The sequence below is a fragment of the Pipra filicauda genome, unplaced genomic scaffold, assembly GCF_003945595.2.
Source record: "Pipra filicauda isolate LSUMZ 115617 unplaced genomic scaffold, ASM394559v2 scaffold143_size2779998_pilon, whole genome shotgun sequence".
Classification (NCBI taxonomy): Eukaryota; Metazoa; Chordata; class Aves; order Passeriformes; family Pipridae; genus Pipra; species Pipra filicauda.
Window position 1 is genome coordinate 1,227,261 of NW_024103918.1, and position 144,179 is coordinate 1,371,439.

General features: G+C 39.6%; 1 protein-coding gene across 4 annotated transcripts; it reads right to left on the minus strand.

Annotated features, from left to right (window-relative positions):
* Window positions 1–2,483: 2,483 nt before the first annotated feature.
* On the minus strand, window positions 2,484–118,179 carry LCLAT1 (lysocardiolipin acyltransferase 1). 4 transcript variants are annotated; one of them, XM_027713012.2, is made up of 8 exons: window positions 118,093–118,179; window positions 117,871–117,963; window positions 112,503–112,618; window positions 78,879–79,047; window positions 75,960–76,158; window positions 63,806–63,952; window positions 55,134–55,250; window positions 2,484–6,762 (listed from the first exon to the last, which is right to left on the minus strand). In XM_027713012.2, the coding sequence occupies exons 4-8, from the start codon at window positions 79,041–79,043 to the stop codon at window positions 6,254–6,256; spliced, it is 1,137 nt and encodes a 378-aa protein (XP_027568813.2). In that variant the 5' UTR covers window positions 79,044–79,047; window positions 112,503–112,618; window positions 117,871–117,963; window positions 118,093–118,179; the 3' UTR covers window positions 2,484–6,253. The 4 variants fall into 4 exon arrangements, with proteins under 4 accessions (XP_027568813.2, XP_039234616.1, XP_027568814.2 ...); XM_027713013.2 differs by lacking the exon at window positions 112,503–112,618 and having other exon boundaries at window positions 6,254–6,762; XM_027713016.2 differs by lacking the exons at window positions 112,503–112,618; window positions 117,871–117,963; window positions 118,093–118,179 and adding an exon at window positions 81,893–81,985 and having other exon boundaries at window positions 6,254–6,762.
* Window positions 118,180–144,179: the final 26,000 nt, after the last annotated feature.

Sequence of the window (144,179 nt, forward strand, 5' to 3'; positions counted from 1 at the left end):
TGGCAGGGAGTGCAAAGCTGTAGGAAGCAAACCTGGGGATCTACCAGCACGCACAACATCTCCACTTGAATCATTTCAGTGGATAATCTGGAAATAAAACTAACTGCAGCGGTGGTGAGGGGGATGATGAGGCAGCTGCTTGCCAGCAAGGTGAGGGAGCACCTAGCTGCCAGGCAAAGCATGGATTGCATAAAACAGCACTGTGTTACAAGCGATTTTGCAAGCTTCCCTGGAAAGGTGGGTAGCTTCCCAGCCTGCTGGTGGGAATCTTACTGACAGTGAGGGATTATTCTATCCTTAAAGAACTCAGGATCTTGTACAGCTGCCAGGAAAAGGAACAGGAGGAGCTGTTTGAATGTCCTGAAACACAGGACATCAAGTGAGAAACCTGAGCACAGAAAGAGAGGAGGTATCACCCCGACTATCTACAGGTACACACAGGCAATGCCAGCATTGGTGGGCAGCCTGTCAGGTAAGAACAGAAAGAGGCTGTTTACCCACTAACTGGGCCAGTTAGTGGGTAAAGCTGTGAACCACCCCATGGAGGATGTTATTTTCTCCCCACTTTATCTAAAGATGTCTAAGAAGAGAAGTATTTTAAAACACAGACCTTTTCTTTCAGACTCTGAAGCAGGATGACATGCTCCCAACAGCTGTACCCAGTCAACACCTTCCGTAGCACTTCTGTTATCCGTAACATTCCCCACCTCTATCCTGTTATCCCTAACATTTCTCTTCCCTTTGGGTTCGGTGTCCATCAACATACATTTCTCTCACTCAACACCCAGCAGTTCAAAGAGCAGAGCAAGCAACGAAGGCAGACGAAGAAATAGTGCAGGGGAGCAGAGGGCAAAACCCGGCAGTGATGTCAGTGCCAGGTTACACATCTGCTGTAACCTGCAGTGCCTCCTACTCCTCCCACAGCATTGCCTTGTGCTCTTGCACCCTGCACAGCTTATCCTTCTCTGCTAGGTGTCCTGGGGATGCAGAAGCAATGCTGAGGCCTGAGCCCCTCTAGCTCTTCCCTCTGGTAAGGCTGAAGGTGCTTCTCTGCTGCCTGCAGATGAGGGTGAAAGGGCTCTTGCCTTACGTCTCACATGAGCAAGAGGACAGAGAAATCTAGGGAAGAGGCTGCTGACCACCAAAACTATTACACCAGCACCTGCACACCTGCCTCTCTCATGCAGCCCAGCATGAAGTATTTCAAACACCCTTCCCTCTTCTCCTGAGAGCAGCTATGAAGGTGGAGTTTTGCTCAAATGCCTCCTGTCAGTCTTCTGCATATCCCACCACCAGAGAAAACAGTGACTCCAGATGAAGACCTCCAGAAAAAGGGATGACAAACCATATGGAGGCCCTACTGTAATAGAACAAAGACATCTACTTAAAAACTCAGGGCCTTAAATCCACTCCTGATAAAGATGCCTGGACTTTTGAGAGGCCCAGCAAGAACAGAGGCAAGCGCTCTCTGCCTCTTGTGTGTCTCAGCAGAAACCCTCTCTAGGATGAGAGTCACCCAACCACGTTACATGCACAGACCATCCTCCCCGCTCCCAGGAGCAATTGAGATAGCTTGTGGTCTGATCCAAAGTCCTCAGGAAATCAGACAACCTTTTTCCTGTTGTATGGAACTGCAAAGGAGGTGTTTGGGGCAGCTGAAGGGTGAAAGCTTTGGCCTCCATTACTATTATTTTCTGTAATGACAAGAAAGATAGAGAAATACATTTTTTCATTGCATACTTGAGTTCTGAGGAAACCAACAGGAAGGGACAACCATCTTCCCAGAGTGACAAGCCATTCATTTTGACTTTGAGGGACTGATTTGAATGCTCTGAGTATACACAGACATGGAAAATATCCTCCCTAGCTGCAGAAACTGCTACCAGAGTTTCTGTTTCTTGTGGTCTTTCTGACACATGCTACCTGCTGGAGCTGCAGCTGTTTGCTAGGGTTGTCACAGCAAGGCTATTCCCCATCAGGTAATGAGGAGCTGAGAAACACAGCCCTTGTACTTCCACACCAGATTAGCATTCAAGCAATGGGGAGAGAAATCAAGGAGCCTGTGACCTGAAATTACATTAAAGACAGGTCCTCTAAGAACAGGAACCTTGCCATAGATAATTTCTTGTGTCACCAGTTGGTAAAAGGATATAGCTACAATGGAGGACTTACCCAGGGATCACTACCTAACACAGCTTACTCTTTAGCAATCCTGGTTAAGCAGCACAGCAAGGCTAAAGCTGAGCTGTACTTCTTGCATGCTCTCAAAGGTTTCTGCACCCCTTTACATGAAGAAGCTTGAATGAGGGTACAGTCAAACCCCCTTTCCAACTTGCCAAGGAAAGAAGGGGAGTTCTCCCCTCCAATAGCCACAAACCGTGGGTTGAGCATCCAAATGGACACCAGTCTGCCCAATATAGCCAACTATACAATTGAAGACAAGGTTTGTTCCTTACAGGTGCAGTAGAAAGAAAACAGCAAAATTAAACACATGCAATGCTTCAGGTCTTTATTGTTGCTGTAGAGTAACTGGTACATGGTTAAAACATTCTAATAATATTATCAGTGAAATCTGAAAACTAAGGCTTTCTGTAGGTTTGTAGTATCCTGGTGTTTCCTTTCACATAGTGCACATATAAAATCAAGTTATAAAAACACGGATCTTTTTTAAACAACACCGATTGATGCAATGCACAAAACTAAGAACTACATTTCGTATGACACCTTACAGACCAGCTTTGGGCCTTGCAGCTTTGAAGTCAAGAGAGTTGGTCTGAAATCCTGCTACCCAAGTGAGCTTGATGACACACACAGATGGCAGAATTTCAAACCTTCTGTTCTGAGCAGAGAGAAAGAAATCCCCCGATGCTGAAGAGGAAACATCTGATTGAACAAATGGGAGCAGCATCCTTAAAGCATGTCACTGATCTCAAATAATGTAAACAAGACCTACCCAGACCTGTAGGTCCCACAGACAGAGCAGTTGCTGCTCAGCAGTGCAGCTGCTGGGACTACAGGAGAAGGTGAGCTGTGACAAACCTGCCAATGAGTGAGATGAGTCTTGGTGCCAATACGTGTCCCATGAAAGAAGAGTGGATGATTCCTGGAGTACTAGCACCTTTAATCTAACAGCACTGAAAACATTTCAAAGTGATTTACCCAGCAGAGAATCATAGAATAATTTAGGTGAGAAAAGACCTTTAAGACCCTCGAGTCCAACATAAACCCAGAACTGCCAAGATTGAGACTAAACTATGTCTCTAAGTGCCATCTTAGTGTTCTTTAAATAGGAAAACAGGGTAGGAATAAAGAAGCCTCCAAGAAATCTGTATATTAGAATCTTTTCAGTAAAAAGCTACATTTTGACCAAAGAGAAAAAAAACATTCACAGAACAATCTTCCCTCAGTTCCTTAACCACTTTTTAAACAAAGAAGCTTCTATATCCACAAAGCTTTTAGTTTTCATTCAGTTTTTCCCTGTCTTGCATTTCTAATTAAGCTGAAAAATGATGCAGAGAATCTGAAAATTTACATGAGACACAAAGCCAACACCTCCCCTGGGAGAGGAGAATTCTTCACTGACCACTTACTCCACATCGTGGAGTTGGGCATTGCAAAAGTGACATTAGCAGCTGACAAGAATATTATTCTTTCTCTTTGATCCGAACACATGAGAGAGGAGGATGAATTACAGATTTGCAGGATGTTTTTACCACATTACAATAGGTTACGTGTTTGGCTCCTGCTGGGAGAAAACCCCTTGTAAGGGTCGATGATGGATTGCATTTGACTTCACTTTCAGAGCCCAACTTGAATCACACACAGATGTAAATCCTTTACCGCTCCATGACCAAGACTCACACTGATGCTTCTGATACATTTGATGACACCACAAAGTTCTCTGAACGACTGAGAAAAGCACAGCTGGTATTTATGTCACCAACACATAGAACCTGTTCTTTGAATTCACTCCTGAAGATGATGTTAAGGCTATTGGAGTAGGCTGGCCATGGTTACTCCCGGAGTGAAAGCACTTTGTCCTAAGCCATGGCTTAGGACAGACTAGAAGAAGCCTTTTAGGTCTCCTCTGCATTAACCATAAATGCAGTTTTTAGGTTTTCCCTTGCAGTGGATTACCTGGATGTGCAGGGAACTGCACCAAAGTAGAACATCAGGTGAAGAAAAACCAGGCTGTGTAGATTTAAGCTGCAACCATGCCTGTGATATTACATAATTGTGTTAAAAAAAGACCTCGAGGTGCAGAAATGACCTCCTTCCACTCGTGACAATGAAACACCAGTTGTCAGTCGTCAGGTACTCAAATACAAATATGAAAAAATCATTAAGAAACAGAACCCTAAATATAAACCTAGTTTTATTTATTTATTTTTAAGAAAAAAGGGATTAAAAAAATTGGAGTAAACCAGATGGCTTCAAGTACTTTCCGCATAATAAACAATTAGTTATTATAAGCATAGATTAAAAAGACTTGTCACCTTGCAAGGGACAGTTGAATAGAGGCTGGTGATTTGTTAAAAAAATGGTCTTTGAAACAAACACATAAGACAACATGCTTAGAGTCGTAATTTAAAAGCAAACAGGTGTGTCCACCATGCCAACCCAACGCTTGAGACACCCAGCACAGTACAAGATACATTTTGCACTCTGTACTTTCACATTTCATGGCAATGCCACTCAACACACGGAGCCAGGCCATCTCAGTCTAGCTCAAACAAGCTGTCATGCAATAAACACAAATATTTAGTAAGTCAGGAAGGTTTTGCAGCATTAGAATTGATCAGGTTGTTTAAAATTTTTGAGGTTGCAGAACAATCTAACCTGAAGACCTGTCTAACCTGAAGAACAATCTAACCTGTCTCCTAAGTGCTGGCAATGTTTTTGTCTTTTTCTGTGTGAATATAACATTACTTTTACTCTATATGACAAGGAATACACTTGAAAGTGCCTTGTCTAAGCTTAAGCCTTCGGATTTTCTGAATGTCATGAAAAAAAGTGAACGTGTTATACTGGGAGCCCCAAGAGAACCTCCCAGAAATTGTGAAGGAGGTTAAGAAGGTAATGATGTCATCAAGAAATCAAAGCCAATACCGCAAAGGGAAGATGTAGCTCTTCCCTGTGCTGTGATAAGTCTAAAACCCAAACCCATCTCTCGTGCCAATAAGGAGACAACCAAGTGCATCAAGTGCATTTCAACAGGTCTGTCTGACATGCCTGGAACAAGCAGTCTTCCAGCTTATCTATATGGACACGTGAAATGCCAAAGGAAGCAATGTGAAAACCAAAATTAATGCTTAAAAAAGAAAAAAGATATCTTGCCTACTCTGAAAATTAACTAAAATGTTTTCAATCCAAGAAGGTCTACAAGGAAACTGTTTTGAAAAACAGCTTCCAGCTATTTGGAGACAGACACTTACTTTTGCCTCTGTGAGAAAAAAACACCACTAAACCAACAAAAAAACTTAGTTCCCCTATCCCACAGCTCTGCATACTACAGTGGGAACAACTCTCCCACAGCTAACAGGGAGACTGAAACAGTATGAAACAGTGAGAAATCAAAACTTAGCTGCACGGGTCTATTAAATAATCAGCAAAGACTTAAGTGGAGGCAGAGCCAGCACTGTTCTCTGTACTATGACACAAGACTACAAGGCTTAAAAAACCCTCTGAGTGACCAAGCCAGAATGGTTGAACAGTGGTAGGTTCAGTAGTGTTTGAAAAAGCTTATGCAAAAATATTATTTTAAAATAAGTTTGAGTATTTGAAATATAAAAAAGAAACAGAACAACTTCTTCTCCAACTTCCACCTACCATCAAAACATCACTAAACTTACCAGCTTTCCAAATCCGACGCTTACTTCACAACAATGTGATTATACAGAAATCATACATCTGTCTCTCTTAGCTGAACAGTTTGGGTTTCTACATGAAAGTCCAGTGCATGTCACATTTATTACCGTCTTTATGATTGTTCAATAATCCAGCAATTTGTTTCTTAATGACAGCAGAATGCAGTTGCTAGCTGCTTGCAAGAGCAATGTTGAAATTACATTCAGAGATTAAAAAACTACCATTTTCACATGTAGGAATAACTAACATTTTTCTTTCTCTTCACAGAATCATGTGCAAATGGCTAACAATGGCGATAATAAAAGACAATTCTCATGCAAAAATTGTTCCCTGTGCATAAAATTCGCAGGGCATCTCAAACCCCTCCCCTTTCTCTACGCCAGAACTAATCGTTTTTTATTTTCGTGTCGTGAAATTTCTGGTGCTTTTTAAAATATCGATGACAAGCAAGTTCAATTAGTTCCAGCCCACCAAATATCTTTTGCTGCACAACAAAAAAGATGACCATGGCTGCAAAATACCACTGAGCAAAGCTGTACAGGTACAGCAGTGAGAGCATACCCAGTGGGAACACTGTCCAGTACAGGAGTGAGATGCACTTCACCACGAGGACCCTGAGCTCGGATTTGCAGGGGGGAACAATGCCTTGCCCTGTTGAACTGAAGCATTTTCCACCTTCGTAGAAGTGTCGGAGTCTCTCCTCTTTCTCTTCCCAACGCTTCTGGCACCAAAGCTGCAGCTCCTCCTTAGAAGTTGGTACTGTCTCTATCGGATATCTCTGGACGTGGAAGTGAATCTCCTTTGGGAAGTTTCCATTCAAAAGGTGCTTCTCTGTCTGAGGAATGTTTTGGGGGTATGCCACAGTTATGTCATGGATAGCATCGAGATTGTCACCTAGAAGAAAGGTTTGTGGGAAAAAAGATCAATACAGATCATGCAATGGTCAGAACACTAATTTGCTTCAAGGTGTGATTGAAAACTGTCCAAATTGTGGCAGAAATCCCAGAGATACATTAGCTATGCAGAGCATGTTTAATCTGCTAGAATCTTTAAAGGCTGAAAGGTCAAACTTTTCCCAACCATTATCTTTTCAGAAACTGAACAAAAAACTTTGTGAACAAGATTATACACAGTACAAACCAAAGCAGAATAACAACAATGAGTAAGAGATTAAAATCAAATTTAAAGGAGAGAAGGCGCACATCTGGTCTTGGATAAAGAGCACAGTATGTGAGTCTAATGTTCAGTTATTCCTAGCTGTGCTGCACGCTGAAATTGCTTTTCACTAATGAAATACAACTTAGTCTATGTTCCTGTGAACACTGAAATAGATTCAGGTTGATCTGGAGCAAGCAGCATTCACAATCCTAATTCACTGAAGACTGAGAAAACATAAGTGAAACATATACCAGCTAAATCTCACAAACTCATTAAATCTAGGGTATCTCACAAAGGATGAGGAGTAGCTCTGCAGCTCAGCCAGCTTTGCAGAGCACTCCAGTTAACACAATTTCTTTAGACCTGAGCAGCCAGTACTGTAAGGAGGTGAGCTGCTGTTCGCTGCACTCCACATCTGGGAAAGACAAAGTGCAGCCTAAGTGGGGGTTGAAGCCCAGCATTAAGTAAACCACATACAGTTAGCTATTTGGGTAAAGTGAGTGTAGTTAACCATTTAAAAGGCAATTGCAGATTAGAAATTCAGGGGAATATTGATGAAAAAACCCCCTGCTCTTCATTAGCATGTCTGATTGAGCCCACGCTCTTGAAAGGATATCAGTATTGCCAAAGTGGGGCTTGCTAGTGCGTCTTTGTACTAAGTATTTTTATATTTTGCACTTCCTAAATACCTTCTTTATGCCCCGGCCCCTGACCAGACATTCTTTTTAGATTTCATAAAGTAAATTCTCCTAGTGTAAAACTGATCTAAAAATAGGCATGTGGTGCACTGGACGTTGCATAACTGTTAAGTTCTGCCAGCAGTGATTTATGTTGCTGTTTTTATTTGGCTGGCTGGCTGAGGGCAAAATAGAATTGGAGACTAAAAGCTGTCTCCAGTTGCAGCAACTGAAGACTTTTGTTCTCACAGATGATGCCACTTCTTGCAAAGATGATCAAAACCTACTGTTTAGCCCCATTCTTCGTTTTCATTTGCTCCCCTTCCCCTGGCATTTTGGCTCTCTTTTAGAGGTCTAAAAAATGACAGGGCAAGAATAGAAAGTTACTTTAAAAGGCCATGTTCAAAATGATGTATCTAAAGTTCAATTCCAAATATCACAAGAGGGGGAAAAGCCCTATTCAGCCTCTCAGAGTATTTTATAACTGTTCTGCCTTATAACGATCTCTCTTGGGCAGCAGCAGATTACTCGGGTTTTTAAAGAGCTATATATGGCTCCTAGGAGGTCTATCAGAATGAAACTCAATATTCCATCTTTTCTCTAGCTATGGTATCACATCCTGTATAAGCAGAGAATCCCTGTATTCTGCACAGGTAAAACCTTTCAGATCTCCTATCAAGAGATGCCAAAATTGAACATGCGTTAGAAACCCAGCCCCTACAAAGGGAAACGATGGCCAGCCTGCTGTACCTGATCACAAAACATTTTCACTTTGGGAACAGCTCGCATTTTCTCCCCACTATTCCAAATATTTCTGCCATCAGAAGGAATTACAGTCATCCTACAAGACAGATATCCCACAGTTCCTGGCCCAGCCAGGGCAAGAGCTGTTACACATACCTCCAAGAGATGTCCATCTCCTGATGGACAATCTGTCTTCCTCCTGATCCTCCACAGTTCCCCAGGTCCTAGTGACACATAAAACCTACACACTCTGCCCTAAGAGGCAGGTCAGAAAAGTTCAGCCTTCCTGAGATCCTTGCATGAAAAAAGCCTTTTATAAAAGAAGTTTTTGGCTAGATGAGTTTCTCACCCACCTTTTGGTCACTTGTGTCTTTGCAGCTAAACAGTCTGCCATTACATGCAAGTGTTCTTGAAAAATCAAGGCTTTACAGGACCACTGTCAATTACAGACTACAGGTAATAAATCATCAGATTTCTTGACTCTGTGCAAGTAGGATTGGCAAGACTCTCTGCACTCTCACAGCTGGTCTGACCTCTCCAGCATGCAAGTATATTTCTCCCCATGAATTCCTGGTAAGAAATAGGGAAGCCTCTACTCCTTACCTATGGATCCGTGGCATCGCCAGACAAGAAACCTTCCAGCAGGGCTTTCTACCAAACTGCAGAAGGTCTACACTACATTATGGTTTCAAAATTAGTTACCCAGAACCAAGCTCAAAGAGCTGCATGCAGGAGGATGGACATTACTCTTTCAGTATTACACATGAGGATGATTTACATGACCTGCTCTGCGTGTCCAACTGGAACCAGCATCTCCTAATTCCAGCTGCAAGGTTCACCTATTAAAGTGTATTTTACACAAAAAGAAATGAAACTTCAAGGGTTGATTTAGCATATTTGAAAGAACAGAAATATGAGAGAGAAGACCAGAATACCAGGTTTCATATGCAAGAGGATTAGAGCCTTTCTCAGCAGCCCCCTGGTTTGGGTCATACATATTTAAGAACTCCATGCAAATGGCAGCCTGGAGCTTTAATTCCCTGGCAAGGCAAGCATGTGGAAAGGACCAGCTCTAATCAGTTTTCTACAGCTGCTGAAAGAAGCATGCCCTGCTAGTGTGACATGCAGTAGAACTGCAGGTTCCACATTCCACACCTGAACAAAAAGCTTCTGCATCTTCTATGCTGATTTATCAATAGATATGGACAGTGTCACTGCATCACTACCAAACATGCTACTGGAGAATCTGCTAAAAAGAAGAAAAGTTACAGCAACAGATAAAGGTAGACCATTCATGAGCAGGGACAAAATCCCTTTAGGCTAGGTTTATTAAGGCAGTTCCGAACCTGCATTCTTGGCTGGAGCCATCTTTACTGTCTCCCTCTGAAGTTAAGCTCCTTGTCTCTGCAATCTGGAAACATCTAACAGCATGTGTTCCAAGGTGCCAGTCAACCAGAAAAAGAAAGTGATCCTAAGTGAAGATGCAGGGCAGTCACTGACTTTAAAGATCTTTTTTCCACCTGAATTTAAAGATTGGCTTCAAAAACCTGTTTCTGCACATCTGAAGAAGAAATTGCACTAAGGGAAACCACATCATTGTACTTCTGTAGTGGATTAGCTCAGAGAAGCTGTTGGTGGATAAAACACTTCCTTAAATGCTTTTAGTATCCATGTCCCACTGGAGAAGGAATGAAGGACAGAGGAAATCAAATAATGTTCACAGATTTGCATCTGAAATCTAATTAAGCTAAAAAATTGCCATTAGGGCTAAAACATCAGGCAGGTAGCCCAGCTCTTCAGGACAAAGAGACACCAGTTTCAGTAGCTTTACAGTCTCATGACTTTCTTCCCGCAGTAGTAGAACTATGTATCCTTCATAAACATGAATAATATTCTGTCCTATATATGCTTTATAAAAGCACCTCAGAAAAGGAAAGTTTACTGCAGTGGTCAGGAGTGAACATAAAGTTTATTTCTAATCATTGTTAAGTGGCTATAAACTGCATAACATGCAGACAATGATTAATCCACGTGGTGGTCTTCATTTTGGGGTGACAAAATGCCTCAAAAGGAGAATTCTTTTACTTACTAAATTTTCAGTGCTCCAATCAAAGTTACTTATATTTCAGGCTCCATTGATACATGACATTACTTCAAGCTATTACATTGCACAGTTGGTTGCTTTGGGCACTGTACTCAGAGGTGGCACAGGGAGAACTTAACCAGGCTCATGACCAAAATATTAGCATCAGAGAAAGATACTGCCTTTAAAAAAACATTTCCCCTCACCCAGGAAAATAGAAATAAGGTATATTGAGAAGCTGGGACAGACTGGGCTGATGAGGCACAAGGCATAGCCAGGCAGGTGTACTGACCAGCCCCATTTAAATGGGACCAGCCCCCTTTACCCCTTATTCCTCTATTTTCCAAAACTGGTTTCCTCCAAAGCACCTTGAAGCATCCCTTTCCTCACTTTTGGTTCCTCCCCTAAACATCCCATAGTAAGTCTTGTCCCCCCAAAAGCTCACTCTTCGGCATCCTGTAGCAACTCCCAGAGCCCTGACAGCAGTAATGCCCCTCAGTCTGTAAGGTGATGGACAGGGTCCTCTCCCATGGACTCATATGATAGGTGTCACTCCTGGCCCACAAGCCGATGGCTCCCCCATGAAAACCCTCAGAGGAGCCGTGGTAGAGGCTTTGTTCCTCCATCTGGCTTTTGGGGCTTTGCCTGCCTGATCTTCTGCCTCTGTGCTCCTTTGCATGGGTGCAGACAAACCTTTTATCTCATCCCTTATTATAAAACCTTACAACCTGAACATTACTTTTAACTGTGTGTTCAATAATACCATGCCAGCACAATATTTTAGTTCTAGGGGAAAAAAACCCAGCCTGAACACAAAAGGCAGGATTAAACTATTTTCAGCTTCTTTCAAACACATTCACAAAGAGAATATTGCGATGCAGATGCAATTGGAGACAACTGCCAGAAGTGATGCTCAGCCCCACAGCACAGTCCCACATAAGTGGGCTGGTTGGATGGACCCATCCCCTCTGCCATAAGTATCACTTGGGAGATCAAGCACAGCCCATTCCTCAGTTATGATTCACACAAATGACAAGGACACTTCCTTGCTTGCACCTGGGACTGAGCAATGCTGAGCAAGCTCCCTGCGAGACAAAAGGATCTGTACAAACAGTGACTTCAGGGCCAACATGATGATTCAGAACAGGAGCTCTGAAAGCCAAAATGACCATCAGTGAGCCAAAAATGAGGATGGTCCCAGGCAAACCCACGCCATGAACTGCTCAGACTGTCTGCAGCCTAGAAGGTGAACAGGCAGCTGAGTCTCCTTGGCATTAACCCACTTCCATCCCTAGCAAGGATCTCAGCAGCTGTAATTTGTCCTACTTTAGTTATCATTGACATTACTTTAAATCTTACAAGGATTATACAGTCTCTCCTCATGCATTGATCCAGCAGAGAAGATGCTATTCTTAACCACAGTACATCACAGAACAGCACGCTGATGAGCTGTTGAGCAAGAATGGGGAGAGGCATACTGAGATGCTCTCACAACAGAATATTCATGATCACCTTAAATTAAGCTGCTCTGTTAAAAGTGGGACCATGATGTGAGGCCCTTGTCCATTTCACCTCTCACCTCAATATAACTACTTTCTCCAGAGAAGTGACCTATCTGTCCCTTCATTGCACAGCTCCAGATACTTCATACATTTCCAGGCTTACATAAAACACTGGCTGTAGCTCACCCACCTATGCCCTAATATCCTCAACCCTACACACATTTCCTTAAGAAACATGAAAGAGTGAGGTTTGGCATTTCTGTAAATTAACTGATCAGCAACATAATTAAAGTAGAGATGGAAACAAGTAGAACAAACTTGTCAGGTTTTACACTATGTATGTTAGCTTTGAAACAAAGATACATTTTTGGACATTAAAACAAAAGCCATCTAAAACTGCTTACTGAATAATACCACTGCCTTGGCTCACGAGATTTGAGTGATTTTTCTTTGAGAACACGGTATCAGGAGGGAGCAGCTTCAAGGATTTACAGCCCCTCCTGGGAAGTATCATGCTTGTGAGGATTTAAAACTTCAGGCAGCCCTCTTTAAAGCAGCAGTGTCAGCTGGGGTTAATCTAAATCACTTTCAACTCAGTAGTTATTGGAAATCTTTTTTAGGTAAGTGTAGCAATCAAATAAGCAAACAAAAAAAGACAGAATGATAATACTGGCCTTGATTAACAGAGAAGAGTGATCATGCATACCAATTCTTTCTACGCCTATCTGATTTTCCACTGGCATTGTGATACAAGGAGAGAGGAAGACCTTCCACCTGCTGACATGAAGGAGTTAAGGACATTGCACCTCTAGTCCCTGAGGGTAGGAGCCTGGGGAAGGGACAACCCTGGCTTCTTTCTGCTTCTCAGCAGGAAGGAAATGTGCTCTGGGTGCTACAGACTGGAGTAGAGGACTATTGGGATCTGATACCGGGTACCTCTGGCCTGGCTGGTACAAAGACCAAGAGATATAAGGATATTCTCATAGCTATCAGCAGTTATTACATGTGCTTAATTCTTTAGCTAAATACATTTACATGACATAGTTTTGCAGCCTGATGCTACATCTCATTAATGTGTAAACAACACCACTAACTGAAGTTGTTGTGAGGTTGGTGTTGGGAAGGGAGATCCGCTTTGACTTTGAAATCTCTGTAAATACCTCGTTTAATTATTTTAAGACCAGACCTAATGTTATCATCATCTAATCTGATCTCCTGAATGACAGAGGATCTTATGCAGAATGTTTTCAGTTTTGCCATGGGATGTGGTAAAACAGACATCCCACATTGCTTTAAAGCTTTCAACATGAGATAAGCAGTTCCTCTAATTAATCAGGGGGGCGTGTGTATGTGTCTGTGTACATTATTTTTGTTCTTTTACTTCCTGACCATATAACTTGGCTAAGTTAATGAGCTGTCTGTGCTCATACAGGTAAGTGGTTGTATGATCTGTCAACCTAGGAAGTTGCTCCTGAACAAACTAAACCTACTTAGTTTCTGAAAACTCAAAATGCAGCAATTTTTAAAGCTCAAATCTCTTTAGTAGCTCTCTGAATCTCTTCTAATATTTCAACATACTTTCAAAGCGTGGGTGCTGGAACCAGGTAGAATTTTACAAAATGGCCTCATTAAGTCCATACACAGGCATCTAGTACTAACATTCCTACTTGCTTTTTGTTTTTATGCCTCCAAAGACTACATCCTTTCTTGTAGCTACAGCACCACTGCAAGAGCTGATATTCAGCCCTGTTTATTAAGCATTGTAAAGCTCGTTATCATATCCTGGAAGGCAACAGAGTCAGTAAGCTATGGTGAGCCTGCCAGGATGACACTGGGTAGGTTTTGAAGTGACATGCAACAGGGCTGAAATGCAAAACCAACTGTTCTCCAATGCAAAGTCCTTTGAGATGCCACAGCTGAACTGGGCAGCCACTTCCAATAGAGATAAGACATTGCTGAACTGGTAAGGTGGAGCTAGCAAATACCACTCCCTGTTTTTTTGGGAAATTTTTTCCAGGCATTTAGACTGGCACATCATCTGTGAAAAGATGCTGATCCCCAGTTGTGTCAGGGCACACAAACTATGGAAGAGTTTTGTGGAAGAATTGGGGGAACACAAACTATGGCACAAGCTATGGAAGAGTTTTTCCACTCTTACCTGTGACAGAGCCTGAGATTCTCCCACTCCAGGCTGATATCTGATAATCACCTTCACCAACTATACCTTGGGCTGCGGTTTGAGAGAGGGATTCTCCCCCTCTGCTCCACTCTCGTGAGACCCCACCTGCAGGGCTGCCTCCAGCTCTGGGGTCCCCAACATAGGAAAGATGTGGACTTGTTGGAGCAAGTCCAGAGGATGCCACAAAGATGATCAGAAGGATGGAGCACCTCTTCTAAGAAGGCAGGCTGAGAGAGCTGTTCAGCCTCGAGAAGAGAAAAGCTCTGTGGAGAACTTAGAGCACTTTCCAGTGCCTAAAGGGGGCTGCAAGAAAACTGCTGAGGGACTTTTTACAAGGGCCTGTAGTGACATGACAAAGGGGAATGGCTTTAAAGTGAAAGAGGGTAGGACTAGATATTAGGAAGAAATTCTTTACCGTGAGGGTGGTGAGCCACTGGCACAGGTTGCCCAATCACTGGAAGTATTCAAGGCCAGGCTGGATGGGGCTTTGAGCAACCTGGTCTAGTGGAAGGTGTCCCTATCCATGGCAGGGGGGTTGGAACCAAATGATCTTTAAGGTCCCTTCCAACTCAAACCATTCTATGATGCTATGATTCACATTTATTGCTTTAACACGTCTCTCCCCTTGCCCTCTCCATAAGTCAAAATATAAGAAGGACTGCAGTTAAGCCAGCCAGCTCCCTTCCTCCTCTCCAAATCAAATCAGAGCTAATACAGTGTAGTTCATTATGGTATGAGAAGTCAGTAGTGTGGGAAGCTTAAGAGCGGATCAAGCAGTATCTTATCCTGATCTGCAAGTTAAGATACATCAGGTGATAAACTGATTCTTAGTTTGTGGATTAAAGTGTACAAAAATACTTGGGCATGTGTTAGGCTGAAGGAGAATACAGAAGATTTAGCTCATAATTATTGCAGGCATTGTTTACACAGTTGTGCTTTACAGGATAAATACAAGGATGGGTTTTGGATTTCATGCATTTCAGAGCAGCTTACAACCTCCACTAAGGTTTTACAGCCAGAACTCTACTTGCCACCTCCCTGGACATGGGCCCTCTGACCCCACTGCTATGAAAGTCACAGCCAGCTGGTCTGAAACATCATGCATGGCTCCTGGGTACTGCTGTCAACATAAACCCTCTGATGACTTCAGGAACTGAGGTTGTTTGTTTGAAAGAGGAATCTCGGAGCAGACGAGGGAAGGATGTGCAGGGGGAAGGGGGGACCCAGCCATTGCAATGTGAAAAGCACCGACCCAGGGGCTCCATCCACAAGACTGCCCAGGGGGCTGTTGCTCTTTGGTCTTCCCTCCCCAGCTCTGAAGGGTTATTTTACAAATTGCAAAGCAAAAGCTCGTCGAGCTATAAATAAAATATGAAAATATGTGGGGAGGAGGGAATGAAGGGATAAAAGGGTTGGAATAACAAGTTATTTTCAGTCACTAGAGATGACCAGGCAAAACTGACTCACCACTCTTTACTCTATAATTCCCAAACTATATTTATCAAATCCAGATAACAAAAATGCCATGTTTATTCCCCTGCCTGCATATCTGCTCTTTCCTGGCCTCCCATACCACAAGTCTGCTCTACTTACACATATGGGATGTGGTTTTCACAGGTATGTTACATGTTAGGTAGAAGAAGCTATGTTGTTTTTAGGCTTACAGGCACCACTAGTTTTCCATATAGAAAAATTTTATTTCATATAAGGGAGACAGTGACGCACTGGTACGCAACTTTCCAACTCCACTGAGCTCTTACATGAATTTCCTGGCAAACAACCAACAAACTCAAACCAGAATCACAATTATGCTTGAAATGAAGATAATTTACTATACTTCAGTGAAATCCTTTTAAAAAGCATCGTATGTACTCTAGACAGGCAAATGTACCTAAATTAGGAAATGGACGATTTATTGTTATTTTTAAAAAGAATGCTAAACTAGTCATCCAAGTATTTCTGAAAAGCTAAGAATCACTACAATTAAGCAAAAACAAGACACCAAATACCTTTAAAATAAATCATACACGAACACACAGAGCTTATTCTAATCTTTAATATAACAGACAATCGACCCAATTCTTCTGTTACAATGGTTGGGCATTTCAAATCACTGTGAATCTGAGAAAGAAGTAATCCACCCCAGCACATTTCTTTGCCCTCTGCTTGGATGAACAATCTCTCCCCGGTGTGGATGGAATAAAGCATCAACCTCTACAGCAGAAAACACATCCCTATTCTAGGTAATCCAGTTTTGCCAGAATTCAGCTTTGCATCTGCAGTTTCTACTGCCATTTCTGACTGGCCTCACTGAGTTAACAGTAAAGCAAAACACTCTGGAACAATTTACATACACAACTGTCATACCAATGATGCTCAACATTGCAGGATGTTACTGCTAGGTAAACAATGGAGCTGGCTTAAACCCTGGAATTTTAGGAGAAGAAAAGTGGTAATTTTTAAAGATGTAAGCAGTAGCAGTATGTATGAACTGCCATGCTGTAGCACAACAGCATATGTTAGCTTTCAGGATCCCAATGAAAATGCAAACATTAAAGGGGTTTTCCTTCCCAATCTCTGCAGTCATTTTATTAGATGTTATTTATTTCCCCCAATTCTTCCACAACCATTGGTAACACTCTTTTCAAATACATCTATCTTTTTTCTGTAATTCTAGGATTTGCCAGAATATAGGGTAGGAATTTCCTCATAATTTTCTCATCATTTTTAATCATTTTCACATTGTCTTAGATAAACATTAGTCAATCTACAGACTGACCACGCTACTTATTTTGAGTCTTGTCCTTTGCAAAGTCACTACAAAACTACTGTGAGTCACTGTGAGTAGAGGAAAACAATTCACTGCAGATATTCAGAAGGAAGCAGTCCTGGCAGTTCTCGCTCAGTAATCAACAGATCAAAGTGCATCCTATCTCCTCAGAAATGCCATGGATTCTCGCTTTCCATCAGCCCTCATTTCAGGCCAATGGAAGCATGGTGCTATGAACAGTATAACACCATCCAGCACTGCATTGCAACAGTAGCAATAAGTAAACAAACTATGACTATTAGAGAAAAAACATTTCAATCCTGGCTTCTCGTGCATTACATCTATTCTTTTCTATAGTTCAGATATAAAGTTCAGCTTCCCTTCCTCACCTTACTCTACTTTTCTTTGCTTTTTCAGCAGTAACAGATGAGCGCCCTTAAGTTAATTCGGTGTACTTTGCTATCTGTCCTTATCACTACCCAAAGTCAACCGCTAGAGAGTACCCTTCAGCTGCGCAGTGACCTGACGCTGTTTACAACCCTGCCTGCTTCAAACTGTCCCAGGCATCACTCATGGGCAGAGCAGCCTTCAGCAGCCCCAGGAAGAGCAATCTGGATTTAGGGGGCAACTGATTCCATGGGATACAAAGCACTGGCTAGATGATATACCCAGCACCGTTATATTTGGGATACACAAGAAGACACCAAAAACACATTCAAACTTTCAAGAGATTCAATATTACAAATACGGCCCATCCCACACCAAAACACTAGATGAAAATGTATCTGCACCAAAAATAGAGTATGAACTGGATATTGAAAAAACACCTGCTAGCTGCCACCTCAAATATTTGGATGGAGTGCTTCTGCAGACGTCCTGAGCCGATCTCTTGCATTTCATGCCTCACTGATTTGTGCTATTGCCATTCTTGGTCACAGTGGTTTGTTTTCATTTCTGTGTACAAAGCAAGAGGAATGCAGAACAGCACGAGCAGCTCCACAAGAAGGCATAATTTCAGCCCACAGAAATTGTGATGCTTATAACTTTTCTCTGATCCATATATATACTAGAGCCATATCATGTTTCTGTTTCACCTTGATTTTTAAACCCAGGACAAGGATTTTGCTCCGAAAACATTTCATTCCCTGTTGCTACAAGAACTTCTGTCAGAAGCATCTGCTTTATTATCTGAATTTGCAGTGGAGGCATATTTACAAGGAAATTAGCTTATCTGTACATCTCAAGGAGTGAAAACACTATGAGGCTTAGAAAAGCACTCGGGTTTCAGTTGAACAGCAAAGGCCTAGCCATGAAAGAGTCAACAAAACAGAGCCTCTAACATACTTTAATCTTCCCTTCTTTACTGTAACCCTCTAGATGTGACTTAGGCCTTTGATATTCAATTCTACCACTACTAATTCAATTTCCATGTTTTTTTTCCACCACTGAGTGACCACACAAACCATAGTGCCCCCAAAACAAGCATGTACAGCACTGTGCAAACCAGGCATTTAGAACCATGGCTGCCTGCACCGAGATATGAACTTATTGCTCCCAATCCCCTGGTGCTAAAACAGTTTCCACCAGACCATGATACACACAAGTGAACAAATCTTATTAAATTTAATCAGGCCAGTACTTGGGGGAGCCATCTTAATCAGAAAGGGATTTAATGAAAAGCCACAATGCCAATGAATACCCTTTAATTATGACTGACTAATATTTATCCACAAAGAGGAATTTGTTTCAGGATTAGTCTGAGACCTGGAAGAAGCCAAAGACATCAATTTAATAATGGAATGCCTAATTAAAGTATAATGGAAACCTAATTGTGATATACTGCTTTGTAGCGCACATGATTTATTTAGAACAATTGCTTTTCACTGGGCTCATTAGGGAAAGTTACACAAAACACAATAGTAAAAAAGAAGAGGGAAAAACAGACACACTGAAACTTCCAAGATGATTATAATCAGCTGATGAAAGACAGTGACATATTTATCAGATAAAGCACTGCCATCCCTCCACAGGCTGTGATTAAAGTTTCTAAAAAGGATAATGATTATATAGTTCCTTTACTCCCTAACGACGTGGGATCAGACCCAAACCCTACAGCAGCTACTTGGTGGAGCTACCCTGATGGAAAAGATCCATTAACTTAAAGGGTCTGATGGCCTCTGCATCTTCCTCACACACAGAAACCTCACGTAACACATGCACTCTCCCAGCAACTATGGAAGGAGAGAGGACAACCAATGCAGACCCCTCCAGCCCTTCCTACCTGCAGCCTGCAGGTACGACTCACTGCTCTTGATCAGGATGAACTTCTTTAAGAAGAGGTGGTCCTACAGCTACCTATGGCACATAACTGAACCTGTCCTAGGTTTTTTTCCTAAATCAAAAACAAAAATCTGCTTAACCCATTGTTATTGTAAAACCAAACATTCTTCTGATTGCATCCTGATGGCACTGGCATGGTGGTCTCCCCAGGACATTGGGCTAGCTGCTACCCCCCCATTCACTCAAGCCAAGGTGAAGGACATGCACTGTTTATCCTACATCACATTTCTAGAGTGTCAATGCAAGCAGTGTTTCCTCTCTTTACTTGTAAAATGCTAGGAAAAATGAAGGAGGTGCTCCTTTGTCCTGCTGTGCCCTGCAGGAAGTAGACACAGGGAGGTCCAGGAGCAGATGAGCTTCCTCTGACAGTGACTGCTGCAACCACTGAACAATGCCCGTAGCTCCAGCTCACTTATGTTTAATTGGTGTTGTGAGAATGGCTGTACCAACAGAAGCTGTCATGACAGTGCCATAGAAAAGACAAAGGGATGCTACATGCCATGGGATCTGTGAAAACACAGCACCATGGCCTTACAGATGAATGAGGGATTGCAGCAATTTTAAATGCACAGCAACAAAAAGGTCTGTCTCTAGAGATAAAATGATTTGCTAATGATTTTTTCCCAACTACTGCTGTTCACAGTGATGCTTAGAAAAATTATACTAAAGTCAATCCCTTGAATGAAAATGAGCAAAGACTGCTGAGAGTGCCTGGACAGTCATTTCTGTGCCCAGACAGAAGCTGAATTCTGGGCACCCATCTTGTAATTCCACTTGTGTGATGCTATCAGTCTGCCAGCCTAAGAAGTAAAAACTGAATTCCTACTGCAAGGACAGCAAAAGAGTCAGATGCAGGCCAGCAGTTCATCTTCAGATCTGGTCTCAGTATTACAAGAACAGGGCTGAGAGAGACCCAGTATGCAATGGTCCAGCACTGAGCCAAATGTGCTGCTCTGCTCAAGGCAAAGACAACCAGGTTTGGGGTCATACTTTAAGCTTTGTACCTTCACATTAAAGACATGTGCAGCAGTGGTCTGCTGGTTTTTATACCGATCAGAAGGCAATCTCATGCTGGGAGCTGAAGTCACAGATGAGAAATGTAAATCCTTGTTGTACAGGCATCTTTGAACAGAAGTCTAAAATTGGTTTCCTGAAAACATCTGCTATAAACTTCCATCCCCGAACTCCAGTGGAACATTTAACTCCACTGGCACTGCATGCTAGAAAGCTCTGAAAGCAGTCACTACAAATGTTTTTAACACTGTTTTTTGACACAAATAGGAATATGTACATAACTAAACCACAATGAATAGAATCAACTTAGGCAGTTCAATTTATTTCATAGGAATTACAGAAACAAATGGCCTGCAATTTAAAAAAGTCCATTGTTGTTAGCACACAATTGTTTTCCCTAAATATTTTAACTTGAGGAAAAATGAAGCCCCCTAAATTTCACACAGTGCATTGAGAGGACAATGCTTAATTAAGGGGAGAAACTATGTGTCACAGCAGAAAATCCTTCTGAGCTATGTTTTCCGCAAATACACTTTGCAATCTCTAACACATTTGAGTTCAGAAACACTTTCCCTCAGGATGGTCTGAGCAATATATCTGCACGTTGCTCTCCTGAGGCTTATCACTGAAAGCACAAAGACATTATGTAGTTCTCACTCCACAGCTTCTTCCACTGGAGGATCCCAAAGTGAATCGGAACAGCAAACAGATTGGAAACGCACATTGGGAGAACATACCAGAAAACTCCACTTTCCTTGGAAAATCTTCCCTCAAGTACTTGTGTACATAACACTATTCACTACAATCAACATCCAGCTTCGCTATTCTGTCTCAATGGCCATGAACAAGCTACACACCAGCTGCACAGACTTTAGGTGAAGATTGCTATTCTCACTCATATTTGGTCTATGGACACCAACAACTGTGGAGAGTTTCAGCCAGGAGAGAAAGGACAAGAGCCCTCCTGAACACCAGTAAACACACCAACACTTCTGCTCTGAGTGAATTAAAGTCAATGAAGAGACCTGGCCCAGGGCTAGTGGAAAACTCTGAACTGCCTGCAGCAAAGCTTTGCCATGGTACATGCCATCACCCAGGAGCAACTGGATGTCTCCCATGTTTCATCCCAGTGGGAAGGAAAAAGGTCATTCTTACAAATGGGAACAAAGAAGTTGCTACTGGTTCACAGGGCAGGTCAAGAAAGGCAGTGAGAGAGTTTGAGTTTATTTGAAGAGCATAATCTCTCTTCTGAAGAACAGTTAAAGTCAGACTTTTCACGAGCCACCGAATGATGAACTGCCAGTTGGTCTTTAAAAAATAAACAGTGGGGTGATGAAAAATCCAATGTAGCAAAGACAGTTTAGCTCTAAGAGGTAACTCTGGCCAAAACCTTTCTCTCTGTGGGCAAACATATGCCAAGGAGAATTTCAGTGGCTTTGATTTACTTTTCGAAACATGGAACGCATGGAATGTTGAAACCCCAAAGTCCACCACTCAGTGTATTTTCTGCCTAAGCAATGATGGCACAAACTAACTCCCACCAACTCTTCCATCTGTTCTGCTTCAAAGAGCATTAAAACAAGTAAACACACCAAACAATAAGCAATTATAGCATGAATATCTCTGGAACTACACATAATTAGCGACTGAGGCAAAAGAAATGCAAACTAAAAAGTAAGATCTCCTATTTTTATTCTCCGAAAGTCATGTCAACTTAGTCATAAGTCTATTAAGTGGTGACAGCAACTTTAACTATGTTGCTCTATCATTGAATTGGCCTTTCAAATGTCCAGGCTACAAGAGAATTCATTTGACAAACTGACAACAATTGTCCAAACACCTGCAGTAACTTGTGTTTAAGTGGCCTACACACCAAAGTGACAAATTCTTTGATTAGTTTGTAAGATATATTGTAAGTCAAATCAAAACACAGTGTTAGAAGAGTGCATATGCTTCTGCAATAACAACTAATGTCTCAGGTTACAAGTGGAATATTTTTCTAGATCAGTCTGTGATCTGAGAAGTCGTCATAGTATCACTCCACTCACCAACTGCAGACGTGAATGAATAATTCTACCCATAGAGTAAAACCCTGGCACACTTTGGCATTTCAAATTGACTAGTACATTGAGTTATGGTACTGCCTGTGATGAAATAACATTGTAGGCAAGAGCCCCAATATGGAAATGAATTGGCTACTGTCCATCTGTCTTCACTGACTTTCAAAAAACTTCTCCCTCGACACCAAGAGTGAAAAATTAGGTACGAACATGTTTTTAGACTCATTGGTAAATTATCTTACCTAATATGAAATAGGAAACTTATGGAGGTCTGGAATGCTGTCTAATTTTAGTGTGTTCACACCTTTTAAGCTATTTTGGCTACTTGTCAGTTACAATTACAGGGCACATTTCCATACTGCTCCTGTGCTATACATGTTCAAGAGAACCAGCAGAGATGTACACAGTAGTAGACTGATACAGCTACATCTGTGCTGCTATACTGGCAGTCTCAGGGCAGGCATGAGGCCAAACTCACTACCTGTTCCTAGTTACTTACCAGGAGCATCCTCCTGGGGCTAGCTGCAGAAAAGTCCTGCTGGGATTCCCAGAGGGAAAACTTCAGATGTGTCCAGTGCTTAGGAAAAAAACCCTCCTTTATTTGTTGGATTGGGACTTGGGTGGTCTTTGTCATCTCCAGCCAGATTAACATCTGGCAGGGTACATACATTATCCAAGGTCCTTCACAGAAAGCCCTTGGTACCACCTGCAAGTGGGGGCTCAGTGGGATTTGTACAGTGCCTCAGGTGATAGTATCTGCCAGGGTAGAACAGGAAGACTGTGCTGCTGAGTGCTGTCACTTGCCCAGACCCAAGTGTGTCATCAGAGCCCTCTAGCTGAGCACAGCACTCCTGAGTCAGGCAGCTCCATCAGCAATGGGTCCGGAAAAGTCCAGATCCTTTTACCATCTGCAACAGGAGTAAACAGCCTGTTTACTATATCTATATATATCTATACTTTATCTATAGATACCACAGGCACACTAAAACATAATTAGAGTTTATATAGCACTTTGAAAAATATACAAGAGTGCTAGGACTCTTAAAAAAGAATTATATACAATAAAAGGGAAAAAGACAGATGAACAATTACCTTCTCTTGTTTTCCTGCGTGAAGACACACTTCTACTGCCAATGGTTGGACTCAAAATAGAACGTAAAATTTTGAAGTATGCTATATCAAGAAATGTATCCCCTAAAGCAAGATGAAGATTACTAAATGCTGAGGAAGTGCATATTATCAAGGAAGGATTCCAAAGCTGAGAAGTCCATCATTTTGTCCTGACATCAGCAGGACCTCAACTAAAAATGTTGATCAGCTACAGCTGATCTACGCAGATGCTTCTGATTTACCACACATTGTTTTCCCTTCATGATCTACCATCTGAAAATGTCAGCCAGTAACAATACCTCTCTCATTTTTAAATACTGAAAAAGGGACCAGCAGAGCAAAATACCAGTAAATGCATGATGCCTTGAATTCCTGACTCTTAAGTATACATTCTCAAAGGGCTGTTTTAAGAAAATATTTACTCTTTGGTTGTTATGGTGATCATCTTTTCACAGCAGTTTATAAAAATAGGAACGGCTAAAAATAAAAATCCAAAGGAACCTGAGGCACTAAAAAGGAATATGGCATGCAGATTTGTCTGCTTCAGAATAAATCTGCATATAGTGTCCTGCAGCAGCACGTTTTACAAAGGGAATTAAAGCCATGAAATTAACATTTTAATGAAGTAGAGAGACCATTGACGTCAGGACTACTCACTGATTGTTGCTTCCAGGTGGCCTAATGAGATGAAAATGAAGTTTATATCTTCAGCTAGTCTAAGCCAGGCTTGTTTTGTGACTGTGATTGAATTTAAATGAGAAGATACTGCTGTGTGCAAACATGTCTAGGCTGGTAAGTAGCCTTATCAAATCTAGGCATAATAAATGCTTGATTTTAAATATTTTATGTTAAGAAGAGGGATTTCAGTCTTCCTTTCATAATTCAACATAAATGCAAAGCCAAAGTCTTATCATTAATTGTATAGCATGCCACATGCTTTTGTACTGGTTGCTCCAGGAATTCCCATATAAAATTTTTACTGCAAGATGTGCTCGTTTATCTCTCCAGACACAAAAAGCATTCTGCTTATGAATGTGAAATAGGAAATTGTAAATCCAACATAGCCGGTGGATAACCCACAGTGTGATGTTTTGGCACCAGAGGCATGTCAGACATTAGGTACAGTGATGGAAACGCGAGACCATCATGTATTGTGAAACACAAAAAACACAATAAACAAGGAACTGCAGCACATCATAAATTCTGTGTTCCTAAATGCCACTGAGAGCACTGCATTTCATTTTCTGTCTTCACTATACATAGTGAATAGACATGTATAAATATTTTTCATTATTTTTTATTAGAGGAATGAATTGATATTGGTTTTGCTTTAAATACTATATTTCTACTTAGAGAACAAGACAACCATCCTGCTGGGGACATACCCTCACAATTTCTGTGAAATCCTGTGAATAGTTTAGTAATGTTTCACTTTCTACCCCTTGATATAATATCAAAAAATAAATAAAAAACTAACCCAAAGCCAGACTCAGTTTGCAGGACTATGTGTATTCTTTAGGTCTAATTCTCACTTCATTCCTGGGTTCACACATTTGTAAAGTAGTCTTCAACAGTCCTAATTTCTCACGTCCTAAGATGTCCTGACATGCAATCTGCTACTGCTGTTATAATTGATCAGCAGTAGAGATTGGAGCAGGGCTAGAGAAACACAGAAAATAAATTGACTGACCTTGCAACTCAGCTCTTCTCCTGAGTCTGTAACCTAGAGTTAAAGAATAGCTATAAGGGGATTTATTTTAGGTATTCTCTATTTTGTCCATTATAAAATACATAGTTTTAGGTTGATAGCAAGAAAAAAGGTAGCCCAACAACAGCTTTTTGCTCTTTTTAAAATCTAAAAACCTCACAGGAAACCACTACTGTGGAAAACCCCTTGTTTCTCTGCAAGATGGGGCTACTAATGTTTACTACTTTTAGCAGATTGCTCGTAAGCCTTTTATAGACATCAGCTTCCCAGGCAAGATGCATCCCTGGATACAATATGTATATTTACGTTCCTATTTTTTCCTTCTTTTTTTCTTCCTTTTTTTTCTTGTCCCCATGGGAACAAGGACTGTTGAACATGGATTACATTTAAGGATTCAACAACTAGGTTCAAAGAATAGCCCCTCTAGTAATTTAACAGTCATACCATGCTTTAGCTACCCCTGACCCCTACAAAGCATGGTCAAACAATCTTTGTGGCTGTCAAGGTGGAGATTTCCAGAAATATCTTCCTGTTTGAGATCTTGAAGTCTACAAGAAAGCTGGTGAAGGGCTTTTTACAAGGGCACATAGTGACAGGGTAGGGAGGAATGGCTTTAAACTGAAAGAGGGCAGGTTTAGATTAGATATTACAAAGAAATTCTTTACTGTGAGGGTGGTGAGGCACTGGCACAAGTTGCCTGGAGACGTTGTGGATGCTCCACCCCTGGAAGTGTCCAAGGCCAGGCTGGATGGGGCTTTGAGCAACCTGGTCTAGTGAAAAGTGTTCCTGCCTATGGCAGGGGGTTGGAACTAGACAAACTTTAAGGTCCCTTCCAACCCAAACCATTCCATGATTCTGTGATCTTACTAGGTATGAGGCACAGAGAGACTCTTTGGAAGGACTTCATCAAATGTGCTCCATGCCCTGCTTTAGGAACTCATATGCAGGGAAAGTGACTGCTTGAAGCAGGAGGTACAGCTGGCAGACACATATTTGAGACACTCTTGCATCATCAGCACAATAACCCATGTTCTCACAGGCAAATAAACACATCTGAGCTCAGGGCTGCTCTCTGGCCCCTGGGAATACCTTGAACATGGAGCCTTCTAATCCAGCGCCTGTGCTACTTTAATTGTTGAGACAACCGTCCTGGACAGAGGGCTACATATAAGCTGAATGTTCAGTATGCTACAAAACCAGATGAGTAGCCTGTTCAGTGTGATAGTAAACACCTTCCTCTACAAAAGGGGGTTTTAAGCCACTTTTATTCTTGGGATGCAGGTGATACAGCAAAACCAATCCAGCAACAACCCACTTCTGAAAGGAATTATCTTGCTGTCACCTGCCCCACACTGGACGATCCCTTTGCTCCCCTTGATGCTGCAGTGAGCCCTTTCAGAAGCTAACTGTGCCAAAGAGCTGTACTGGGGCTGCTGGAGAATCTGGACTCCTCGCTATCCATGGAAATGGGACACGGGTATTCCCACTGCTAGCCCAAGAAATCAGGAGAGTTCATCAGGCTGGCCCGGATGCTATACACGCAGTGTGTTTTCTTATTACAAACCTCTTCCTTCATCCACCTAAGAGGATAAGCACTTTCCATTTCTCCTACCCATCCCAGATGTGGGTGCAGGCTTGTCTTCCTGTGGCAGAAGACCCAACCTGCAGCTCACATCTGTTGTGTCGGTAAGATGCAAAAGCAAGATTGCACAGAACACAACGTCCTCCTGCAATTCATATGAATTCTGGGCCAAAGGTTGGAACATTTTTTCTTCATTATTCTACCATTGCCTAGAGTAGCATTTTCCTCTATTAGCTGCTATTGCCTAGAACACCATCTGGAACAAGTTAGGTAGCCAGAGGAGAGTAACAGACATGAGCTCAGTGTGTTCCCAGAACCTGATTTTCAGAGATACAACACACCTGCAGCTTTCAGCAAATTCATTACAGAGCTAAAGAGCTCAAAGCTATCTGAAAAAATCAAGCCCATGCTGCTTAAACCCTCCCAGGATGCATGCCACTGCTTTCTACACACCAGCTAAATGCCCTAGAGAATTATGAACATTTGCTCCAAGTATGGATTCAGCCTGGGAGGTGACAAAGACATGAATAACCTCAGCAAGATCCACATCCGAGAAGGATGTTCACAAATTCCTGGCTAGCAACAGATGGAAAAAACAAAGGCATGGAACCACAGCTGTTCCTTTTCTGAAATGGTGAAGGACCCAAGAGGACCTCCAAGCTACAAACTCCACCAGAAGTGAGCGGCACACCCTCCTCCCTCCAGAGGTGTAGGCACTCACTCCACCCCTGCAGACAAACACACTCTGCCCAGCAGCTACACACGTCACTGCCATTCAGACCCAAATTTCTATACCACTGACAAAACACAAAAGAGTTTTGATTACAGAATAGGTACATGCCTTACATGCTTTATTACAAACATCCCCAAACTAGGTAAAAAGAAAATAGCAATGATGTACTCAAGTTGTGATAAAACTGTGGAGTTTAGCACTTTTTAATCCCTTCCCAGTATTCTTACGCCTTCGTTTATCTAGAACAGCAACAGTTTCAGCATATTCCTGAAGTTAAAAACTTCCAGGGAGGAAGAAATCCATATTAAATATCACCCTGTGCCATCAGCTCTGACACCTTCACACACACAAAAAGCTTCCTGTTGTCAATAGGAGATATTCAAAAAAGGGTGCAGTGCCTCAAGGGAAGACCAGAAAGAAGACTAGTCTACACCACTGTCTCCGATGTGCATAGTTCTGAACTCTTGGATTTTTGAATTTTACAGATTCCATCTTAAAAGCAAAACAAAAGCCCAACCAGAAAAAAACAAGCGGAATAGTTTTTTATTCCCTTTGACTAGCAGAAAAAAGCCAGAACTGACTTCAATTTCTAATTTTGGGTTTGGAGGTTCTTTGGTTTTGGCTTTTTTGTGTTTTCCCCCCCCTCTCCCCTCAAACTGAGGGTCTGTGTTTCAATACAGCAATTTCTACAAGGTGTTTCCTGCCTCCTATCAATCACTCAACTCTTGATCTTAAGTGATGGGGAACTGACAAGGCACGTATATTCCTTGTTACACTCCAAGATGCTTAAAGCTCCCTCTATGGAATATTGAGCTGATATTGTCTTAGTAAACAGCACATTTCTGGCTTTCAGTGCTTTTCAGTTTCAAAATAAAGATTCCTACTGAAGGCTTAATACATATGTTTGTAAACTGACAGATGAAACACTGCTAACACTTGATGCAACATAATTATTTCTGTTACAGAAAGCACTGTTGAAGGCGAGTAAGCATGTTTTGCTTAGTCCTTCAGTCTTGCTTCCTTGACTTTATACTGTTTTACAAATGGCAAAGTGCTTGACAGAAGAATTAACTGCAGAAACAGTAACCAAATCCCACCTAAGGTTGTTCATAAGAAACTGTGTAAGGCATGCACCTATCCAGTAATAAAACTCTCCATAAGCAACCCTGCGAAAAATTGGTTCAGACAAAGAAAAAAGAGATTTGCCATCAAGGAGGCATGAAAAAGACAAGCCTGAACTAGACACAGGCACTCTCCTCCATGACTTTTGTTATGAAAAATAGTTATAAAACAATGCTCAATGCATTTCCTCAAAACCAGGTTGTAGCCTGTGCACTTAATGTTTAGAATTTACAATATTTTAGGAGACAGGAGTATTTTCTCCACACTCAATGTGTACAAAAAACATGCATGCTTAAACCTGTCTAATTATATTTTCCGCCTTTATGAAATGCAACTAGAGTTTCCATCCTAAATTACACGCAGGATTCTTTATTATAAATGTCGTGACTCACCCCTGTATTTGCAATCTGCCAAGAACTGCTTACTGCAGTCAAGTGCATGGCAGGCACATTACTGGCAACACTGGATGTGAATTACCTCAGTCCCTCCTCTCCCACCCACCACCCTAATCTCTGAAGTGTTAAAGTTCAAAGATACTTCGTGCTGCCTTTTGGGAATGCTCCCACCACATGCCAAATAAGCCAAGTTCTGTATGGAAACAATTTTCTTTCAGGGAGGATTCATATCTTTTTTTGTGTTTATCATGTATTCACTATGCTTGGCAGATATGAGTTCAAATGTTTGAGTCCTGGTTGGGACCTGCAGAAGGTTATTATAATACAGTTCATTACAACAACTTTCAGTTTTATGGATGAATCTCAAAACAATCCAGTGGGTTCCAGGAGGCTCTTACTAGGACAGAAGACATGATTTATCTTTAAAAATACCCCAACTGATTGCTGAAAAGTTTGGTTCAAGTTTTTTAAATAGTTTCTGTGATGTTTCACTGCCTGCTTCTGAAAATTAGCTGGTAAGTGTAGCAGACCCACTTTTTTTCTGTTGCTTAACTGAAGTACTCAACAGTTTAAGGACTCAAACAGAACTTGAGTTTGTACTTTTCCATTTCTCAAGTGGAAACAAGATCACACAACTAAATGGTATGTTCACTTCTTGTTTCATGCACAGAATTGCAATTAAATGGTTATCTCATACATTTAGAGAGATCAACCAAGGTTTCAGAAAAGCTTTTTTTTTTTTTAAATTCCACTCCAAACGGCCTACTTGGAAAAAAAAAAATGCAGCCATTCTGAATTGAAAATCATTGTGTTGCATTTGGTGAGGTCAAAATCTGCATTCCTTAACTACATTATAGCACTGGATGTCCTGTGTGTGAAAAAGACCCCAACCCAGGTACTACACAAAAAGATGGCCGATTTTGGTTTAGAGAGAAAAGCAAAGACAAATACAAGCTTCTTTGGCATTGTGCAAATATATTTTCCATATACCAAAACCTACTAAGTTAGCCTAAAAAGGAATGTAACTAGAGGTTTTAAAATTTACTATTAAAAATATCAACTGCTGATCTGGAAAACTACATATGTCTATATATATGTGTGTGTGTGTGCTTTTATATATATATATATATGTAGCTACATCTGTTTATCTACATGTCTTAAAAAAGCAAGTTGAAGGTTTTTATTCCTGTGGTTTTAGAGTGAAAAATTGTTCAAATTGGACAGAAAGTGACTACTGACAGCATTTTATTAGATGTGCAAAATACATTTGGAGGAAAAACACAATAAAACAGAAATGAGGCATGTTTTTTTTTTGTTGACAGGGTAACTAATAAAATATATTGTGTTTCAACATGTTTGAAAGAAAGAAGATGCCTGCAGAAGATGAATTATATAAAGAATGCTGTTTGAGTTTCATACAAATTGCTTTATTTTTATTTTCAGAAACCTAATGTACTAATAGTCCTGAAATCAGATGTGCATAACTTGCCCTGTGTATTTGTGCAGTCCCTTGACCACAAATGAAATTGCTAGATTAGGATCTCAAATTTAAAGAACCTCCTTTAACCTCTTGTACCTGTTTATTCACACGCACAGCCGCCAGTGCCTTGAACAGTTTACAACCCCTCTGTGTATGCTTATTAATTTTCCCTGTGCTAGCTATATCTTTCATTTCTCCTTATTTTCTGCAATCCACAAACCACACTCTGTGCGAGCAGAGGAAGCCACGGAGGGGCCAAATGTGATTGCTGAGGCAGTGAGTGAGTGAGAGAAGCCCTGCACCACACAGCAGAGCATTATATAACGTGGTATTCTCTCCTCACATATAATATTTGATTTTCTCGGACAACACACGATTATTGAGTGAGGAATACAGATCCGATGTCACTGGTTGTTTGCACATGCAGTTGCTGTAACAGGACACAGGTCAGGTGAGTGCACACACAGACATTTTGGAAACCACATCTGCATACTCCGACCTACAGAGTTTGCTGTAAGCCCACCTATCTTTAGTGCTGTAATTTTTAAAACCAGCACTAAAGGTTATTTTGATAGATTTGACTTAGCTCATGATTAAAAGTATTACCTCTAACATTTACCAAAAAAGACTCCTAAATCTTTGTTTTTTAAAATCTGCCAGTGAAGCAAGGAAAGTCTTAGCTTTTTTTTACAGTTCTGAATTGAAAAGATTTAAAAAAAGATAATACTTTTAAAGTTGCGTCTCACAGACCCTTAGTCCTCACTGGAAAATGTTTATATAACATTTCCAAGTTATTCTATGTTGATATATAGACCCTGAATTTTATTAACAGAATTTGGCGTGATCAAAATCCCAGTAGGGTATGCTGACATTGCTCTCCCTCCAGCTGCTCCTCTCCATCTGAAACATTCTCCAGTCCATAAACAAGAAAAACTACTAAGAAGCCGACAGCATCATATGCTGCAGATACATGTATCCCTGCAAACGTGCAGTTTACAATATCAACAGCTGCATGGAAAAAAACCACCCAGAAAACAAAGAGGAACATTTCATAACAAGACTAAAAAACCCCAAAACCTTAACAATTAAACAGTTTTTTGCTGAAGAGCTGAAGCTTATTACAAATATCCTGTCTAAAAGTATCAGATTGTCCAGATGCAGAAACAAAGATAATATAAAAAGACAGATGTCACTCTGAAGATGGTGCTGCATGTAAAAATGTCCATTTTCACATCTACTAAAACACAACAGGGGGTGTGCAGGATGTGGAATCTTTCAGCCAAATGGACAGAAGAGAAAAGGAATTTCAATATGGGATCTGTCCAGAGATAGAGGTCAGAGAGAAGAGAAAGGAGAAAAGGTCACATTCAAGCTTTTAATAGGCAATAACATTTTCTGGAGGATATAATTCCCAAACTATTTGGCAAAACTTCAGGACATCCATCAGCACAAGCAAAATGAGGGTCAGTTGGCTATTCTGTGAAATATTGAGCATTTTGTGAGTCATAAATTTAATAAAATGTGGATGTGCTAAATTTACTGCACTCCCAAGTCACACCCTTTTTTGGTAACCTCTGTCCATGATATTCTTCAATGCATCAATAATGGGAACCCTCCAAAAAAACTAAACTCAAAGGAATTAGGATTGAATAAAACCAGACAATACATGCATACTTAAGTCCCATTTAAGGTTACAAAAGAATAGGGTAAAAACTCCAGACACACAGAGAAAAAGGCCCAATATGTTGTTTTTGCTATAGGGTTGTAATTAGTGATGGGAGAACCAACATTTCACAAGGCTCCCATAGCTAAAGGATTGGAATCTCATGAACAGTTTTGCTAGCCTCTGACAGACATTTCACAGCTATTTTACTGAAAATCTCATTTTTAAGCTAGGCCCTTTCCCCATATACTTGGTACATGACACTCCAATGCTGCAGAATGTGTCCCTTCAGTCTGTCTGCCCATGATCTCACTGCCCCAGCTCACAAAGTAAATTTTGCTAGACACGGATTCATAACACGTACAAATCCAGGTTCCTCTCTGTAGCAAACCAGTAATGACCTAGGCAGCAGACTCAGAACATTTACACCTTTAGGTGATAGGCTGGTTATTCCACAATTTCTTTGTTTCTTGTATCTCTCCCTGAAGCAGCTGCTGAAGGAGTTTGGATACTATTGATTTTTTTTTTTTCCTTTAAAAGAATACAATTTCAGTGGACAGTGCTCTGCTTCCTGAAGCCTTCAAAGGGAGCATGGGAGACTTGCTGCTACCCCATCCCTTGGCAATATTCTGCCTGAAGCCTCTTGTCTTCTTATTTTGACTGCAAGTTCTTTGGTTCAGCATTCAAAATGACACTGGAATGGAGGAAGAACTACTGCTATATAAAAAAATCCCAGAGCAATCTGCCCCAAACAGGCCAGACTTCACAAGTTACTAAGAAGTGGAGACTCAGCCATAATTTGCAAAGGGCCTCACGGATATGCACCACTGCAGTTTTAAACCATTCCTGGAATAAAGTCAGTAGTGGCAAAGGGACAATCTGTAGATGCCAACACATTCACTACCTACAAATTAGTATGAGTCATGAAGAAAACGCTGGGTGGAGTGGGAAGGCAGGGGAAGCAAGACCTAATTCAAGAAACAATCAAACAGAAGCTTTAACTCAACCAACATTTCCATGGTCCCTTTTCAGGAAAATGAGAGAAAAAAGAGGACAGGAGGCTAAATAGCACTGAAACTGGCAAAAAGTCAGGTTCCCAAATAAATCTACATGCAAGAAAACTGCATCAAAACCACTGATGGATTAATGGACCTTTAAAGACATTTTTTTAAGGAAACCCTCCCCTGGCTGAAGCTGAATTTCAAATTCCAGCCAAGAAAGAAAAACAAGAAAGTGCCTCTTTTTCTTGGAAATTCAGAGGAGAAAATAGGTTATCACTGTTTTACAAGGATGATTTAGCCTGTCTTTTGTTGTCTTTCAAAAAACACATTTGTTTTTATATTCACTTATTACAACTGACTGCATATTTCCTCAGGAGTTTCAATTCATCACATGTTCTCAGAGAAGCTACAGCAGTCAGTACAAAATGAACTGATTTCTTAAATTGCTAGAACAACAGTCATCACAGGTGACAGGTTTTGTATTACAGATACACATAATTACTCTTCAAATCTTCAGAGCAATCTTCTGAAAATACTCCTGCTTAAACTCTTGGGATGGTCAAGAAAAAAGGCACTTGCTCCTAAGACAGTGCCTGCAGATAGGTAGGCTCCCATTGTTTCCCTGAATTTCGCTGCACGCAGAGATTCAGTTTTTACAGCTCCTTTTAAAGCACTGGTGTTAAATTATGCAATCTCTTGCACAAACATCACTAAAATTGCAACTGTTGGTAAGGCTACAAACAATCTCATTAAAGTACAAAAAGTTATTTTGTTTCCATCTAAGGGTTTTTGTTTGTTTGTCTGGGGTGAGGAGGATATTTGATTATTTTAGAATGATCCTGTCTCACATGAAGTACAGCAGGCCATGTCGTGATTTTATCAAAGCCATTTCTTTATTATTGTCATTCCAACACACAAGCCACTGCTGCCTTATTAATTTCAAGTTAAGTAGTTTTAAATACAGGATAATAGCCACATTTAGTGGAATGTTTAGTTTCTTTTCTTATGACTCCTGTTGTTTAAAAAGCAAAACAGGAATTAAATCAAACTATATCTGTAATATTTGTATATGAAAGAGCATACATAAAACAAAAACAAGTGATGAAACTCCATAAATGCTCCATAAATCCGTAAAATATACACAAGTATCTTATTTCTAACACATTCATTTTCAAAGAGAGACTAATCTGGAAATGGAGACTATCAGTATTTTACTGAACTTATTTTATATCAAGTATGGTGTTTTTGTTAAGCTTTAAAAAAAAACGAAAAAAACCCCCACCCACCCAACCTAAAATATACCTTTACCAAAGAAAAATGTTTAACTGTTCCTTGTTAAATATTTATAAGGAATTGCACTGCCAGGTTGGATGGGGCTTCGAGCAATCTGGTCTAGTGGAAAGTGTCCCTGCCCATGGCAGGGGGGTGAAACTAAATGATCTTTAAGGTCCCTTCCAACTCAAACCTTTCCGTGTGTCTATGATTCTATACTTTTTGGCACCCAATATGGGGCTCCAAGAGTTTGAGGTAGTAACAGACTGACTGGAGAGTATAAGAAGGCATTTATACTTGTTAACAGCTGTGGGCCAGGATATTGATTCATCTGTATCAACAAGGCATAAGCAATTTAAAAAAGCAATGTTGACACCTAATATTCAAGCTGACTTCTAATGAATTCATGTTTTTTCCTCGATCGATACTAATAAACCATTAAATTCTCTGCAACCTTTGCCTGTATACAGGAGCAGACAGTAAATACTAAATTTCAGGAGATGAGGGTCTGCTGGAGAAAGAAAGAACAGTACCCCAGAAAATGGCCAATGTGCCAGATTTACCAATTTATTCTGCAGCCCAATGAATGCATGAGTGCAAGGAGAAGATTTTGCAGAGATCTGGACTCGTCACGTGCCCCCCTCCCACAAAGGTAAAAATGTTCAATATCCCGAGGTCTTTTCAGATGTATCAAACTGAGTCAGGTGCCTATTCATACATGTAAGAATCAATTATTTTCTTTTGCCAACTGGTCTGATTACCCTGCTGCTTTAGGGTGAAGCTGCAGCACTTGAGCTGGCATTCTCCACTGTCAGCAAAACAAAACAGCTTCATCCACCTCCTTCACTTTCTGGCTCTGGCATTCCAGGTTTGCTCCTTCCCCCTATGACCACTGCTATGACACCAGGATTTGCAGGCCAGATGGCGAATCACGTTAAGAAAAATTATCCTGTTGTAAAACAATCCTTTTCCTGTATTTTTCCCTGGTGGCAGTCACTGGTTTACATGCACATAAAACTACACAGTTGATTACGAAGCTTTTGGGTGGACTAATAATCTCCCATCCCCTCCATCCCAGTTGTGTAACTTGTTCAGAAGCAAAGCAACTTAAGATCAGCTTCCTGGTTTATTTTTACTAAAGTTCAGATGGAAAATAAAAACCTGAGCTTCCAAGTGCAAATCCAAACATTCTAGTTAAAAGAAGTGCAAATACTTCACTGGATGTACAGCGACAAATCTGTATGGATTTCAACAGAGTTAAAGTAATTCATCCGAGCTAAAGACTCCTCTGCCTTTGCAAGAGCAGGCAGGCAGAAAAGCAGCAGATCTGCACTGAAGTCGGCAACAGCTACATTCATCTTGGAAGGCAGCAAAATAACTTTACCCATAAACGGTAAGATGATATTAATAACAAAATTCTTCACGTTCTTTTCACAAAAAGACGTTTCATATTGCAAGACTATATCCTAATAAACCAACCTTAGATGGCTGGATTGAGTCTGCACAGTGGCAATGCCAATATATCACACGTTCTCCTGATCAAGCAAAAAATCAAAGTAGGACAAGTTGTCCAGTCCAGATTGGGCTATTTGGTCTAAAAATAAAGTTCCTGAACACCAATTTTATGTTAGTATGAAACAACTCAGATGACAACAGCCAATTTCTTTTACTATAAAGCAGGCTTAGTACCTCCACATTACAATTTCCTACTCTTTCATTACAAGCCCCTACTGTAATTGCTATGTACAACGTCAAGTTTAAACCACTTGCACTGAAGTGGTTTAAATTTCCAGGCTTTTTCGGACTCAGATCCTTTTTTTTTTTTTTTTGAAGGGAAGAAGGAGCACCACAATCTCAGCTAAAGCAATTCAGCTATATCAAAGACTGAGGCTATGGAAAAAATGTTTTTGTTACTTAAAAAGTCACAAAAAAATTTCAGATGGTTTGTTCTTTGGAAAGGAATAACATCCCCAAGCCTTGGAACTGGGACTTGAAGTTTGGCAGGAGATGGTATTTGTGTCAGTAATATGCCTTTTGCCAACTTTCAAGAAAACATCCAAATTTGGCCAACAACTACGAGCCTTTGAAGAATCTTAATTTTGCACATGCTCAGCAAACATTTTATAGAGTTTACAGCTCAAATTTAAGAAGAATCTGTCCTTATTGAGTATTCCCAACTTCTAGCCTTCAGTGCATGCACCATTCCCTCTGAGTAAATGACCATCTTACATCCCCTCATGGCTCCTGCCTGTGACCACCCATGCAGCATGGGGAAGGAAGTCATCTGATTCAAAGGCAAATGGGACAATTATTTAACAGCTCTGGAAGGGAATTTGGAAACCAAAACAGAGACCCAGCCTGTGGAGGGATGGTGGCAGTATCTGTTGCTTGATTGGCTGTTGATTTAGTGTTTAGAAACATTTAAAATAACAAAATACATGAGTAGTAAAGAACATTAGGTTGTAAAGTTCAATACTCAGATCTAGAGAAATGCAGATCTAAAGTTGCCTCTGCCTATATAATGGATATTATCTTTAGTTCTGTGATGATATACTGCTTTGCCCCAGGACCTGAACTTGCAGTGAATCGGGGTTGTGTAACAACTGAATGCAAGAGCTTTGCTTCATTTGCTACAGGACCAGGAAGGTCTACAACAAACAAAACAGAGGGAGGGGGGAGGAAATAGGACAATATCAACTTTAGGCAGACGAGTCTCAAACCAATCTTCATGCTAAATAAAACCCAAGAGAACCACATGTTATTTCTGCCTTTTTCATAAACAGAGTTTAATTCCTCATCTTCTGGTTTGACTCACTGGAAGTTTCTAGGGTCAGTTTTACAGTACTGCTGAGCACCCTCAGCTGCATGGAAAGCACTACAATTGGAAAATAAGCCCACAGGTGTCTTTACACCAGGCAGTAGACTTGACCTTACTCTTGCTGCACTTCAATTTCCCACACACATGAGATAAATACAGGCATAGTGAAAATAAATTCTTTCAAAATCAGGAAGCATTCTAGTCCTAGAGCAGCAAGCAGCAGAGACAGATGCTTATATGGAAAAACTGTTTTCAGAGAGGAGTTTGAATAGTGCAGCACATAAACCCTGGGGCCACACACTGAAGATGAGGAGAAAACAAAATATTTAAAAGTTGCTCCTTCAGTGAGTGCTCAATGAGGCAGAGGACGTGTGTGTGGGGAGGTTGGCATGCAATCATTTAGCTAAAGACCAGATCATCTCATATATACAAGTAAGAAAGCCAAATTAAGATTCCACAAACAGCTTTGTGATGTTTGCTGACTTCTGAGTGTCAAATTTTCCAAACATTGTAATTTTTTTTCCCCTCTTATTTAATTTTGCTTTCATTGTTGGTTTTATCCAAATAAAATTACCAGTCCTCCAACTAAAATAGTCCTGTGAGATTTAATAATATTGGATACTGAAATGTGATAGAGAAATCTGGCCTCAGCCTTAAAGAATACATTAGACCTTTAAATACTCAGTTTTGCATCAGCTTTTAAATTCAAAGCCCAAACCTGATCTGTGAAGGAAGAATCAAATTTTGCAATGTTAATGATCAAGTCTTAGCGCTTTCCATATGTAAAACCAGTGCTTGTTAGTAACTAAAGATAATTCACTATGATTTTTCTGATTCTGTTTCTCAGAAATTATTTTAGACTTCAACTCCATGTGAAAGTTGTAGAGCTGGAAACAAGCTAAGGAAAAAAATTAGAATTTTGTCATTTTGAGATTTTCAGCTTGATTGTAAAAACCTCATCTACAAATTTTGCACATGTAAACTGTTTGCAATAAGAGCATATTTTTATTTTGTCCATTGTAATATGAACTCAGTTGATGCTTCTAATTTTTCTCAATTATCCTTAGTACACTGAGAAAACACTTCTCCTCAGCGCTTCCAAAGGTATTCAAATCTTTGTAATGCACAGCACTGTCTAATACAGAGGTAAAAGACTGTGCCCTGTATACTTCTGGCAGTTTATTTATCACTGATTAAGGACTCCTGTCTTACAAGAAGCTGAGTGGTGGCTCAACTAATCAAATTCAACAGTAGATTAGAAAGAAGGAATAGCACTGAATTTGCAGCTCCAAGCTCAACTCTCTGTCATGACAACCTATTTGACAGGAACTGATCTAAATGCTTTGGGATTTGTATTGCAAACTTGAATAGCCATATGCTTACCACTGAAACGTACCAAAGGCATCTGTTATTTCACAGTTTTTAAAGTTTGTTTACCAGTGCATATTAATATACATATAATAATTGTTTTAATACCTTCCTCCCTCACCCTCAATGACTTACAGCTCTAAGAGAGTTTTAAGATCTATATTTGAACTTTTTATGTATCCATAGATGATTCTGGAATGAAGCAATAGGAGCAGCATAAATAAACCATTGCATAAAGTCATGATAAGCACTGCCATCTATCAAGAAATCTGCAGCAGAAGGCTAAAGACATATGCACCTTCTTTTTGAACTTTTTCCCTCTCCCCAGTCCTCCTCAGTTCTTATTCTACACTTATTCACTACAAGTGAGTTTTCTGTCTTCCAGATAACAGGCTGCTGCCTCTCATCTGAATTCATGCTGGAGCTGTTCCCCCAAGGAAGCAGCGTGGTGCATCTAAACCTGCCCTTGGAGCATCTCTATCTCTGCCAGACCAGTCTACACCCAACATACTCTCTTGGTACGGAGCACCTCTTTTCATTACTTCCACAAAGTTTTGGAAATAAGCTAGTCCTTACACGATCTTGGCATTAACTATGCCTTCTTATCACATTGATTCAACACTCGCCCCTTTAATCATTAAAAGAGATAACACAGACAGGAAACCCACCAAAGAATTAAATTAGCTTTTAAAAGGCTAAATTGTCTGATTGTTTCTATACAAGATGATACCTATGAAGACCACGTTTTTACTATGAATAAAGCATACATTAAAATATCTATCCAGGAATAGACAATTTAAGAAGAAAGGTTCTATTTCAAGTGTGAATTTGCTGCTTTGTTCTATTCAAATGCAAAACAGTGTTGTTGCTTATTACATTGCCACATTCAATGTTGCTTAATTTACATAAAAATTAACTAGATTCTTCTTTTGCATGCATCAAGTATTCATGGTTAGCTATCTATGTATATTTAATATATTTCCATGTCATCATCCATTGCTAGGTAATTAGTTCCTGGAACTCTTACTGTGTTTCAAACAGTGAAACATAAGAAGATCTTATTTAACATCAAGTTTCCATTCAACAGATGAGTAGCAATTTCCCACTCATCTTCACCTCTTCTGCGTTTTGATTCTTTTTTCCAGTGTTTTACACTTAAGGGGGATGTACACTGCAGTTTCACTCAACTGAGTGAGCATTCAAACACATACATCTATGCTGACTTTCTCTCACCTCCTTTATACTGCCTTTTCTCAAAGCCATACTACCTATCCCAACATACTGACATACAAGACAGTTATGCAGAGGAAGCCTCACTGAAACAGAATAAACACATCAATATCTATTTGACACACCAGGATGTTAAACACTGCTGTATATAGACATTATACAGGTTTTTTGTCACATGTAAGAACACATGCAACCATCTTTCTAGTACAGTCAGTATGAAATTTTCTACCAACTTCAACAAGTGAGGGATTCTGCAAGGATCTGGTAGCCAAAACAGAACACTTAAAGTTATCTTAACACAATCTTGAACTAAAAGCCACTGAAATTCCTGCAAAGGAATTTCTACCTTATGACCAGATAAGACAGAACTGCTATATTTAAAAAAAAAAAACAAAACATTAAAGACGTTTGTATTCTCACAGTACACTAAGGTTGAGCAATACTGAGGTATTGCAATAGCTGGGGCACAGGCTTGATAAAAACAACTTTTCCATTTCCCTCCCTGTTAAGATACTTAGAATTCTAAGTTTGCAGTTCTGAGATCAGGTTCCACTCACATCTGCTACTCTTGGACTAGACACTTTGGTCCAGATTTCACCTATGCTTAACAAGGTGACTACCTGCTCTTTGTTTGCTAATAGAGGCTTAATAGTTTTTCCTTTCCAGACTTGATGTTACAGCCAATTATTTTCAAGCCCAGTCAAAAATTCATGAAAAAGTTACAGCTGGACACCTCACCCCAAGTCTCTGCCTTCTGCCCAGTGTGCCATTTGAGGTTCTGGTACAGACCTTCCTGTCCCTCGTGGAGTTGTACTCACACATCCTCTGGGAGCTTTTCTCAACATGGATCTGCCTTCAAATCTGATCAGTAAGATCATTTAAACACATCACCCACTCACAGCAAATTCCTTTGAGAGTGACCAGCTGGCCAGCTGTCATCTAAAACACAAGTTTGGCAGGGGGACCCTATTATTCATGACTTTATAGAGAACGCAGCAACCTAAAGCTTCCCCTACTGTGTAACCTCCACAAGCCTCTGCTGACAAACAGAGGGAAACTACAGAACTCAACCAACCCTACTTGTATCCCTGCTAATTGAATTCCACTCAAAATGTCATCTATGGGGTGCATTATTTATACTGGACAAATAAAGGAACCAAATATATCTCAGAAATGTTGAGTTGGAAGTTTTACTATCACAAGTGTCTGTTGTGTGGCAAGAAATTTGGTCCCTCGTACACTGGATTAAAACATTATTGTACTGCGCAACTGCCAGGCATCAGCAAAACTAGGGTTGCCTTAGGTGGAGGTGTGCAGAGCAGAAGTCTCAGAGAGGCTGCAGAAGGTTCCTTCTGACAAGTACCTGATCTGGAGTGACTTTGTTGAAGAAAATCAGCAAAGCATCATGTTTCTCATGCTTGAGAGAGGGGCCCATCAAATTCTGGCTTCTTTCAAGAGAAGAATAAACTGAGCATAACACACAGAAATTACTAGCAATTAATTGCACTGTAGTGAGTGCCAGAGCAGGAATGTGGTGATAAGAGCAGAGAGAGTAGAAAGCAGAAATGTCCAGTAGACAAAATCAGGAAGGTTTGACATTTCTTAGTTCTCTTGAACTTCAGAGTTTCCTCCCTCTGCTCTCAGATGAAGACAGAAAAAAGGGTAAAGTGGCATAAGAGAGAAGGAACACCAAGAATGAACTGTCTTCTGCAGAACTGGTGATGCCACTTAGGACATTCTTTCAGGCCAATCTGCAGAGGACGGTCCCACAATAACTTAGTGAAGAAGGATTACATGAAAGAATATTTGGAGTGTTTAGAGCAGGGAAGCGTAGGAAGGGATCCCCCACAAAAATCCTGATAGTGTTCTAACCAAGTATGTGGAAAAGACTAAGAATTTCGATGATCCTGAGCTATTGTTTAATAATCTTACTGGTTGATAATGATGTAGCTGGGCATAAGGCTAAAATCTAAGCACATAATTCAGGATGGGGTACACCGGCGAAGGCAGCAAATTCCAAAGCTGCTGTAGGCTGCCAGATGGTCAGCTCCATTTTAGCAGAATCACATACTCTGTTATGAAGGCTGGACTAATTTGACCATTCTGTCAAACACAAGTGCCCTGTGGTCTGTGGTGACAACAGCTCCGAAAAGGTACTCTGCTTCCTCATCTACCCATTCATCGTCAGCAACTTGCATCTGATGGCTTCCAATTAATCACATTCAGTGCCAAGGTTCTGCTGATAAGCATCTGCTCCTCTGGACTGGATTGCTTCAATCTCATTTTACCTTGGTTGATAAATCAGAACATTTGTGATCTTCATGTAAATTTGCCCACAAATATGCAAATATCTTAGTTACTGCTCTTTGGTTTTGACCAAAGCAGACTATTACAGGAAAACAACAGAAAGAATAATTTATTGCATCTATGTCAGTATTTTGTTTCTCTTGTAACTTTAACTAACTCCTTCGGTTTATTCCAATTTAACCAGGCTCCCTAGTGTATTTATCTGGTTCTGAACATTCTTTTGTGTAATAAACACTGCTGAAAATAACATCTTATGAATTACAATAACAGCCTGAGAAAGACACTTTATCCTTACACTATACTAAAAACAGTTTCTGAGAATAATCATATTTAGATACACTCCAAAACTCACCAAACATTTTCAAACATGAAATTTGCTTCCCCAAACCTTTTTTCCAGTGAGTAAGAATACCTAGTTCTCAGAGTTCATTGTAATGCTAATGAAAACCTTTTTTCATACTGACTTAGTTGAAGGATATCCTGTCCTTCTGCTGCATTATTAATACAGCCAAACCACTGGAAAACTAATTGCAAATGCCAATTCACTTAGTGCTATCATTCGGCTCTACAGAATTTTCCATTTTAGCTACAGTGTGTGCTAAGTAGCAGACAAAATATATTTTACATGCAGGTCTCGATAGTCTTTGTTTATTTTGTGACAAAAGCCTGACCAGAATATTGCTCATGTTCTTATTTGTTTAAAATTGGTTTCTTAGTATGTTTATTTTTTTTCAGAGAACAATTTTTGTGAAGTGTCATACTTCTGGGATTAAAACTATGCTGGTGCTCCTTTTCAAGATAACTCTTCATTTTTTTTCACATCAAGTATACATAGCAAATTCCAGGGAGGAAAAAGCAACATGACATTTCTGCTCCATAAAGCAGAAGTAAAATCTAGTAACAAGCCAATGAAGAAACTTATCACTCGAAAATTAGAAAAAACTTTTGTGTGTTCTTTTGTTTGCTTGTTTGTTTGGGGGGAGTTTTGTCCTTTCCTTTTTTTTCCCTAAGAGAACAAAATCTGAGAGCTAGAAGATTCTTATTATGTAACCACGTGCAAATATCTCATTTGACATACACTGTTTCCCAAAGTGTAGTCTGGATTACTCATAGGTATAAATCACATTATTGTATTTATAAGATGTGGAAGCATACTCTGCTGTCAGACTATACATCTTCAAGCCTCTCATTTCTTTCATCTATCTCCACTACTTACATCCTTTTGTATTTGCCACAACTCTTCTACTAAAATAACAAAAGTATCTTAGGAATCTGTTTCTGGATAGCAACATATTTTGAGAAAATAATGTTGAAATAACAGTTGTTAAAGAGTTACTATAGAATTTTTCAAAATAAAGGCAACATTTCTGGAGATATAACCAGATATTCCCCAATTCCACCTTTCTCCTAAGAAGAAACTCTGTTTATTTCCTCAGGTTCACCCTTCTTGGGATCCTCCAGAGAACATATAAACTTGCTTTATTCTTTTATAGCTTCTCACATAGCAGATCAACCTCAAAGCCCTGCCAGTAAAAGCTCTCCATTCTGACTTATTTTACCGTCGTTTGAAATGAAAAAGCATGAAATACATTGTTAGAAGTTTGTCATTCTAAGCAAAGAAAATACCAAACTGGCAAAACACATTAGTTCTCTCGCTCCAAAGTATACACCACAAGAGGGCTGCATTCAATCTCCCTTTCTGAAATTCCCATTTTGTCAGTTATGCAATCTGAATGCCTGACACTTTCCTACTGTTTTACTTTGAAAGGATGCAGCGCCTTATGAGGCCATTTCACTTGTAGATCAAGACAGAGCATACCAAGAGCAGATCCTTGAATGGTTTCAAAGCGATGTGTAGTTACTCACTTGAGTTCCTCCTCTTGCCCAGTCAAGAGGTGGCAATGGACCTTCAGCAAGAGGCCAGGGAAACTCATTCTGAACAACACTGCTACCCTGGCTGGGGGATGCCTCAAAATATTTTGCAGACTGAGTGACCTTGGTTTGCTCACAGGCTTGACTAGTTGAAACCCATGTAACCACAGCTTCGTAACCACAGTTCTTCATTTAGGGTATAAAGCAGCCCTTGTCTGGCCACAGTGCTTTCAGTCAGCTTAGAGGGAGTGGCAAAGTAAAATAATTTTCCTTATAAAAAAATCAGGGGGCATATATCCTCACTGCATAAATTCACAAAGGCTAAGTAAGATTTGTTTTCTGTAACTATATTAATTAGGTTTTAGAATATGATCCTCATCCTAGACAGTTTGCCAAGACAGAAATCATTAATCAAAACTCCTCTAGATACACACATCTCTGTATGTAAACAACATACCAGACCTTACAGGAAAAAAACCCACCATTTGAGTTACAGGTGCATTATATTCTATAAGCATTTTGGTTGTTCTGTTTTAATGAATTCTGTGCTGTCCACTGCTATCCAAAGAAGAAGACATGAAAAAGAATATGCTGCTGGTTGATTACAACATGTGCCAGAATACAGAAAAATGCAAGACTGCAAGTCAGGATTATTTATACCTTCAAGGAGGAGAATAATCCTTTGAAAACGTTCTATCCTAATGTATGACACTGCTATTATAAATCAGAAATTATGTATGTATTTTAACACTGAGTGCATGCTTACATCTGTGTCTCAGTGTGTAATGTCAACTGAATTTGCTAGCACCACAGGTAGCATAAATCCTGATGAATCTCCATAGCCGCTCAGTGTGGTTTGAAATGTATTATTAACAGGTTTATTAAATATTTGCAATGCTGTGAACATGCAGAGTGCACTATTTGAGGCAGCTGTAGCTTAACTGCTACCTGCTTCAAAAAGGCTAATATATCAGTGAGATGGGTGTTTCAGATGTACCAAAGTGAAATACCTGCCTCAAAAAGACACGAGCCTCACAGATAGTGTGTGAACAATGGGGAGAAAAGCAGGAGCCACATAGCTGCTGAGCATATGTTTCATTTAATTTTCTGATACGTGCTACAAGAACAGCAAAGAAAAGAGCTGAAAGAGGAAGCCAGGGAGCTTTCAGATCTTTTGGAAGGAATGCTTTTTGGATAAGTGAAGGCAGAAGTCAACTGGTTAAAGCACAATGGTGCTGCTGACAGGATGAACCTGGAGAGCACTTAAGGAAAGAATCCTTTTGAGTGATGATTTTTCAAAAGCATCCAAGCAGATATAAAAGAACACTAATTCTTATAGGATTTTAAATGGGACTTATGTCCCTAAGGTCTGCCCTGTGTGTGTTTGGCTTTTAAACATCAGTACCCATAGCAACTTCCAGGCAACGCAAACGTGTCATTGCTCACAAATTCCAAAGTCTCTGAAGCATTTTGAAAATGTCTCTCTTCTTTTTATTTATTGTGCATGCTATGCTTTTCTCCTAATAGATGTCATTACCGTCTATGTCATACCAGAAACCATCAGGTCAGGTTGGCTCCTTCCAGAGCAGTGCAGTGTAGGACTGGTGATCAAAAGGTTGCTCAGATCTCTGCTTCTGGTATTATTTTAAAATCATCAAGAGCACTTACTTTTACTGTTATACTGCAAGGTCAACAATGACAACAAGCACCAACAAAATGACAGTTTTGCATAAGTCTAAATATAGATATGACGCATTTCAGAGATGCTTATTTTAAGATATTATTAGTTTTTAATGGTATGAAATAAGGTTAGGGAGAGACACTACCAACTTGAATGCATATTAAAATAGTTCTCCAGTTCTTAACTGGTAGCCATTCCACAAATAAACAAATTTATGGGAAAATACATTCAAACACCATAAGTGTAATATACTTCGTTATAACACCTAATTCACATTGTACAGCACTTCGAATAACTGGCATGGCACATAGGCAGTAAAGGGAAACCCTTCCTATATCCTACCAATGTTTAGTGAGAACACAGAGAGCCAAGACCTTATTTCCTGCCCTCCAGAATCCTGCAGTTCAGAAAAAGGTTGACAAAATAAGTCCCAAAGACAGCAATATTTCAGATTACATATATAGTGATGAATGAGGTGTAGAGTTGAATTTATGCTGAAGTTCATGTTTTGATAAGAATCTATTTTAAAAAGCATTTATGCTCTACTACAATTTTTCCCAAGCTCCTCTGCCCTTTTATGTTTTTCGTTTTTCAGTATCAGTCCCATAGCAACATCCAGGATTCATGAATGTGGCACTGCTCTCAACATCTCCGGAGCAGAGCCTTGCAAATGATTGCTAAACTCAGGGATCTGAGTCAGCTTGGAAAAGTATGATGGTGGGCTAATTTTTTTATATCCTGAAAATAATGGCAGGGGACTGGGAGGAGGGCAAAGGGAAGGAGAGCTGAAGCTGCAACAGCAGAAAGGAATGAAAGAAACAAACTACTTAAGGTTTAATGATACATAAGCAGCATGTTTTGCAAGTAGATGAGATTGAAAGTTTTATTAGTATCTTACAGATTTGGGGGCTATATCTGAACAGCTTGAGGATTCCAACATTTCCAGTAAGTGAAATGATACTCCATGGACCTTCTCCCCTGCCAGCAATTACTCATATAGAAAAATGATATCAGGAATACACAAAACACATTTGCAGCAACCTTAATGCAGCTGGAAACGAAAACAGCTAGCATCTGCAAAAAGTGGAAGAGTGGGAAATCTAACAAATATGACTGAGAATCTCCTCTACAATGGGACTCTTGATTTGGGATTAGTCTATTCAGCCTGTAGATGCTGCTATTTTTCTAATAAAACACATCAGGAAACATCATCTCCTAACGGAAACTAATGCAGTTAAAAAAAAAAAAAACCAGTATGGAAAAAGTATGTTTAGGTTCCTCTCTCCTCAAGACTGCTTGAAGCAATTATCTGCCTTACTAATAAACAGAGCTGAGAAATGGGTATGCTGTGTAAAGCATCTGGAAATAGCATGTGAAATAAATAGATGTCAGTACTATTCCTTTGTTTATAGGAGTTAATTTCAACTTCAGCAATAATTAAATATGCTACCAATCCAACCAACATCACCTGCAAATTCTTGGATCACTGAATGACAAGAATGAGCAGTAATTAATAAACTTGTACTTTACCTGAGGCTCACCTATTGTCTGTCCTGAAGCCATAAGTCTTTAAAAACAACTGTAACTCTCAGTACTCTGACACAAAACCCCAAATCCCCTTGACAATTCTCACAATATTCAGTATACTTTATCAGTATCAAGCCCATCACAAGGATGTAGGGAAGAAACCCACAAAATGGGCTGTTTGATGCTTTGTGCAGGCTTGGGGGAGCACCAAGGGTATTGTAAGACTCTATGTTAAGCCTACTGTGCTGCTGCAAGTTACACTGTAGCAAAAAATCCAAACCAGATAAATATTCCAATCAGATGAATGACCTTTCAAAACACATAGCCAGAGAGATGCTGACACAGTCTAGCCCAGCAGACACACCTTGTTACACACACTCTTAGTCCACCACCCAGATAAAGTACATTAAGAACCAGAAAAACCTTTCTTAAAAATATTTTCAAAAGGAGATAAACCATTAGATTAAAAACAAAAAGCAGGAACATCTTCTTAATTCTGAAGAAAATTATTCTAGTTTTTCCTGAGCAATCATTTTCCCTGAACTCCTCTGTGGCCAAGCTTCACTTTTACATATGCAATCTGATGAGCTAACATCGTTCCAGGCCTCCAGTTGAAGCAATTAAAAAAGTCCACACTCGCCAAACATTACCACATCGTTACCACAGATACTGTGTATTCTGAGTTAAGGGAAAACAGTGGAAACCTCTAATACCACTGTGGGGTAACTGCTGGCAAATAATAAGTTTTTAGCATAGTTACCACTGTGACTATTAATTTCCTGTGAGGAGGTAAACGGAAAATTATCCACTGCATGGTATATCTGCTTGTCACAAGCCATGACTGACATGTAAGAGACTGTATGGGGATTATTTCAGTAGGTTGATCTTGATAGGCTCAAGAACGTAAACCCTGAAATATTTCTGATGAGTACCACAGATGTGTGGTGACACAAACAACAACGTGTCAACCTGCAAACACTAAAGGGGGTAGCGATTCTAACACCATAAACCCTCCAGTGAAAGGCTGTGCTCCCTTCTCAAAAGCAGTGGAGGATGGAGAGAGGAAAGGATGGGGGCTGAGAGAAAAGAGTAATCAAGGAAAAGCAAATCCTTCCCAGGAGGACTAAACAATGGACTGTTTGCCACAGAGGTGGGGCAAGCTGTGCAGACTGCTGCTCTAGTAAGTCATGAAAGGAGAGAAACAGAAACTTCAACGTGTTCCAAAGGCCAAAATATATCTAACAGAAAGCTGGTGTTCATTCTGAGAAGTACATCCCAGCCAACACGTGCAGATGTTTGCGAGATATGGTAATCATCAATGGTTAACATGAGTCTGGAAAAAGTCGAGCTGCCCTTTCCCATGTTCCAGCATACAGAGACAACTGTCAGCAATCGCAATAAAGCACAACAGCCTGCACCTGATTTTCTGCATTGCTGAATTTCACAGACATGCCCAACGATAAAAGTGTGCTTTTGAACGAGGTCTCTGCTTTTTTTTTTTAAATAACTAACGTTATGAATTTTTTACTGACACACAAAACGCATAAAAAGCATACAAGCTTCAATTTACATACTGATATTTCTATATCAAAGGCTATACTATTTAATGCACAGGATCCAATTCTCATAAAAGCACAAGTTCAATTACAACAGCCCATGAAGTTCTAATACTGCATTTTAAGCTAAAAACTTGCTCAAAGCTCTTTCACAACAGCTCAGTAATTTCAGAGTATCAGTCTACTTAGTAACATGACTCTGGGAGGAACACAAGCACAGAGGGGGGGGGGAAAAAATCAGGAAGAAAGAATTTCCTTGCATTAAGAAATGATGGTTTAGAGTTGCTGCTTAATCTCTGCAGATCTGATGGACATAAGGGTGAAATTAATTGATTGAGGACCTAGAGTTAAGGCTCATGTGGACACTTAAATTTTCCTATTTTGAAAACACGTTGGTTTTGGTTTACACAAGCGCTGAGCAACCAGCACAAACAGGCGAGAGCTGCTCTGAGAGATGGCAGTGCTGGTCAGTGTGCAAGGTTTGGCCTTGCCAAAACCCACAGAAATTTTGGCAGTGGCCCAACATATCATTTTAGGAGTCAGGAATCTGTTCAGTCACAACGTGGGAGGCTAAATTTTGTTAAAACAACAGATCTAACCCTTTCTGTCATTTGATGTGGAGTCTTTCTACGTCCTGTACCTCTGTTACACAGAAGACAAATTATGCACAAACCTGAAAACTGCTGAAGTCATGTACACAGTTCTGTTGGAGCACATAAAACCTCTGTAACTCAGCAGACTTCTGTGATCAAGACTCGCATGCCTCACCCAATATTTATGTGAAAAGGAAAGAAAATTTGTGTAACAAAATAAAAAGCAGTATATTTAATATGTACATCTGTTCATTCATATACACCACCACCGTAGCCTGAGCATTTCAGTCAAAGAACAGACCTGATTTTTACACTTGCATCAATTTTCCCTTTAAAAAGCCCAAATAAAACACACTTAGAAATTGGTATTGCTTTGCTTTATGTTTGAAAGAACGAATGTCATCTGCCTTGTAAGCTGTAGGTGCTTCAGACATAACTGTGTACAGAGTAGAAGCAGAAGGCAAGTACACCAGAAGACAAGTCCCTGGCAGTATCATGGTAACATTCCTCATTTCATCCACTCATAAAAGCATCCTCCTCTCTCTCTTTCAAAGTCAGAGTAAGAAAAAAGCTCTGGGAGCTAATACAGTCTGGCTCCTTCAAGCCAAAGGATCTCATTAATAAATTACTAAACTGAGAGTCTCAACTTTAAACATCGTTTACACAAATGCATCAAATTTGAGTCCCTTTGCTCTTGAGACAGTTGCAGGGCTAAAGACAGAATCATCTGCTAAAGATGGTCCATAAGCTACCTAGGGATTTATACAGGAGCTTGCTACATTCTAGATGCACAGCGAGGACACCCAGATGCCGCTCACAAAGACCCACAGCCTAACTCCCCGGCTCCTTCACACCCCAGCACAGTGAGCCGACCCTTATGTGTCAGCTTTCAAGAACTGCTCAACATTGTCTCCTATTGACTGTTTTATATATTAATCTGCAAATCACAAACTGTTTCCGTAGATTATGAGCTCAGAAGTGCCATATAAGCAAATTGTACAATAACCCAAAGAAATGGCATTAAGAGTTAAGCACGATAATATGCATAAGTGGATACTCCACGTATAAAAACATACAGAATCTGTATAATAGTCATTAAGCATCACAGGATTAAAACATTTACATAGTTTTATACATAGATATCCTGGATTGAACACCTAAATACAACTTTACTGCCCTAGCAATGAAATAGGTTGGAATACCTGCATTTAATTACTGAAACGCTGTACAAGTGCAAAACTCAGGTATTAACATTAGAAAATACAGCCCAGTTTCTGATTTTGTGTGTCTAAATATTACTTTTAAGGCAAAACTATCAATTTTGAACCAGTCATGAAAAAAGGATGAGAATCATGGTGTCGTTCCATTGGTAAGGATGTGCATTGAAGTTAAATTTGTATCTTTGTTTATTTTAGGATGCTGCAGTTGGCAGCTGTTATCTGTAATATTTTTTTCAGTTGACTAATTATGAACCAGAAATAAACTCAAAGCTGAAATACTATAATAAGGCAAATAATTCTGACTGATCATCATACTGTAAACGTAGTAAAATACAAACCCCATAATGGGAACATCCAATCCCATGCATACAGATATTTAAGACTGTTGACGACTGTAGAGGAAGTGTCAAAAAGAGGTCAGTTTAAATTTAATGTTGGCAGAAATGAGTGTCTGCAAAAGCATGAATAATCTTCTAATGATGCTTTAAAGCTTTAGCTCTGTCTTAACACTTACTGTTTATTTAGTCCTGAGAAAATACTTAAAAGCCATGAAGCAATTTTAAGAAAACTTTTGTAAACAGCTATTTTCTCTTGACAGACTATTTGGCTACAATTACAGATATTATGCCAAGATAATATATGTAATTCAATGAATCCAGACAATATTGAATCAAATCAACCAGTATTATTTTCCTTCCCTTTGAAACTGAACATTCAAGCCATCTGAACTTTCAATGTCATTTGGCACTTCAGAAAAAAACTTTATAAAATACAACCAGGCTTGAAAACCTATACTTCATTTCTGAGTAACCTCCTGACCTTTTATAGAAGGATCTCACAAACTGGATTTTCAAGAGCCTTCTGTAAACCACAAATGTTTTCAATTAACATTGTTAAAGTCTTATTTAAATTCCTGCACATTACAGTCCTTCTCAAAGTCACACACTTTGTAAAAGGAGATGAGTTACCTTAACCCAAGTTCTGCCAAAAATTACCCCATACATAACATCTATTCAAAATTTTAGGCTTAAAAGAAAGGATTAAACATGATTTTAGGAGATGGTTAAAGAGAGGTATATGATGATGAGTTAAAAAAAGTGACCAATCCTCATTTTGGTGCATAGAGTTCTTTTTCTCTTGCTCATTTACATGTTCTGACTCTATCTTTCAAAAAATTCTTGCCTTTGTTCCCCAAAGAAATACAGTATTTATCAGGATTCCAACCAGCTTAGGCAAGACAACTGATATACTTGATCAAGTGAAGAGAATTAGAAAGAAGCAAATCACCTATTTTATTTCTCTTAGCTTTCCATCAATAGTCAAGCAACAACTGCAGTCCTTATTCTCCTGAGTATATTATTAATTATACACCTAAAGCATGTTCATAGTCTGTGTTTGCTCTTGGGAGATTCCATGGTTTCTATGGATGAGAAAACACTAATATGATCATTTACAGGTAAAATAACATTTTCACTGTTTTGGCACCTGAGCATAATGAAAAGGAAAAACGTTCAGCTTTTACCTGGGTTTCTGTTTAGAAGAGTCAGCTCAGGGGGGAAGAGCTACCACTCATGAAGAGCCAGAATGGGGAGAGAAAGGTACGACTCAAAAGCCAAGGATATGTATGGCCTAAACAATTTTTATTGCAGGTTAAATAGATCTTTTTTTTTCAGCTCACATAATCTCAGCAGTGACTTAGAAACCACCACTGCAGCATTTATGGGCAAATAGTTGAAAGAATGACCATATAAGAGCGAGAAGGCAGCCAGAGGAATTTGAGTGTTGGTCATCAATAACAAAGATCCATTCATACGGTTCAGAGATTTTTGCCACCTATGGAAAGCAAAGGTAACTGCTCAGATAATACTGTCAGGATGCAGACAGTGCTTCCTCTAGGAAGAAACTCCTTTGCAGAGATACTGGCAACATTTTACTGAAGGTTATTTTTGCTTGATTCTTCATTTCCTATTCAGAAGGGTCGCTAATTGTTATTTTTATATAGTAACAGGTAATTCTTTCATGCTACAGCTTGTGATGCATATTAATCAGGGTTCCTGCCAAATTAGGTTAGTTTCTTCAACATTTGAAAAGCAGTTAAACTTCTAATGACATTTTCCCCCTCTTTTCATCAACTTATTCTTGGAGCAAAATAATGTACTTGAGCCTGAAGAAAAGACACTTGAGCCTCAGGAATGGAAGACAGCCACAGGCCAAAATGTATTCACTAGAGAGCTCTAGGGCAATAGGGTTGTCATCTATGCACAAAAATACTTTCAAAGATGTAAACATGATGTTAAAATCTCTACCACTCCCTCCTGCATGTTAAAGTCACACACATTGCTTTGTGCTTGCAGTTATGAGCAGTATAAAAGGAAATAAGTCTATTTTTATGATTATTACTATGATTGTAGCATTAAGACAGTTCAGAAACAGGAACTCAGGTTTACACTGTATCCTTGACAACCCTGGTTTTCTTTATTACTGTTAGTATCAGAAATCAGAATTGTAAAAAAGACATCTAAGTCAATAACTCAAACCAGAGCTGCACAATAACACTAGGTACCAACTGGGCCATCAGCATCTGAATATCAACCTGAACATCTATATTGTATAGATGAAAAGATAAAGACATTTATTTTAAAGTCCAGCAACTACAGAAACACAAATGGTCCACATTTGGCACATTTGCAAACAATTGAAAACCAATGATAAAATTAATAAGTGATAACCAAGTACTTTAAAATACTACTTGAATTACCTTTTCGCACATAATTTACTACATAATAGCATACAGTTGTAATATATGTAGTTTACAATGCTTATCAAGGTACAAAATACCTAGTAAATTCAATGCTAAAGGGACATTAATATTTCACACAATATTTGCCCGCCTTAAATAAAAAGAGGATTTAAAACCACTTGAAAGGCTGGACAAAAAAATTATCTGGGAATGTTTTTGGTTTTTCTCCAGCTTTCTACTGCATAAAATCAGTTAATCAGCCTCAACTATTTTCCTTTTTATAATCCAACAGCCTAATTTGCAAAGATCTTTCATAGAGCAGTGGAAGAGAAAAGCATTTTTATAAAATTAGAAAATTACTGTATAACCACAAAGCTTGTTTGTGCAGCAAATGCAGAATCATTTTTTTTAACTTGTTAATATTTCGAGTGGAAAACATTTCTTTAACTGAAAATCTATTCCAGGCTTGAAATATTTTTATGCAGTAGGCTAACTTATTGATGTGAAAATTTAAGTAAAACACGCTTTTGAAATTGTGTATGTGGCAAATTTTTTTACTACAGCAAATTGAGTAATAAACATTCAAGACAGATGAAAATCTAAGATGTCTGGCTCTGAACGTCCAACACAAATAGGGACAAATAGATATGTGGTACAGCTGGGATTGTCCACCTTGACAAAATACCAAAGAGTTTACAGCAATGTTAGGATATCTGTTTAGTAGGAAGCAGGTAAAATGCAAGCCAGGTCTGCTTTTAAAATCCAAGCAAGGATTCCAGCAAGCAAAAAAACCTACCAGCAGGCCCTTATTCTTTTTAATAATCTCAAACTTCTTCCCTTGGCAGTCAAAATAACCAGCATGTGTTAAAGATCTAGAATCGCTTTCCCCTGAAGAACTAGCCTATAAAAAAGTCACTTCATATCTACTGTACATGTTTATTTTCCTCAACCATATATCCTGCAAATATTCACTCATCTGTACTTGAACCTCTGCCACATCAGTACCATTTAAAGGTTACATCTTTATGTCCTAAAACCTCATCAAAATGCTCATTCCCAAAACCCACAGACATCTCAATCTAACGAGCAATCACATCTTTATACTCAGTTCTCCCAATAACAGAGACTCAACCTCAACTCCCAGATTAAGAGAGGATGGAAGACCACTTCTAGGTAAAAAGCAATTATCACATGCTCTCTTACCCACCACCCTGCCAAGCAGCACAACTTCTATTTTAGAGAACTTCTCCAAGTCACCATTGCCCAAAAAAGCTGACAGCACTGGGCAGCCAACTTGCTGCATTTACATGCTGCTTGTCCTTTTAACATAACAACTTGTATTCTCAGCTCTAGGACTTAAAATCAGAAGCTTTTTCAGAGAGGGCAGTGACATAATTGCCTGTGTGTTCAGCATCAACCACCCACTTGGGGTAGAGGACAGTACAGGCAATAAGGCTAAACCTCCTTAGGATCTTTTCCACTAGTTTTCTGAGGTAATACCACTAAAGAAGCTACAATATTAAGAAAAAAAAAAAAAAAAGGTCGTTTTCTTTCACTGCATACTCCTGATGATATCAGTGTCTGTTATCAACTCTCTCAAATCTCTCCATGTTACAATCATTTAAAGTAGGGTTGCAAACAAGGGCTTTCTTTGTGATCAGTTTTCCTGGAATTACTTCTATCAGTTTTGTGAACATCAGCTTCAACAGCTTGGGTGAGATCTGTTTTCTTAAACAAAGAAAAGAAGAGAGCAGGGTTACCTTCCCTTAGACGCTCAACCACGAAAGTGAACCCGGTTGTTCGCGGGTGTAAGACATACTCGTATTTTTGAAATCCGTTCTTTTCAGCGAATTCATTACTGCGGGCTTTGGTATTGGCTGAGGAGAGAATAAAAAGCACCATTTTCTGTTAGTGTGCATGTAGACCACGAAATAAATTTAATGATCGTACGACAGGAATGGTTCAACAGCAGTTCACACAGTACAAATGTACAACAGCTTTTCGTGTGGGAGGCAGACAGTAAGTGTGCTTTCAGTTGGCCATACCATGGTATGAGGAAGAGCCACGTGGATTGCAAGAAAAGCCTTTTTACCCGTTCATTTATCTTTGAAAATAATCAGTAAATCTCATATCTATCAAATGCAACCTGAAATCTACAAATTAAAGTCTGTTAATAGTTCTCTGTACACTTCAATACCCATTTTACAGTAAAATGTGTCAACTGGCTCAATTGCATTTCAGGGGGTTTTTAACTCAAAAGGCACAATGTATAGTAATGTAGGTTTGATACTATGTACAGAAATACCTTGAGATCAGCGTTTAACCACATTAAACTTATTTCAGAAAGAAAACATTAAATGGAGAAAAGCAGTTCATCTAATACATTAAAATTGTATTTTACATCTTCATTCTGAATTCGCCTCATTTTATTCATCAACCTGCTCTGCACGTACATACCCTGTTTTTTAATTTTTTGATCAAGTGACTCAGTGTCACAGCATGTGCCTGCTACTGTAGATAGAGTACACACAAGGCATCTGAAAAGCAGGATGGCTAAACCCCGTGACAAACGTGTTTCAAACCTCTGGTAAGAAGGAACCTCTTGCGAGAAAGCCAGACAAAGGCTTTCCAGAGCTGGTTGCTAACAGAGCCCACTAAACAAGGAAGATGGGGACACCAAAGCAAAAACTTCTGAAGACAGGCAGAGAGGAAGCAATTTTTTTCCCAGGATGTGCAGAAGGCTCTTCCAACCAGCCTCAGTCAGGAGCCAAATGGACTTTGCTGGCTACATTTAGTCCTTTACTGTGGGTACTGCTGTGCCTCCCCTGGAGCCAACAGGCAATGGACACATGCAGTGTTCCCTTGGCAACATGGTAAAAACCAATTTGATCAACTAGCTTATTTAATAACTCATTTACGAAGTTCTGCAGGTGTTTTAAAAGACAAAATCCCACCAACAGATCTATGGAACAAAATAACTGTTTAAGCAATATATCATGTTTTTCAAGCAGAAAAAGGTCTTTTTTAAGTGTTCATAGTGAACCTTAACAGAGATGACAGATAAAGTAATGAAAAACATGTTGCTGTTTAATAATCTAACAGAAGTGATAGAGGTAAATCCTTCCCCTTACAATCCTCATAATTTTTTCCTGTAAAGGCACAGCAGCGTAAGTGAACAAATCAACAGTAGTGAGAAATTTCCTTTTTGCTGTAATGCAACATTCCTGCATCCTTTTTTTCCCTAAATTACACGAGCTCTATTCATAAGAAATGCAGGTGCCCCCCCAAAAGATTATCTACCAATTAATAAATGCTATATTAGCGTACTGAGTATTTTTCCCTGTGACCTACTGTTTCCAAGCATTATGGTGCTGCTTTTCATATATATAACCCTTAAGATTGAGTGCACAGATTTCCTGACCATGTGATTTCGAGGAAAGCTGTTGCACAGTAGCCAAGCAAGTGATTCAGCAAAGAGAATCCAAATATTTAATTCTTGCCAAATTGCCAAAACGTACAAATACTTGAAAAATATTACAACTTCAAAAAGCATTGCTAAAATTACAGAATGTGTGAAACACTAAAATTATACTTGGCTATGTAACTTATCTTCCCTTGGACATATACATTATGTCTTTCACCACATGGTCAGAGGATCTATTTTTGTCTCCTTGACTACTACTCCAATCAATACTGTAAATGGACCATTCTGAATCAGTGAAGGGGACTTGCCTTCTGCACTCCCATTGCAATGGCAAAACTTGCAAAGTGAGCAATGGGAAAGACTTGGAATGGCAGAAGAGGCAACAGTAATCTGGTAATTATTAAATACTCCTCCAAAAAGCCAGGTTTTATCTCTTAGGAATACTTGTATTAGCTCAACAACTAAAACTCTTTATTTTTTAAGAAATTACACTGATGACCAAGAGTGTTGCTATAAAAAAAATATTCAAATCAAGAGTTCTTTCCCAGATTCTGTAGTGATTCAAGTAAAATTTTTTAAATTAATTTATCACAAAGTTCTTAAGTTAATGTATTGTGGTTTCCAAAGGACAGAAGTATAATCTTCTTCATTTTCTGCATATCCAAATTGGGGTTTCACTGTGGAAAACTTACAGTCTGCAAATCAAGTCAATCAGAGCTTTGAGACACAAGTGCCATATAAATCTACATAAAGTGAAGCAGTTCTTAAGCATCTCAAACTGCACACAGTTAATGAGCACTCAGAAAAACTATCTCCTTATGTCTGCTCACTAGCACTTTGCTTCAGAGGGAGCATGAAAATTAATTCCTCGGTGTTTGTAAAACACTCCTACTTGAACCACAGGAAAGCCAAAGAGTGAATGGGCACACTCATTCTCTAAGACCTAATTGATACTACTAAAAAAGATTTGGGACCTCCAGTGCCCATTGCCTTGAAACAATCATCTTCAAACCTCCTCTTAGTGCACCTCCCTGTACTTGGAAAGAACTCACTGTAAACATCTGCAAAACATCTTCCAAATTTCCCTTTACTACACTGCCATTCTAAAAACGTGTGAACAGCTGGACATCAGCACACTGGCCAACACTATTCAGCTATTTCCTGACATTTGTATCCCTGTCTTGCCTCTGGATTGTAAGTTTTATATAACAGAGACTGTTCCCTTCCCCTTTTGCATTACCCTAGTGTAATGGGATTTTAGAACTAGAGTAACGCTCCCAGCTAACACAGTGATCAGTGTCATCTGGAAAAATCATCTCCCTCTTCCCTTCCTAACAACTATCAAGCCACAGGTCTTTGTGCATTAAACATGATTATTTATTACAGCAAGTCAGGAAGGTCACTGGGTTTTGATACCATACTGAAAGCAAGGGTAGGATATGCCTCACACTACAAAAAACCTAAGAATAATGCCCTTCCTCCCTCTCCCTTTAGTCTCAGCATTTGAAAAAAAACAGTTTCTTACTCTACTATTACTTATGAACAAATGCTCTGACTCCATCATGTCAGTCGATGGAAGCACCTTTGTGCCCATGGGATCCTTGTGAGAGACACCAGTGCCCAAAAAGCCCTGAGGGGAAATTGAGAGCAAGTCAGCTGCTCAGAAATGGATTCAACAAAAGGCACAGAACGTGCGATGCTCCTCATTACACGAAACCCAGAAGTTAGAAAACTGATCCAGGAAATTAGAAACCCATTTTTACATCCTCTGCAACTTGAGGGAATTCGTACAACAAACACCTCTTTAAAATCCCTTAACCAGTGGACCAGGCTACATTGTCAGCGCTGCCAAACTTAACGCAGATCCCTCATTGTTCTGCTGGCCAGATTATAACATTCACAGATGAAAGAATAAAAAAAAGTTAAATGTGCCTAAAAATTTCCTTAAAAAGAGGAAACGTGTTCTCTTCTTTTCTCCCAACCTACTAAAACAAATAGCATCAAGAAGCTTTTGCGACTGGGCTTGGAAATAAACTTGGTTTGGGTCTCCTCAGTCCCAAAAGGTCACTCACATCATCTAGCTACAGGTAATGCCCCCTACTGCTTACTCTCTCTGAAAAATATGAATAAGTGTTGCTTTCTAGAAACAGGTTATTTTCTTTCTTTCACTGTATTTAAGTCAAAGCAAACGTACTCCCAGAATTTTTGCTCCTCATTCCTGTTAGAAGCATTTTGCATTTTAACTCCTTCGTTCTATTTGCTTATAAAAAAAGACTAAGGAGAATAAGTTATTTTTATGGAAAGCAGCCAGTTTATCAATAGAGGGTGATGTGGGGCACTTATGGAACTGCTTCATGGTCTGTCTACTCAGGTCTTGCACTGACTTGCCTCTCCTCTCCCATCTCCTTCAGCTAATACCTGCAGCCCCTCAGAGCATACATTCATTAGGATGGTGGTGACAAGTGCAAGTAGTCCAATTTATTTGAGTATTTAAACATTTCTGCAGAGTGACTGTCAAACAACATAAAAGTACAAGATTCTAAGGATTCTGGCCAAATCGTCTTACTTTTTTTTGCTCCTGTGTTGCCTTTGGTAATTAATTTGATTACATTTTTTTTTCTCAATTATCTCCAAATCATGTGGGCAAATCCCATTTATCACATTTTAAAATTACTGAAAAAGCTCAGAAAGCCAGCACTTTCTTGAAGCACCACACTTCAGAATTTCATTTAAAGTAACTGGAGGAGGAGCTGATGCTAACACATTTTCTTGATTTTTGAGTTACAGATTTTAAGAAGTTAAATTGCCTTTTGCTCCTGAAAACTAGTGGAAAAAGTGAACAAATTTAATTTTTTTAAAGTCGAATTACATTTTTAGTTTGTGAGCTAATTTTGAATTAAAACAAAGATCTCTAGGATTTCATCACTTTTATGATGAAAACCATAATGCAGTAACAGCTGCATTCATCTGAGTCTGAAGCGTATTTGGACCTAAAACTCCAAGATCTACACCCAATGAAAAGCTAAGTGTTTGTTCCCTACGAAATATGTATGCAGCATTAGCTCCTCTCAAACAAACAAGCTCACTTACTTTTACAGAGTCAACACCATCCAGGCTGATGTATTTTGCTGGGTGTTACCCAAAAGAATTGTAAACTTTCCTCATCATCCTATTTGAAAACTGATTTGGACAACTTTAATACAAGTACTTCTGAACAACTCTCAACTACTACTTTTTTATTTTCTGCTAGCACTGAAATTTGACTATTAACTACTGCCTTTTCCTTTAATTCCACTTGGGATAAAAGAAAAATGATAAAATGATGCATGTACATGATAAAAGCATGCATGAACTTCTATGACTTCAAGTACCCTCAAATTATATTAGTGCCAGACAGTGAAAGAATAAATGAGAACTCCCAAAGTCTATCTTAATAAATAAATAAATAAAACCCTCATTTATCTATTAGGTTTGCATAAAAGTGAGAAAAACTACACTGGCTCACAATTTTAAAAAAAATTAAGTAATTGTCCTTACTTGGGTTATTTTGAAACTATTACACATTAGATCAACCCTTACCAGTGCTTTTGAACAGTATTCTTTGTACTACAAATTTACTAGAAAAGTTAAAAATCCAACTGCAGTTATTGTTACCTTCTGTCATCCACAAGACAACATTCCTGCCAAAACCTGAGCTCTAGCTAGCTTTCCTACATGCTTTTCAGCTGTTCCTCAAGGAAAAAAGGCCTGTGCAATCACACTCTCTGTCCACCTGTTTGCTCCCCTTAACTTTTGAAGCTATTGCCACCTGCAAACAAAGTTTATCAGGGACAAGAGATTCAAAGATGATTAAGCCCAGCAGAAGTTTTAGAAAAAAACAGTGGCTGAGTGAAGGGGAAGCTTCTGAGAGTAGAGATCCTAATAATGGGAAAAGCCAGGGAAGGCTCCATGGGTATTCAATCTGTCAGGGCTTTCAGCACAGCATGCAGCAGCCCATCAGGTAACACGAGTACAGCACGTGATGCCTCTTGCCAAGACAGTGGAAAGAGCTTTGTGGAGGAAATGTCACACAGAAGGAAACACAAGGAAAAAGGAGAAACTGGAGTGAAAAAGAGACCACGAACAGGGATGCAGACACAAATCCATAGGAAATGAGGCTTTACCAGGCACAGAGCAATACAGCAACTTTTTTTTTTTCTGTCATTGCTTTCTGAAGAATTACTACAAACAGTTTTTTAAGGAACACCAAGAAAAACAAAAGAATAGGCAATATGGAGGGTCGTATTCCAGCTTTCCAGAAGCAGGAGACTTATGGTTGCTTTGTTTTCTTTAGGGCTTCAGAAAGTCTGGCTATATGTTTATCTGCTGAGGGCTTCTTTTGAAGCAATTACAATAAAATACCTTTGATGCACTTAGCTTTAACCTTCAAGTACTCCAGAGTAAAAAGATGGCCAACCTATCAGAAATAAGTATATAATTATATAATTATTACCTCAGACCCTATTCATCCAGTCTGCAAATACAATGTTCAGGGTTCATGACTTTACTATTTCTAAAATTTATTCATGTAGCATCTTCCACTGCAAAGTACTTCACCAACATGAAGTCAGCCTTTGGCCCATGCATAAATACAGTCATACTTTACATTTCTTTGAAATCTTTCATTCTTGAATACCTGAAAATATCGTCCAATTTCTTATAAAGAGGAGTAAATCTATCATTGCCATGCGGCCACAGAGAGGATAAAAAAATGATAGCGGCACAGAGCTGCACAGTAATTCTGCTCTTCAGTGAAGTGCATGTAGAATGTTATTTTTCATTTTAAGCACCAGAAAAATTCTGTTTTCAGAAGTAATTAGCAGTTTTGTAATTTGGTCAGAAAACAAAAGTCATTGCCTCTATTTCTGCAAAATGTTCCCTAGAATTTTGAGCAACTGTTCGGAACAAAACCACAGTTTATTTCTTATTCAAACGGATGGAACATGAGGTTGCAATAGGTCCTAACAGGTCAATAACATAAGTTTTCTGCAAATCACTTTTTCAAAATGTTACATAAAATAGATTATTATGTTCTAGCATTCTCATATGGCATAAATTTATGGCTTGGTCAGGATTAGCTTGTCAATGGATTTTTCCCGGTCTCTTATAATATTTTTAAATATATGAGGTAATGTTTCCTGTGAAGACAATTAGATAGGGAGAGATATTTACTTCCACAGAAAAAATCCCAGGGTTTCGTCTGTCTCTAGACATCTTTTTATGCACAAATATAATATCAAGGTGGCATTCAATACTTGATGGCAAGATACGACTGCTAAACGCAGGACAGTTTAATGTGTCAGAAGCCAGCACAGCAGAGCCCTGTTGTCTCCTCTATCCATCACTCCATCCTTCCCCCTGCACTGCTTCCTCCCTGCGCTGCCCAACCACCCATCAGCACAAGCGGCTGTCTCAGTCCTCAGCTAAATCTTCTTTTTTAAAGCTGCAGTACAAAACTTCCTCAGTTCTTTAAAAATTTGTTATCTCTGGGGAATATTGGGAGACATTAGAAGGAATTCCAACTGGATTGGAATAAACAATCCCATTCTTTCAGTCATCTTGAGGTGGAAGCACCTATTCAGAAAGAGAGTGTGAGTGCTTTAAGGAGGAGTCTTCTGATTCCATGAAAAAGATAAAGATTGCACCTCATAATTTAGAGCTAGGAGTTCTTCATGAATTCAATGAAAAAAAGTTAGATAATTTTATAGCATCATAGAAAGGTCTGAGTTGGAAAGGACCTTAAAGATCACCCAGTTCCAACTCCCCTGCCATGGGAAGGGACACTTTCCACTAGATCATGTTGCTCAAAGCCCAATTCAGCCTGGCCTTGAATCCTTCCAGGCATAGGACATGCACAACTTCTCTGGAAAACCTGTTCCAGTGCCTCACCGCTCTTCCTAGTGAAGAAAATTCCACCCTTCTTTCTAACTTTAGATACAAAATAACCAAATTAACAAAAGTTATCATGTAAAGCAGTCCAAGAATGTTCCATGAATTTACCATCTTTCAGGAAGGCTGATCAAGTGATGACAATTCCCTACAGTGTGATAGCACCAGGATACTATACATATCAATTTTAAGGATATTTGGAATGCAGAAGAAAAAATAGCAGAATACGTTACTTATTTTTATACCGTGTCTAGTACTTACTGATGTGGCTTTGCCATAAAAAATGATTTGAGAATATCTGCAATGCAAAGTATAGCAAAAATCTTCTAAATGAGCTTAAAGTTAGAAGCTTAATTGTAATTGATTTTCTATTTAAAGATAATGCTTATCATACCATGCTGCAGCCATGAACCACCACAGAACATTCATACAACGTTTTCTTTAAATGGTACTTGAGTCATCTTCACTGGTTAAGAGCTTGCTACTAATGCCATAAGATACCTGCATAAAGCTGGATATTTGATTAAAAATTAACAGTACAGGTTCAAACTCATTAAACTTATTCCTATGACAATGTCAACCTTGTTTTAGAGAGATATTTCTCTTGTAGAGGCAGATACAGACTGCTTACATGACCTAAAAACAAGAATCTCCATTTTCTCCTCTTAAAACATCAGGCAAGAAGTCAAACAGAATTATTAGTCCTTTCCAATCACTCATTCAGAGATATGATTTTGCCACAGTAATACAGGAAATGGGAACATGCAAGTGATCTATTCCAGGTCTTTAAACCTACTCTTGCTAATGCAATGTACATACAGTACTGACCAATAAAAAATTATTTCAATCATCAGATGCTTTGAAATGTAAGTTCCTTCAGGCAGATTGGCAAAGTCTCTCAGTGGAAATATGTTTGTGCCTCTCAAATGAATCACCACATCATTTGATTATTCACTATAATTTCTACTGTCCATGAGAACCAAGTCTTGCTCCTGCCTTGGACTTTTTTAAACTCTTCCCATAAACAACAAAGAATTTCCACGTTGAACATTCCATGAGAAGATGACAAATGCAGCCTACCTGTGAGATCAGTTCCTTCTGGAAAGATGAGGAGTTGTAGTGGCTCACGAATGTCACAGAAATAATCCAGCATTTTTTCAAAGTGACTCTTGTCATCTTCCCACTTTCTCTGAATGAAAACAAAGGCAGCAACCTGCATTGCCCAGCCTAAAGTTTAAAAAAATATACCTTTAGTAACATTTCACTCTTATACTTCCACAGTGTCTGTTATTCCAAAATATTTTATAAACTGTGTCAGACACCACCTTTTATTTGCTGCCCACCTGTCCTCAACTGATTAAGAGCACTTTTAGTTACCTCGTAAAAAAAAATGCATAATGTATTTAAAATGCAAAACTCAAGTTACCAGAGTCAGAAAAGTTTTCCAGAGAGCAAGAATAGGGTCCATGCTGTCACAAAAGGAGGTTGTAGTGAGGTGGGGCTCGATCTCTTCTCCCAAGAAACAAGGGATGGGACACAAGCAAATGGCTTCAAGTTGCACCAGAGGAAGTTTAGATTGAATATTAGGAAAAATTTCCTCACTGAAAAGGTTGTCAATCTACCCCTAGGAACAGGCTACCCAGAGGAGTGTTTGAGTCACCATTCCTGGAGGTATTTAAAAGCCATGTAAATGTGGTGCTTAGGGACGTGGTTTAGTGGTGGGCTTGCAGTCCTGGGTTAACGCTGGACTCAACGATGTTGAAAGTCTTTTCCAGCCTAAACAATGATATGATTCTCTGAGGTGAAGCATTTAAAACCACGGGCTTCACTGTAATATCCTTAATCCCTGCAACTCTGATCTGCTCAGGTGATGGACATCACTACAGCAATGCACTGCAGGGTAACAGCTGCGTTATGTAGAGATCACTGCCCTCTAACCATGTGCAGTGTGCAGAAAATATCTGTTGCTTTGGGGGCTTTATTACATCTACCTTCCTATAATTTTCATTACTCATACAAGAAAATACCAAGCTTTTCTTTACAGTTAATTGTAGAAAAAAATTATGTGTATCCATTTATTTGTATTAATACACAAGAAGATTTACAACCTGACATCAAACTGACAATGTAATGCAGTTAAGTTAAGAAACTGCTGCTGAGCCTGCAGTTCAGGGGTCATACACCATTATCTTCAATAAGTATTCTTGCGTTTTTTTTTGGCACAAGTATATAGTATACAGTATATGACATAATACTAGAAGTTCTGTCCACTAGTTCAGACAGCAGGACAAAAAATCAGGACTCCAGTCTCACCACATGCCAGCGATGCTTCCTCCCTAAACAGGGCTCAGAAGAGCATGACATTGCCTTACCACTGTACACGGCTAGCTTGTATCTCATCAGAAAACCTGCAGACAGATCCTCCACATCAAACAGAAAACATCAAGCCTCCCATTCTCCCCTTTGCTCACCACAGTTCTCAAAGCTTGTTTTTCCTTTGCTGGTGACTTACAATATGTTATTCTTGCACTTTATTTCAGCTTCTCTTTACAGGGATTCCTTTCTATTCTGTTCTTAGCAGTATCTCACAAGAAGCATATGCTAGAAAACCACTTATTAAAGTCACTCAATTTAAAAATCAGCTTCATAAGTCATTCAGCCTGGATAATGCATTAACTGAGCTGCATAATCTCTCTGTGTTGGTTAGAAACATTAATTGTATTGTTAAAGATTTGTGACCTGTATCATGGTCACAAATCATACTTTTGATTTTTAAATCAGCTACACAGATGGAACATGCATAACCAGCATGCCTTCTGCAATCTGGACATAATGCATCTCAGATATCCAGATAATCAATGATATCCAGATAACTGAATACTGGAAGTAGTTATATGAATTAAGAAAAGAAATGCCCAGAATGTAGTCTCAGCAAATCTTTTCCAATTTGCATGCTATACTTGTGAAAAACCCTTTGCAAAGAAAACTAAACTTTGACCACAACACTTTATCTGCATTTATGCACATATCACATTCTCACATCTGCAGTGTCAAGAAGTATCAGTATGGCTTTATTAACAGAGGTTATCCATGTTTAAACAAATTATTTGAAGGGAAAAAAAATAAAGGTAAGTTTTAAAGTAACTTTAAAATAACTTATATAATTTAACTATGCTATCTTCTGGCATGTAATCATCTCCTAGTGCTATAATACATGGCATTAAAATGCTACAAAACCAGTATTTTAAATTGAACTAATAAGGGCTTCATACATACAGATTAGGAAAGTTCTGCTGTGGTTTTGGGGTTTTCCAGTCATTCTTACCTCTCTGCCCAGACCTTTTGTATATTTTATGTAGCTAGGACACTATGCCTAAAGTAGAATATGGAAAATTTTAACTGTGCTAAACCATTTTATTCTGTGGTATCACACATCAGGCCCAAATTATTTAGTCCTTGTGTTCCCATTGCAACAGAGCCTGTAGGTTGAAAGAAGAGAAACAAGAAGCTGATACTTTCCCAGGTCAGAAGCTCCTTAGGAAGAGTGATTTTGGCCGACAGCAGAGGGAGTACGGAAAAAACGTCACTGCCAGATACCATCCTCTCCCCTACCTTTCTTCACACAGCACAAGGCTTTAAATTATATGGAAACTTGCACATAAAGTCTAGTTATCATTCTTCAACAGCACTGTGAACATCAAATTATAAATACCTTTAGCTACTACAAAAGATGCTGCTTGGGTGACTTTACTTTACCTGACTAAACTGCATAAAGCAGAGGATACAGTGCAGTAGTTTCCCATTCCTGCTCTAAGTGGTAGTGTTATATGTGGACTATGAATAATTAAACAGAGCCAGTAAGGTAATGACAGTAGGATGTCAGGGAGGGGGAAGAAAGAAACAGTAGGAAAGGAGTTGGGAGGTATCCAATTTTTAAGATAAACAACAGGTTTGATTTTCTAACCTTTCCAACAGATAATATTCAGTGTTCTGGAAGAATTTGTCTATCTTTAAGTATGTATCTAATTAGATAAAACAGTCCTGAGTGTTCAAATAAGAACAGATTATCTAACAGATAGATGACTAATAGTAAAGGACCCAGGTTTCCTCCTGGCTTACCCCAGCACAGCACACTGCACCAAGCTACTTTACCATCTATGAAAGTGGAAGAAAGAATCTTCCACATTTGCTCATGCTTTTAGGCCTCCAGTGAAAGGTAACAAAAACATGAAATCCTGACTTCTACCAAAACCCTGGTCCATGCACCAGTTGGGGAGAGTGCCTGCTGTACATGTGTCTTACCATCCCACCAGATTCAAGCAGGAAAGAAAATGCCACACAGGCTTGCAGATGCCTGCTTTTGAACAAAGCAAAAGCAGCTCTTGCTTTGATTTCCATTCCACAGCGTGTCTGCATTGTGCTGCTAGAGAAACATGTAACAAGTCCAAGGCATGACGTGGGAGCCAAATGGGAATGCACAGAGAAATGGGAGGAATTTAGTAAATCAATGGGCAGGATGAAAGGTTTTGCTAATCAGCAAGATTTATAAGCAGCAGAAGGCAGTACCTTCTCACGTGCAGCCTGCAGTGAGACATGCTGTTCAGTTAATTACTTTTAAGTTTAGGTCAACACATTGTTCAACAAAAGTAAATATATTTTGCTCTTTTTGCTCAGTATTTTTGGTTGTCTAAGAGCTCCTGGGCAACAGGAATTTTCCTAGGAAAGGCAGCAATTACTTGACTGCGGAAAAATGGTTGCCTTTTGATTTGCAGATTGTTGAGAAATCATTGATTACAAAAACACGGCAGAGAAAGAGTGAAGCTAAAGAAACCATAACAATGCAACTCTATTTCTTTGCTAAAATAATCTTACAGCAGATGACATTTTGGATAAGTAACATTGCTTGGGAAAGTATATAAACACTGAACAGTTCTTGTTCAAAACTGCAAAACAGCAGTGCAAAAACCTACCAGACAGAATAGCTAGCCACACTGACCTTTAAATCAACTTTTCAGAGCTGAAAAAATAAACAAGGCAGCTTAAAATCTCTAGTAACACATACACGGTAAGGATATGTATTCTATCAGGACATAATTCTACACAGGAAAAAAATGTGCTTACACAAAAAGGAAAGCCTGCTACTGAACTAGAGAAATGTGCTCTACATAAGAATTTCTTTACTGCCTTGGGGATAAAGCAAATTATAGCTTATGCAGGTCAAGAATTTGCAGCATTGTATTAAAAATGCTAGCTCCAAGTCTAAAGCTTTTTAAATTCTAAGACCCTGCACTTCTCTTTTCCTCCCCCCAAAATCCTTTAAAATAAAATAACACTTGAAGCTGAAATTTCTTGAGTGTGTTTTCATTGCAAAGGTAATTCGGAAGTAAGTAGATACCAAGGATGGAGGTGGCAATGAACAAAAGAGAGAAAGAGGTGAGTTGTGCCCCCCAAGAGGTCTTTGTTTTGTTTTGTATCACAATATTACGTACATAAACTCGGAAATCAGATATCCCCCCAAAATGTCACATCTCAAAGAGGAATATTACATCTGATATTGAAAGCAAACATACACATACACATCAAGAAAATGGTACTTATATATTTCCTATAGCAATGTAACAGAACAACTAAACCCTCCTCCAAACAAATTCATTAAATGATTCAAAGCTATAAAAACAAGTAGAAAACAAAAAGGCCTAACTATGGGATTTTATTACTATATTAATTCATCCTCTCTCTTTTCTTTCACTGTATTATTCACTGTTTTTTTATGCTATTATCTTGGTCAAAAAAAAAAAGCCTTATTCAGTATGCCTGTATTCCACAGGGGTCTGGTCCTGATCAGGGCTTTTGAGGCATCAGGGAACCAGACATCTAGGCTTAATAAGGGAAATCACTCGGAAGCTCATGATCCCACTGTATACAAATAATTAAGCCCATTAACAGTTTGTTATTCCAAATGTTTTGCTGCATAAAATTACCACAAGGCAACAAGCACGCAATTCGGAATGTTCCCTATTTCAAAGATCTGTAGGTATGGAAAAGATGTTGGCACATAGAAAATCATGCAGGAAGTCAGGGTGTAAAGTTCCTACGTATATACATTGTTGAGCTGTCACCAGTATAGACTGATTAGCAGCTTTCTGCAAATTCAGTTAGAGCTGGCCATTTTACTATTGTTGTTTCATTTTCCTGGATAGTTTTATGAACCCTAAAGCAAAGTAAAATATTTTTTAAATTTAATGTAATCATCTGAGTGCACAAACTAGGAAAATAAAAAAAAAATGCTTCTTGAAACAATCTTGTGAAGTATAATCTCTGCTCCTGGCAAGTTTTCTTTACCCATGCTCATTTCCAATAATGTAGTTAATAGATTGAGTATAATGAATTGAACAATTACCATCTGATTGGGTGAATTCTTTGAGCAAATTACAAAACTAGAGATAAACTAAGAGATAAAATTCACAAATATAAATTCACAGCAGTGCTCCTAATTTTATAGTGTAACATCTGATTCATTCTATTTGTTAATTTCATTTAATCTATTTGTAAGGTGTCGATTTAAAAACCACTATAACTTTGCTATTGCCTTGCCCTATCAGACTGTGACCATTACTTTAACCTATGTCTGTTTTAAAATTACTTTTATGGTCATATCTAGTTTATGTTCAGACTATATATTTCATATATGTCTATACCATGTTGTCTACTAAGTATTCTACAGAACATCATTTCTTCCAATGTGCATGAAGCCTAAACCTTTTCTTCTTACTAAAACTCAAATTAAGAAACAGCAATGTGAGAAACATAGATTTTTAAGGTAACTGAAAAAAAGAAAAATATTCTGGTTTTGCTCCGATCGCTTAGTTTTACCTTTGACTTCTCCATAGTTCTCATGAATTTGTTTCAGTATGAAATTATTCTGAATTTTATGTTCATTTAAATCACTTCCAAAAATTAATGCTTTCTGTATTTCCTTTGTTCCGCTTCATTCTCTTGTGGGACAATACAGGATGTGCCAGTATAAACCTCAAACAAGGTTTACAATAGAAGATTTCGCTGTCAGGGCAAGAACAATGTTGTCAACAAGCTAGTCAGATACATTGGCCTACCTTTAGGTGTGAAAATTCAACTGTGCAACCTTCTAGAAAGGATATTCCATTGAAGAGTTGGTGTCTCTCAGCCAAGGCGCGCACACAGAATGCGTGAAAGTATGTGGGAAAAATTCACTACAGTAGTAGCAGGATATGCATGTACATAAAGCACTCAGACAAAGATATATAATCTTCTTGGAAAGAATTGTTTCAATATTCAATCCCTTAATCACGGTTCAGAAGAAGGCTATTAGGACACTTCATACTCAGATATTCATTCTGTTTCCTAAATTATGCCATTTTTATAGAATATGGACAATTAGATGATTAACTCTACCATTGTGTTAGTGCAACTTACAAAATGCTATAAATGTCATTAAGGACTATTAAACCTATTTAGTTACAGTATTCATCTTAAAATAATACTTCAAATTCGATTTGATTTGATGCGCTGTGTAAAATCAGAATAACATAACATTACTCAAAAGTAAAGCAAACTAAAGCAAAAGCTTCAGGGTCTAGGATGGCTGGAAGGTTGCTTTATCTAATGCATTTTAAAAATACATCAATACAGTGAAACAGCACATGAAAGCCTAAGCATTAAAAAAGATGAGTTTTGCCCAATACGTGCCTGGAGAAAAGCCCCACGTCATTCCAAAATCTCCAAATACATAAAGAAAACAACCTCTAGTTGTTAGATTGTGAGGAAAAACACCCAGGCCCTACCAAACAGTGTGAAACTCTCCCATGGATGTGTCATCTTACTGCAAGTCAGGAATGGCAAGAGATTCTGCGATGAAATATCTCTTCCATAGGCCCACATCCTCTTCAAACACTCCATCTCCTCCATTAAGGACCATAAAGTAAGCCAGCCTGATGAGCTGAGCCATACAGATGCTTCCAAAAAATGAATGTAATTTGGGAAAACATGCCATCCTAATTCTGCTGTTACTTGTTTCGTGAGCTTGGAGAAAATAACCACTCTCTGTCACTTGTAGTTTACAAAATGGGGAGAATTGAGAGAGGTTAGCATCTGATCTCACTCTTTTGATGTGTATTTTGGAGAGGCAAAGGTGTGTAGAGAAAATGAAGTCCTTATAATATAGAACGGATAAGGAAAGTTTAATGGAACACAGGCTAGTTGAGTTTTGGCTGTGTTTTTTTATTTTTTTCCCCCCTGACGGAGTTGGCATGTAAAGTTACAGCCAACTTAAGCTGCATTTCTGCTTCAGAGTAATAATCCTTCTTTCACACGTAAAACTTCTTCAAGAGAGTCTTCACCAGGAATAAGTGGTGGAATAACAATTTTGTTTTCCATTAGAGAGCATACTTTTACAACTTCTACTTTAAAAATCACACAGGATAACAACTCTATGGCAATTAAGTCTGACACCTCACAATTGAATTGCTAGAAGACATCACAGCTTCTCAAAACTCTCATTTCAGCCTACTTTAATGTAAGATACTTGACACGTGAGCTATACTAGAAAGTTCAGTAGGTTACAGTTTTAATTTTTTAAACCAATATCCTCTACTGGTAAGAATTTGAATGTAAATCCAACCGTAACGTGAACAAAGATGTTTATGCTGAAGCATTTCTATCCCTACCTGTGGTAGTAGCTGTGACAGCACAAACGCTTCCATGCTAATATAAATGTGTACAGATCCTCTGCAGCATGCTGCTTTAGCTATATTCCAATTGAGATAAGTGTTAAAATTTTCTAGGCTTAGTGACAACAATATTTTACTTCATGGTAGCTGATCCATCATAGCTGTCGGTGTGCATGCTCTTAGCCCGTGGCAAAGGCAGGATAATTGGAGTTGTTTTGCCCTGCTTCATTGAAAACTAAGATGACTCAAATTACTTTGAGCTTGCTTCAGGGGAAGCTCGCACACTTGGACAGCTACAATGGATCAACTGACGTGTAGTGAAAGATTGGTGGGGCTAAGCCCAGTGCTGAAATAGAGCAAAACTCTTTTTCTTTCCCCCCCCAGCACTCAATACAAGGGCCAAACCTAACTTGAGCCTTCAAGAGCTACAACACACGAGTGAAAAGATGAATGAAAAACAACTAAAAAGCTCCTACATCTTGCAGTCTTCTTTGAGAGCAATGTTAGCCACAGAGTAACTTGAATACAGAGATGAAGATCTGGACAGAGTTACTAAGTTATCTCTGCTTCTAACTACTCCGGGTTTGTCAGCTTTGTTTTTTCTCCTTTTTCCTTCATTACCTTGTCCTTTCCTTTCCTGTTCCCGTCCCAGTCAGCTTCAACTACAATGCCCTGCTTTAGTAGTCTCAGTGAGCCTTTTCAAAACAGGTAAGTCTACAAGATATGTGCATCAATGGTGCCTGTTGCACCTGTATACTTTACATATGTACACTGAATTATGACGGTATTTCTCTTTTCCATCTGCATTAAGCAAAACTAGGATTACTATTACCCCATGTAGCACTGACACTAACCCCTTACCCTATTTCAGTTTTCTCTCAGTTATTCTGAGATTGCTCAAATGAAACCCAAATTCTGATTTATTTTTCACATACATGTTGAGGCACTTTCAACTACTATAATCCAAATATTACTGTAAGCCCACCCAACATATTCGAATTGTCCATCATTAAAATATATACCTATTCCCAGTGAAGTCTTATTGGTTATCACAAGACTTCCACAAATGAAACTATTAAGAAAAGAATTAAAACTATCTTCTAGTCATTACATGGTCATCTGACATTACTGTCTATGTCCCTTGGTACCTACTTGAACAGTATGTACTCCACAACACGTTCTGAACACAACTGCACCATAACCTGTATCACTTCCAACATAACTCCTTATTAATTGAGAGTAGACGAGAATATTAATTGTTCATATCTATTACAGGTACTGTAGAGAAGTCCTATCATGTCAGACTATGCAGGAAACTGTCAATGCCATTAGAAATTCTCCTTGAAAACTGATACCGCAGAATGTGTCAGTACTTTCTGATGATGTCAGATGAGAAACTGCAGCAACAGCTAAGAGCAGAGTAGTGCTCCCTCGAGACGCCAGCTTTGGCAAGATGTACTGAAATGCTGCAAGAATGTTTCTGAAATTGAGATTACTGAAATGTAATATCTCTTTTTGAAAACTTTACTGCACACAATTCATCAAGCCAAAGCTGCGGTTCCAGGAAGAACAGACCATCTGTTTTTCTTTGGCCTTCTTTTTTTAAAGCTCACCTTTAATCAGTTTTAAGTTTTTTTTCATACACTGGAATGAAAAGACTTAATAACTTAAGAACTGGATAAATGACTCAATGTGTCTCCTTGAAATACTGAATCCTCTGATTTTAATTATAATTAACTAGAAAATAACTGCCTACTTGTAATACAGACTCATTAAATCTGATATCTTTAAACTTTTAACCCACAAAGGGGGCAACAAGAACTCTGGATCTATTTCCATTACCAGCTTTGCCCTTCGCGTACCTTATATGCCACTTGAAGGATCCTAACCTCTCACAGACCTATTTTTACACCCCAAATGGGAAACTACTTACAATAACAAAAGTGCTATGCTGAATACTGTCAAGGTTTGCAGAAACATAGAAGGCTTGCAATATAAACCTTATCTTATACACAATTTTAAATTAAATTCTTTTAAAAAGCCTTTGAAATCAGAAACAAATGCACTGAAAGCAATGCAGTATATTCACTCAAATATTTCTCAAGCAAAATTACCATTAGGTTAAGATTTATCAAAATTTATGTTTAGCCAATGTATCAAAGTTTCCTAATCCTATACTTTTAACTATGTATAACTAATCCATACAAATACATGAAAAGATAAAACTGAAAGACATGATGAAAATAGTTGGTCGAATTTCCACTGATATTATGTCTTAAATGATCAACATCTAAAAGTATTGATTACACATGCAGTGCACTGAAACTGTCTGGTTGATTTCCAAGTGATCTTCTCGCTTTTACAAGCTCATAAAATAAAACTTCTAGGTAAAAACCACAGGACACAATCTAAAAACCCAACCCAAAACCTGACAAACACTTATTAAAGGTGTATCAAATAACACAGCAGAGCTGAGCGTGGTAAGTAACAGAAATTCTACTGTTACTGCTGAGATTCAGGGTTGTCCTCTTTAGACAACATTTTCTGCAGTGATATTGCCCCAACAAACTTTACAGATTCATCTTTTTCCATCAATCTTCAGTTAATCCAAGAGTCTCACTTTGCAATGGTCCCCTAATTATGTGGCTACGCAGAATAATTTTATTTTTGCAAGGAACTGCCACTCAAAACAACCTGACTGAACACAGAGACATGTATTTCTCCTTTTAGATACACTATGATAAAACAGAAGCTTATCTTTCATAATTTTAGAGCATCAAATCATGGTTTGAGTGAAGGACGTAAGTTTAGCTGAATTCCCTTCCTGTGATTAAAAACACAACATTAACAGTGTACTGAAAAATAAGTTATAATTCACAACATTACAACCAAAGTCCTCAAAGCCTATCTATTGCAGAGAGCGCTTGGGGATCTGGCATTAAAAGTAGTGGGTTATAGCACTACAGATCCAGACATCCACTCTACTTTATGACCAGAAATTTTCATCCTGTAATGCAAACAACAGGAGTAAATGTCTGCCTGTGTCACCTCTACATCACAGCCCATAAAGCACAGTATGAGCTCAGAATTTTGTTAGTGGCTTAAGCTACTACATCATGAACAAAGAGGGCATGATGGTCTGCTAATATTGACCTGCCACAGATCCATCTGCCTGAGCCTAGTCATCAAATGTATTAGATGTGCTCAGTGTATGCAGAGAACTGAGACTGGAATTTGAAAACAAATTAAAAAAAAAAAAATCAGCCTCTAAAAACTCCTAATACTCTTTCAGGAATCAAATTTTGCCAAGCATAACTTAGCATCCAGGCTATTGGAGCTAACCTTCCAATTTTATTAAAGGCATTAACAAGCATACATACAAATGTTTTGTTAATAACAAAATATATGCTGCTTTTGAAGAGGTAAATCTACAATCTTCTGTACTATACTACTGACTTCATCTTCCATTATTGCTTTAAAAAGTTGCAAACTCAGCTGATTCCAAGATTTCAAAACGTGTTACGAAGATAAAACATTTATCTAAATATGTATTTTCTCATTTCCTGTCACGTTAAGAGAGATGTCTTTTGTCAAGTAAAATTGACCTTAATGTGTGGCCGCTAGGGAGGAAAAGAAAAAACCCATTACCTAGTTGCAGGTCTTACTAAAGGCCCAGCAAGTGAATGCAATACAGTACAACACTATGAGAGCTCCTCAGTATGGAATCCTGCCAAAATTATTTGTTCAGATAAATGGCCTGACAAAAGGGAACCATAAATAAGGTTACTCTTTCAGCATCATAAAGTTGACGCATATCCTGCCCAAGCTAGTTTTGTATAAAACAGCAAATAAATCTAAGAGATAAATAAAATGCAGAGATGTTTTTATTTCAGATAAGTCTGCCTATTTATTCAGAAACCATTTGCACGACAATCTTTGGCCTGTCTGAAACGCTTTCTCTGAGTACGTGCAACTCAGACCTGTTACCAGCCTACATCACTATAAATCCTGATTATTTCATATCCTGTACAGCATATTTTGCATAGCCAAGTTCAATTTAAAACTAGTTATTAAAATCAACCAGCAACTTTGCAATTGCCTACAGAGCTTTTTTTGTTCATCTTCACAATAGTATACGCTGGATAAAGAAGAAAGAAGCTTGATGAAAGCATGTGCAACATGGGGTGAAATAGCACAAAAAACACAATGTTGAAAGAGACTTTGAAAGAACTGGTAAATAATTTTTCATCATTTTGAAAAATGCTTTCAGTACTTAAAGTAGAAATATTTTTACCTACAAGCAACAACAGAAGCACATGTAGTATCTTAAAAAAGAAAAGCTTAAGCATGTAGTCCAAGCGTCCTCTGGAGATTTAAGGTTTAATCGCTCAACATGCCACATATTTTACACAAGTGTGTTTTAAAATACTGAAACAGAATTCAAACCTACGTCATTTAACAGGTTATGAACAGTGTTGGGTATCATTGAAACATATTTTCCTTTCAAATTAAGGGGTTTAGTGACATACCAAATCCCGGAATGCTTTTGAGACTGGATTTGAGACAGATTTTTTCAAGTCTGAGGTAGCTGTATCGCAGCAGGCAGTTCCACAGGAACATCCAGTCCATTCGTGTGCGATGGTTCATGATAATGACACTCCTTTCTCCAGGAACAAATCCGTCTCCAGTAACAACCACCTTGGCACCAAACACCATTTCCAGCAAGGCCTAGAAATATTATCTCCGTGTTATGGCTTTACTCACAGAAAAAAAGCATCAGCCCATTAGCAATACAAATTAATTTGAATTGTATCATTTCACTTATTCACTCCTATCACCACTGGTAAACAAACTTCTGTTTTCTAATAAAGCAGCCAGCTTTCCTGCAGTAATAGCTGTTTAATGGAAGAGGAAACAACGATTAAACAGCACTTCTTAAAAAGCACTCCACTACAATCACTGCACTAAACTTACCGTTCCCTGTTTTTCCAAGAATACTATCACATAAGAATATAAGTGAGTCAGTATGGATTATAACTTGCCCGGCAATCTAAGGAGAGACTGGCTGCACAAATAATCTATTGCTCAATATTGTCAGGGTTGGGAAGGCATCAGAAGCTGCCTTGCTTTCTGCTTGGGACCAAATAGTCAACATGTTTCACTCCCAAAGCACAGAATAAGCCTCAAACTTGGAAGGACACAGACATGAGCCTGGGCAAACAGCTGTCTCCATTTTGCCTAAACAGCCAGTGATGGCAGAAGGTCATGTAAAAAGCATGTTTCTTGCTTTACCTGCTATATATGGCTGTGAAGGGTCAAGTTATAAAGCATAGGTCAGTGGTTTATCAGAGGGAAAGAGCAGGCAAGAGCTACACAGTTAGTTTAACAGGGCCTGGTTTCATAACCTGGACAGTCAGACCATAAGCACATAACCAGATTAGTTGTAGTAAGTACAACTGTGGAGCCCAACAGCATTCTCTGGCCACATCCACACCATACCAAATTGCCTGCTGAAAATGGTTTCTGACCCATGACCATTCCCAAATCATACAGGGAAGTATGTGGGGGAGTGCTGGTTGGTTACAGCAAAAGACCAGGACTAGGAAAGAATTAAAAAATATGGATGACTGAACCTGCAACCTTTTAATGCCTAGTGGAAACACAGTGGAAAGGTACAAAATCCCAAGAAACAGATGCAGACAACAGACATTACCTAGAGGTTTGACTTGAGTCCCCTAAGGTCAGGGTCGCTGGCAGGACACTGTCCAACCCAGTTAGCACAGAAAAAGAAACCAGCAAAACACAATTGGACATATGGAGGAACAAACTTACCCTTTGGCCCTAACATAAAAAGCACTTCAAATTACCTCCTTACCTTATCTTCCCCATTCTTCCTCTAAAAAAGTATAGAAAAAGAACAAAGACTGGGGATTTAAACAGAGCTCTATAAAGTAAACCAACTCTCTGTTCTGTTCATATTTCTGCCAACTCTGTGCCAAAGAACACAAGTTTCCCGGGTTAAGTCACCTGTAAAACTAGAATGACATTCTCACAATTGCAAATGGCTTGAGATCTTAGAATGAAAAGCATTATATTTGCCAAGTATTAATACTATTAATAAGTCAGCTCATTATAATTCCAGAAAAGGTGTTGCTATCAAGAGTAACTATGGGCCCCTCCAAGAGTGGTACAGGCAGCATAGCTCAAAATGGCAAAGATATCTTCTTTTCAGAAAGAAAAAAAGTAGCCTTTTTTGGGTAGTTTAATAAGAATCATATTACATATTTAACATCTAGTTAAACATAATAATGAGTGGGTGCCCTGTTCTACATACTCTAACCCTAATATAAGCCAAACTAAACTGAAACAGTTAACACCCACCTCACTGTCCCGTCCTGCTGACTCTCCTAGAAAGGAAATAAAATGTGATAGCAGAGTGAGGAAGGTGGAAATTTCTTACATCACAGAGGTCAGGGTCAAAGTTTCCCTTCTGGAGTCCAACTGGTACAACAGCACTTGATTGTTTGGAGACACAAACCAAAAACCTGCTTTTCCTGACTAAGAATGGACTACGTGTAAGGACAGAAAACTAAAGCAGACAAGGTCAGAGCCTCAAAAAGGTTGGGTGCAAAATCTTTTTGAGACTCCTTTTCTGATATGTAATAAAGATTAAACTTCTTTTACGCCACAAGATACATACTTCTGCATACCAATATGGCATTTTACTTCAGAAAGTGAAACAAATCTTCAGTAGTCTAGAGGAAAAAAATCCTTTAGCTTTTAGAGAACAGATGAAGAAGGACACTCTCCTATTCATACCGCCTTTCCTCTGGAACAATTCAGGGAAAAGCTTTGTTATTGATCTCCAAACTCATATAGTTATAAAGTTGATAAAGGTGAAGCTCTTCTTTTTCGGTTGAAATCATTTACCTCTAATTCAACTACAAGGACTAAATTCTAAGAGGATTAAGTAACAGAACTGTGAAGGTTGGCAACAGTGTACAAAATAGTGGATAATTTTCCTAATGAGATAATTGGAGTACAGTCCAAAGAAAGAGTTTACAAGACGATTCACTTAGGAAGTTTGCAATTAAAAAAAAAAAAAAAAAAAAAATCTTCTGTTTACTAGTATTTCACCTACTCTTCTCTGCATCTGAGTGACACTGGATGAAGATGTCAAAAAAAGGCCTTTTCAAGCATAAAATTAAGACACAGCATTAGGTTACATATAAATTAAACTGTGGAAGAAGAGAGGGACTGTAAACAGGCACACAGTTTGCAACTCTGAGCTAAAACCCAAGTTTCCACAGATAGTAAGTGTGTTAGGGCCTGTTTCGACAAAAGCATAAATAACTTAAAAAAAAAAAAAAAATCAAAAGTGTTAGTGGGCAAATTAAACTGTGGGATTACAGGCAATTGCCCAGAACTTGGCTCAAACTGCAACTTACCACTGGGAGTGTGAACCAAGTGGCCACAATGCAGTCGGTGATCCAGCGATACCAGGCTGGTGAGATGAACATCAAAGGTAGAAAAGGACCGAGCATGAATATACTCCCAAAGAAACTTCCCAAGAATAGTGCAAGTACAAAGTATATCCCTTTCCATGACACCATGGCTCTGAAAAAGAAAGTTGGCATGATGTTAGAGAGACAAACTGAAATTACATAATTCTTCAAGTCTGTAAGCCCAGTTTGAGGTAACATTCCCCCTTTTTTCCACAGCTAACAACACATGATGATAGTAAACAATCAAAATGTTCTACTTCACAGGCAGAAGCAAGAAAAAGACTTCATAAACACAGTGATTTGTAAGGTGAATTGGGATATTAAAGGGGTCATAAAAGTATCGGCTACATCATAATTTCCTCCACTTATTACAATATGCAGTTACACTCAAAAATTCTCAGCAAGCTATTTTTATTATCCAAAGGTACAAAAGAGCTATATAAGAGAACACCAGCTACATTAAACTTTTCAGCCATTATCTTTGTCATTGGTGAAGCACTAATGTTACCATTTTCTGCAGACAGGAAACTTTGCTAAACATAGGGTTGCAGAAAGTCATCTTCCCCACCTAACAAGGGTCTACGTGTGACCTCCATCACAAACCACTCAAGCCTGATGAGCGTGACCAGCCATTTCAAATGCCAGTTCCCTTTTCATCCCAACAGGGCAGGCAAGCAGTGGCTGAAGCCTCCTGATCCACCCTGGCTTAGAGAACTCATCACTTTTTGAAGTCTGACGTACTTCAACTGTCCTTATCAGTTATTTTCCAACTTAACTGCACCAAAAAGCCAACAGCCTTTGGTTTTCAAGGCAGTTGTCTAGACTTGAAATATTTCAGTGTCTGTGCTATCAGCTACATCCCTTATTATAAATTGAAATGTACAGTACACTGAGCTTCTTAATGCATTACGGCAGAACACTCAGCAATCCTCCAAGCATTTGTAATAGCTACAAGCTTTCACAATTTAGCAACTACTACCAGCTATGACAAAGCAAATGTGGAAATATCAATTCTCTAAATTAGGGCCCAAAAATAGACTGTTTTCATCTATTTAGGACTCAGCCAATTGTTTATAAAATCAGAGGTTAAGTAGAAGTCACTTTTTAGTCACTTTACTGAATTCCTTTTTTGACAGGCTATTTTAGAAATTATAAGAGCTCAGTTAGACAGGACTTCAGGACAAGAAAAACAGGAAGCTGGTGGTTTTAATTTTAAAATGAGCAATGGAAAAGTAATCCATTAAGCCTTATGTACTGTAACATACATGATTCATCTCAAGCATGGTGTTGTACAATGTCCATAGCAATAATGTTTGCACAGCAAAGTATTTGAAAGACAAGAAATGGCAACACTAGTGTTGCTAGCACAGGAACTTGCTTCTGCTACTTCATGTTGACAAGTAACAAGAAAGTAGCTCTATTTTGAGATACTTTTAGGTTTAAACAATTTCCTAAACTGTACGGTATTTGGAGAAAGGCCGAGAGAAGAGGCCATGCAAATTTGTTAATGCAAGAAGGATACAGGAAGCTGTATTTAACTCGACTTTTGCAGCATAGTAAAACAAGTAACATTAAATACAAATGTTTGCTGATAGCTATATCAGAAAGATTTTAACACAATGAAATTTGAATTCAAACAAATGCATATTATTTACATCCTGGAGTACAGAGCCCTCACTTTTCTACCAAAAGCAGGAACTAAATAACCAGATGTCTACACATATGCACAAGCAGGACCAATTCTGACACATCAAGGCCTGAAGAGCAACGCACTGAAGTAACAACGTTCCAACTGCCTTCTTGTATTTGTTATTGCAAACCTCTGTGGGGAAAGTTCAAAATAAAGGCAGAAGAGGACAAAAAAACCCCCAAAACACAAACCCAAAGAAAAACAGAAACAACAGAAAGTGAATAGAACCCCCAAACATTAGTTGCAGCAAGACCAGAAGAAAAAGCCTTCTCCTGACATCAAGATTTGAGACCTACTGCAAAAGGCAGTAGACAGGTTTAAAATTCGGTGTGCTTGACCTAATCAACATTTTTTGAGGAACACACTGGAAAACAACCGGAAACATGTAGGCACAGTGCTCTCAGGCACCTGGTGTGATTCTTGGTGTGTCCCGTGCAGGGCCAGGAGTTGGACTCTATGACCCTGATGGGTCCCTTCCAACTCAGGATATTCTACGATTTTATGAAAGACCACTAGTAGACAGAGAACAAGAGTTTTTTAAGCTTTAGCCACCTACTCTGGTCCTCTGTGAGGCTGCTCAGAGCCTTTGGTCATCGGTCAGATGCAATGACCTTCCCCAGGCAGACACCCCGGCTCCGACAGGCTGCGGGCAACACGGAACTGACGCTCCAGTCCCAAATACCTGAGTACTGTACACAGGTAACCACAGAGCTAATGAGACGTCACTCTGTCATCCTTCTAGACTCCTAGGAAAGCAATGTGAGCCATTTATTTACAGGTTGTCCTTTTCACAGTTTACACTAGTCCTTACCTCAAAGTATTGCACACAGCAAAAGAGTTAAGGAAGATTATTATTTTTTTTTATTTTATGTGAAAGACTGTCTCGTAAATACTTTTTTTTGTTTGTTTTAGATGAAGGTATCTGAGCTATGGAAAAGACCTGATGAAGTTCTGAATTTTCTCTTCTTCAACCAGCACTCCAGCAGTACTTTCTTTATCATTACAGTATATACATATGTGAGTTATACTGCATTCCAGCAGGCAGAACACTGTGGTGTTTATTTCTAGACACAAAAGATACCATGTGTTTTCAATCGATGCCATTTATCACTCTTGAAGCCAAATTTTTAGCGTGATACATACCACATTTCACTTATTGCTTCTATATAATACATTATAGATCTTTACACATGCACATATGCATTTATCTAGAATAATGGGTAGACTTTGCCTCTGAATTACCTCTACCATACAATAAAGCACCTACCATGCTAAGAGGTATGAAAAACAACTCCCTCTCAATGAATTTGAGCAAAACTGCGAGTTGAGAAGCCTGTGACAATGTGAAGAACTTACAGCAGAGAGTAACCATCCAGCTGGCTTTCTGAAAACAGTAGAGCAAGTTCATTTTAGTAAAAAGGTCAAATTGTTAATACACTCAATCCATTTGTTTTCATTTGTGGGTTCACATGCTGGAGTTACAGCCTGGACAATAGTTTACATGATTTAAAATACATCTGCCTACACACGTCAGTTGAGAAACATTTACATATACTCTCATTTTAGCCAACAGTCGAGAATGGGTAGTCAGTACCCAAGGTGCTGCTGGGCACCTTTGCTGCCAAGATCACATGTCCTGGGCTGGCCAGCAGAAGAGTTGTTCTGCACAGGGAGGGCAGAGAGGAGGCTAAAGCCCCAGGATGGATTTGACACACCCAGCAGACCAAGTGCACTGCTGAAACCTTGTGCACTCTCTAATTTAAATGGTGCACAGAGACAAAGCAGCTTCTTGGCTGTGAGTACAGTGCACAAGTTTGTAAACTCTGCAGAGCCAGCTTTAGGTAGACAAAATAGTTAGTTACAACTTTGTGTCCTACCAAAGCTTCAGTACAGTTTGGGAATTGCCCTGTCTCTGAAGCAGTACAGTCATGTTCATGTAGCGCCGCAACCTGCCTAACAAACCCTCCCCTGCCTGTCTCAGCTCTGTATCTTCACCTTCTCCTCTTCCCAACAGCAACCCTTCTCCCAGCCCTGCATCCCACACCTCTCATCCCGATGCTACAATACCCCTCCCATGGATTCCCCCATTCCATCCCCCTGCAATACCAGCTTGTTTGGGCAGGTGAAGAGCAGCAGGCTCCAAGGGGCCCTCTGGAATGGGAAGCTGCGGTGCTGAGGACTGCAGACTTGGCAAGTGGGCTCAGCTGTCGGGTCCTGCTAGGCCAGGCCATGCTCTGCACACCCGTGTCAACTTGTGTTGGCACTGCAAGGGCTGTTGCACCCAGTTTACCATTCCAGAAACCTACCACCAGAGACAAGAGGGAACTGACTCTATTATCATCCTTTAGCATCTCTCAGCCCCTTAAATACCTACCTTAGAAACAAACTGCCTCTAAGATATGTCAGCCATCCCAAATCTAACATCTGCATTCAACAAGAGAAGTAATAGCTACAAATCAATGCAAAATACATGCCCTGCAACTTCAAAACATGATTAAAAACCAGCCAAATAATCTCAAAGAAGAAGGAGTACTTAATGAGGACTTGTAAAATGATCTAAAACAAATGTGAAAAATCTCAGAACAAAGAAAATTGGAGCTGACTCATGTCAGAGATGAGACACCCAAGAAATGAATTAAAGGATTCAACAGGAAGTCTGAACGAATCCAAGCATTTTTTAAGTACAGAAGTATTCTGTTACTGTTGCTGGCAACTATCTCTTTCTAATCCAGCAATCACTCTCAACACTGGATTTAGCATGTATGATGGCCTCTGTGTATCTTTAAAGCCGCTTTCCATTTGCTGTGTGGGTCAGAGCTCAGGAGAAACACTCAAAATTATTTTACAATTCAGACTGAAAGCTGCAAACAGTGAGAAAGACAGCACCCTCATACTGGGCTTGTAGTTCTTCATCTATTTCATGGCAGAACTCCAAGTTATTGGGGTACTGTACTTCACATGTTCTCGTTGCCATAGCAGAAGGAAAACATGCTCTGTCTCCAGGTAACTAGAAACAATAATTCTTAAAATACAATTTTTGCTGTCTATTTCAGTTAATTTTAAAAATTCTTGGCTATAAGGGGACAAATTACTTTCCCAAACAGTTTTTGTAAACTTCATATTTATTAGACTATTTACTTAAAATTATTTCAATATTCTATACAAACAAAATGTTTGCATAGTAACATAAAGCAAATGCACTTTCCTGTGATCCGATTTTGGCTTGTTTTGCTTAACATCTAAATACTTTTATTGAAAGTATAGCTGGAAGGACAGACAAACCACAGCTTTTTGTGATGATGATTTCAAAAGGTTTTAAACAGCCTGCTCTCTACATCAAAACTTTTTTTTCACAACTGCTTCTACGGCTTGTAAGCGGGCAAAGGATGCAAAATAAGTTTATCTGCTGAGAAACAAAAAAGTTCTAAACTTAAAGGTCTAGAAATTTCAGAGGAGTCAGGACTCACCACAGGATTCACGTTTCCTTAACAGCTCCTGGCTAATTCAAAGTTCTTGTACAAATGGGTTAATTTGTCTTCCAGGTTCAATGTAAAACAAGATTTTAACCTCAGCATGGCATTAAGCAATACTACCTGACAAACAGAGCCAGCTGCCTGATAACTAGAGAGATTTTTAAAGGCTTAGTACTGTGAAGTGAGCAAATCAGGTTTTATTATACCACTGAAAAGATAAGAAATGCTCTTCAGTGCCAATAAAACAACAGTGTATTATTACTGGTCAGCATGTTTCCATTCAATCAGCACAGGCAATACAACTGTTCATTAGCCTTCAAAAACTGAATGGGGACTTCTATGCACTGGATTTAATGCTTCTTTCAGTCAAATACCAATGGAAAAGGTAAATGTTTTCTGTAATTAAAATCAAGCAGAAACTCACACAGATAAACAATTATGACTTTTCCCTGACAGTTCTGCAAAGAAAGCAACCAGTTAACTACAAACTGACTTCACTTTCTTCTGCATTTCTTCTAAGCATGGTAAATGAAAGAGGTGAGCTGGAAATTCCAGCTCCCATATTCAACTTTGCATTGTGAAACATAATTCCCAAATCATAAGACACAATTTTTAAGACCTTTGATCAGGGTGAAGTGAATTGAACTTCAAGGAGGTAAGCAAGAGGGGAACAAAACCTGCCAACTTTCCAGGTGTCTATTAAACAAGCCATCAAATCAATAACTCAAACTTTTACTTGTTCACTGTTTTTAAGGTTCCTAAGCAAAATCATCTAGACAGGAGAGTGAGCAGGCAGAGGGACAGCCCTTCCCAGCTTGTGAGGCAAATAAGAAGGGGTCTCAGCAACAAGTGACCAGGTGGCCAAGTGACAAAACATCAGCCAGGCAGACAAAATTTCAGTGGAAATGACCCATCCAGGCAGAATGTCTCAAGTTCAACAAAATCACACCTTTCTATTTGAGCATTTTATGCTGTTCTTCCATATCAGCATTTAAAAGGAAATTTTTATCAATTCTCGCACTCAGAGCAAGAAACTAGTTTCTATGTAGTACCATATTTAAAATGAAATTTGTTCACAGCAAGCTTTTGTAGGCTGACTCCATTGGATTTCCAGATCTAAAACTTACCCCATCTCTTCTCACTTGTGCCTCAGTTAAAAGAACTGCAGAAATAGCAGAGGTTATAGGGTAAGCAATGACAGGAGAAAGCTGAATTATTAATTGCAGAGATATCCACTCTAATCAGTAGCCCACACAATACAGACAAGAAGCTCCATCCCTCTCAACAGACCTCTCTATGAACTACATTTTACTTCTGATCCTTTTCTTGGGCACTTCAGTATTTTAAAGGAACATACAAATACGGTACAAATCACTATCAGAGAAAAAAAATATGAGAAGAAACAGTCACTTGACCATTAAAACCACTTCCTTTTTATTCAGTTCTTGCATTTAAAAACCTTAAAAGATTCATGTATCATAAAACAATACAGGATAGGGCAATAAGAGGTAATAATCATCACAAACCACACCCCTGACCCTGTCTAACAGTATAGCAGATATTAGCTTACACATGCCCAAAATAAAAAGTACAATACTTAATGAGCAATTTCCGTAAATATTACCAATAAAATATGATTACTGCTGCATTTTACAACTTATTTTCTCTTTTATTTGCCAAGACTTAATCTGACTATTATAATTCAATAAAAAATTTAACAGAATATTGGATTTGCTCTTCCAAGTAATTGTGTCTTTCCAAATGCAAAAACCCTGGCTGAGATCCTTTGCAGTACAGCCTTTAGGTACTGTAAGAGGGTAATTCAGTCAGGGTACAAACATCAAATCAGTCTGATGCTTTTTCACCTTCGTTTACCTGTACTCTTTCCACTGTTGCTCCAGACAACCATTAGACCAATAAAGCCAGAATGAGAGCACGAGCTAAGGTATTTGAAATCATTTGTAAGACGGTGTCATGCAATAGCTACAGCTGTTTCCTGAAAAAAACTCCAATGATTTATGGAGAGGTAGCTTGCTTCTGTTCCTTACTATAATCAGAAAATTTAGATGAATTGACAAGTTTGAGCTGCTGTAGGAAGAACTGCACAAGAGCTTTTTCTAGCAAAAGCTATCTCACTTTTTTATTATGCCTATTGCGCAGACACAAGTAATTTTGAATTAATTCTTCAGACCTTTCCATGCATACAGTTGTTCTCTGCAGTATCCATCAAGTTACTGAGACCTCACAAGCCTGTACTGAACAGCAACCAATATAAAAAGAATGCCCTGGTTGACAAGTCATCAAAAATAGGTTTGGCAGACAAAGAACAGCTGTTTTATTTCCCCCATCCTGCCTTTAAATAAAAGAAACAAAAAAACCTCCAAAACTTTGCAACAAACATGGAACAGTGGTCAGTTTGGGGGGGTTTATTAGATACTTCATGTAAAACCGGCAGGTCAGCTCCAGGCCCAGTCTATTTTTCAAAAAAGTTACATGTGATCAACAGCTGGCAAATCTAAGTCCCCTGGTTTTCAAAGTCTACAGCAAATCAAAAAGCTGACCAACACTGATGGATAAGAAATCCAAGTGAAAATTATGAAAAACAGATAAAATGTTCCACTTTGTAATTCGAGATGTTACAAACAAACCAATAAATCAAATTTATTTTTTCCCCTGCATAAGAGCACTCCAACACCTTAGTTCAGAGCTATTCTTCATAGGGAGGGGTGGCACTTATAACTTCAGAAGGACCTATTTCACAATAAAATCCTCAGCTGGGGAACACAAATAAAGGACTCCAATGTTGAAGAACAGTTACTCAAATACAGAACTAGTAGCGTTCAGTGGAGTATCTTTAAATTTCTGCCACTGGCATTAAACCAAAATCACACTCAGGGAAGGACAAATCCATGAAACTTCTAATGGCTTTTCTACCCTCATCTTGACAGAATTTTGTCATCAACTTAATTCAAAAGAAATGCAGCAGTGGTGTATGAACAAAACTCATACAGCCTGTTCAACATGCTATGAAAACCACTGAACATCACTAACAGCATGACAGAAAGCTTATGCTGACTCACATTATTCGAAGAGTGCAATTATGAAAATACAGAGGGGCAATGCAAAAGCAGACTTCCAGAAGCCCTAAGCAAGCTACTCAACCTGGAAAAAGTTTCACTGAAACCTTTGTATTTGTGACCAAAGAGCTCTCTCATTTCTAGAACAGATTATGTTAACCCAAACAATTCATCCTTTTCCAGTTATAATGTGTGGTACAAATGAATTTGATTCTGGGTAATACTACAGCATAGTTGGGTTTTTTTTAACAAACATAGCCTTTTTCTTTTAGTATCTTTTATACTATGACAGGCACCACCTGTAGGGCAACAGCGATTTTTAAACTGGTATATACCTTTTCCCAGTAGCATGTTACATGCTATAAAAGTTCAGCAGGTCCCCAACAGCAAACTTACTGAAGCCAGTGAGTCTCCACCTAGAATCAGTTGCAAGATCAGATTATGAATTTTATCTACTCTCAGAACTGGTAAAAGGCTGAAAAGAAAGACTAGACACTTATCTTCATTTCCCTACCATGTAAGTAATTCTGGTTCAACAGCACTTAGATGAGAAATGGAGAACACTGTCCACAGACAAATTTGTGTTACTATATTTTTTAATAATAATAAAGATAAATTGCTATTATCAATGGCATATAACTCAGCCAAGCCTCTGAGCCTGTGCAACTGCCTCAGGCTTTTTGAAACGCATTTCCAAAACAAATATCAAAGAAAAAAAACCATTTGCAAATAACATTAAAAATGTCCTAGCCATTTAATTGGAAAATTCCATTTGAGAACTTGAAATTTTGCAGGGCTGCCTTTGTGTCAGTACACAGCACTGAGGTATACTTACACGTCAGCAAGTATCACAAGTTTATAACAACTTTAAAAGCCACATAAATTGTAGTTTTCTACACGTTGGGCTTACAGCCTGGCTGCTTTCCAAGGTAAGCACAGAAGAAACAATAGATCAGTTACCTGGGAGGCTCTGAAGCAAAAGAAGAAAAATACAGTAGTTTTGCAGAAAATTGACAAACGTTTCATTCCCACTGGAAGCAGCAGAAACAGTTTATTTGCATTTGCTCCATTTCCGGACATGAAATCCTGTTTTCAATCTATTACGTTTTGATGTACATCAACATCCAAAGTGTTATAGTCAAAAACCACATGTTGCCAAACTACTGTCCCACTATCAACTAATAAAATTTCTACTTCAAGACCTTACAGTAAGAGAGGAAGTTCTGTTGTGCTTTTCAGAGTGTTCTAGACAACAGCCTTCAAACCTCGTTTGGCGACCTCACCAGCAGGATCAGTCACCAGCGTATCTGGATATTTCTAAGGTTACATTACAAACCACTGCTAAGAAGTGTAGCTTTACCCCCATCTTCAGCTCTGTAACTCTTTCTTTCCACCAGCCACAATGGGAAGCGTCTCTCCTCTGACAGGACTCCAAAGGGACGTCCCCAGGGCTTTGAGTGGATCCAGGTCTTCAAAGCCATTTCTAACAGAGCACTGCATTTCACAGTGCAAACCACCTGCATGGTGCTGTGCATAGATTCAAGCTTTGCCCAGGAAGATGCAGAACTGAGCTGAGTTCATCTGTACTTGAGATAATAAAGCTCTGTGTCTCAGCAGGGACTCTCAGCCCATGCACAGCAGCAGGATGATGCAGACATGGTGCCTCTTGTGCCAGGGCTACTGAATCTGATTTTATAAAACCCATGCCATTTTTCTTCAAATCTAAATGCTCTCAAAGCCAGAAAATGTTTTATCAATATAGTATAATAAAGCAACTCATGTTCCTTGTTAAAGCTGAATGGCTTTGGCCCCTCAAACACCTAGAAAGATATGAGTGATCATTTAATTCTTACTTGTAAATTTTTTTGCATTTACCTGCAAAGGATCCAGTGTTATTGACAAATGAATAACAAAATATTTTGCATGAACATTTATCAAGGTCATTTTAGCCTGTAACAAATTACCAGTATAAGCAGCTAAATAAAGTAATTCAATGTTGAGGCAACCAGGGGAGTTATCTGCCAGTGCTTATGCAATACTTTACTGAGCTGCCAGACAAACTGAAAAAAGCAACATCTAAGACCAAGACTTTTAGCTTTTTATTATGTAAAGTAGTAGCTCATTTGAAACAGAAACTCAGTTTCTAATAAAGTTTGCCAGAACTGCAAGGAGCTTATAAAAATAATTAAAAGTGGTTTAATAGGTATATTTCCCATCACAAAGACCAAGTGAATGTTACAGTAAGAATGGGTTTCAAGTCAGCTGCAAATACATTTGGCAGTTGCAGATTCATCAGACAGACATGTTGTGGTATACACAGAGATGCAAGGCAATCCAAGAACAAAGTATCCATGAAATAATTACAGAACAGCAAGTGACCTAGTCAGGGAAATAACCTATTACAGCTATTCAGGGACTACCAGATTTTACACATGTGAGCAATCCTCTGGCTTAACAAGAACAGGGAGGAAAGAAGGAAATCCTCACAAGAACTAAAGATAAAGAGCCTCCCAACACGCACTTGGGGCATTGTTACAGACCAACTGACCCCTTCCAGTCTCTTACTCAGTACCACCAATATTGCTATGAAAGTCCTTAGAAGCTGCAAAGTGATAGGGGAAAAGAAGAAAAAGACAGAACAACTTTTAAAAGACTCTGATCACTGAAGCAAAAAATTGTTTGGATCATTCAGAAAACTATGCTGCTCACACCTAGAGAATGAGAGGCCAAAAGATAAAACCCTGACCTACACCAAAACTGTCACGTGGAAGATAAAGGAGACAGGTGACAAGGTAGAAATAGTCTCGAGAACATTATTGATTGGTACACACTCTTCCACTTAAAATAAATACCAATGAAAAAGAATTCTAAGAGGAAATGCAATGAGTCAATCTTTGCACTAGGTAAATCATATCCAAAAAAGGAAGATATTATCCAGAAATACCCAAATCGGGAGTCTTCTCACAGCAGTTTCTATAGTCATGAAACATGTTCAGCATCAGTTGTATCTAGATTTTTCTTTAGGGTCAGAAAGATTTAGAGTTAATGACCTAGCAATTCATTGTAGGGATTTTTCCCCCCCCCCCTCATGCTACAAAAATCTCTCTTCCAAGATCTCAGTTATTTCCAAGTAGGAACACACCCTGTCATGTGTTTCCCCTTTTACCAAGTGCCCTGACCTTTCAGGAAAAAGATTATAAAAAACCACAGAATTCCTGGAAAGAATCTGTTCTTTCTGATTAGCATACTGGTATCATAGACACAGAAGAAAGAAAGTTTACCTTCAAGGTATAAAATATGCTCATTAATAAGTGAAGTAACTGGGCAACTGACTAAGGATATATATGAGAAAGCACGTACATCTTTCTAGCTGCATTTGTAGAAGAATTCTCAAATTCAATCACAGCTCTTGAAATGCATTTAATGACTTCATTGCAATGGGCATTGTGGACGTGATATTTTTATTGGGGAAATTATAAATCATGGACTTGTCAAAAATAGATGGTTATGACATTCCACTCCCTTCTCTTCCTCATCAGCTTGAGGATTTCTCTCCCCGTGTTTTCTGAAAATAAACACATTGCTGAAATTCTCAGTGTGATTCCAAATAACCAAAGGACTGTATGCTTTTACTTACTGGGACACTTTTCATTCAAACACTACAGCCTCCAGAAAATGAGTCCCCCTCTGATATGACTGCAAGGCATGCTGAAGTTCAAAAAAAACCACAAAGTTGAACACGGAAGCACCAGCATTAAAATAACAGCACTGACAATGAAATATTCTTTTGTTCCAAAGCTACGTGACATTTTCATCTAAGCAAGGAAGAGACAACTATCTTATTTCAGAGCTGAACATCTAGGTATAGGATATTTTTGTTGCCAGCATGACCATCAAGCAAACAGCTGGACAAGCTCTTGATAAGAGGAAGAGTAGTGATAGGAAATGATGCAACACAAGAACCAAAGACCTGATATGACACAGTCTCACTTGAAGCCTATTAAAACCATTCCTTTATGGTATCATAAGTAAATACTAACAAAAAAATGGAAACTATTTAGACAAACTGTAGAAACATAATCTTCATCAAACAAGGGACAGTAAAATTGTTCCAACTCTACTAAAATGTTACGAATTAACTGGCAGTTGGGTCAACTTCCCATCTTTCCCAAAGGTATAAAACCAAGACGACTTGCAGGGATGCTGCTTTCCAAGCTCACAGGCAGAATGAATAGCATGGGAATTCCTATTCTAGTAGAGGCACCAAATCAAGATGCACTCACTCCTGTATGTCTTAACTCATACTGGGTGTTAAACCTAATTCTCTACAACGGCACTGAAATAAGAGCCCCAGTGACAAGTAAGGTCCTGCCCTTCACAGTTCTGACTTCTCCCCTCAGCAGGCCCACCTTGAACAACAACTGAGGCAGTAACACCTCTGAAAAAGTTAGCTGTGATTATTAAGTTAAAAACTCCAACTTTCACAGGGGAACATATATGGACACTTCTTCTGAGTGCTTCCACTCTTAACACTAACATAGTAAGTATGTACTTTGATATGAATTTCTGTAAGAGCACTGGCTTTCCATGAGGGTAGCTCTTAATATGCAGTTGGCCCTAAAACCTCTCTACAGAAATGCACAAAGAATTACATTGCTTAATTTAAAGATTAATAATACATTTGTCATAGCTTAAATAGAAGATAAAAGTTTGCAACTTCTATTATGGTATCTACAAATACACTGAGAGAAAAATCCCTGGCTGCTATAGTATCAGTTATATATTTGGATTAACATAGATAACTAGAATAAGCCTATTTTTCTCTCAAGGCTAAAACATATAATTTTTAATTTTATGTAAAGTTGCTTAACATTCAAAATTTTCTTCTCATACAAATCATTTTCACCTGTTCCTGCTGTTTTTCCAGATTAACAGCCTCAGAGAGAGGACAGAAAGAACCAAAACAACACAGAGCTGGGAATAAAGGAACACAGTGTCAAAGAGGAAGCCTAGAGCTATTGGAAAGCCCTGTATTCCACTTAAACAAGGCAAAACAATGTGCCTTCTAACAAAGACAATTTGAAACAAATTACAACCCAGATTAATGCACTGACTCAGGCGTAGATGAGCCTGAATTTTCCACCGCCCATCTTTCCCAAGAATCCTTGTCTAACTCTAACTCCCAGAAGGAAGGGTAAAGCTGATTGTAAAAGTTTTCAAAATGCAGTAAGGAGTAAATTTGAAAACAACTTGAGGAAACATGGATTCCTGCTGAGCACAGAGTTTTCAACAACAGCTAAGATTTATTATATTGAAATTTTTTTCCAACAAGCTACAACAACGTGTGTTTCCTTTCCAATTCAGCCACAGCTGAACATTTTATTGAACCATTACAGTAAGAAAAGAAGCTTTCACAATAACTTTAAAAAGCTCTCTTCTTTTGGGATCAAACAGATATATTATTAAAATAATGCCAGTAAGAAGAATCAATCATTGGACTAACTGATGTCAAGGATTGCTGAACAATTAAATCCGATTGCTGACTTTGATGCATTGATGCAAACTTCAGAACAGAGTATTCAGGAAAGAAAACTGAATACAAATGTTCATGAAACAATTCTTCGAGTCTTTACTTTCCCTCTGTTCTGGATCTGCATATCAAGAAATGCAAACAAACTTCTTCATCAATATTTAGAAAAGTTTTATGGGCAATGCATACAGTAAATTCAATTTTTAATAAAGACATTACTACCCATACTTACTATGCAATCAAAGTTTTCATTTGTTTGTTTGGGGTTCTTTTTTGCTATAGAGAATTGGAAACAGGAAAAACCTCAAAATGGACATCTTTGCTAATTTCCATTGTAAAAGGTAAGCTAGTAATAGTCACCAAACTCAGCATTTTTAGATTCTCCCTCACCTTCACCAGTTTAATCATATGACAAATTAACACTCTTTTTAAAGAGAAAATACATAACCAATTCAATACAATTGCAATGTAATACAAAACCAATGAAATAACCATATAAACTCTGTTTGGAAGCACCTGTCTGGTCCTGTACTAGTTCCAGCACGTGTTGGTCTTTGATATATTCCCATCCCAAAGGATGTGGAGGCAAAGCTGCAGTTGTTTCTTTGAAAGGAATACCATTAAGGGATAAAAATAAAAAAATTCAAAGTGTCAAGGTTTTATTATGGAACAACCTATTTTCTAACAACATCAGATGAACATTCCCACTGATTTCCTTGCAGAAAGCAAAACACTTTTTGTAGAACACTACAAATACACAGTATTTACAATCACATAATCTTTATTATTTACATAAGCCCTTTTTAAAACCTCTCTTTGTAAATCAGATCTAACTCTAGTACTTAGTTTTATTTTATCCTTTTCCATTTTCTTTTTTCTTTCTTCTTTTTTTTTTTTAAATTAAACTTTGCTCTGCAAAATCATCAGCAATTATGCTTGGTGGAATGGGGTAAGAAGTTCACACAAAGCTCTCTCACTGCACAGGCAGTGATGACAGGCTTTGTTAAATATGCGTTTTCTCACCTTAAAGATATTTCACTGGAAAGGCCTGAGCACAAGAAGAAAAAGAAATGGTCTCTTGGCAGTCTGTATAAGCTGCCATTATTGTGATGAAACATTAAACCACAAGCAGCTTCCACAGCGAGACCTGCTTATGTAAAGCAGCACATTTCTTCAAGTGTTTTAGCTTAAATAGATATTAAAGTACTTTTAAGAACTGCCTTATAAGTCAGCTTTCACCTTTTTTGTATGTATATTACAACACAATACTGTGTTTTTGGAGTAAGGGTTTGGTTGTTTATTTTTTTTCTGAATCTTTTAGAGAAAAGATTAAATTGAAAAGAAATTAGCTGCCTTCTGCTTCCTACCAGCAAAGTAGTACAGACTTTTTAAAATCCTGGATCAAAACTACCTTATGCAATTTTGCATTTGCCAAGCCTAGTACCAATCCATCAAAGGATTTCTTTCATTTCATTTTGGGCATTTACATAAGTACCTTAAGTTAGGTCACTGGAATTATTCCCCTCATTCCGCATCCCATCTCCTTCCATTCAGCAGGCTCATCCTATAATCTAATTTCACAAAAGAAAACTTCACTTTCTCTTCCTGTGAAGCAGCAAATATGCACACAGTTTATTTTCCTGGAGGCTTGATCTACGGGGGGTTAATATTTTAGATCTTCTAGGTAAAATTTGCAATCACAGTAGGAAAAGCAAAAGAGACACTTAACCTCAGGAATGCCTCACTCTCCTCACATCTTTGTGACATTAGAACCCTCCAAATGGAAATTACTATGCAGTCAATATTTTTTCAAGTTCTTCTTCTGAGAAAAGGAAGTGAAGAACAATGTACAAGATGCACTGGAGGAATTTCCTGTTAGGAATAAAAGGTTTACTAAAAGAACATGCAACTATTCCTGGATTTCTAAACAGAATTTCAGCAAATAATGAAGTTTAGCCCTTTCAAGCTGTTTTAGAGTTCAGTTCAAGAGCCAGGTCATCAGACTCCCTAACACTGACATATGAAAAGGATAAGAAGTGACAGTAAAATTACCATTTTTCTCTTTACATACAAGAAATGACTAAACATGCAGAGTCATAACAAGCTTCAGTGACTGAAAAAAAACTGTTTGTAAAGTGAATTGCTTCTGCCAAATAGCTCCCTCTTCAGTTTTCTTTCAATTTGATCCTGCTGATTTAAACATACAAAAGAAGATCCTTCCATTAACGCCATCAGTTTGGAAAAACTGTGTTAAATTGAGGTGCTATTTTCATTATCGTGGGCTTGTCCTCCTCAAAATTAAAAGCTGTAAGAAATCATTAGATCATTTAATCAAATGTCCATGGAATGCTATTGAACAATGGTTGGTTGCCCTGTTTGAAAATACCAGCGTGTGATGTCTCACATATCCCAGTATTAAGCGTTGGCCCATATTTTGATAAAGTAGTTTTGCTTCTATAAAGAGAATTGCAAGTTAACCATGAAACATCAGTCTTCATTTAGATAAACTGGACAGAAGTAGTAATATATCATGAACAGCCAAGGAAAACACACTACAAACGCTACTACAAAATTTTCATATAATCATATGTATCCAAAGACCACTGTAGACCAGATGCACACCGGACAAGCGTTGCTGTGAGAGTTTCAGAGTTCTATTTTCAAAAGGAATTATAAATGAAAATAAGTAACCTACAGATATAAAACACACACACAAAGATTCTTTACTCTCTGTGGTGTGAGGGTAAGCCATTACCCTCTAACAGACCCAAGAATCTAATATGTTACTAATGCCATAAGCACTCCAACCTCCTGCTCCATACACTCTTTATATACAGATATATATAGTACTTTATAATAGGTTCTACTAGTCCTTAATAATGGACTATTTAGTACAGTCATCAAAGTGGTAACATCTTAAGTTTCACTTGGACTCCAAAAATCTTGTTCCTTTTGTCATGACAGTTATGTTCAGTGGATAATTTTTCTCCTGGCTCAGGAACAGCCACATTTGACTATTTGTAATTCAAAAGAGCAAACAGTGACCAAGCCCAAAAACTGAGTTTTCCTAGTTTAACAAGGGACTTTCTGAGCATGCATCTAATTAAAGAGAAGTTGACTTCTCAACAACTACTCCTTACATCTATTTGTACATTCAGAGACAAGAATATAAACAGAAGATTGCAAAGCTTTTGCTCATGTATCCTATCTGGTTGAACAGTAAAATAGCATCTATCAGTACTTAGATGTGCTGATACCCCAAAACAAGCTATGAATTTACTTTTTACACACGGAAATGCAGAATCAAAAGTGAGCTGCAATACATCAACTTATTCCTGGATGGAATATTCACTTCATTTTAGAAAGGGGAACTAAGCCAACATTGCTATAGTTGAGGAAATTGCCACTTTCTCTCAGTATTTACAAGATCCTATCAGGTAATAGATGTAAGTTAATGCAGGGGAGATTTTTCTAGTTATATGGGGGTGGGAGGGTAGGTAAGAGTAGTTTAATATTTTTCATTATTTTGCTTTAATCTTATTTTGGATTTCAGTTTTCAGTTTGTTTTTAAGACACCCTTTAAAGTACCAAACTTGCCTCAAATATAGTAATTTATCCAACTAGAAGAAATTATGCTATTAATGATATGAAAAGAGCCTAGCTAAGAAGTCAGCTTAATTTCTCTACAAAATAAGCTCCTTTTTCATAATGGATGAAGACATTAAACCACGCAATAATCAACATTAGGAGGACTGCACTGCTTATGAGCAGAGCAGATAGGTATGTTTCTAATTCAAGGTTCTCCATTTGGTTGCTTATACATTTCAAAAAAGGAAACAGCTAGTTATAGAAGAAGTAGTATGTGTTCATGATCTACCAACATGTAGATCAAAACTGAATTAACTTCTGCAGGCAATTTTACAGTATTTACGCTTCATTTTCCAGTAAATTAATAATTTGGAATTTAAATAATTCCATTGGTTTCACTAGGGACTTCACATGAGTTTTCGAAATACTCAGATCTCGCAAATAATACGGTTTATCTGAACCCTGGAAGGGGGTGGGGAGAGGAGGGGCGTTAATACACTGCGGGGAGCACTCAGATAGTTTGGTGATCTGATCATACAAACCTTTATGGAATCAGATATTCCAAGAAATGCTGCCAAGATCTTTAAGAGTTTACAACGCTTCAAATGCATTCAAGTGCTATACTAAACTCCAGCTGCACTAGAGGAACACATTTTTGTGGATATTTCTAAAACAGAGGTAAGCTGTATCTTACAGGTACTACAAGAACCTGGAAAGTCTTGGGGTTTTTTCCCTTGTAAGAAAAGTCATATTGTAGAGCTTTAAGCATGTCCAGGAATTTGGTCAGACTAGATGTATTCACAGTAAACACAAGTATTTATGGATTCCATTCATGAGTAGCAACGACTGCGGGTTGATGAAAGACTGGCACTCTATCAACCTTTTGCATCTCCCACATTGTACAACAAAAAGCAGCTAGCTACACAAGTTTTCAATCCAGAAAAGGGCTGCCTTTACAACTTAGAAGATGGCAAGCGGCATTTCAGGGAATGAGTTCTAGAGAAGTCTATAATCCAGCAGGGAGTACACATCAGCATGAAATGAAAACTGCAAGCCAGAAGCTATGAAGCCATAACAAATTCCCTCACTGACCTTCTTCCATCACAAGATCTTTGCAAGCATCAACAGATTTCTGTTAAAAATAAAACATCCTACTTCCCACCATCTCTTCCCTCACACGATAGATCTGATTAATATCTGTTTTCTGTGGAAGTGTACTCCTTGCCTCCCATCTTTGTGAATGGTCTGCACAGAGAAGTTAGAGAAAAGAGGGAATCTGTCCCTATGGATAACAGACTGCAATGTCCAAGCACTCAGAAGACAGAGTAAAACTTCAACACTGAATATATACCCTTGCAAAATCCACGTCAGACTGTGCAGGAAAAAGCTACCAACTTGTCTTTAAAAAAGAAAGAAAAAAAAAAAGTCCAAATTATGGACTTAAAAAGGAATAAGAAGGAAATGAGTCATGGGGAAAATTTCAGGGAAATTTCACATGAAAAGGAAACCCATGAGCAATTTCATAAAGTTTTCCATGCTCAGTTGTCCATCTCCCCACTCCCCCCCCGCCTCTGCCCTTTCTTTTTTCTTTCCCAGAGGCTTGATGGAAGAGGACAGACCTCAAAATACTTTTATTTATTCTGCTATTAGAGGGATAACAAAACAGAGAATAGGCCACAGTGTGCTCTGACACTCCAAAGATTTGTCTGCTGCATCTTTTTATTCATGGAATAAAAAAATGTATTGCATCAAGAACTGGCAACTACAAGCATTCAAAAACTATGAATCAGATTGCCAAAACCCAAACACATTAAATAACCATTCCGTTTCCAGTTTTCAGACATGCTGTCAGGAAATGAATGGTTTCTTTCTTCTCCTACGTCAAATGGGCAGGTGGAAAATTCCCAAGCACGTTCTTCTCATGGCTATGTTCTCAATCAGCTGGAAAGCAAATGTGTCAAAGTCCCAATAAGGTCATTTGGATTTATGTCTTAGTTCCCTCCCTGACACTTGGAGCCAGCCTTCTGTCTTTGCTCATGCACTAAAGAAACCAGAAACTTGGGACTGTTCAGATGTAGAAGGCAGAAAAAGATCCCTAGAGATGGAAAGAGGTCCTCAACATCCCTACTATCAACTGTCTTTACTTAAGGAAATTATCCTCTTCCTTCTGTAAATATCTTAAGTCATCACCTAATTAAAGAAAGAAAAGCAAGCTGCTTTGCTGTTCCAGGTCAACATACATTTTTTTCAATGGAGAGTACAACAGTTTGGAGAGCAGATGTAAACACCTGCCGGAAGCTCTAAAGGGCACTGATCTTCCTAGCTCCTCAGAAGACTGAGGCACACTACTCTGATCGATACATTTACCTGTTCACATGCTTATAACCTTTCCAGCTTCTAAATATTACTCAGAGTCAGTCTTGACTCTGAACACGGCCCAAGAAAAGGTTTTCTCAAAAAAAGTTTACCACAAACATAGTCTGCAGGGTAATTTGTCTGAATTAATTCAGAACAAGAAAAATTGAGACCTCATGCAAAACATTTGTTTCCAGGAGGCTCACAAAGGGATTCTGCTACTGAAATAACATTGTGTTTGTCTTGAACAAGCGTGGTTTTCCAGGAGTCTTCCAATGAGACATTGCCTGGACTCAATGAATCAAATTTTCTAGCTTTTGCACTTTCCAAAATAAACAAAAAATGAAACTATATTAGCAATCAAAATAGAAGCAAAAGCACAAGAACTGAGAAGCTCTTTTCCTACACAGACATAGTCCTCAGATTCCAGACTATGTCTCAGTTCGAGTGGCTGTTCCCTCTGGTTTGGGAATTCTAGTCTGACAGTCATTGACCTGGAAATACTTTATAGTTACTTAACCTTTGAGGAATGGTCACAATTGGGATCCTCAAAAAAAAACATTTTAGGGAAGTCACAAGTCGCACCATGATTCACACACGTAGAGATGGTTTCAAGGAATCAATTATTAGCTCTTTAGCTGTGTCATGGCACAGTTCATACACAGTCATTGCACTATACAGATCAATCGTGTACATCTGACAAATCAAAAGGCAGCAATCTCATATGGTTTGAATGCACAAATCCAGGCAGCAGAACTGCCTCTAGTAAAGCCACTGATGAAAAAGTCTATCACACATATGAACATGTTTAAGTTCAAGGACTTGTTGATAAAAAACACCTTTGGGGAAAAAAAAGAAATCTCTTTAAACTCTCACAATAATGAATTCACTGTAACCCCAAGAACTGCAATTAAAGTAAGAACAACCTGTAGAGAACAGCACATGTAACTCGAGACAGAAGCTGCAGTCAATCACCAGCATTCCATGAGTCAAAGAACAGACCTGGTGAACCCCATCAATGGTTGCCACACACTTTTAGTACAGAAGAAACCCAAACAGATATTCTGTAGCTGCAGGTAACATTCTGATTATTGCTCTAAAAACCTGCTTCCTGTCCCTCTTGCTGTCCTTCGGTCTAAGCTTCTGATCCTGTTTTTCAGCAGTGGCCTGTGGCCTTTCAGTTGTATTAACTCATCCTGCCAGCACAGCCTTGGTTTCTAATTCCACCTCTTGTCTGCTTAACACTGATTCCTAGATGTCATTGCCTACCATATCCCCTCATGCCACCTACTACTTCTCATCCTATCACTGATGCTGGAGGAGGAACAAGCAAGCATGGATCAGAGAACCCCTAGCCTAGGATCAGTCTCTGGAGCTTGCATCCCATGTTTTTTCAGCTCTTCCTAACAATATTTCACTCCTGTCTGCCCTAAACTACAGAACCTATCCACTCATGGCCCAGTTATGATTCCTCACTAAAAAGTAAAAGAAAAACAACTGGCATCAACCGGACCGATACCCTAGAAACAAGAATAACAAGAATAACAGCTGAGTATCATCAAGGACCTACCAGTTGCCCTAGAGTTTCTTGCAACCTTAACAGATGAGGAACAAAACCTCAATAGTCAGATAAAAAGTATGCCCTTTGCAGTACTTGTTCTTTAGCATCTTCATTGTAGCATCTACTCTGAATTAGATCAGAGGCTGGAAAAGAGTCTGGTTTATTTTGTGGATTCTTTGGGAAGTTCTGCTATTATTCTGGGACAGGGAAGGAGAGAAACATTTACAAAAACTTGGCAAGAAATGACAACACCCACTTTTCCTTTGTTATTTTGGCCCCCATTGCTGATATTTTTGGATTTTCATTCTGGAAAAAGGAGAAAGATGAGGAATTGTCTGAAGTACTGTTTGCTGGGCTGCTTGCCCTCAGAAAATTGGAAAATAGCCGAGGCTGAAGAAAGAAAACATTCTGTAAACTCAGATCTGACTTGTGTTGAATAGAACAACATTTATGGAGAATTAATATATACAGTGTCTTGACCTAAGAGACTTTTTTATCTTGTATGATGTCGAAAGAAACGACCAGTGGGAAAAACACAGAAATGGCCAAACTGAATCAGCAGTAGTCCACCCAGTCATCCTGTCTGACAGTGTCTTATCAGACACCTTGATAAGAAGGTGCAAGGAAAAAGCCTGCAATAGGCAGTAATAGTGATTTTATTCTTAGCCCCTCTTAACATTTATCTTATGGCACGAAATACTCAGGCTTATATTCTTCTCAACATTACTCATTCATTAGCAAGCCGGTTTTGTCTCCTATATAAAAAGAACTAATCCTTTTGTTCTACAAGCAATCTTTAAGCCACCTTCACTCTTCCTGAGTACTCAAATTCATAAAGGAAAAGGACTGACAGCAGTCAGACAACTTTCCCATTCAAGCAACAAAGGTACAAATCACACCCTCAGTTTCACTCAGCTATCAGTAGCAGGTAGTCAGTCAGAAGTCAGATGATTAAAATCCTGTGACTTTTAACAGCAAACAACCAGTGATTCTCATCACCACCCTCTCCTGTAATCTTTAAAATAAAATAAAAAAGTCTAAACTCTGTATCTCGTTCTAAGGCAAAGTTGCCATTTTATGGAATACCTTACTAGAAAGCATTGTCAGCAGTGAACGGCAGCTCAGACTGTGTAGAACAGCTTAAAGGCTTCAAGGAGCACAGCATTAAATAAGAAGAAAGTAGTAAGAAGATTAGATCTCACATCTGGGATTTGTTCAAACAGTTGTAATAGAGCAAGGGATGCTCTTGAGAAGCTGTCTCTCCAAGCCAAGAAGGTCTGGTTGAGCTAGCCAGCTGTCCAAGGTGCCAACTACTAAGATTTTATCAGCCTTTAATTGTCAAAGGAAGTTCCCGTTCTCCTGCAGCAACCACAGAATAGGAACTGGGGAAAGGAAGGACACAGCCATATTAATAGGCACCACTGGCATGCCCTTTAAAGCACAGCTGGGAGCTACCAGCTAAGACAGCAGAACCAGTACAAACTGTCATGTAAAAAGATCAAGTCTGCAATGACTCCTTGTAAAACAATGATTTGTAATCTTATACAGCCTACGTTGCTAACACCACAGGGGGGTAAAGAGAAGGAAAGGTGCCAAATGGAGAAGTCTAGTCTAACAGAAAAATATGAATTCCTCTTGCCTGCATTATTTAGAGTACAATTTATTCATCACCACCTCAGACTGAAATGTCTGTGCAACTTCCAGAGCACAGAGAAGTTATTTTTCCCCTCCAAAATATGAGGAGTGTAAGAAACACAACCAACAATCACTGTTTAATATAATAATAATGCAATACTATGATTCACTTGCATTAAGTCTGACTAAATATGTCATTATCTTTAAATAGAAAAGGCAACTAATAATTTTCAAACTAAAATTAGAAAGACATGTGATGTGAACTCAATGTGATTTACTCCTAATCTGAATATATTATGCTGTCTTTCAAATGTTTTTGTAGGTGCTTTCAGTTTTGGTAATTTTCTTCTTTTTCACACATTTGTTTTGTATTTCTTTTGCTTACCAAAATGACATTTACTTACAGAAAATTCTAGAATTTTATACAAAAAAGGGCTACATCACTCTACTACTACAGAAACCATGCTGATATGAAATGTAGATGCCGCTGCAGCTGAAGAAAATCAAATGGCATATTTGACAATGAAATATGTGGAAGCAAATACACAAATAAACCCTTTATAATGAAAGGAAGTAATGTTAAAAGTCTTCTAAAAATGTCAGCTAGGGGAACTCAATAAAGGTCAAGACACTTTGAAAAGGAGAAGTTAATCAAAGACTTTCTGTATTTGCAGTCTTCTGTTCCATAATTCAGTACAATGTACTCTAGGTTACTTTAAAGCTGTGACCTTTGCCAATATTCACTGTTCATTACCACCAAAGTCCCAAGTTTTGCTTGAAGAAGCCAAACCTGCTGATGTGTAAATTGTCTAAACCTACACCTTGATGTCCAGTGATGTATGTCTCCAAAACCACTACTCAGATGACAGAACTTCACCAACATGATTACTTTTGACTGTTCTTGCATAAACCAAAATAAACAACAGGTGGGGAATGACCCCAGAACTCACTTCATATATTTTAAATAGCCTTTAATGTTACAGTTCCCACCACTAGCAAATGAAAATAGGTGGGGCAAATATTTTTGTGCCAATAAAAATGTTTCATTTAACAACAAAGCATGAGTAAAGGAGGCCAATTAAAATGTACAGGCACGTTTTGAAGTCAGCGAATTTAGAGCCACTCCAAAGTTGTGAAAATAAACGAGTATTTCAAAATGGGAGCATTACAAAAATGACAAGCAGATTTCCATCACGCTAAGGAAAGACACTTTTATAAATAATTTTCTCTAAACTGTCACTCTCAAAAGCGAAAATCAAGAACAAGAGAAATTGTTTTTGATACTATGCACACTCTTGAAATCTCTTCTTATTTTGTGGCTTAACAATCACATTTTCCTGTGCTTAAAGTGCTTCTTTCCCTTCTTATAGCACAAGACCATTACAAAAAAGGAGAAACAGCCTATAGCAAAACAGACTACACAGCAAGTGCTTCGGTCCTTCCTCCCTCAGGAAAGAGTATTATTTTCCCACGGCGTCTTAGTTACAATGTACATTTAAATTGCTCTAACAGCAGCTAAAACTACCACTTCAGTTTTCAATTCACATGATTCCTAGGACTTAAAAGCGGAAATGAAGCTTTCCCACATAACACCTCTTATTCTGCAACTTACTTAAAGCTAAGTAGTTATTTCCTCTGAGACTGATAAAGAACGCATATAAAGTAGCTTTTTATTTTAAGGAGAATCATCTTCCTCTGTGAATCACCCACAGGTGATCTCAACCCCGTAAAGCCTGTATGATATTTGCACAACAGAATCACGCAGGATGGTTGAGGTTGGAAGGGACCTGTGGAGGTCACCTGTTCCAATCTTCCTGCTCAAGCAGGACCACCTGCAGCCAGTTCCCCAGGGCCATGTCTAGTCAGCTTATGAATATAACCACCTTGGGCAATCTGTCCCTCACAGTAAAAAAAGTGTTTTCTGATGTGTCTCAGTTTATGACCATGGCCTCTGCTCCTGCCACTGGGGACCACTGAGAAGAGCCTTGCTCCATCCTCTTTGCACCCTCCCTTCAGGTAATTGAGCATACTGATAACATCTCCCTCCCTGGGGCCTTTTCTTCTCCAGGTGAACAGTCCCAGCTCTCACCCTCTCCTCACATGTCACATGCTCCAGTCCCTTCATCATATTTGTGGCCTTTCACTGAACTCTGTCCAGTATATCTAGTAGGTGCTTGTGCAGGGTCTTAATCCTAAAAACTTCTGGAAGAATCTAGAGAACCCTGATAAGCTTGGAAGTTAAGCCTTTAGCTTAATTTATTAAAATTGCCCCTTTAGCTACTGCAAAAGGTTTTACAAGAAGGGAAATGGCCCTCCAAATTCACCATGACGGGGTTTCTGTCTTTAACCACTAGAATAATTCCTTTGGTACTGGTCCTAACTCAGAACAGACTACTTAAGGTCAATTTTCAGGAAATTCTGAATTATGTCTGAAAATATATCCCTGCTAGCTGCAAAATTAAGAGATTATAAAGTCACTTTAAAGTTCATCAGTCCTCAGCTCCATTTCAAACAGTCTAAACTTCATGAAGCAAATAATATAGCTGATAATGTTGTTTTGCAATATTGCAAGGCTGAGAGAAAAACTAGCAAGAGATTAAAAGACAAAACATGAAGATCAAGACAATAAAGGAGACATTTTTATAGCAATCATTGCTCAAAATAAACGAGAAGAGGAAAACAGGTGAAACTGTTTCCAGTTTTGAAGCTTTTTATAATGTTTATAAGGTCTCAGCAGCACTATGTCATGATACAGCCTATCAAAATAGTTCAGATTACTTTAAGAAAAAGTCAATATATTCCACAACAAAAAAAGTGCACCAATCTTCCAACTTTTCTCCCTCCACATTTTGGTAAGAAAACCTCATACCAAATATCTAGGCAAACTAGAAGACATGAGCAACAAGTGAAAGTTCCTTTACACCCCTTTATATTAAGCCATTATTTTCTTGCAGTGCTTTCCAGAGCAGTTTACAGTAATCTGCAGTATGCAAAAGGGATATAATAGACAAACGGAATGAGAAGTTATGTGCTAAGCATTTCTTAGGATGTCAGAATTTTCAATAACTAACACTGTAGGAAAGTAGAAAGAGATTAATGGTGACAGAGCAAGCAATAAATGGGATTTTAGGTATTTTAGGGAAAATAAAAAATTGAAAGTGATCTAAAACCTCTAACAGCATATTTGTAAGCCTTTTTTATTGGTAACATATTCCAGGCTTCAAATCAGGTTCGACTGCATTAGTCAATAAGGAAAAATGTAATAATTTCCTGATAGTGCACTGAAAATCTTAGACCAAACTACAACAAAAATAAATAATAATCTCTTTTAGAAGGAATATTCTCCTCTAGTTGTTCAGGAACGCCAGGGATTTAAAGTATTTCAAAATATCTGGCTACAATTCAACACAACATGGCAAATGGGACTCAACTATCAACCCTCCCATAACAGTTTATCCAGTCAAATAATTTCTCTTTATAACTTTCTATCTCTAGCTTCTATACTGTCAGATAAAGATATCAAGCATGTAGATGGGAAATTACCTCAAGAGATATCATAACATACTCTTTTAAACTGAAAGTAGGTTTTTTCTATACTTTAAGAACCACCTCAAGTCAGCTGCAGGATGCCCTATTAAATAACATCTACAATCTGCAATTTTGATAGAGTTGTTACACATTTTGATAACATAATTTAGTTACTTTCTATTACACAGATCAGGTAAGAGAAATATACTTTGAAAAGATAACAGTTTTTCCCACCAAAGTTCTTACTTTAAGCATTCTTAGAGGGATATTATTTTTTTACTAGTAGGGAATTCAAGGCATTAATTGTAATTTGTCATCAGATATATCCATGAAGGTTATCACTGTATTCTCGATCAAAAGCTGAAAAAATATTTAAGTGATCATCAAATAAGGTAAATCAGGATGAAACTAAAACTCCAATCTTCACACCTCACTCAAAATGCATCTCCAAGTTATTCAACTGCAATGATGTCTGTCAGTTCATCAAAAAGCTTTGTGTAATTCTAATTCCATAAAAGTCTAAAGTACATTTAGATTAAAAAAAAAAAAAAAAAAAAAGTACATTTTTAGGCTTAAATTCCTGGCTGTGAAAGCCAACAAAGATTAGGCAAAGCTGTCTACCACCAATTAAACAGTAAAAGTCAGTCAAAGCATAGAGATTCAGTATTAATTTCTCGGCAGAAAGGCATCCCAATCAACATCCCTCATCTTGATTGCAGAGACATCATTCTGAAATTGAAAAAAGCGGTCCTAGATGGCTAATACAATTTTCACAAGAGTTACTATAAAAAGAATTTCAAAATGTGAGTTGACAAATTAGAAGAGGCTATTATCCTTTTACTTCTCCTTGGAACAATAACCATATACTCAATCATGCATACGTAAATAGACAAGGAACTATTTCACTTTGGACAAAAGCAAGATTTAAGTGAGAGCCATAAAGTATAATTCAGTCAAACTGCAGAATCATTTACGATTAACTTCTTTGTAGAAATAACTTGGAATAGTGACAGATTTTTTTTTCCTGGCACTGATATGGTTAGTGATCTTGATACTATATTCAGGAACTCAATCCATCGACTTCTCTCTGGAGTCAGCATTGATCTTGGATATCTGTCATTTGCATACAATAACACAGACTGCCAGGAAAGCACAGTCTCAGACTATAGATGAAGTGATTCTGTGGAAGCCTAGCACACAATAGTTAGTTTCAGTCTGAAGAGCATTTAGGCCAGATCAGCACCACCAGAATTTACTTGAGGAAGAACATCACCTTTAGCAGGGTAATTATCCTCAGCATAAGTACAGTTTGCTCAGGGGATGCAGCACCGCCCAGCACGCTCCTCATAAATTGTTACCTTCATGTTATCCTCAAAAAACATTTGGGATACTGAAGCTGCACAATGAAACATACAGAAATTATAAAACATCAGATTTAAGGCTGTTGCTTCCTGGTTGGTTTGTTTTTTCAAACAGGAACCCTGCCTCATCTAATGCACATACTTCAACAGCGGTGTACTACTCATAGTACAGTGCTAAAATTAGACTAAGCTATTAAAATCCTAGGAAAAATAGCCTTTTTTTCCCCCTCTATTTTTTTCTGTTTTCTCCATCTCATGTTTATTATACCACTATCTGAAAATGTTATATTTCAGTAATTTATTTTCACAAAAGATCCTATTTACATTTTTATAACTCAAGGCCTACAGCACACAGCATATGAATTGTGTCTGCTTAATCTGGAATGTTTCCAGACTAATTTTTTTTAGAATATTTGTCAGTGTGCAGTACATCACAAGCACAATTCACAGTTGCTATCAGCTTCAGTTGCAGCTGCAAAAGCTTTGCATTCTTTATTTTATAGATGTCTGACCTGAAATCTTACTATTCAATACAAGGATCGCAATTAGTGACTGTAAATAATGATACGTATCTTGCTTTTAAGTAAAAAATAAAATCTAACTCTTCAGTGGCACTTTACAGAAACCTTAGGCTGATCATCTTCACTCCTTTATTTAGTTCAGGATACAACATCAAGCATGCGCAACAAGTAAAATGTGTTCTACAGACCACATTCTTTAAATCTTTAAGGCATTCCTAAAATACAAGCCATGCTGAACAGCAAGTTTTCTAAGGGGAAAAAAAAGAGAATGTGTTAATGGAATTACAGCCTATCAATTCAAATATGGAGATGTGGGTGACATTAAAAAATTTAGCCCATATATCATTTGGTACTTATGTTTCTGTTGGTATTTTAACAAAGGCTAAGATCACAAGCCTACTGTGAAGAGAATCTGGGGGAATAACAGCTGCTCATCTCTAATAGCAATCATGTAACTTGAGAAATGTCATTTTAATATTTTCAAGGAACAAAGGAAAACACTCTGATGAGAAGGTAGGATATCTTAAACTGAGGAAGAACTAACACTCCCATGTACAATATGTATCCTTTTCAAAAATCAAAACCTCGACATTTAAATCGGTCACATAACCATAACATCCTAAGCCTTCCCTTCAAACTCTTCAGCTAAATTTAAAAAAAAAAAAAAAAAAAAGTCAATTGGAACATCACCAAGAAAGGTAACAGACATAACTGTTTCTGCATTTGCTACATTTCAGGGTAGATGTGACAGCATCAACAGGTTAATGGGCAAAAGAGCAAAGTGCTAATTAAACCAAAAGCTTGTATTTCAAACCATTACAGTAAATCTGTATATTCAGTGTACAACTCCTTAAAGCCAGCAGGCTAGACTGGGTTAAAGAAAGACCAAATCCTATCATATTTAATGTCTCACATGCCTGATCAAGGTACATTTTTGAGTACTTCACTATTTTCCTCCACAGAAGCAAAATAATCTCTTCTACCACTATTAAACACTCGTAAAAGAACTGATTTTCAAACAAAAACATTCCAAAGGAAAACAAGTTACGTTTTAGGGTTTTCATATTAAATAAATTCTGTCCACCAAGAAGAATCAACGAAAGCAAGCTTACAGAATTTGAAGGTAATAAACTATAATGACTCCAAGTCTTTTTTTTTAATTTTATTTTTCCTCCTAGTTACATGGGAGTCAGAAAATTTCTTTATTCTACATTAAGGAGCAACTTAACCAAGGTAACTTCCTTCTAAAAAAATAAATTGAGCTTTTAATTATGATTGCATTTAGAATGCTTATATAGAACTTTTCTAACCTTCTTCCAGAGCAAAAATAGTTAAAATGTTTTAATTAATCCACTTTTCCTTGAGAAATATTTCCTTTAAAATGTTTTTAATATAACTCAACATTGGCTGCATCTTTCTTGACAGATGGTATTTCCTTAACAGAGAATGTCTCAAATGGTTTATGTATAACATTCTTTCTAAAATTCATTTCCTTTCTGTGTAAGAAGTTAATACACCAAGAAAAAAAAACAACAGGAATGTTTCATGCCATGTGGGATATAACAGTTCTAGAGTTTTGCTTTAAATTAGCCGACTAATGTTTTTGGAGAAATATTATTAACTTGGTTGAAGCTTAACATTTGGAAAACGGAAAAATACTTGCCCACAACTTTGCTTCTCTCCAGATCCCATTCCAACACGAACTTCACTTTTATGTTCTACTCCTCAGTACATGTCTGGTGGAAATCTGACAGATCTCAGTAAGGTTCAGCTTAGGGGAGTGATGTTAACTAGATGGTTGGTTTCTTCTTAAGAACAAGTGACTGACAGTTCTATAACAAGTATCTCCCAAACCAGAAATGAAAGTTCTTGATAACTTCACTCTAAACATTAAAATCACTCAAGACATTGAAATCAGCAAAAAAGCACAACATAACCTTTCTCAAAAGAAGGACAGACACTGAGGTCTCACAGAAGATACAACTCCAAAGGCCAGGCCACTCCTCCATACTAACACCAAAACACAAGTTCTGAAGAGCTGGGAGACTTGTACCAGCTGAATGCAGAAGAACTAAGGTTCCACATGAAAAAAAATCCTGGGAAATAGAATCTTTACAGGATATTGAGACCAAAGGCATTTGCTCTGCAGTTTGTAATACTTACTCCCCGTAAAGGTTGTAAACCCTTGGCTAAATTGCTGGAAAGCTACAGCACTAACAGCAGTCTTCGAGTGATGAAGAAATACCTTCAGACAATTTCCCTTTCCTCTTGTTATGCTATAAGCATTAATTAAAATATTACTCTATATAATTAATAACTAAGTACTTAAAAACTTAAGTACTCAACTAAGTACTTACTAAGTCAATTAGCACTTACTAAGTACTTACTAACTGTAAGCAACTAATTACTCTAATATATTAGTCTGCCAGATCAGATAAATTTCAGTACCGCTGAAAATTTTCATTCTGTAATATTCTGCAGCCTATGCAACTCTATGTACAACAAAATTTTGCAAGTACTATTTTCCATTTTTGGGGCATCACCTAGCCAGTATGTCAATTTGTGATACTGCTAGTAAACATTATCATCTGTGTTAAAAACTGTACATAGAGAATCTCTTGCACTGAAATCCAAAGCTATGACTAGAAAATCTTGCTCACATGTGACTGAAAGGACCAAACTTTACTAAATCCTCTAAACTCTTCATAAGGTTCTTCCTTCAATTAAAACTACATATTAGTACGTTTTCAAAGATATCTACTGCACAAGGGTGCTGTGTATCATGTCATATTGTTCTTCAGTAGATCAGCCTATTGCAATTACTTTAACAAAAACCACATCACTTCAGCTATTTTTCCCTTTAGACAGAAGATAATATGTATTCCTATGTTATCAACAACCATTTTAGCAATATGCCTACTATTGTGACCACTCAAGCCCACATTTGCTTCTGCCTAAACCTAATTTCCATCCTTCCATAACTACAGAGCCATTGTCTCAATTTTACAGATCAGTCATCTCTCACGGTCCTTCGATGACCTGCTGTAATAAGAACAGACACAAAAAAACAGCTCTTTGACCCTTGACATCTTTGCAGGCATTTGTCACTCAAAAACTATTAAGGTGGTAGATAAGATAAACATGCTGCTTTTTTACTCACTGTCAAAATCTAAATAAGATGTGCCATTCAGTTCAAGTATTGTCTTAGAGTGTGATTCTTTTTATTGCTTAGTGGAGCTGACGCTGTCCAACATCTAACCCTGTATCCAAGAGAGGTGCAAAACTAAATGCTTCCCAATATTTACGAAAAAAATCAAGACTCTTTCTTCAGAATATGACTGAGATACAAAAAGTGCAATGCCTACCTTTAGTACAATACAAGTAAAAATGTTCTTCGACATATGTTTTTACAGAAATTATCATTCCAAGTAAATTGGAATTGGAAGTATCTAAAGATAGAACCATTCATCACAAAATAATGAAATATCAATTTTGTAATGCATAGTAGACCCGTGGAAATAGTGGATACTGTAAGGATTTCATTTAAAACTTGGTATTCAAGTGAAAATTCAAACCCAATGTTCCTAATAAAAGAACACACTTCTCTGAGCAAAGCCATAATTTTGGGAGAGACACACCCTTTGTCACTTCCAATGGTTAGAAACAGACGAGTCTGCAAAAGATTTATTGTAAATCACATTGACACACAAGTATTTTTCTAAGGAAACTCTAGTGCAAAATCTATCCATCTGATGGAGAAAGCAAAAAATGCAGCAAGACCAATCCTTTTCTGAAACAGTCTATTTCCAAAGGTTAGAAAGATCAAACATAACCAGAACATTACATTCCATCTTCCTAGACAGTCTGCGATTATTTAAGAGAGATTAAAACAAACCAACACCCCCTTCCCAAATGTGAAAGGCATGCCAATTCCCAGAACATTAACTGTTTCCACTATCTGATGATGAATTACACATAAATAGTTCACTGGCAGTGCATCATTTTTACTTGTCCCAAGGACAAACGCACTGACCTGGGCAAGAGACCTTAAAAGAAATTGCTAAAACTGTTTTATTTTTAAGGAACTCACTAGTTAACTTGACAGATTAAGCATTGTTTTCACATGGAAGAGGGAAGACCAGAAGAAAGCTACTGTCTATGCAGGAGGCTGATAGGAAATTATTAGCTTTACCTTACCAGAATCTATGAGTTGGCTCAATAACCTTGAGTGGTATTACCTCGTACTTTCTAAAATATGGTACTCAAGAAAAAGAGGTTTTCCATGAGTGAAGAGTTAAAAAAAAAAAAATAAACTGGTTCCCAACAGACTTAACAGGTAAGTATTTCTTCTACTTGTTTTGCTCTTTGAGAAACTTTTTGTAGTTTTCCTTGACTTTGTTAAAGAACCCAGCAATGAATTCCCTGGCGCACATGGCCTCCAACTCCAGCTGATACACAATCCCAAAAATTTACACAGCAGAACCAGAAACAAGCTCCAAGTTCTGACCATAGCCTGAAAGCCCATTTGCAGCTTGGCTCGCTTTGAAAAGTTATCTTCCATGGATCAGCATGTAGTCACCACTGTCTCCTGGCTTACCACACCAGAAGAGTTAAAAGCTGTTTTTCAATGAGCACAAAGCATGTAACTGCTATTCAATGAGCAGAATGATTGAGAAATTCCCACTGTATCACATGAATTCTGGGGAAGAGTTAGTCCTGTTCATGGGAAAAAAAAGCTGAGTGAAATTAAAAAGTGTTTGTTTCACTTAAGTTTCTCAAAAGCAACAGCGTAAGCTGCAGCAATTAGGAAAAAAAGGTACGCTTTACCAGTCATTAATAAATTTGTTATTACTTATTCTTCCTATAGTACTAACAGCTTTTTCAAAACCATTGTTCTTGGCATTTTAGCAGATCACTAAAGTCACAGTAACAAATGTGATCTTGACAGCAAATCAGCTGAACAGATGCATGATTACTGTAAGTATTAAAAACTAGAAGAATCTAGTCCTTCTAGTGTCTGAATAATAAAATAAAGCACCTGAAAAACTAAGTAAGCTTTCTCACAGTTCCATGTCCAAACTAGGACAGAATTTTTTTTGACATTATTTTCATTTGAGAAACAGTGTATCAAAGGTAACCAGCACATCTCCTGTAAAAACATCCTGCATTCCATATAATGGAAATGCACAGAACTCATCATTCTCTTACATTTGTCTTCACATTTCTCTGTGAAAGGAATTCACTCTACCTGCGATCAGAAGAAATGGTCTATCTGAAGAGAAGCCTGCTGACAGATTGACTCCCTTGATCTCTGAACACTCTGCCAACAGGAAAACTTTCTGGGTACGGCAAAGACCTTTTCTCCTGCATTTGGGTAAAAAACAGGGATATAAGATTGGTAACAATTTGGAGGGTCTTTTTGCTTGTGAGTTTTCTTAATATTTTTCTAGAAACTGAAACTACCAAACGTTTAGCAGTAATTCAGAGAGTTGTAATAGCCACCTGACAGATACAATTCAGACTCCTTCCCACTTCTGTGTGGGAATATATACAATGTTGCCTATCCTCTACACAAAGCTTTACACTTGCTATACATCTATTTACAACTTTAACTCACCAACTGAAAATGGTAACTATACCCTGCCTGGAAGATGTACAAGATGACCAGTGAAAACTTCAGTAATCTCCACAACAATGCTTGCAGGGAAGTCTGGAAAAACAGCGGCATTTTACTTTGGTCTGATGTTGTAATTTAGCTCTTGATTAGTGGAATTTACAGTTTCTTTCTGAACAGCTACCTTTCAAATTTCAGAAGCACAGCATGAAGTGCTTTCAGTGGTATTTCTTAAAGAGACTACTAGTATCATCATATTTGAGCCTGTCTATAAACATTTTTTGCAAACAAATTGCAAAAACACTTCAAAAGCATTAATCAGCTAAAAAACATTAATTTCTGCATACATTTTTCTACATAAGTTAAATCACATTAGGAGAACATACTTTTTTAAAAGATGGCTTGAGCTAATTTTAAAGATGGTTGGAAAAGTTTGGCCTATGCTGATTAAAATCTATACTTAAATGAAAGGAAAATTTAACCACAGAAACTGTTCTCATTTTAGAAAAACAAGCATATCACTGCCAAAGTGCTGTCCTAAGTTTAGATTGCTGTCTGACTGAAACATTATAATTATGAGAAACTGAAATGGATTTCTAAATGTTTCAAGATGAAACAGCCATTGGGTAATTTGCAAGATATGCAATTATCTTCTGAATTCAAAACACATAATGCTAATACTTGTTCCAAACAAATGAAGGCTGCAGAGCGCTGCTTGTGTGAAGACTGGGGAAATCAATGTTAAACATCAATACCAACACTAGATAAGAGTAACCATAACGAAATCTAAGAGCAAAATTACCAAGTGATGTGGAATTAATTACTTAAAGAATTTTCTTTGAGGGGAAAAAAAAAAAAAGTCATGGAATCTTTTATCTGTTGCTTCTGTCTCTCAAAGAGCTGATCAAGCTGAACAGACAATTTTCAGCACATTTATCACTGGTAAAACTGCACCAGTGGTCACACGAGGCATCTCACCCAAGTTCCCATATGTAGCAAGGTAGTGACAATTTTACCTTCAAACACCAGAGAGGGTCTTCCACATAGATTTGAAGAGTCATATAACATATTTTCTGCTACTTCACAATTAACATTCATATTTGGGTGGAATCATTTTCATACTGACCACGCGAAAGTTAAAAGGAAACAAAAATTAAATAGAATCACACACTAATCCCAGATCTGTTTGTTAAAGTCATGTATAACCACTGTGAATTCCAGTTACTTTGAACAGTAAGTTAAATCTTGACCTGCAACAATCATTAGCAGTTTGATGCAACTAACAGGTTTCCAGAAAATCAAAGTAACTCCATTACTGTTTAAAAGTTATGATTGCAGGTACTTGTCACTACCTGCACTGCCTTTCATTGTCTGTAATTTAGTAAGAAAAACTAATGGCTTGGTTGTGTTTTATTTCTTGGTCTCCTTTAAAAGCCTGGGTGTTTGGTTATCTTTTGACTCTTCTGACTGCAATCCAGTCTCTTGTTTCACTGATTTGGTGAAAGGAGTACAAAACAATCCGTCATTCATATATGAAAGCACCAAGGAACTGTGAGCATGTCTAGGGACACAGCAGTTCATAAGAACATCATAAATCAAACAGTAATTTTATAAAGGACTAGAGAAATTTTTCAAAAAAAATCAATTCTCTTTCTACAAGCAGTGTGTGGTGATCCACATAGCTGCTTCATACAGACTCTTGAGGCAGTCTCTTCATTTAGCCTTCATGGCATCTCTGAAGCTGCCATCAAAAGAGAAGAGCAAATAGATTTCTCTCAACCATAAGAGATGTTGGATGCCTTAAAAATAACAAAATCATTGTAAGCTTAATGAGAAAGCACCTGAGATAAGGCAATACTTTCAGAACCACTGCAATGAAAGCAATACCTACTCTCTTGATACCTAAGATAACATCAATAGCAGGTTTTATACCAAAGGATGCCCAAAACAAGCTCCTCAAGAGTCATAGGAGTTTCTGTAACACAGATGTAAAATGTTGGAAGAGCACACTTAAAAGCAAGGTGAAAAAAAGCAGGGGGGAATCACCTAAGCCTATTGTCAGATTAAAGGCAAAATAATTTTCTCAAACTCAAGAAAAGATAGTGTGTGAACATAGTGAAGCAATTAATTCTGTACTGACAAGTAAAGACTCTCCCAGTTTTTAACGCCCAAGCATACAAGAAACCCTAATACAAACAAATCAAATTAAGTAAATTAAATTCACTTTATTCAAGTTCAGAAGTAAACTAGCTCAGCTAAGAGAAAAAGGAGAGACATCTTGTCTGTGTTTCAAGATTTCTGCTAACACAGCTCTCTTGCATCTCGCTGTGCCCTGCAGCAGCAGCAGCAGCAATAGACTTTACAGTGCAGAACTGCCTTTCAGGAGCAATTTATTTTTTTGGCCAAGTCAACAGATAGTGAATTCAAACTGCAAGCCTTTGCCCACACTCAGCTGGGACCTGTTTAAAAAAGGCAACTCTCTAAAGGTTCCATCTTCCTCCCTCTTAACTCTGAGTGCAGACCAAACACCACGCACAGAACACAAACAAGGCAGCTCTCCTCAGGCCATTTCTAATAAAACATTAAATCAAACTGTGGAAATCAATACCTCATACAGAACATGAGGAATCTTGTTTGTGTGTTCTCAGCACCACGACCTGAAGAAAAAAGGGAACAAGGAAGGGGCAGCCCTGAACAAGACTAAGTGGAGAACAGGAGAATGAAATAAGGAAAGAAGGACAGATCATTTGTAAATGATGACTAGATAGGAGGAAAGCATAAACTGACAGAAAACCTCTGCATGTCCCAAGAAGCTGGAAGGAATGGCCAACAAAAGTAAAAAATGTGTTTTGGCAAAGAAGAGTTGGGAGCAGTAAGGGGTAGCAGCACATTGAAGGACGGGACAAGTGGCAGGAAAGAAAAGATGCATATGAGACCGTTTAGATAAAAATTAAGAGAAGGAAACTCTATAAGGATAAGTCTTGAACAGAATCAGACAGAAAGCTAGCAGAAGGACAAGAGGATTTATACCTGAGACAGTTCAGATGATTAAGAATCTAAGAATTAAGAATCTGGATTTACTAAAAATAGCTGCTGAAGAAGTAGAGACGCTGTAGGAACAGATGAAACATATGCCACCTGAGCAACTCAAAAAGGGTTACTTGATCCAGCAAATCCTAACACCACTAAAATCCTATATCCAGCAAAATCCTAAATCCAGCAAATCCTAACCCCAGGTGGGTGTGAAGAAGACACCTTATTACACTTCCAGTTTTCTTTTCAGATTGCTTTTGTGAAGAGGGCAGGCAAATCCATGAAAGCAGAACTCATCAAGGCTGAGGAGTTGGACCATATCAGAATCAAGGTTTCCCTGCATAACTTCAGTGTGGCTTTTACAGCAGCGTACAATATTATTTTTCCTTCAAAATTCTGCCCCACTGAATGGACACAGCGGACCAGCCCCTGAGATTGAAAGAAGGTTTTGTAGGTGACTTCCCTCTTTCAGCACAGAAACACTTTGGCAAGCAGCAAACAGAGAAAATACTCTGGAAAGAGTCCTTCCCTTCACTGTTACCACATCTTCCCTACACATGGTTGACTTTTTTTTTAATTGAAGCTTTTCAGAAGTTTTAAGTATAGTTCTGATTTTCTGAATGACCAACTTAAGATTTGGTTTCTCAAGGTAGAGTACAATGTGAATTGTACTTGACCCACAGTTGGTTTATATTAGGGCAGAAGGAGAAGCAGCTTTCATTCATATCAGAGCAAACACTCCCTAGAATAGCTTCCATCTGACAGAAAGCCATCCCCATAAAACTGTTAGATCAACTGTCCCTGAAATCATCCAACCACTAAATCCACTACAAAGAGAGTAGCAATAACTCATGACCAGTGATGGCAAAGGAGTGAGACCACACTCCTCAGCTGCAGCCCACACACTGACCAAACTATGTATTCACATGTTAAAGTGTACCTTGATTTGCTGAGGAGTCAGACAGTACAGCTGCCACTGCAGCTTTGCATTCAGAGTATTAGATAATACCATAAAACATTATTACAAACTCAACCAACTCATTTTAGATTTCTGTGTTCAATTTAAGACATACTTTGGCTTTCTGTTTTTTACCCTTGTTTCCCCATTTCATAAAGCAGGAAGGTGGGTGGGGAATCCATCTGTTAATCTCTGTGTTACAGTAGAATAAATTTATGCTTGAGAAACATTAAAATATTGCTGTACCTATTACTGAAAAGTCCAATTTATAAAGCAAGAAGAAGGACGGGGAAGGGGAGAACCCTTCCATCTGTTAGTCTCTTGCAGCAGAATAAGTTTATGCTTGGCAAACATTAAAATATTGCTGTGGTATCTCCTACTGAAAAGTCCAGTGGTGCAAAAGCAGAGACTGGGTGGTGTCTTGAACAGAACAGCCAGCTGCTATGAAGTCAGTGAGATACGGTGATACTTTCAATCAATAAGCTAAATACACTACTCATCAGTGTAGTCCACGCTGTGCACTGGCATAAGTAGAGACTAAAAAAGTCCAGTGACCACCGAGAACACTGAATGCATATAAACGCCAACGTGAAGTTGCACACACAGTTTAACTCCAGTATTTATTTTTATTATGCAGCTCCTTGCAGACACAGCTATGCCCCGAACAGCCCAGTTGTGCAAAGCTACAAGCCTTGTTCCGATACCCACCCTGCCCTTCTTACACAAGAGACCATTCAGGTCAAAGTTTAGCTTTGCCAGAGGGCACAGCGAGCCCAGACAGCAGCACACGCCAACACTAACGGGAAAAGTGACACAGTAACCAGGGAAAACCACCCAGCTACAGCTGGAAAAAACCTGACTGACTTCTGTGTACGTGCAGGTCTAAACAAGAGACTCCACTTTTCCCAATAGGAAAAATATTAAGGATGAGACTATAGCAACAGGCCTCCGTTTATTCCTTCAAGTGCAACAAAAACAGCAGCACTGAAACCGAGGTTTTGGGTACCGTACACGTCTCACACACGCGCAACGCCTCCGCAGACAGGCTCAGGGGCTCTCCTCCATCGCCGCGGCTCCCGCCCTCCTACAGCGCGGCGACCATGCCTGGAGAGAAACGGGAGGCGGGTGAGAGCCCGGCGGGCGAGAACGAACCGGCGAGGCCAGGGCAGCGGCGGAGCCCTGGAGCCGCTGCCACCGCCAGCACGGCGGCCCGGCCCCCCCTCCCTTCCTCACCTGGGACGAGGCAGCGCCGCGGCGGGGGGAGCTCAGGGAGCCGCCGCGCCGCCGCCATCGCCCATCGGCGCCAGGGCCGCCGCCATGTTCGCGCGGCCTCTGACCCGGACCACTTCCGGTCACGGCTGTCACGCCGTTGCCATGGCAACGCCCCTGGACCGGCCTCCTTTAAAGGGACCCCGCGGGGCTCTACGGAGAGCTGCGGCCCCGGCCTGTCTGGAGAGGGGGGCACGGAACCGTGGTGCCGCTCCCCGGGGGCTTTGGCACTCGGGAAGGCAAAGCACTCGTCTCAATTTAGTTACCAGCTGAAAAGGGATAGTGATTCATCAGCCCCACGGCGCTGCACGAAGGGGAAAACCCTACTACTGTTTAGCTGTGGAATTTGTCATAAAATAGCTTGTCGGGGTGTGAGAGCAGTGGAAAACGACCATGGCATGATTTCCACTGCCGTGAGGAGATGGTTTCTCTTAACTTTCCCCTGAAACGGGGTGTATTTTCAGCTTTTATTGCACCGCCTTTACTGCCACTCACTGTTGATGCAATTAACCCCTTTATACTCTTTCCACATGCATATTTTTATAAGTAAACAAATGTGGTGAAACCCCCAATCCAAGAAGGGAAACTCCAGGAGGTTTTAAGTATAGTTTTATGTTTGTGTAAAGCCAAAGTGAGTCCATGCCTGGCTGACAAGAGCTGTTGGAATAGGACCAAAGCAACCAGACCTCTCTGACCCTACAACAATTTCACATGCACAGACAAACATGACCCTCTGCAAAACTACTGTAAAGTGCAAATACCAAGGCAGAACCTGATCCCATACCCATTTAGGGATATATTGCCTCCTCTGGTGGGATCCCTCTTTTCCACTGCAGTTAGTTTTGAGAACAACATTGTCTGTTCTCATGTGCCTACCATCATCCAGTGAGAATCCATTGCCCTAAAGAGTACCTTCGCAGAGCTGAGAACCAGTCATCAATTTGGTCAATACTTGAAATACAAAAAAAAAAAAAAAAAAGGTAGGGAATGAACCTTTGGGTTAATTTGTCCTAAAGGTCATAAAGATGTTGGAAATTCCACTGTCATCCCTTTTCAAGGGATCTTATTTGTTCCTTAAGCCTGGAGGACTGGATGCTAAGGGGGGAACAGCTGTTGCCTTCCACTGGTGGAAGGCTGTTGAGAAAGTGGAGCCAGACTCTTCTCAGAGGTGCACAGCAAAGAAATGAGAGGCATTGATCCCACGTTCCAGCAAGAGAAATCCCAATTAGTTAGTAGGAAGGAATTCTTCAAAATAAGAGTGGTCAAGCACTGGAACAGGCTTCCCAAAGACCTTGCGCAATCTCAAAACCTCAAGAAAGTGAAAGTACCAATAGCATCCCAAAGCCTTAAAAATGCCTTAGCTGAAGAGACAAAGACGAGTCCCTGTTAGATTGTACTGCCTCTTGTGTCAGGAGGCTGTTTGTTGTGTGATTCACCTCAGCTGACTTGTGCTAACTAGGAAACGGGCATTTAGTCAGACTTAGTCACCAAGGTTCCCTCCTCTAGGCAGCTCCAAAAAGTGATTTGTTCCATCCCAAATTGGATGTCTAAAACAGCTCAGCACACGGTGAGCTGAAATGGCTCACCTTGGGATCACTCTTGCTGATGACATAGTTAAAGCTTGGTGAAATGAATCCTCACTGGTGCCTCATGAAAATAAGGACAAAAGGAAAGTAAAATGCTGAATTTTAAATAGCTAAGCATAAGAACTTAGGATGAAAGACATAACATTGGAAGAATGTCTCCAAGGGTAACATGTGTTGTGGGCTGTCAGCTATAGACTTGAGGCCAGGCTCCTGGGCAGCCTCAAAAATTTGCATATAAATAGGGCATCTGCAGTGATGGCATCTGATTTGGGCCTTCTGGCACAACCCTGCAATGCTAAATGGAAAGCTGTCCCCAAATTATTACTGCTGTTGTCTATGAAGGCAAGCGGGTGAAACTGCAGTCGTATCTGTGTGTGGCTTTTGGTGTTTGTAACATAGGGCAGTCACAGCTCTTTTCATTAGTTTGATGAACTGATAATAGGCAAAAGTGCATATGGCTAATCGTCTCTTGGGTTGAAGCTCTCTGTATGGTAGAAATTCATGCTAAAATGGGTTAATAAAATCTTGAAAAAGATTTTGTAATTAGAGAGCTAAGTAAGTACAGCTTTGGCGCACTGTACACCAGAACACAGGCCAGAATCTTACTGGAGCCCATTCTCTAGCACTTTCAGATCTGGACAGATCACTCTCCTATCAGTGTAGTGGGAATAATAACACTTTCCTCTTGCTGAGAGTGCTGTCAGGAGACAGTAATCAAAGTTTGCAATTTTATTAGAAAATGTGAAAAACTGTACAGCTCTCCTTCTTACAATGCCAACACCTGGCTATACAAACTTCTAGTTAAGATATTTTACTTACAACTGCAGAGAAAACAATTTAGTAAGACAGACTATAACGAGTGTGTTTCTGTTTTCCTTAAGCACCCCAAAGCAATCTTATACTGTTTGTGGATAAATCATTTTGTCTATCACATCGACGTGCAGCCAGCTAAAGAAGAACATGACATCTTTTCAAGCATTCACGATAGCACTCTATTAAAAAATACAAAGGCAAATTTAATTTTCAGTTGCAACTACACAGGCAAAGTAGATAAGCACCTTGTGCTTTACAGTCACATACTTAATGCTGAACTTGTGTGAGGTGAGTTAGTGTAACCGTTTTGTTAGAAAGCAAAAAGTCTGCTCAAGAAAAATACAGGCATTCATAATGCCCCTACAGTTTTTGTGAAAGTGGAAAGTACAATTTCTACAGCCAAAGACAACAGTGAGGGGAAGAAAAGAATGTTCAGTATTCAGCAAAAAGGAAGAATCCGGCTCACTGGAAATGTATGTGCATTTTAGAAGGTTTTGTTAAAATAATATTAAGGTACTGGCTTTACCTCCACAAAAATAATGCCATTTGACACTGAAGTCAAGCTTTCGACGTGTTTGAAATAGAACAATATAGATTTAATTTAGCCACAAAACAATTCCTGTGGGCAGAGCTGGAAGCAGTAAGGCCTGATTCCCAGTAGACTTCCTCCCTGGGTCCATCAGCCCATCTCCATCTCTGCTGCATTAATTTTGTCTCCTTCCTACACCACGGACAACATCTCCACAAAGTAAGAAGCAATAAGTGCGGGTTGGCCAGCGAGTACCAGCTGCCAAGAGAAACAATAATGTTTGTTCAGTTGGGGCATGAATTTAGTTCTTGCTCCTCTGTTGAACTGTCTGTATAACCAGATCTTGTAGGAGCATGATTGTTTCTGAGACTTCTACCTTTCTGCCCTTCCACCAAATCTGAGTGAAATTTGTCAGAAAGTTTCAAAAGATTTTGGAGGGGGAGACTTGTAGCCAGATTAAAAAGCAGCATGGCCTCACAGTTGATATTCATGTGAAAAAACAGACTGAAAAGCTCAAAAGTTGCCTACAGTGTGTTGGGGGGGGGGGATCAGAATAAATTAAAACCTTTTTGCAAGGGGGTGAAATTAAAAATTATTGAGATTTTTGAAGTTGTGCTGACACCTGAGAAATAGAAGATGAAAACAGAAAATTATGCAAGTGGATTATCCATCCACTGACAGGACTTGGAAACATATGGAATGAAGAATTTAACATGTTGATAGCAACACAGGAAAAAGAATTTTTTTGCTACAGCTGGGGTAAGCTTTACAAAACATTTTTTGTTGTCTGATTTGTAGTGGGACCTCTCCATTGTGTTGGCATAGCTCAGCTGGATGACAAGAGGCATCATGGAGCTCATAACAAGCTGCTTAGAAGGGAGACAGAGAAGAGGGAAAGCATTTGAAACCAGTGTCACCAACAACAGCAGTGTGCCTAAGACATTTTGGTTTCTAACTGCTATTGCTTAGTTCTGTGTTTTACTTGTAGACTAAGTCCCCTTGGGGCCTATATCTGAGCTGAGGGAGTGATAGACTATGTGGCACTCAAAGGAAAGAAAAGATAAGCAATATGGAAAATATCTTTAAGCTTCCAGTCACGCCTCCCTAGAACTGCCAAAAAGCAGCAGAAAGATAACTCATGTTCTCCTGTTCCTTGGAAAAGCCTCAATCACTTGAATAAAGAGACTTGCTGGGAGCTCTTGTCACTAAGTGGCCTGGGCTGTGCTTGCATCAAATGGTTTTCAAATTGTGACCCAAAAGCTACTTATGGATCTGCTGTTCACATGGCTATTTCCACCTCCTAAATCTCATCAGGATGTGTTAAATGCTTTCCTAATGGTCCTATGCCATGTAAACAATTGCAAAATTAGCCCCAGAGATATTGTTAAATGGTAAATTAGAGTGGAAGCAGAGGAAGAGGAAAGGATTGCATGACAGAAAGGGAAAAATGAGGAAGGATCATAAATGCAAGAGGTGAGAGGTCACGAGATGCATTCCCTAAAGACCTCCGCCCCAGAGAGCAGTGCAGATGTGATCATTAGGGCCCCTCCTGTGTTTACTCATAGAACGCTTTAGGATGGCTCTGCCCTAACAATCCTCATATAGCTCATTTGCTGATACTGCCATACTCCACATCCATCTGGGTTTTTCCTCTCTCTTGGGTTTGCTAAGCAAATTTCACTGCCTGTGAGAAGAGCTAAGTTATTTGATGTCTGGATCACTCACCTTCTCACCTCCATTTCGCTACTTCTCTGGAGAATTCAAGATAAGGATACGGTAAGCCCACAAAAGGCTTTTCACCTCTCCATCTGGTTGCAAAGAAAATCAGATATCTGAGCCTACATACCCTCTTAGGTGTGGAAATTTTCTAACTGTTCATAACATGCCAAAGCTGCACTTGTTAATTTTTTTTCCAGAAACAGCAGAAGTAGAGAAGGGGCCTTGACTCAAAGGGTATCAGCACAGCAGTGAATAGAGATTACCGTCGCCAAATTAAAACAGGGGAGGCAGTGACAGCATGGAAAGCTTGCACTGCTTTAAGCTGGTATAATATTTCTTGTGCCTCTAAGGTAGGTGTATATCTCTGGAGACAGTCTAAGCTCGTTCTTATGCACAAGCCCATGAACAGCAAACAATAAAGGCCACTGTTTACTGCCCTACAAATATAGTGACTGGCACAGGTGATATAATGGATTTAGCTGATTTGGGAAACATTATGAGTTTAAATGTTTTTGCTATCAAATTCAAAAGACATCTGCAGGTATAAAACCATAAAAGGTGATTCAATAAATTACTGGGTTTTTTAAACTCCAAAGCTGAAGAGAAGATGGAGTTAATTCAGAAATGTTTATTTGATTTAGTTGCTATTTGGTTCACAGGAGACTCCCCACAGGGGCAATAAAAGCCAAGGCTGCCTTTTTTATAGTGCAGAGATTTTACACTGCAGTCCTCTCCAGTCTGTTTAAACATGCCCCTTTCTTGTTTCAAATGCTAAGAAATTCCATTCATCACAACTCAGAAATTTCAGAGATGGAAATGACCTATTAAACCGTATGATCCATCTCCTGAGAAATGCAGAATTTCTCCTCATAGTGCGTTTGTATTTTTAATATTTTGTCCATCAAGTTTATAAGGTCACATTAGTGAAGTGCACATTTCATTACATTTCATGTTTATGTCAGCAAATATGTGGTTGCCTAATTTTGGTGTAATTGCTCTTACTGATGTACCAGAGAAGGAGGCAAACAGTAGCCAGCATACATGGCAGATGCCAGTGTCAGGAGGGGTTGTTTTGTTGTTAAATGTGATCAGTGCTGTGCACAGTAGGCTTTCAACTATTCCTCTTTGGAGAACGGTCATTCTAATGTCACTCATTAGCAATTTGCTGCTGGTCAATTGGGAACAGCATGTTTCCTACAAATTGCTTCTATTAGTCACCAGTTCTTGTCTAAATAATTGACTATGAGGGAGAGACAGCCTGTGTGAGACAGGAGTTAACAGGATGGCAGAGTATGGGCACACTGTTATAAGACACACAATTTACATTTCTGGAATGCCAAAAATTAGTGGAATGGGCTCAGATCTCTTTTACACTGGGGTCAGGCTGGAGCTGCACCACCAAAGCCCAATGGAGCCCTTTGAAAATCCAAGGCTAATGTACATGAGATCAGTATCTGGCAGCAGTACAGCAATACATTTGCTTGTCTCTGAAATGCAGTCACCTCTGGCATGAAACCTGGCAGCTGTTTCACATAAAATGGTCAGGATGTGGACCAATATCCTTCAGGAAAGGAGGAAGAGAAAGAGGAGGAAGAGCATGGAGGAGTCTCACTATTTTGCACCCTTCGTATTTCTGTCATCAGCTCATTTAGCGAAAGCTCTTCTACACTGTGTTGTTAGTTTGAGAACCTGCTCTTTTGACAGGCTTTTATCTCACTGAAAATAGGTGTTTTGGCATGACAGAAAATAAAAGGAACAAAAAAAATTAACTTATCTGCTAAAAAGAAAAATGCTGTGGAAGACAAAGCAGGTCACAGTAGCACATCAGGAGTCAGCTGTGTCATTCTCATCAGGAGCTTCAGTCTTCCCACCGTCTGAATATGTTCTGCTTTAGGTTACTGCTGGACTGCTCCTATGGTCTGCTATACTTGGTTTGTGAAAGCTGAGCCTGAGAGAGTCTGGGGCTAAGAGGTTGCAAATGTCCTCCTGATAAAATTCATGTCATAGTTATAAGGAAGTATCAAAGATTGTTGTTGATGGAGTACTTTCAAGATGCCAGAAAAAGGAGCTTTGAGATCATACAGGTAATTTTGGAGCCTCTGAAAATATATATAATAGAAGAGACTTTAAAGCAGTCAAAAGAGGTGCAGAGAGAGAAGGAGCAGAACCTTAGAATCCAAAGCTCATGACCTCTAGACTGATGTGGAGGGGACTGGATGGTTACTCCCCAAGGTCTGGGTAGAAACCCAACGGGAGTACTGGGAAACCAGAGCTTAATTATTGGTGTCCTGGGAGGAGGCAGCAGCAGCGGGACAATGGATGAGGGTCAGAGAGGGGATAGAGGAGCCAGCCTTACGTAAGCCATTTCTCAAAGTTACACAATGGAGTAAGGTAATAACACTAATGCACTTTTATAATGCATTCCTACAGAGATTTAAAATGCTTTGAAAAGATAAGTAAATATTATATCATAAGGTGGCAGATGGAGGAACCAGAGCAATGAGGAAATTGGTGGCTTCCTTGTGACTGTAGGGAGAGTCAGAGTTGTGTTGGCAAGCAAAGGTAAGGTCTCTGGAGCCCTCTGAGCACTTGGTCACAGCCTTCCAAATGCCCAGGTATGCTGGACGGGAGGAAAACTGGCAGGTTAGGAAGAAATTTTCCCTAAATCAGGAAACAAATTGGAAAACAGAAGTGCATTTTTCAAGATGAGAAAAGATGTTTGGTGAAAACAACAGAGAAGCATTTTTGGTTCCCAGGATTTTATTATCTTTTCTAGTGTGAGCCAAAGGATTCTATCCAAGTTTCCAGAGATTATTCCTCACAGGAAAAGCAAAGCTGTAATAAAGGACATAGCAATGGTACAGTGAAAACAACAACAATAATAAAAAGATGTCTTTTGTTTAATCACCTGGACAGATCCAGCATGATGCAAATAAAATGTGGGATAACAAGCTCCAAGACGCAGGCCACACCCACAGTCAGGCCAAGGCAGCAAAGTGAGGCACAGTGAGGTCCTGATGGGGAGTGAGGAAGGGCAGCACTCCCAGTAACACACACCTGCCTGTGGCCTTCATGGTCAAGCTGCTCTTTGTCATCAGTGCCAGTGACCCTTAGGAATTGTCTGCCCTCCCAAAAAACTGTTCAAATCACTTGTTGATTTCCCAGTCATAACAGACTTGCCACCTCTCCTTACTACTTCCTTTGGCTGGACTAGTCGCTTTGGCATTACCATGGGGGTTGTAACTCAACCTTAGGAGCAATCACTGGATGCAGAGGGACTCCATCCTGTCCTATGCCTTTGAGCATGTCTGCCCAAGTAATAAGGAGTGCTGCCATCACCCTGCTCATCCCTGGCCATTAATTGCTGTGTGCTGAGGACATGCCCCGACTGCTGCTTTGCTGGTATTACAGCTCTTGGAACATTCCAGCTGTTCTGCCTCCACTCATGGTGTGCAGCTGCCTTCTTTCACCCTTGGGCAGGCAGCTCATGTGCAGGAGCCCCAGGCAGCTCCTATGCCGCGTGTCCTCTCTCCTGCACTACTGCTGTGGGCAGGACAGTTTAGCTGGGGAGATCAGATTATGTGGCTCAGGACTTTTCCTGCGAGACAGAAATTGAGCCTTCACCAAAAACTCAGCTCTTACCCCTCCTGGACTGAAATGAGGGCTCAGCTGTGCTGCCGGAGGTAACGCTGTGCAGATCTGTAGGACCAGTCCTATGTTTTCTGTTAGTTTAGTTTTCAGGGACTTACAGACAAATACATGTCCTGTCACATGAAATGCAGTAACTAATAAATAATGATCTGCATCTCTCTGACTGCAACATTTAGCAACTGTTCATGACTGCAGTGTTGTAACAGGCCAGTGAGCAGCCACATGTTGCCCCCATTTCTGGACGGGGAGACTTAGAGCACGGGACCATTGCTGAAAATCTCTTCCTTTGCAAGAAGGGGTGGTGCATGGACTCCTTCCCTGTTAAAATCTCTCCGTAGGCAATACTGCTGCCAGGAAGAGCTGTAATCTCCCCTGGGGGGGCAGGGAGGGGGAGGAAATGGCACAACGGGCACGTGTCCAGATCACACTCCGTTGCTCACTCATCCAGCTGGCTTATCGGTGGGTTCGGAGGGCAGCAAGGTAGAAAAGTGCCAGCCATCTCTGCTGGAAAGTCTGCACATATGGCTGCCAGGAAGATTTTGGCCATGGTCGCATGAAATCCAGTGGTGTTTGGTCAGTCTGAAGCTGACGCTCTCCTGTGCTCTGGCTCATCTGGACAGGATCCGGCATTCTGGGCGAAAGCGAGTGCAGAAGCTGAGGCTGGCACAGAGGGGACTGAGCTGGCTTCAGAAAAAGCATGTGGCTTTCCAAACATCTTGCAGTCCAAAGCAAAACCAGCAGTTCTGACATGCTGTGAGCAATAAACAATGAGCTTTGTCAGCATGTCTAGAGGAAATGATAATTCCTGGAGTGTGAATGATGAAATGTTAACCAAGATGGAGGCTTTGGATAGCATTGTGGTTAGGAAAGCATATGTGCATCAGTGTGGAAGAGCTGACACTAATGCGAAGAGCCCTAACTAAGACATGAAGATCTTCCAGGTCTCTCAAGTTATTCCCCAGTGGTGTTTTCTACTGTTCCCTTTGTGAAGTACAAAGCATTGCTTATGCTTGAAAGGGAGATTCGTGCTGCTGTAACTAGACCTGAATCCGCTCCTCTCGCTGCATGGCTCTTCACCTGCAGCTCAGCACTGCTGTTCAGTCCTCTGAGACGCACAGGGCTTGGTGCAGATTAATTTACTGTTGTACCTGCATTACGAGATTGGTAATCCCTCTTTTCCATTCATTGTACTAACAGGCAGCTCTGATTGCTCTGGTCACTTCGGTGTAATAGGAAACTTAATGAAATCAGTGGGAGTGTTTTTACAGGTTACAGTGACCTTGACAGAGACCTGGTAGCCCTATGCTTAAATATTTTGCAAATCTGTTGCTCAGTTTTGAGGCCAAAAAGAGTCAAAATGTATTTTTCCCCTTTGCTTGGAGAATGTTAAAACTGTTCACTGCAAACAGTGTGAAATGTTTCCAGTCACTCCAGCGATGAATAGCATTGACATGCATGTATTAGCAGAAAACAAGAATAACTAGAGTCAGAGAAGATGATGCAATTATTCATAGTAATAATATTAATTTCACAATGTCATCACTTTAGGGGCCTGTTGCAATAAATAACCTTGAGAGTTATCTTCGTGTGTGTGACAGAAGATGTATGCGCATTTGAGATCAGATTGCACAATAACTTTTTCCCGATGTGCCCCGTGAAACTTGGAACCTTGATCTCACTCTCCAGTCACCCATGCTGGGTTGTTTTAAGAAAAATGACATTCAGTACCATTATTCAATGCTGGAGGAAAAAAAAAAAAGACTCAGCCTTCTGCTATGGCTAGTGTTACCCTCAGGCATTTCTGGCATGTTTCCGTTGTAAATTCATTTTACATGTGGCCAGGAAGCACAACATCTTGTTGCATCTTGAAAAAACCCACCATATTTCTTTCCTGTTGCTCATTTCCAATCTACAGAAGCATCTGGTAGTAGCATGTCTGAAGATCTGTCATTAAATGTAAGAGGTTCAGCCCACAATGCACTTTAATGCCTGAGTCTCAACTTGAAAGAACAAGGTCAAATAACATTTTACTTTTCTACCTTTTTAACTGTGACTTTTTTTTTTTTTTTTTTGTCCTTCTCTCTTTTGAGCAGGACAATGGTTTTCTACCAAATACTATTTTCACCGCTGTCACTTCTGAGCAATTTGTTTTTGGATGGAGATAAAAATTAACACTGATGCTTTCCAGGAAAATCCTAGCACCACAATTTTCCACCAAAGCCTGGCCCACATATCCAAGTTTTGAGACATACTTAGCAAAAAAAATACAAAATACTACACAGGGAAAAGTAATAAAAGGCCAAACATTCCAGTTTACATGAGTGTTACTGCAGGGCTTGAGATGATGGCTAGTCACGCCATGGCATTTGCTAGAGGGTCACAGAGTTGTTGGAGAATATTAACGCTCGTCTTTAGTGTCATAAACGTGGCCTCTCTCCCACCTCTCATTCCTTTCTTTTCCTCCCTCTCTGGACCAAGCTAACATCTGCTTCACCATTCCCATCACTCTCACAATGGCAACCCCACAAAATGTCTGTTGAGCATCAGGAGGAAGGTAAAGAGCCATTTGCACAACATAAAAATTGCTTTCATCGCTCCTACTAAGCCAAGGTCCAAGCACCATAGTCTTGTGCACTGTCGACTGGCCCAGTGCCTGTCAGCTCCCTGTCCCATACGTACAGACCTGGTGCTCTGCAGTAGCAGAATTGGATCATTTCTGCCATGCACATCTCCCATGACCTGCACATTTCTGTCTCCACACCTTGCCTCCCATGAGGGTCACTTTGTCACCTGGTTAATCTGGGAACTGAGATGTGGATAAGACAGGTTGCATTTCCCACAGGTCAGACTGGTTCCTCTGTCATAAGCCTCATGCTTATAATAGAAGCAGGAAAATTTGAGAAAATACATCTGATGTAATTAGTGTAACTTTTCTGCCAGGTGGTTAACAGCAGAGAAAAATGTTTGGATTTAATATACCCATGGCCCCCCTTGATAAAGGCCTAAATTCCAATCTCCACTTAGAAACCTGAGAAAACTAAACATACCCTCCCCGGGAGCTCTTAAAGAGATGGATTTCCACCACTCACTTGCATTCCCAGATCTTTATTAGGCAAGAGGGAGCACAGTCATAAAGTCAGGCAAAGCCAGCAATAGCAATATATATCCAGATAATGAGCAAAAGAACCCACTTTTTCAGATCTGTTGGCAGAGGTCCACCTCCCTTCCCCCTGTCTCATGAAAAGGTCCCCCAAAGAGAGCCTCACAACTCCAGCACCTCACCCAGGGTCAGGATCAGTGAGCAGTCCTACTCAAGGCAGTGATGGGGACTAGGAGCTACCAATGCTGTGGATAGAAGAGCTCTCAGCTGCCTGCACAACCACCCAAAGACCTGGTGATAACACACGCTGATGATCTAACTCAGGAAGAATCAGGTCACAGAGTGGCACAGAGTTGCAAGGCAGGAGTTTAGGCAGCAAAGTGCCATCAGCTCATGACCTCCCATTATCAACAACTGGGCAATGGAGTGTGGTGTACCCACACTTTTACCTCCTTGTAGAGCCTACAGGCTGAGGTGCAGGAGGAAGCACTGTTCCAGCCTGCTTTATGGCATGTCATCAAAGCAATCCAGGCATGCAAAGAACAAACCACTTTCCCGTACAACTGTGGTGCTGTTTCCTCCAAGACACATATCATAAAAGTCAGGTTTTCACATCAGTGTATCCTGAGCACAAGGGTCCTTCTGGGTCTCAGATGGCTGGAAAGGAATAACTGTGGTCTCCAGAACTGTTTTATCTTCTCAGTTGTCTCCTGTCTGTTGGGTTTCTGTAACCTGCTCTGCCCAGTACTATAATTTCAAACTGTTTGGAGGCTGCTAACCATGTTGTACTCTCATTTACCATAAGAGTATTTCTACATGGGTGCCATCATTTGCAACTGCTTATGAATGATGTTGGGGTTGAAGATGTAAATGTTCATCTTCAGTTTGAAAGTCTTGGAGTATTTAACTCAGTCTACTTTAGGGGACTGACAGCTTTTTAATTACTTTCTACTGCTCTCCCTTTCCATTCTGTCCTACTGGATCTATTTGGAGTTTACTGAAATACCCAAGGGCTGGCTACTTATTCAGTCAGCTCTAAAATGGATTCTTTACCACATTCATCTAAGTTCAAAACTAAGCATTACTGTTAGAGATGAAGCTGTGGAGTTAGAAATGATTGGGAAGATGTTTTACATATTACAACCTTTTGCCTGACTAATTTTTACTTTACACCCATCCTAAACCTAAAAACGTAATTGGAAAACCTAAAATAATCCTTTCAAGACCCTTTAAATCTAGTTTCCCTGAAAGAAAAGGCAGGTGCTTTCTCCTATTGTGAAATCCCCTGTTGAAACAATACATAGCTCTGAATGCAGAGCAAGAAACAGCTGGACAGGAGTCAGAACTGAAGGAGGAGACTTACATGGAAAAGAGAGTGATAGTCCAAACAGCAGCAAAGAGGCAACACAAATTGTCCATGGGCATTTATCCAGGAAGATTTGTTCATCTCTGCCTACGTCACATGTGGATGATGCCCAGAGAACCTGTGTTGACTGGTCAGTATCACAGTGGAGCGGTGAAGATCATTATTTGGTGTTTGGATAACACATCCAGCTATCCTCCTGCCTGTCCAAACACATTGTGTGACGTGGACAGAGGTAAGAGAGTCTGCCTGGACAGTTTCAGCAAGGAACAGGACTCATCTTTCCCACACATATTCTTGCATTTCATTTTAGTTCTGTTCTTTTCTCTCTTTTCTCCCCCCTCTGCCCCCTGCCTCTTTTTTCCAGAAGGCACCCATCCAAATGGTCCTACGAGCTGCCTGTGCCATGTAGCTCTTTTCCTGTTGAGCAGCCATCAGCTGGGAGCAGGGGGGGGGGAGCTTGGCAGTGGTAGCTGTGGTGACCTCTCTGCTACAGGGTTTGCACAATGCCCTGGGAACTCCTGGAATGGATGGGAAAGATGTGCGCAAAAGATATTCCTGGGGCCATTACACAGTGAGGGAAGAGCCTGGGTTGCAGTGGTCCTATTAATTTCTTTCATTCATCTCCACTGAAGTTGAAAGCAATTTTAAGCACTTGGATCATATAGAATATATAAATACCTGTATTCTGGCTAGCTGTAACAACTCAACAATAAGTACAACTCCCTGGTGAATGAACAGGATATCACAGACTTATTTTGTCTTCCAAATGGGTCAGAGTTGAATCTTTTTCTGGATTTCCACATTCATTTTCTCTTAACAGGTTAGGTTCACTTGGAGAAGGCATTGTTACAGTTCTCAAACTCACAGTTGCAATGAAACACCTCCAGATCTTCTGAAGATATTTAAAATAAATTTGTTATAACTTGCAATTTGGTTCTACTTTCTAGTGAAAACCTTCATTTTTATATACTGATACAGTTCAGGCTTATGTGTTCTACATATATAGATCCAGGAACCTTGAATCAATACGTATCACTTTGTGACTACTTTAAGGGGTATTAAATTCATTAACCTTTATAGGCAAAAGTTGGCCTTTCCTGTGGTATCCTTGTTTTGCACCATTATCTGAAATAATGAAGTTATATCCTTTGCTTCAGATATGCTATTTTCAAAAAACAATATAGGCTTTTTTAGAGATGATAAAAAATGTTTATAATATCTTAAAAGAAGAGCCATTTTATGTTTTTTTTTTTAATGGTGCCATTTGAGCATTTTTAAAAATTTCAACAGCCATTTACAATTGCTGAAAGTTTCACTTGACAGCTGGTTGAAAATTGTGGAAAATACCGAAGCGAGCTCAAGAGTCAGATTATTTTGGCTAATGTGAGTATTTCTCTAGGCTTTGAAAGTAAGGCAGTGGGATAAAACAAATTCTGATCCTAGCATTAGACTTTAGGCAGACTGTAATATGTGTGTTGTACTTTCCAGTGTATTTTGGCGCTTTCACTCAACATACAATGTATATGTATGTGTATATATATATATATACACACACACACATACACTCCCCACTGTTCTTCACTTCTGTGTTCAGTTGAGCAGTGTTTGGGCTTCAGAGGACGTGCATGCAAGTACCCACACATGTGTGTGTACACAAACTTAAGTCCAGCTCTGAACATGCACATGCAATAGATGCATAATTTGTACCTATACCTGCCACCTTGCAGTCAAAGATCTCAAAGTATTTTGAAGTCATTTAAGAACCAAATATCCCATGGGTGTAGTCATGAGCTGCTGGTATACCTTGTTCCCTCTTCACACATTTCCCTAGTAGCGTGCTCAGTTCTGTGCTTCTCTCTATCCACACTAGATAGATAATAATTAATCCTCTCATCACTGTTGCAAGATGGATATATTTCTAAGTTTCCTAGTGAAGTGAGACAATTCCCCCAGGTCCTTGCAGGTTAGCAGTGCTAGTAGCAACATCCACAAGTGTTATCGCCCTGAACCATGTGCTTATCATCAGAGCCAGTGATATCTCCAACACCTCTTTTGCCACACACTTCTCCTTTAGATTTTAATATCTTACTCATTATCCTGAAACAGAAGAAAAGACATCTGAAGCACCCTCAGCTCTGAAAATGGTTTGTTCAGCTCCTCCCAGGATTCAGCCTAGTTTTGTCAGAGGAAACACAAGTGTGGTGATTGTCAGCTGTGTGAATCCCAAGGGAGGACCACAGGATTTCTGTTAGACACTTGGTGAGCAAGGCACAAAGCTATCAGCTTCCCAGGTCTGCTTTGAACATCACAGAAAGGGAAAAAAAAGTTTTAAATTAAAAAAAGAAATTCCATCAAGGTTAATCTTTCAAAAGCCACAGTCCATCTGGACGCCTTCTTCCTTGGTATTAATTACAAAGACTCACCCTGTAATCCATAAGCAAAATATGAGCGAGATGTAAGCTTGCTGCTGTTGTCTTTAATATTTTGCTTGCTAACAGGGCATCTAATCCACCATGAGCGGGAATTCATCAAGCCTCAGGGGCTACCTAGAGCACACAATCCCTCTAAATGAGCAGTAATCTCCTCCATCGAATCTTCAGTCTCATGAACTAATAAGTGATGCTAAAGGCTCATTTGCTTTGGGAGCTCCCAGCAGTGGAGGGGATGACACCATACCCATCACCAGGCATGGCAGAGAGCAGAGCCCTGAGATGAGTGTGGACAGTGAGGCAGATTCCTGGCACTTTTACTTTTGTGGTAAAGAGCCCTTCTTCCTCAGCACACCAGTGCTCTGCTGAAATTTGTGAGCCCCATGAACACAGGACTAAAAAGATCCCACTAAGAGTTTTGAGCAGTGAGATCAATTATAATTTCCACAAACTCCACTCTTTTACATAACGCTTCCCTCCCTGTTCCCTGTGGGATAAACAGTGGGACTCAAGGCTGACATTTTGCAGATGCTGGGAGCACGGACAGTTCCGTCAGTGGCGGCAGGAGGAGAAGGAGGCAGCGTGGGGGAGAGGCAAAGGCAACTGAAATTCATTACTTGGAGAGGTCATGAGGGTCAGTGACAGTGGCGCTGAATGGATTTTTCCAGCCGTTTCAAGATGAGATTTGCACTCTGTAATCTGAATGCTTTTATCTATTTCTGAAAATAGACAGGAATTTTTTCCACAGGCTGCTCCAATCTGGCCATGGAGATGCAGGGAAGGATTACAGGGATAAATTCAGGTTTTGTTAAGCAAGCATAGCTTTTCCAAACCAAACATAGACAGCATTCTCACAGCATAAACATATGTACAAGAGTTCTCTTGTCGGAAGGACATGTCCCCTTGTGCAAGAGATGAAAGTGCTGGGTGCCGTGCACAGCCCTGGAGCCTTTGACTCCTGTTTTGTGTGTTGTTTGCCTCTCCAGGCCAGCTGTGCAAGAGCCAGCGAGGTCTCTCCAAAGCTGCAGAGAATGATCTAGATTTGTTTCTCCTGCTGAACCGACAACTACTAGTTTACTCAGTGATTATTTTCTGTTTCACTCGCATTTTGCTACAGTTGAGCTTCCTCTCTTGCTTAGTCATGTCCTCTTCTGGCAGCAGTTTCTCTGAAAAGAGAGCTGATTCTAGAAATTAGCTAGGACAGAAACTGTTGGGTGGCATATTACAGGACTTTCAGGGAATTGATAAGAAGCAAGCTTTATTTATTAACTTTTTCTATTCAGGGCAGAAAATATGATTCTGGGGCCTGGCTTTGATGTTATTAAATGTTTTCAGTTGCAAACTAAAGGGTGTGCTTGGGTGTGTATATAACAATGTCTTGGGGTAAAATACTGTGGGATAGCAGGACCTGCAGTTGCACAGCTCACAAGGTTTTACCATTTTCCTGTTGTCCCTCAGTGCCACCAGCCCCATCTCCAAGAAGCTCATCTCACCTGCCAAGTCTTGAGTCATACAGTCACTCTCCTGCCTGACTCCTTCCAAGTGCCAATAATTTTCTCTTACCTTTAGCACCCCCATTTTATATACAAAACAACTGTTATGAAACACAGATATGCCCTTTATGGGTGGAAAGAGCTGGGTACTGAGCTGTAACTCTGCTCTCTCAGTCTGGGGGCATACCATTGATAGTGGGAAAATGTTTGTGCGGAGGCAAGTGCTGGGCCAGCAGATCAGGAGCTTTCCTTACTGTCCTGCCAGGAGGTGGCTCTGCCTTGCCATGCCCAGGTGGCCATAGAGCCTCAAGGTAGACACTTAAGAGCAATAATTCTCGGGAAAAGTGAGGGAAAGGAGAAGGTAATTCGATTAAGCATTGCAGTCATTGGTGGTAGTAAAGCCCTTGTGGTGGGGAGGCGTGGATCTGCAGGGAAAACAGTATGCATGACTAGGGCCACATCAGAGCACACAAAGGCTGGAAAACCATGACAAGAGCTGAGCTGCTGAAGCATCTTGACAGCTCTGAAAGACGGTGATGGGGAGTGACCATTCCCTGGAAGCCTCCTCAGCTGGAGATTCAGGGAGGGGGGAAAGGTCTCTTAGGAGACAACCAGATCCACTGAGCTTCATCTGTTTGACAGAGGTGTGGATCGATCCTTCTCAATGCAGTGTGGCATGTCCATCAAAACGAAAAACAAACAAGTAAGCGAGTGCAAAAACCCATTGGCATTCACCCATGCCCTTAACATTTAGCAGCAGCCTCTTACCACCCTCCTGTCTGTGCATCCTGCCATTTTCCTGAGCTCAGAGCAGAATTTTATTTCAAGCCAACAGCAAGCACTGTCTGGGGGCAGCCAAATGCCTTCAGATGCAGCCATTCCTTGGCACAGAAGAAGAGAGATCAACCATTTCCCCTTGGCAAGCTAATACTGACAGCAAAATTGTTTGAATCCATAATTTGGAAATACAGTTTGTATTATTTACCAAGCCAGTCAGACTGAAGCTCTAAACATCACCTTCTCCTGGACAAATGTAGATACTAAAAACATACCCTGAGGAAGTGTTCAGAGGACTTTTCTTGTGGGGTAGGATGTCTATGCAGATGGCAACCTAATTCCAAGGATTTAAGATGGTGCTTGGGCTCAGCAAACTCTCCACACTAGCTCCTAATTGTCCCACTGGGTACAGTTGCCTGTGTACCAACATTCCCACACTGGTGCTAGATGGGCTCTGTGATATCAGACCTTCAGCTGACTCTTCTGCCTCTCTCCCTGCCTTCCCCAGTAAACAAATAACGACAGACTCCTGTTCAGCCTTGTCTATTTTGGGATCTCTGGCAGTCCTACTGATAATAACTGTTATAAATGTTTACACTGATAGGAGACTGGCCCATATTGTACAGAGATAATAACAGTACAATTTGATATTCATGAGGTGCTGATGATCTCTAAATATAGAAACAGAATAATTATTGCTGGCATCGCAGGCTGGATTTCAAAAGGCAGATAAATGGAGAAATGGATATGCTATTTATTGCAGTTTCAACAGTAACAACAGGAAAGCTGTCTCCCTTGATTAGGCAAGGACCAGACTGCAGAAGGCAGAGCTCATGGCAGAGGGTGAAGAGATGTGATAACCTACCAACAGAAGGGAAAAGCACAGCCGAAGAAAAGAAATCCAAAAATGCACCTAATGTCAAGCTCAAACCAATACATGAGACTATGCAAAATGGCAGTGAAACAGCTTGACTGTACCAGGAAAATCTATTGTGACTAGAAGAAACATTGCAGATTTTTCTACCAAAATCCATTAAGAAAAGGCAAAGCCCTTGACCACCGGAGTCAGTACATGTCTGCAGCTGGAGCAGGCTGCCAGGGTGCGATGAGAGCATACTCAACCAGAATCCCAACCATTTACATCTGTAGGCAGTGAGCTTTGGCCTCACTCAAACTACAAGAGCTGCAGAGTCACTCAAGGCTTGTACACTGGCCTGTAGGATGACCAGGGTCCTGCACCAGGGTCAGGGCAATCCCCAGTATCAATACAGTCTGGGGATGAAGGGATTGAGAGCTGCCCTGTCAAGAAGGACTTGTGGGTTCTGATGGATGAAAAATTGGACATGAGCCAGCAATGCGCGCTCCCAGACCTGAAAACCAATTGCATCCTGGATTGCATCAAAAGCAGCATGGCCAGCGGGTCAGGGGGTGTGATTCTCTCCCTCTACTCCGCTCTGGTGAGATCCCACTTGGAGTGATGCACCCAGCTCTGGGGCCCACAATGTAAGAAGGACATGGACATGTTGGAGTTAGTCCAGAGGAGGCCACAAAGGTGATCAGAGGGTTGGAGCACCTCTGCTATGAAGACAGGCTGAGAGAGTTGGGGTTTTTCAGCCTGAAGAAGAGAAGGCTCTGTGGAGACCTTATAGCAACTTCCAGTACCTAAAGAGGGCTTACAAGAAAGATGGGGACAGACTTTTTAGCAGGGCTTGTTTCAATATAATGAGGGGTAATGGTTTTAAACTAGAAGAGGGTCACTTTAGATTAGATATAAAGAAAATTTTTACAATGAGAATGGTGAACCACTTGAACAGATTGCCCAGAGAGGTGGGAGATGCCCCATCCCTGGGAACATTCAATGACAGATTGGACAAAGCTCTGAGGAACCTGGTTTAGTTGAAGATGTTCCTGCTTTTTGCAGGAAGGATGGAATTGATGACCTTTAAAGGTCTCTTCCAGCCGAACATATTCTACTATTCTATGGGTATGTGAATTACATCGTTCTTTTCTGACTTCTTTTGCTTCCTTTTAGGAACACTTATATCTTACTGAAGACAACAAAAATTATGGGCACTCAGAGCTTCTGATGAACAGGCTGCTGATTGACTACAGAGTCCTTCAATACAGGTGCAGGTACTTAGCTTCAGGCATGCAAGTTGGTACCAGAGGAACTTCCTGGCAGAATCTCTGCTCTGTCGAATGCTGTGTGTGCTGGGGTATGTGTTTGGGGTCGTCTCCTTCTCTCAGTCTCTAAAGGACACCAGCAAGGTTACTTACCTAATGACTGGGAAGATTCCCATCTGTCTGGAAGCATGGCCTTTGTAGTTTCCACAAAGCAGTGGTACCCATGGAGCTGAACACTGCGCTGGCAGGACTGCCATAGTTATCCAGGTTCAAACACTGTTTTGTGCTGCCATTTCCCTCCCACCCCTCTGAGGAAACTCACTCCTGGCTGGTGCTTCCACAATGGACAAAGCCAGATTTGTTTCGACTATGACCTTCATCATCACTGTGCTGAACAAAGTGCTCACCAGTTTCTGTTGCTGTAGAGAAAAACATGTGGACTGTAGCCAGGATGTTGCTCCAGAGGGATCAAAAGAAGTGAAACCTTCAAACAGAACAGGGCAGGAGCTGTAGGTTCATCTGGGGTTTGGTTGTTGGTATGACTCTTGACAACGATTTTCTGTAGTGAGACTGAGGAAGAGACAGAAGTTACCCACCACTTGCAAGACTTTGGTTTCAAAGGTCATTGCAAAGAGCATGTTTCTAAGAGCAATAATTCCTGAATCAGTTTCCTCATTAGGTAACTGTGCAGTCCTAAGAGTCAAACAGAAACCTGAACTCTCAAATTTGCCAAGGTTTAGGGAATTGGTGCTTGCACATGAACTTCACGAGGATCACTCCAGTAGATGAAGAGCTAAAATTATTCACCTGGCCTGCTGCTACTCTTCTGCACTTCCTATACCTTCTCTATGCATACTACTATGCAAAATGGGAGAGGAGAAAAGAGAGGAGGGAAGAAAAAAATCTAAAGAATTATAAGTAAGAAAAAAAAGCAGGTAAAACTTCATAGTGTGTACACAGCGTTTAATATGTTCCTGTAGGTATACAAATATTGACTAAACCTTAAAATGTAGTATAGCCAGCTGAAGTGGGTTATCCTGTGTTGTTGGAGCAAAGTTCCCCAGACTTTTATAGCTCTTTGTCAGACAACACCTTGAAGTTTTTAGTTAAGTTTTACAATTGGGGAAACCGAATTGCTGAGAAGTTACATCATTTGGCCAAGAACTGCAGCAAGTCACTGGCGTGATTTCCATGGGAGCTCAGCCTAGTTCTTGGTCACCAGCACTCTCAGACAAGAAGGGTCTTGGTTAAACTGGCCATGTGTGGGGTTTCAAACTAGTTGTCATGGCCAGCAGCATGAGCTACGTGGCTTAGGGGAAGCTCTCCTGTGCTGTGCTCGGCTCTGTGTCAGTATGGTGCAAAGAAATGAGTAGCTGTGACCAAGCCAGTGTCATTGCCTGGAGGTCACAGGGACTTGGCAAATGGACCCCAATCTCTCAGACAAGCTCCAGGCTTGTCTGCGCCAAGTCAGCTCCCACATGGAGCGTTTTGCTTAAATAACTGACAAGAGAGGTTCTCGTTGTTGAACATCTGTTTCAGTTGGATAGAAACTGCTCAGACTGTAGGGAATCTGTGCTGCAGCAAAGGCAGATCAGAACAGTGTTTTTTAATTAAAAAAAAAAAAAAGACATTTCAAGCATAGTTTGTACTCACTTGGGGAGGAGCTCTCTGCCCCTGGGGAGTTTTAGGGATGCTGAGCTGTGACAGCAGCTGTTGCTTCCCTACTTGCTGCTCTTAAGCAATATGTTGCTTTCCTAGGCAGGTGATGATGGAGGCAGAGCACCACCTTCTCCAATATAATTCAAAGTTCCATGCAGTCTATGCAGGTTACAAAAGAAACCTCAAACAGGGATGCTGCTTCAGAGCAGGAGGACACAGCTGTTCCCCCTTGTTGCTTGCAGGTCCCCACAGGTCTTGGAGGAGCTCCAGGGGTCCAGCATAAGACAGACCAGACGTGGGTATGCTGGCAGGAGGCTTGGATTCACTATGGGAGCAGTTTTGCTGGGAAATCTGTAGACTCCACAAATCAAAATGTTCAAGAATGCAGTGCTGAGGTCTGCTGCTGTAAGCTTTGTGAAGTAAAGACAAATCACCAGTCTCTAGGGACAACACTAAATTTTGTATAAGGGAAAACTGTGACATTCATTTATAACTTCCAGGTTTTTCCAATTCCCATTTGGTCACAGTTCAAGGTTGTGCTTCCCAATTACAGCTCTTTATTGCTGGGCTTTTTTTTTCTCCCACCCAAAATATGAATTTTGTCCTGATGAGGTCGATGATTGGAATTTTCTATTCAAGAAGATTTTCTTCTCAGTCTCAGATGGCCATAGGCTGAGCAGCTATGCAAGTCTGAAGGTCACCAGCATCCTGTGGCGACAGCCAGGGTTTCTCACCAACATCATTTCTTTGTACCTGAGACCTGGTCCATACCTGCATTGGTCTGGTTGCGTGAAACCAAGGGATAAAATGGAAATTAAATAGGAATTACACTATTATAACCGGTCCTAGGACCTGCTCTGCCAGCACTTTATTTGGTGCATGTCCTCTGCCACAGTTGGTCTCCCTTTTATAGTTGTGGCTAAGAGGTGGTAACTTCTGAGGCCTGGAATAACGCATTATTTTTTTAAACAGCTCCTTTGAAGCACAGAGAGGAGAAGGGAGCTAAGAGAAGAGGAGAGGATTTGACTGAAGAAAAGGTGGGAACCCCAGACCTTCCCTTCCCACGTGGCTTGTCTGATGCGCATTGCAGAGAAGTATCAAAAGCACGTCTTCACGTGCAACCACAGGTCAGTCTGCTGAGGGTGGGAACAATGAGAGTGGGACAATCAGGGTGGGAAGTGGAAATAATCATTGTTTTTAGCTCAGGTCAACATGTCCAAATCAAATCTTCACACCTATCTTTCCTCATAACTTTTTCCACTTCCACTACCTGCAACTCTTCCTTTTGGAATGAGTGGTGGAAACAGTCCTTGTGTGTCATGAGAAAGGATCAGACCTCTAAACATGTTGTTATTCCTGTTTTCCAGCTCTCGGCACTCACAAAAACAGATGATTAAATAGAGTAGGTAGCAGTCAACTGATCAAGCCGTCCCAGCAGGTATAGGGAGTTCTCTGTGAGGAGCAAAACTGCTGGAGTAGACATTTTCCCTATTGCAAAGTCACTTGTTATTCTTTACAACCAAAGCAATGCAGATGCTACAAAGAGGCTTCACCTTACTATAACACCCTTTCCTGCATTTTCAGACTTATTATCAGATACATTGTCTGCATTGCCCTGTAAGAAACTTATGAGAAAATTATCATCTCTCATACTTTAATAAGACAGTTTGGGGTTTTTTTCACCCGTGTAATTATACAGGAGATAAGAGAATGGCCTTTAACTTTGATCCAGGTTGCTTGTCACAAATAATAAAAAACAAATACCAGTAACCACATAACACACATACACCCCTTATCTAGTATGGACAATTATGAATTTATGATAGCCTTACCCCTAAAGGGAAAAAAAAAAAAGGTTTCCATCTTTGTGTAGCCCATAGAGCTATGGGATCTAGACATCAAAGTTCATTTACTGCTTATGCACTATTACTCAGTGAGCTGAATGGTATTTTACTTCTCAAGGATTTAGAGCTATCGTGGCAGTATTAGTTTCAAAGCACAGAGGTATCTTCTGGAAAAGCATGTGAAACACACAATGCATTCATTGGAAGCTATGGGATGTTTAACTGGCTGCAACATTTCCCTTCCCTAAGCGTGCTCCAGGGAGAGCTCCATGCACGCCTCTGGTCGGACTGGAAGAAGATGAATGCCAGAAAGGATCCCACATGGCCTGCCCTGGAGCAAGGACATGAAGGGAAATTAGGTGAGAAGGGAAAATACAGCAGGGAATTATTACAGAAGGGGCATTTTGCAGTCCCTGAATGGACAGGGCTTTTGGCCTGTGGGAGGAATGGGGCCCTTTGTTATTTTTCCCCATCGCTCCTCATGACTTCATCTGTTGAGCAAGCTCCTTGGTCTTCTGCTGGGAGAAGAGCTGCAGGAACTTATGAGGCCAGGATGGGGAGAGGACACAAAGGTCTCGCTTGGAGGTACATTCTATGTCTATCAGACATAGAGGTGAGAAAGTTTCAAAGTAAATCAATATGCAACTGAAGATATGCAAAAGACCTCCTAAAATTAGACTCCACAACAGCCTCAGTCAGTAAGTCTGGAGCAGGATGGGGGTCAGCAGGCATTCCACTGCTGCCAAAAAGGAGCAGAAATCCAGGACAAGTACATAGAACACCAATCTCCCATTCTGGCAACAGCCACAGCTGACAATGACACAGGAAACAAGTTACACCAGCCCCCAAGAGACAGAGGAGGGACTAGGACTACAGGCTTCCAGGCAGAAGTAGTCTGCATCATATCTTCAATTCCACATCGCTATGGGGACACTTCCGTGCCTCAAGTCCACTACCCACTGAGACACAAAATACCCCCCAGGCTTGCAGCTTTGAGTCTTGCCCAGCAGGACTGGTGGTGAAAATCAGCTTTTAGGAAATGCACAGCCATCCCCTGAAGTATGCCATTTTGCTTTGGAATGCTACCACTATTTTCAGGGAGGCCAAAGCCATCACAGTCTTTGCTGCATGCATGGGGTCGCTGGTTTACAGCGATCCCTACTGCATCAGCATCAGGGCTACTAGACCAACAGGTCTATGTGAGGTGACCCTGCTCAGACCCCCACAGCACAGGGGCTTTAATGCAGTCGCTGCTTTGCACTACCTGAATAGAAAATCAAGGTCTGGCAGCCTTGGGAGGTGAACAGTCAGGGTCATTTAGGAGTCCTTAGACAACACTACAGATACAACAGCTGGGTTAGGTGCTTCTAGCACCACAGGAACAGTGAGGAGAACATAAAAGCTGCCTGCAAAACTAGTGGCAGTGCTGCTCGCACCTTGGGAAAGGTCATGCTGTAAAGGGGGAGTTTAAAAACAGCCAGACATTTTCCCTTTGTTCTTTATTTTTTGTCTGCCATGACATGATGCAAAGAGCAATGTTATACAGATGGTCAACAATGAAGCTGTGTAACAAAAGAGAAAGGTGGTTGTCCCAAAATGTCTGATAGGGATCCATCATGATTAATCAAGGGCCAGAAATAAAGGTGACCCCCACAGCACTGATAGGGGGAGCTGGGAGCCTATTCCTGAGCATGTCTAATACACCGTATCAAAAGGCTACCTGAAAATCCCTCACTGGAGTCAGCCGAATTATTCAGGGACCTCAGCCAACTCGAGTATCTTCTGCTTTATGAGCCTTGAGGACCCTAAGGCATGTGCACTGTTGCTATTCGCTGCAGTGGATTCAGACTGGCTCTCTGCTATCTATATTTATCACGATCCCCTCAGGAAGTGTTTTGGCAGGATTTTGCAATGAAAACCCTGCCCAGAGCACTCTTTGGCATGCAGCGAGCAGCCTTAAAATAGTGCAGTGACATACTGCAATAATTACTCATATTAACACTCTTCATTGTGCTGTGTGACGCTTTGTCCCCGTCGCCTGGCTCATCCCACCACTTGGCACGTGGTGGGACAGCAGGAAAGAGCTGACCTTTCCTAAAAGGCAAAGTTCAGCACCAGGCTCAGCCCCAAGCCCCTGAAAACCAGGCAGACCCGGCTGTGGTCTCATCCATCACACCAACAGAGAGCTGGCACCAAGACCCCCGCTTGCTTCCAGATCCAAAGTTTGCAGGTGTTCAGGCAGGATCTTTTGGCTCCTCTCTAGCTCATCGGTGTTGTTTGAGGAGAACACTAAAAAAAGTAATCATAAAAGCCCAACCACACAGGATAACTTTTAGCCCACACTATAGGAGCAGGCTGCTTGCTTGCCAGTTATATCCTGGCTTCCAGTCTAGCCCATATTTTCAGGTTTTTGTCCCCTTTGGAGTAGATCTTCCTTCACTGTGCTAACAGTATATCTCATTTTACCTTAAATAGTAACAAAAAAGTACTTTTCAGTCAGAAGAAAGGTGGAATAGTTAGGAGAGCTTTGCTTGAAGTTGATAGAACCCTCTAAGTTTCAGTATTCTTGAGAAAAAGGTTTTCTCTGTTCAAAAAAACCAACAAACACCAACTGCTTTAATTGCTTGAATTGTGCATCTTGAGCATCTGCAGTGCATTTTTCCTGTTGATGACAAAATGGGTTTTTGAGAAACATCTTGTTACTCACGACTATTTACCTAAATTTTCTGGATTTCAAGAGCTCAATTTAAAACCCATCCAAGTCAGTACAAAGAGTCCCAAATACTTCAATGGGCTTTGATTAAAACCTCAGCTCCTCTAGGACTGCTCAGTGTTCCCCACAGTCATGGTCCACATGTTTCAAGATGACACAGTCCTGTGATTACAGAGGCCAGGATCTCTGAAAAATATTGATGTAACTGCTTAATTATGGCTTCACAAGGAGAGATAATGCCGCAGTCC

What these genes read in the sequence shown, in the direction of transcription:
- LCLAT1 (XM_027713012.2), bottom strand. Translation starts at nt 79,043, where the DNA reads ATGGTGTCATGGAAAGGGATATACTTTGTACTTGCACTATTCTTGGGA. An exon ending in AGAAGGAACTGATCTCACAG is followed by an intron (nt 55,251 to 63,805) that starts GTAGGCTGCATT and finishes TTCTCTCCTCAG; the next exon opens with CCAATACCAAAGCCCGCAGT. An exon ending in GGTTGAGCGTCTAAGGGAAG is followed by an intron (nt 6,763 to 55,133) that starts GTAACCCTGCTC and finishes CCTTTCTTCTAG; the next exon opens with GTGACAATCTCGATGCTATC.